The sequence below is a fragment of the Diplotaxodon limnothrissa genome, linkage group LG12 (genome assembly GCF_057381915.1).
Source record: "Diplotaxodon limnothrissa isolate DT_005_m linkage group LG12, D_limnothrissa_male_GT1.1, whole genome shotgun sequence".
Classification (NCBI taxonomy): Eukaryota; Metazoa; Chordata; class Actinopteri; order Cichliformes; family Cichlidae; genus Diplotaxodon; species Diplotaxodon limnothrissa.
Window position 1 is genome coordinate 13,958,785 of NC_140607.1, and position 121,232 is coordinate 14,080,016.

General features: G+C 41.5%; 6 protein-coding genes across 8 annotated transcripts; 4 read left to right on the forward strand and 2 right to left on the reverse strand.

Moving 5' to 3' along the window:
* Positions 1–18,237: 18,237 nt before the first annotated feature.
* On the reverse strand, positions 18,238–25,674 carry syn1 (synapsin I). The gene is made up of 13 exons (XM_085368005.1): positions 25,334–25,674; positions 24,610–24,667; positions 24,102–24,193; positions 23,780–23,936; positions 23,592–23,681; positions 23,007–23,069; positions 22,777–22,919; positions 22,613–22,687; positions 22,420–22,522; positions 22,196–22,339; positions 20,875–20,944; positions 20,302–20,791; positions 18,238–18,373 (listed from the first exon to the last, which is right to left on the reverse strand). The coding sequence occupies exons 1-13, from the start codon at positions 25,672–25,674 to the stop codon at positions 18,238–18,240; spliced, it is 1,962 nt and encodes a 653-aa protein (XP_085224131.1).
* Positions 25,675–30,021: 4,347 nt separating this feature from the next.
* vgll4l (vestigial like 4 like) lies at positions 30,022–33,249 on the forward strand. Its single transcript, XM_085368006.1, has 5 exons — positions 30,022–30,088; positions 31,693–31,816; positions 31,948–32,185; positions 32,723–32,795; positions 32,948–33,249. The coding sequence occupies exons 1-5, from the start codon at positions 30,022–30,024 to the stop codon at positions 33,247–33,249; spliced, it is 804 nt and encodes a 267-aa protein (XP_085224132.1).
* A 6,251-nt stretch (positions 33,250–39,500) lies between these two features.
* Positions 39,501–43,792, forward strand: slc20a1a (solute carrier family 20 member 1a). Its single transcript, XM_085368007.1, has 10 exons — positions 39,501–39,990; positions 40,090–40,230; positions 40,363–40,448; positions 40,674–40,770; positions 41,946–42,065; positions 42,215–42,424; positions 42,511–42,991; positions 43,077–43,262; positions 43,334–43,418; positions 43,547–43,792. Exons 1-10 carry the CDS (start codon positions 39,642–39,644, stop codon positions 43,700–43,702), a joined length of 1,911 nt encoding a protein of 636 aa, XP_085224133.1. The 5' UTR covers positions 39,501–39,641; the 3' UTR covers positions 43,703–43,792.
* A 4,087-nt stretch (positions 43,793–47,879) lies between these two features.
* On the forward strand, positions 47,880–88,475 carry dtx1 (deltex 1, E3 ubiquitin ligase). Of its 2 annotated transcripts, none has more exons than XM_085368009.1 (9): positions 47,880–48,138; positions 71,495–72,242; positions 79,427–79,488; positions 79,605–79,766; positions 82,243–82,304; positions 82,412–82,570; positions 83,872–84,036; positions 88,044–88,133; positions 88,225–88,475. In XM_085368009.1, exons 1-9 carry the CDS (start codon positions 47,880–47,882, stop codon positions 88,447–88,449), a joined length of 1,932 nt encoding a protein of 643 aa, XP_085224135.1. In that variant the 3' UTR covers positions 88,450–88,475. The 2 variants fall into 2 exon arrangements, with proteins under 2 accessions (XP_085224135.1, XP_085224134.1); XM_085368008.1 differs by having other exon boundaries at positions 83,875–84,036.
* An 8,338-nt stretch (positions 88,476–96,813) lies between these two features.
* rasal1a (RAS protein activator like 1a (GAP1 like)) lies at positions 96,814–113,074 on the reverse strand. 2 transcript variants are annotated; one of them, XM_085368011.1, is made up of 21 exons: positions 112,971–113,074; positions 112,632–112,688; positions 109,748–109,861; positions 109,271–109,392; positions 108,055–108,184; positions 107,420–107,501; positions 107,127–107,270; positions 106,870–106,961; positions 106,125–106,242; positions 105,783–105,936; positions 104,427–104,491; positions 102,536–102,648; positions 101,735–101,927; positions 101,477–101,614; positions 100,013–100,157; positions 99,235–99,407; positions 98,254–98,391; positions 97,835–97,970; positions 97,370–97,490; positions 97,125–97,204; positions 96,814–96,962 (listed from the first exon to the last, which is right to left on the reverse strand). In XM_085368011.1, exons 1-21 carry the CDS (start codon positions 113,033–113,035, stop codon positions 96,814–96,816), a joined length of 2,529 nt encoding a protein of 842 aa, XP_085224137.1. In that variant the 5' UTR covers positions 113,036–113,074. The 2 variants fall into 2 exon arrangements, with proteins under 2 accessions (XP_085224137.1, XP_085224136.1); XM_085368010.1 differs by lacking the exons at positions 108,055–108,184; positions 109,271–109,392; positions 109,748–109,861; positions 112,632–112,688; positions 112,971–113,074 and having other exon boundaries at positions 106,143–106,242; positions 107,420–107,561.
* A 473-nt stretch (positions 113,075–113,547) lies between these two features.
* Positions 113,548–118,953, forward strand: dgcr6 (DiGeorge syndrome critical region gene 6). The gene is made up of 6 exons (XM_085368013.1): positions 113,548–113,611; positions 113,779–113,890; positions 114,014–114,174; positions 118,015–118,115; positions 118,200–118,340; positions 118,455–118,953. Exons 2-6 carry the CDS (start codon positions 113,787–113,789, stop codon positions 118,530–118,532), a joined length of 585 nt encoding a protein of 194 aa, XP_085224139.1. The 5' UTR covers positions 113,548–113,611; positions 113,779–113,786; the 3' UTR covers positions 118,533–118,953.
* Positions 118,954–121,232: the final 2,279 nt, after the last annotated feature.

Here is a 121,232-nt window from a genome sequence, read left to right on the forward strand (position 1 = left end):
TGGACTGAACCTACACAGACATTTTAAAAGGCTACGAAATCTAAAATGTGTTCATCTACTGGAATTATAATCATAATTTTCAGTAATTTGTAATAGCTTAGTAGTTGTATTTTTCATTTTATAGAATATATTATTTGTTTCCTATACATAGAAAATGTTTTGGTGTTGTTGTCCAAGTCATGGTAAAAGAACTACTGTATATCTAACTGTATATCATTCTTTTAGGGCATTGTATGAATATTAAAAAGATGAACTTTAGATGCAAGCTACAGCTGACAGATGCGGTTCCTAGCATGGTACTAAACGAAAAGGTCCTGCTGAATGAGTGGGTTGCATTCATAATACAAGCAATTTAATCACACCAAACAGACCTCGAGGTTTGTTTAAGCCTTAAAGGGATTTTCTTAGTTTAAATATATGGGTGGCTCCATGCGTGCAAATCGTCTTCAGTCAGAAACTCTGGAGAAGACTTTGGTATGGCTTATATCCTCTGCTGGCTAAGAACTCTACCTCCAGCTCAGTCTGGCGGCTGCTGTTGCCCTCACAGCCCCTCATCAGACTGCAGATGCTGAGAGAGTGTTATCAGCACTAATGTTGAATTACAGTTTGACAGATGAATGAAGCTATAACATCTATAATATAAACCCTGTGGTGGTCTGGTCTATTTGACAGTCTGTTAAGCTGAGAAATAAACAATCCTTTCCCAGAATGAAGAATTCCTTTAAAATCTGTTTTATTTTTACTTGACGAAATCTTCACATACATTTTTAAATAAATCTAGGAATTCCCTCCCTTTGTCCTTCATGGTTTTTTTTTTATTTTCAAACGAGTTGAAGTAAACAATAATTTTAAAAGGTAAGTCTGTTTATGTGTTTTATTTGTGCAAATTAAGATAATCCAGATTAAATGTCCTTTGAAATGTTAATTGTAAAGGACAAAATGCTAAATTAGCAAACTGAGTTTCTTACTATACTGCATTTTAGATATTTTAAATACATAAAATGTTTATATATTTTCCAAGTAAATCTAAGGAATTAGGGCTGTTCGATATAACGATATATATCGGATGACGATATAAAAACGTCTATCGTTTCATTTTACGCTATCGTTTGTTTCGTGGTGTCGCAAAATAAACTGTTTACGGCAATATTTTTTCACGGTTTTGATGGTCACTGTAGTGGCTATATTAATTTCTTAAAGTTCTCTCTTTCTCTTATTTTTAATATAACCACACTACGGACGGACAAGCGCCTGTTTTACGACAACGACGGTAACACCATCACGTGTCCGCTTGTTTATTTTCCACATAAACCTTTCACAATAAAGCTCAAGATCCTGTTGAGACTTTTCAAAATAAACTGAACCACGTGAAAGAGTATGCAGAGTGTTTACGGATGAGAAGAAAAAAAAAGAGCCGTCAGGTGCTAAAAAATAAACCTTAGACTCAAACGTTAGAACAGGCTTTCCCCCGCAACACTTCACGCAAGTCGAGCTGCCCGAGATTCACAGAGTTTACAGAAAATTTTTAATTTTTGTGATTTATATCGTTATCGGACGATAGATGTCTTATATTGGGATATGAGATTTTGGTCATATCGCACAGCCCTATAAGGAACTACTTCCAATATGTGTAAGGGTGAGTAGATATAAATGTAACATAAGCTTAAAAGACTAACCCAATTAGAAAATTTCAGGCCAACAGCCACAACTTAAAGCTCACTGATTACTAAGATTACTGAAATATAAATGAAATACAGCAATGTACATGCTTATGTCGCCTTTCTGTAGCAAGTATTACGTTAGCATAACTATGTAAAGAAAGCTGCTCTGAATATTTTCCAATAAATAACAGACAACTTTGACGAATCTCTGATTAAAGAACAACCAAAACATTTTGTTGTTTTTGTTTATTTGGGGGTTTTTTTAAGGCCTCTGGAGAGTATTATGGACAAAATGTTCCAACAATGGGTTTTTATGTGTCACACACACACACGGGCTTTCTTGTTGGCACTCACCCACAAGCCAACCCTGAGTTACCATCTGTTCATCATGACGAGAGAGGCCTGACCAGCCATCTCTGTCATGTCTCCACAACACACCTAAATATCACGTCTGTTCACAACAAACCCCGACACACACAAGCGAACGCATACACCGCTATTCACTGATTTTCATGGTTTGTTGCGTTCATTGTCACATTGTAAAGCACAAATATGAATATTTTTCTACTTTTAATATGCAGGAATAGCTATAGTTATATATACTAATTAAAATAGGGTTTCTCAGATTTACAGACAGGAAAATCCAGTGGTTAACAGACAACAACAACCAATCACAGACATTTAGGGGTTTAGTTAAATATTTCATTATGTTTGACCATATGAAGCCATTTGTAGTAAAAACTACTGCACCTAGTGTGACTACTATAACAGTAAAACATGTTTTGTAATGTTGAGAAAAGCTTTGTTCTTCTTTACATAGCGGGTTAGATAGTACCACGCGATCTCTTCCGGCATGACTGGGACCACTGTCTTGAATGCTGAATGTCAGTGTAACACAACTGCGATTGTCAGACTAGCTCTTGTTTTAATTTATTACAAATAAATTACCAATGTCCTATTAATGATAAATCTAGAAATGATTTTTTCCTATTTAGTGCCACTAAATAGGAAAAAATGTTGAACCTAGCTTCCAATCTTTCTATCCTTAAAAATCTAAATAAATACTTTTAAGGAGGGGCTTGCAAAAACTAAGGCCTTGTTGAGCTCTAGTTTTATTATTATAGCACTGTTATTATCATTATTATTAACATTTAGTGAGCATTCCAATGCCCAAATTTGACTCAAACAAGGACACAGCTTTAATCCTTTAATGGATATGGATGAACAGTGCTCATCAAATTATGTCGTTTCCCGATATTGGTAAAACAGCCTTACAAAACTGATCCCCAAAGTAATGCTAGAGCATTCAACTGCACAGGAGATGCAAAAGAAAATTTAAAAAGAAATTGTGCTGCATATAATTTTGAAGGTTGACAGTAACTTTAGGTCTCTCGCTGACACATCTGTTAACCAGAATATTGCTTCCAAATCGCACTGATCCAGGAGGAAAGAGGATGGGACAGGACATCTTGACTCAGTGAATCCACAAATTCCTTCCTCTGTCTTCACGGACTAAGCTTTCTCCTTAATAGAGAGACTCCACTTTAGCACAAGTAGAAAAACCACATGCCACATACTGTCTCCATGGCTACGGCACACAGCAAAGAATCCATTAAATGCTCCTGCAGTTGCACACTGAGAGCAAAATCTCAGCCTGAGGAGAAAAAAACATCAACTGATAATCGATGCAAACATGCGTGTGAGCAGATCGACCTGTGCTACTTGATTTTAAAGGATGTAACAGTAATTTTACATAACAGCCTATTCATAGAGCCAAAGGCTGTACTGCATGGTATTAGGCTTTACGTTTCTTATATAAAGCTAAATGTTCTGTATGCAGTCCAGAATTAATCTGAGATCAAATCCATTTGTTTGCCATATTAAAGAGTAACAAAAAGCAACTTTAAAGACTGCATTCTTTCCTTTTCTATCACAATCGTGCTGCAGATTTTCCTGAAACCTCCCGCGCCCAAACCCAAAGCAAGACGCATTGAGCCTCGAAGCCTTACCAAACATTTGCTCTGATACACTCGGGCAAATCTTTTTATTTTGGTGCGGCACGGACGGCCCTCCATCCTTTGTGGCTGACCTAACGCCTTTGAGTCCGGAATGACATCATTAAAAAGAAATAAAACATAAATACTGAAGCAGCCACGGGGTTCAAATCAGGACGGAGCCCACGGAGAAGGCTAAAGAGGGGGAGTTCGAACAAGTTTGTTGCGGTAAATGTTTCGAGAGTAAACGACGGGCCTTCTTACCGTCTCGCCAGTGAGTACATGGCATGCGGTGGACATGGCGAAGCGGCAGCCTTGCTCTCCGTGTGGGTACGGCGTTAGCCCCGCTGCACCTGCTGTGCGCCTGCCGGAGCCCGACACCTGTCCTTCATGCCCATTTCACATGTTGTGCGCTTCACCCCGCGATGCTTCTGTGTGTATGTGCGTTTGCCAGTGATGGAGGAGGTGGCGTGTCTGAGCCTGCGCTTGTGCGCGTGCCTCTGGGGGCGTGGTTGTGCGTGTTTTTGTGAGGAAGGGAGGGGTGGTGCTGAGGGAGCTGGGGGCATGTGGCAGTTCGAGCCTCGGAGCAGCACCGCGGTGTCGCTGTGTATCTGAGTCCCTTAAAGGCCTTTGCAGGGGCATTTCCGGGGGTTTCTGCGCTCTGCAGTCACTGATGCTCATCGTGGAGGGAAAGCAGAGATGACAGCTACATTTGTACAGTTTTCAGACGTAGTTTAAGATCAACTTGGATTTCCCGTGGTTCTTGACGTAACTTCTGTTGCTCCTCTCATATTGATGGTCATGAGGTAGAGAAAAAATAGTCCTGTAATTGGGACAACTGACTTTTTTATTTCTTTCTTAATCGCCTTGTTGTTTAGGGAAAATAGTGGAAAAACGTCCCCTGTAATTTTTTAAACCCCAAGGTGACATTTTCAGACAGCTTTCAGGTATTCAGTCCGTTAGAATGTATGGTACAGGGTGGCATCAGGTAATAGCATTTGACCGGCCTTATTCTGCAAATGTCAACCCTGTGGATGTGAAAAACCGCATTTCTATAAAGTCACAAATCCTCTAATTAAAAATTATTGCAGCCTAGTTTCTCCTTTATTATCTGAAGTTTCTTGGCAATGCCTTGATTCAGTCAAATGTCCCCTATTGATTTTAGATCTTTGCTGTTGCAGGCATCCGCTCTGCTTTTAATATTAGACTTAAAACTTTCCTTTTTGATAAATCGTATAATGAGGGCTGGTCAATGGTCAATGGTAACTTTATTGTCCCTGACGGGAAATTGATTCGCAGTATGTCAAAACAAACAACAAACATACAACCAACACATCACGTACACTCATTAAAAAAAATACTATAATATAATATAAGCCTGATAAAACAACCTAGATTTTCCATCGAAAAAAGTGCAATGTGCAATGGCAACAACACTTACAATTTAGTGTTGTTAATTAAGATAATAGCACTAGGTACAAACGACAATTTGTGTCGCTTCGTCTTCACTGCAGTCATTTTATAACGACGACCTGATGGAAGCAGTTGAAAATCGTTAAAGAGAGGATGATCTGAACACAACAGGACAGAGGTTGCCTTCCTCAGCACCTGCCTGTTATAAAAGTCCACAAGCTGGACCTGAGACCTCCCTGAAATCTTGCTCGCCACTTTAACCAGATTGTTAAGTCTGGTCTTATTATCCATGGACATACTACCGTACCAAGCAATGATACAGAAAGTTAAAACAGATTCAATAAAACTTTTATAAAAGAGAGTCATCATTTCAGATGAAACATTAAAACCTCTCAACCTCCTTAAAAAGTATAGTCTTTGTTGGGCCTTTTTCACTGTAGCAGCAAGATGTGACTCAAAGGACAGGGTCTTATCAAGAACAACTCCCAAATACTTGTAACTATCCACCATTTCGATGGCTGCACCATTTACCACTGTAAGCGCAGGATGAGGGGATGACTTCCTGAAATCAATAACCATGTCCTTGGTTTTCAAGGTGTTAATCATTAAGAAGGACTGATCACACCATGAAACACACCATGGATCAGGTGACCCTGAATTAGGGCTGCTCGATTATGGCAAAAATGATAATCACGATTATTTTCACTGAAATTGAGATCTCGATTATTTGACGATATTTATTTAACCCTTTAAGACCTACTATAGAACCAAGTCCGCCAGAGCTTATATTATTTTTTTTACATGTTGTAGTGCCATTTGTGGGAGCATTTCAAGTTGCTATACAACTGTTATAGCCCATATTTTAATAATATGTATGCATTGAGTCCATAGTAACTACATTAATTGCAAAAAAGTGCAATAAACTACAAAAAAATTGAAAACCTTTTTGGGGTTTTTTTTTACATATATTTCTACTTGGAGAAATTTAAGAGGTTTATCCCTCAAAACTTTAAATACAAAAAAGTTTCAAAAAATAGTTTACAACAACAGGAAATTTATTTTGAGTGTCTTCATAGTTTTATTTTGGAGATACAGCAATTTTTATATACACTGCAGGAAAAACGAAAAAACAATCCTATGATGCAAATTTGCAAAGAAAACAGCATGTGCATCAAAATAACCTATTTCCAGCAGTGCAATTCGAGTTCTAAGCATCCCAGAAATTATTCAGAAAAGTCAAACATGACTTATAAAAACACTGGTATAAGGCCTACAAGTAAAAAACTACATTTTCCGCGAAAATGATGTCACTTCCGGTTTCTGGCAGGAAATGGCGGACATGCAATATGGTTGTTCAGTCTGACGTCACTAGCCGTGTCTGGGTCTAAACTCTGGTGCAGGTCCATATATGAAACGATCACTATGGCATTACTGAGAGTTGAAAAACTGTCTAAAGTCTTTCATCTTTAATAAAATGATCAGCGTTCTGCTCTACCAGGTGTAACAATTGAGTTTAACATCCAGGCATCCATGAAAACGGAATTTATGACATTTAACGGAGTTAGAAGTTAGCAGGGAGTTAGCTCGCTAGCTTCTATCTAAATACAATATAGCATGTCCTGACTGCGGGGTTTTGGAAACAAATTAAAACGTACAGCTCTGTTATCACTTCCAGCATAAATGAAGACAGAAAACTAAACAGCAGTGACGTTTGTAGGGTTACTGAAGTTGGGCTAGCTGGTATATAATGATGTGCTACGTGACCGCTAGCGACACAGCTACGTTAGCATAATATAAACAAGCTAACTTTTTTTCCACTCGATAAAAGTTACCGTGAGTGTTCTCGGTGGTCAGGAACAAATGTAATCGCATGGCAGGATGCTGTAAAAGGACCAAACTTCAGCCAGGAGAACAACTGAGATAATCCATCCATAATACGAGGTTAGTCATTCATATACTGCTGCATGGGCTGGGCTGTAGTTACATCCTAAGGTTTTAAAAACTGAGCTTAAATAAATGATTAGCGGTAATAAAAGCCGAGGGAGGTCAACAGTGATCACTGACTTTTTTAGGAGCTTTTTGAGATCAAATAGAAGAAAATACATAACATTAAACATGTTAACAACACAAAAGCCATATTAAACGCAGACTACCTTAGACCCGGAAGTAGGATTCGTCGCGTCATCACTGAACAACCGGATAGTTCGTGCTGACGTCTGTTTCACTGTGGGAAGTGTTACGAACAGCTGATCGGATCAGCAAAGCATGTTTCTGGAATATTATGTTTTTGTTCCTGCAAGCGCTTTTTATGCAATTTTTGCAAAGCTTTATGTGGAAGGAAACCGTGACCGAGGACAAGCTGATGGCATAAGATGTAAGTACAACTCCTCTGGTTTCATATGCAAAAAAAATTATTGCGCTAGCTTACGCGGTTCAGGTTCTACAGGGATTTTAAAATAGTTACACAAAACAGAGCATGCTGCTCTGACCGGCTTTAAAGGGTTAACAATAACAATGTATTGAATAATGACTTTAAAAAGTAATATAAAATAGTGTGCAGCACCACTGAAGTTTTTTTTTTTTACCTCTCTTTTCAACCAATGGCAGTCACTCTCCTCTCCAAATAACTTCTGCTTAGCTTTCCGAGCTTCCCTTGGGTCCTCTTAATCAGCGGTCTCCAAACTTTTTTGGCGCCACGGACCGGTTTATGCCCGACAATATTTTCACGGACCGGCCTTTAAGGTATCGCGGATAAATACAACAAAATAAAACTAGTACCAGTACTGAAAAAAAAAAGAAGATTTATTCATAACACACATGAAAAGACCAAGGAGAACCGAGTTAACAATCAAAACGATAACAAAATAACCCTGAAAATCATACATTTCACACCTGAGCCTCAACTCTCGCGGCCCGGTACCAAACGACTCACGGACCAGTACCGGTCCAAGGCCCGGGGGTTGGGGACCGCTGCTCTTAATTGTTGTGACACGTGTTCGAAATGCAGAGAGGTGCGCTGGATTTCGAACACGGAGGGGGAGGGGCTAATAATCGGCTCAGTCATTTTTAATGATCGTTGAAAGCCCAGATCGTAATCGTGATTAAAATTCGATTAATTGAGCAGCCCTACCCTGAATCCTCACTTAGTTACACTCGAATAAATCTTAGTCTGCTGGTGGCTTCCCATGATGCTCTGAGTGTTTCTTCTTCACTCACCCCTATGTGTTCTTCCTGTTAAAAGGGAGTTTTTCCTTCCCACTGTTGCCAAAGTAATAATAATAATAATAATAATGGATTGCATTTATATAGCGCTTTTCGGGACCCCTCAAAGTGCTTGTTCATAGTGAGTTGTTTCAATGTTTGACCTAACAATATAAAGTGTCTTGAGCCAACTGTTATTGTGATTTGGCGCTGTATAAATAAAATTGAATTGAATTGGATTAGTCACGCTTTTCTTAGCCCGCCCACTGCTACTCGCATCTGCCCCAAAGTCTCACGTCGCCACATCTTCTGCATTGTCTGAACTGATGATGGGGACAGCTGGCTTTGAGCCCCAGCCCAAAGCATGTGACTGGCGCAGCAGAACTGCTTACTGAAGCACTCTCACAGCAGATAGAAATCACTACAGACAAACTGTGCTGATCAGGCAGAAGAATGCAATAATACTTACCTCTGACAGATCTCATTTTGTTACAGGAGAAGCAGCTTTCTGCTTGAGCACACTGGAGTATGACCACTTTTCTTCTTATTATTATCTCTTTTCCTGCCTGCTCACTGGTTACAAAACACACATCTAACTGGGACTCCATCTGTGAGATACCACGTGTACGAGATATGATTCAGAATACAGTGGATCTCACATTGTGGCATCCAGCATTCCTGAGAGTGGGATCTATCCGAGTATGTGTGAGTCACTCTCTCTCTCTCTCTCTCTCTCAGAGTACACTGGCATCAGTTTGTGTCAGCTGTTGGTTACCATGCATAAGTGTCTGTCAGCTTGGTGATAGCAGGTGTCTTAGGCACCTTGTAGACTCTAACAGAGAGGAAATAAGTGGCTTTCTGTTGATTAGAGACTTCTCTGACAGGGATCCGTCAGGCTTACATCACCGCAGATCACTGCTTCACTCTGCTTCGACTGCTTAAACAAGCTTCAATACTTGAAGGTTGTTTCAATACGGTAAACACCCTTCAGCTCTGCAGCTCTCTCTAGTTAACTCTATGGAAGATTAAGTGACTCTGCAAACTTTTAGTTCTCATCTCCATGTTCCCATTGGAGGAAATTACATAAGAGATGTGGAGGTGCACACACACAGTCAGACCCCATCACTTACAAATTCCAGCTCCGACCGTGGCAGGCTAATAGAAAGGAACTGAGCTTCTTTTCTGGCCTGTAATTATATGTCTGACAAAACAAGAAAAACACATTAGACTGACATGGTAAGGCAGCCATGTTAAAAGAAGAAACCCCAGGGAAATCACCAGGGTCGCTAGGGATATTAACCATCCACTGCAGTGCTGAATATTTTACAGAGCCAGAATTAGACCTGTTGGGTCTGTTTGTGACTGAATGTGGTGAGTACTTCAGTTCCTTCAGAAATATCATCATTAGGGCAGTCATGTTATCAGATTTTCACACTGTGGTCCAAAGAGTTTATGTTAAAGATATTTTCCCAATATCTAAATTACAAAATATATATCAGTAATAACCCTACCAGCAAAAAAAATGTGGATTTTTGTCTATCGTGTGTTGTCTTTTTTTAAGAAAATAAATGAAACTCCAAATAAAAGTGCATGAAGGCAACAAGCGTCTGTAACCATATATGTACAAAAGAACATAAAAAGAATAATCCCTCAGTTACTTACAATATTTTCATATATGCATTATTTACTTGATATTTTATTTTTAAACCTCACATTTATTGTTTACTTCTGTAGGGGCATCCCTAGCTGATTTTAATTCAGTGGACTTATATTCAGAGAGTGAAGTGTGGCAGTGATAAATCTGAAGCTTCACTGGGAGATGCTTCCAGTCTTCCCTTAATTCCAAAACCCAGATTATGTCCTCAAGAAATTAAACCACTCAGTCCTCTCTCTTCAGCCTTCTTACCCCAGACATCATTTACAGTTGTGCAAATCCATACAGGGTGTTCGCCTCTCAGGCAGCATGCTCCATTAGGATTTAGAAGCAGCTATGTGAGGTGTTTGGATGCTCCTTTGCATCAGTAGGATGCTGTACAATCCACAGAGTTTTGATTCAAAGTGAATCAGATTAAATCATATGCAGAAGATCGCAGAGAGAAGAAGAACTGCCGCAGGCACTTGGTGTCGGCGGGTAGCTCATGCTTCACGTTACAGAAGTTGCAAAAATTAAGTAATTTCCTGATCACTCCCTGAAGCAAACAGCAAATTATTAGTTTAGTCCCACAGAAGAGAATACAGTAATAACAATGGAATTACGTGCACTTGTCCTGTGCTTAATTAGGAAACTATGTTTACCCCGGCTGCACAGAAAAAGAACAATCCACAATTTGTTTATAAGTAACACTTATAAACAAATTCATGTACAAGCCAAACCATTTGGGAGCAGTATCCATGGTAACGCACACTGAGTAGGAGCAAAAGAGACTGAATTCATTTCAAAGGGAATGAAGAAAAGTGCTGTTGGGAGTCTTCCACAGAGACGATCAAAATCTATGTCACAATTTTAAGATAAACTGAGGTGAAAATGTGCTTGTAACCCTGCAACAATCTGCAAATGCACCACAGCCGGGATTTGGCAGCGCAGCTTTATGTCGACTGTACATTTGGTAGAGAGATGCGACGCGGATGCCTCTTACATCCCAGATTATCTCCAGCAGAGATTGACAGTTTAAAGTTAAAATAAGGTTCGCCATAAGGAGACCCCTCTGGCAGCCTCCTGGTAAAAATAAGACGTGATGAAAGACCTGCACTCATGTGGGCATATTCTCAGATCCTCCTCTCAGTACATGTAGGTCAAAGTAAGAATAGTGTAGATGTTATTCACAGTTGCACTGAGCAAACACAAACTCCTCTGTCCTTGCCTCTGGAGTCACACTAAGACATCCCATGGTGAGACTTAATTAAATCTTCATAGCACACTCCTCACTCATCCTTCATCATCTGCCATTTTGGCTAAGAAATCATCCAAGTCATGTGTGTGTGTGTTTTTTTAAGGGAAAACACATTCAGGCCTTGCATAGAAACAGCGTGTTTCCATGCAAAAGCGCCTGATAACCTGACTCAGAGATTTTCATGCAACCTGCAGAAACCGAATGCAAACTGTTAGCTCAGAGTTTCAAGAGATTTCCAAATGGTGATTAAGGTCAGCAGGCGGTTTTATGATGCAGAACTGTCATTAAGGTCCAGCTATTCAAGACAGGACAGACAACAAATCTTTTGTGCCTCTGTTAGGAAGAATCAATGAGGACCTTCTAAATATGGATGTCATTCACCCTCTACCCCACATCAGTACAATGCAAAGTAGTACTGGGTTGCACTAATTGTGCGAGGCTGTAGATTACGTATAATCATCAGCCACTGTTTCCCATTTGAGTGCTGAATAACGCATTCAAATCCTAAACTGACACCACATTTTCTTTTCTTTTTTCCCTCATAAAAGAATGACTGAGGACATTTGCTGTATGCATTTTGTACTGAATCTATTACTTGTTATTTGAGCCCGGTGTCTCAAACTGTTTCTATTCAAATCCTGCTTAGTAAGCCTATCAAATGACGTGTGCAAAATCAGCTTTGACACTTGCTTCAGTTTGTGAATAAACAGCATTTTTAATGTATGTAATTACACATTCTGGTTCTAACCAATGCAGATGCACCTGTGCTTTGCAGCTTCTCTGGGCTGTTTAAATGGGTCAGCTCTAGAAATATCCTCCCTCAGAGAAGTGTGGCCTCCCTCCCCTTTTGTCTTCTCCCTTGTCTGTAAAGGAACGAGAGTACTGCTGGCAATAGCCTTGAATGCTTTATTTGTGAGCAGCAAAGTCATGAATGCTACATTAGGATGACTGCACAACAACTGGACTACATGAGAAAAGCGAACGACCATCAAAGTTTCTGTTGTTTCTTGAGAAAGGATTTTCCAGGCCATGATCAACTCTGTCCAGTAACATTCCACCTAGTTTTTTAGATAAAAGTAGCTTTAAGCAACAAATTATGTACTCTTTCAAAGCCTGAATATGCTGTACTTTGACTAGATACCCACAAAGCATTTGATTTCACTGAATGGCCTATTTTACTGAAAACTCCCAAAGAGGTTTGGATTTATTTTGGTGGATGGGAATGAAATGATCCATCACTATGCTAAATCTTCTGTTATAACAAATAAGATTATGTAAGTCAAAGGAGCTTGCAAAGAAAAGCGTCTGGACTTCTTTAAGTTACTTGAAGACGTTTCACCTCTCATCCGAGAAGCTTCTCGGATGAGAGGTGAAACGTCTCCGAGAATGAGAGGTGAAACGTCTTCAAGTAACTTAAAGAAGTCCAGACGCTTTTCTTTGCAAGCTCCTTTGACTACGATGACCTGGATGACTGAGAACCTTCACAGACAAGATTATGTAAGAGCATCAGGTTGTCGTATTATGCTGTATGCCAGTGATTTGCTTGTTACCATAGTGAATAATTGATATAATTTGGCTCTCCAGACCATGAGTAAGTCAGCCCACCCCCCCAGCCTGAAATACAGCCGGTGAAAAAAACATGCGTCACTCGCTGTTGCTCTCTTAATGTCTTACAATTGGTAAGTAATAGTTATGATCTCAGAAGTTCACTAGATTCTTATTCAAATTAAATATACATTTGATAAATTCTCTTGTAGTTTGATTACTTACCACACCATTGCTAGACAACACTTTTGATACAAGGTGTGGATACGCAACTTACTCTGTTATATACTTTTCATTTTGTGAATGAAGCTGTGGTACTAGTGTTTTTTCTAGTACCAAACAGTACAAAGTTCATATTTGTGATTCATATTTCATGCTTTTATCTTTTATGGAGGCTTGAGAAAAGAATGAAATGTGAAGGATTGCAAAGTCTTATATTAAGAGTTGTTCAATAATACAGCAGCCACTGGTTAATTCAGTTTAAAGTGATTCACTGTTTTCATTATTCTAAGGTCATGCTACATAAATTTTACCCCTCTATGTCTCTAGTCTGTGATAAATGTAAATTAAATGATGTCACATTTATTTTGGGCTTGTCACACCCCCACCCCTCCATCTTTTTTTCTGGGTTTTATCAAAGGACTCTGTCATTTGTTCCTTTACTTCTTTAGTTCATTCCATGCACAACACATTTCATGACGCATTAAAAATGTATATATTTTTTAAAATTTATTAGATTTTCTTTCCTGATCAGATGAGCATTTTACCTGCAAACGAGACCTAGATTTGTCAGGAAGGAACAGCCACCGGGCAGCCAGATAAGAACTGCAAGCAAAGCAGATAGAGCTTTAAAAACCACGGTGACCTTTCATGAGCGAGCAGCTATAAAACATCCTGCCTGCAAATTGGATTTTGCACTCCAGACACTTTTGTCTGCAATGAAAACTTTCAAGGAAGAAAAAAAAGAATCAATCTGGTGATTAAAATTGAACGCTCTCCCTCTCTCTCATTGCATAAAACCTACCTGCCAAAACATTTGCACAGACAGATGAGGGAAAGGAAAATCTAATTTTAATGTAGTTCTTTCAGCTGTAGATGCACTCACTGAGTTGTACAAGACAAGGCAATGAAACACATCCCTCTTCACATTAGAGGGGGTGCTTAATAGTATCGAGCCTCTCTCAGCTGCAGCTGGTGCATTCAGATTTTAAGCCCGAGTGAAAGCCCCAAAATTTGGGAACATAATAGTTGTGTTTTTACTCAAACACCATGAATGGGTCTCTGTTCTACAAAGAAGGGATGCCAGTTTAGTTTTGTTTGGTAGTGTGCGGGCTTTGATTTCCGTTTTTCTATGTGACTTAAAGTCGTACGATTAAAATTTGAGCATCAAGAAAAACTTTGTTTTTCAGCAATGTTAACATAATTGCTAATACAATGATGAATCAGAATGACTGAATGACTGAATAGTAATACATACAAAATCCCAGGGCTCTGTTCTGTAGCACTCAGGATGCTTTTACTTACTTAAAAAGGATGTTTTTTTAATATAAATTAACACTTTCAATGGAAAAGGAATGCATATACTGTATTATAAGTCATTTGTAATGGCCAAATAAACATGTTATATTGTAATATGGTAGAATGTGGTGTTTGTGTGCTTACAGAAGTGAGACTGTAGGCCCACACCACCTTGTGGCCACATTAGTATGTTTTATGTTGAAAAATACTGTCAAACTATAGGACATTCTTAAAAGACATTTCTTTATAGAGGTCAAACACACTGCAATTTAACAAAACACCAGCAAATAAAAAAATCCTTCAAAAGCACACAAAACACAACATAAGTAGAATGAAACAAAATTGAACTAGATAGAAAAAAATATAACACACACACAATGGAAGTAGAAAACGCTTTAAAAAAACAGGCGGCAAGTGTTCATGGGGAGACAATAACGTGACGGAACAGCTGCGGCAGGGACAAGCTAGCAGTAAACAGCTAATAGCAAACATGTATCTACAGTATTGTATGAATCATGTGATTAAAACACAGATTACCTGAATCTTTTTCTAACTCATAACACAGATGAGTCCCCTCGGTGCAGTTCTTCGCACATTTTGGCTTCTGTCACTTTTGTTGCTGGTCCATCGCATTATTATCTTCCCCAAAACACTTATGTTGTTTTTATGTTTTGCTATGTTGTTTGTTTGTTTTTTTGTTTTTGTTCAACTTACTTTTGTGGGCTGTGTTTTTGGGGGGCTAAGGGTTAGGTTTGCTGGTGGTATCTTTAGTTGCAGTGCATTTGACCTCTCAGGGCCACCGTATTTTTAGACGCTAGCTTACAGCAATGCAGAGTATAAACAATACTTTGCCTAATATTAAAGTCATTCACAACCGAATACTATGCACTGTACCCATTTAATATAAATACCTAAAGTCTATGAATTACTATTATATATATCCTTTAATTTTTTTTCTTTATAACTGAAAAACGAAAATAAAATAAAATGCAACCATGTAATTTTCAACCTGATGGATAAAGTAAGCTACGGTATAAAAATAAATGTTAACAAAAGTGTGAAAAACAAACTGAAAAACCAATGATGTCTCTGATCATCAAGGACAGCAAAATGAAAAGAAATTTGAATATGAATGTTACTCAACAGTTCTGCATTAATCATTTAGACTAACTGGTGTTGTTACAGTTATTCAGCAGCTGTGTCAGCATCTTTTAAAACCTACTTTACTTTACTTTTCTCAAATAAACCAGTCATTATTTGTCATAGGTTTTATTGGACATGTGCATGTTGTAATAACATACTCATTTTCACATAATATAGCTACATTGCATATAACATCAATATCATTTTTATTACATTTATTTCAATAATCCACCATGATTTATATTATGCAGTATCTTATTTTTGATTAACAAAAAAAGGCATCAACTGACAATCAATTTCACTCAAACTTGTAAGGATTTTACCGTTTCACAATGATTATACGGTGGAATTAAAAAACAATAAAAGGAGCTCTAAGAAAGAAGACAATGTACATTCACAGTCAGATATATCAACCATAAATAATGTAAACCCTTAAAAATAAAATATAAAAAAAAATATATATCAAAATGACTTCTTTGCATTGCCGTCGCGGCTCATCCTGTCAGGCTCCAGAGGGCTCGTGGCAAATGGTGTTTCTCAGTTTGGCCAAGACACCTCTGAGTGAAAGGACGGCACGGTTTTTCAAAGATAACCATCAGTGCTAAATGTGATGGCTCATTTTCATAAATTACACACTCAGTGTGAAAATTACTCCTCTCTTACTTATTCTCGGCTGTGCCATTATGAATCTGACAGTTACGTACTGACACTGAGTAACTGTAAAATGTAAAAATGAAGCCCTCCATTACTTATGCATAACATAACAAGCACCATATAGCAGTGCCATTCACAAGAAAATTGTGCATGTACAAAAGGAAAAAGTAAGTAAACTATTTTCCCAGATAAACTATAAAGTTTAGAGACACACAGAATATCAGCAAGCACAAATAGCAGCAGGGGAGGAAAGTGACAATCTGGATCACTCAGAGCTTTGCACAACATCTATTTGGTTTGACCAGGTTACAAAACAACATTCACACGTTTATGCACCATTGAACACAAGGGGTCACTGTGGCTACATAAACAGAAAAACACAGGCAACATGGAGAATCTGCAGGGGGACCAGGACTCACTTAGACTTTTCACTATTGGGTCTTCTCTAAAAGCGTGATATTGCCATACTATATCACCATATGAATCTATAGCACTCCTTCTGGAAGACATTTATAGTGCCTGGAGAAGATAAAACATTCTTCAGTGACAGCTTGGATTTTCAGAGACGTGATCAAAGAAAGTTTTGTCGGTGCAAAAGATGCGTGGCAGAATTGTGAAATCAACTGCAGAGAAGCATCGTGCAGTTGGCATTCCTAAAACTTGTCACCGTTTTACCTTTCTACGTGGTACAAATGAATTTCACAAACGTAACATTCCTTGGCTGTGTGTGCTTTGGAGTGCATCTTATGCTGACCTACTGCTAAGACCTCCTAAAACCTATTGTACATCCATTAAACTCAGTAGTTGGTTAGCAGTTTTTTTCTTGTCACATTGCTTTGAAAATTGAGGAAAATAAACTGTAAGTAACGATATTTTTCACTAACTGTACCTGAACAGTCGCCAACCCTGTCTACACTGGATCCCACTGTACCATGCCTGTTACAGACATGGCAGCACCCCAAAGCAGGAACCCTGCTTTGTCAAGTGGCAGATGAATAAACCTGAAAACCATTGTATTCAAGTATAATTTTGCAAGATATACTCTGTGTGCAAATGTGTTTGAAATAATAAAACATTCTAGCTCATTAAAATGCATGCTTTTCCTTCTTTTTTTTTGTAAACAACCACTATAAGACTGCAATGGAAGACCCTCACCCACACACAAGTGTCACAATCAACTGGACATCCCTGAGACAGCTCCATTTGATTTGACGCTCTTGTCTGTGTAAGGCATGCTTTCAAGTTAGAGAGCTGCTGGGCTTTTGTTCTTCTGCAACAAAAAAAAAAAACAAAGAAAATCGGGAGCCACGACATACTCACGACACCAACTACTCTAATACTAGCTAATTTAACTACATGTGACAACACAGTTACAAGCGCCAAAGTCAGGGGTTGGGAAATGCAACCATTGCCTCCTGTTGACATGCAGCTAAGACATCACCATGAGCGATCTACAGCTTGAACAGATCTAGCATTTGCAAACACTGGACATCCTTTTTGTGCAGCTGTAGTCATTTGGGCGCCATACAAAAATAATTAGGGAATCAGGAAAGCAGGGAGGATGTTGTTGTTAATTTTGCAAGGAGTAGAAGTGTGAAATAGTGGTGTAGCTTTGTTTTTATTGGGGATACATGGAGATTGTTTAGTGGCTTTAAGTCAGTTTGACAGCTCTTTATTCAAAATTAGGGGTTAGCTACATTTTCACTGTTTTTACTATGACACAAATATACTATTTTTAGATAAGAAGAGATAATAAACTAGGTGCTGCTTTTTTATTTAAAATAAAATATTTGGCTATCTTCCCTTCCCCAATAACTTTAATACAGCGCCTCAAGTTACTTGAACATAACGGCCACGATGAATTTACAGCACAAACAAACAAGTGAGAGCAATATTGTTTTGTTTCGTATTCATGCATATACAGGCTTCAGTGTGGAGTACAAACAGTTTTGAGTATGATTACTTAAGCTCGAGGCAAGGCAGGGAATGTTTAAGACATCAGTGCCTAACTGTATTCTACTTTTTGTTCGTTTTAAAAGAGTTAAACCATGTAGGCAGTGGCTATCAAGTGTGTACATTTTCACATCAGGCTCAGTGTACATGAATTAAAGACGGCATCCGGTTGGTCCTTGTTCGGAGGGGGAAGAAGGGGTCTGTCCTTCAGTTTGCCTGTCTCTTTTTCTTTCAGGAGGAGAGGGAAGAGGGGCTTATGCTGTCTCAGTCTGAGAAGAGACTGGCAAAAGATTTGCGTAGATTGCGTATGGTTTCGGCCTTCACTTCGTCCTGGCTAAGGCTGGCTCGTGGCGCTGGGGTTTCTGGAATGTTGAAGGTATTGGTAAGAGACTGGGACTTGCTATAAAGAGAGGAAAATGGCAATAGAGGAGAGGAAGAGGCTATTAAAGTCATGCAGCAAACCCATGGAATGAAAAGACTGGCGCAAGGCAAGACAGAGAGAGGGAGAGAAATGAGAGAAAAGCCTCAGTAAACAATGATAAAGCGCATTCCTTTCCTCGGGTCATTCAGTATTACCTTATCATTTCAAGTTAGCTTTGAATATGATATGGATATTGAATGACTTTTCTGGAAAGCAAAGTGATGCATGTTTTTGTATGCAACTGACAATAAGAGGGTTTATGTCTCATTGTCAGGAGAGCATAAAGAAGCTCAAGTATTAAATCCAAAATCAGGATTATGTATTCCTAATTTTGTGAATTATTTAGGTTACATTCTGTTCACGCAGCAACGTCAACCCGATATAAGGTATCCTGTGTGGCACCGATGGAACATTGCAGCTGGATAGGCGCAGCTGTCAGTACTGCTGTGGAGGCTCACTGTGCTTCTCATAAGAGGAAAGAGTGACACACTGCAGAGCGCACTTCCTACTTTCAGCAGAAGCAAGAAGTAAAGAAGCTAAAGCAGGCAGAGACTACCGAATCATGGCTAACCCAGTTAAATTAAGGCGTGAATGATTTTGCTTACTGTATAAATAAATAAATTGTCTGAACACCTGACGGCAAAACGGCAATATGTGATTACATGTGTCCAGTTTTTTTTTTTTTTAAATTAAGAAATGTAAAATTTCACCCCGAGGCCCTTACAGCATCTGCGGTGATTCAAACACTGCGCTCCACTGCGATGCTGTCAATTTACCAGTTGATCTATGCCCATTCGCTTACCCATCGTCACTAGTTTGGGGTAGTAATCAAAGAATGAGATGCTGATACAAGGGGCAAAATGAGCTTTTTCCAAAGGTAACTGGCCTCCCCCTTAGCAACAGAGTGAGGAGTTTAGCTATTCAGGAGCATCTCAGAGTGGCGCTGCAACTATTCCACACCGAAAGGAGCCAAGTGAGGTGGGTTGGGCATCTGACACTGATGCCTCCTGGGTGTCTCCTGGGTGACGAGTTCTGGGTATGCCCTACAGGGAGGAGGCCCCGGAGGCACACCTCAGTATTCTACAAGATAATCTGGAGAAGGTAGCTGGGAAGAAGGAAGGCTTCCCCCAAACCGCCCGGCGATAAGTGTAAGAAAATGGATAGATGGATACTCAAAAACTCCATGATACTAAGGCCTTGCAGTGGGATTAACTTAGACCTGATGGTCTTGTCTTGGAAACCCTAGAGGTTTTATTGCACTTGGAGGTACGTCATTAAGTCTAGTAATATTATCTCCACTTATCTCTCCTTTCCTCCACTCGGCATGTGTCTGCTCCACTCCATGTGTGTCTTACACGGAGTAAAGAAGGAGCAGAGGAGACTCGAACTCACGGTGAATCAGAAAGCAGAGGAGAGACGCTCAGCACCAGCAGGCTCTCACACTGACCTGAAATAGACAAGCTGTGCTTTGAACTAAGTATGCTATCACACAATGAGTTATGTTTAATAATGTTAAAATATCTGATGAACATGTGTAGCCTCACTGCCAGTCGATGGCATTAGTTTCATAAGTTTCACAACAATCTAGATATGTAAACAAGGTTCAAAAGTTTATTTACATTAAAGGGATCTTTAAATATCACAATATGTAGCTTCATTACGGCTTCCGCTTGTTGTTTTAACGTATCAGGCGCTCTGCACAGACTTTGAAATGTTATGTTACGTGAAAGTGCTGCTGAAGGGCTGAAAAGTGTAAAAATCAATAAACCATGCACATTCGGGTGGCTCATTTGTCATTAAATAGATTTCCCATGTGGCATGCATGTCACAGTGCAGGCAATAAGAAGGGATCTTCTGCTTGAAGGATGAGGTGAAACCGATCCCATTTATCATTCACAGCTACTTACTTTAGTTGTGGAGAGCCACCCATAGCCGGGCTGTCCTGACTAGGCTTCTGTGGAGGCTGAGGCTTCTGTTGCAGAGGAGGTCGTCCTCCTGGGCCCCCCTGACCCTGAGCGGCAGGACGTGGCTGCTGGGTGGTGGGTGCTCCAGGGCGTCCTTGTTGGCCGGGAGCCCTCTGTTGCTGTGTCCCTCCCTGTGACTGCTGTCTAGGGGGCATGGCAGGCCTCTGCTGTGGTGGAGGTTTTTGGCCTGCAGATGGTTTCTGCTGCGATACAGACTGCTGCCTCTGAGCTTGAGGGGATCCTCCTTGGCTTCGCTGAGGAGAGCCCTGACCAGACGTAGGTCTCTGACCTTGAGTCGCAGGCCCTTGGCTTGCCTTAGTCTGGTTACTGGGGTCACCAGTGGCAGGGCTGGCAGCAGATTGTTGGGTCTGTACAGGAGGTTGGCCTTGAGGTTGTGGACGCTGCTGAGATGGAGGGCTTTGCTGAGGACCACCTATCGGAGATAAACAAAAGAAGGAGACGAATCACATTCAAATTCTGAAATATTTTTCAAGACCCTAAAAGTCCAGTTCTTACCCTGTGGTGAAGGACGCTGTTGAGACTGCGGGACTCTCGGTTGTGAGACTGGCTGAGGAGAAACTGCTTTCTACAAGTTAACAAGGGGAAAATATCAATACAAAGCAAAAATGACATTCATTAGATGGCTAAGCAGAGAAAATGATAATGTATAAATATTTTAAATGTCTCTTAATTTGTTCCGAAGATTTTTCTTCCACAGCATGATCTAGCAAATCTCTTAATCACAACATTCATAACATTTTAAGCCACATTTAGAATTCTGACGGAAATCTACGTTCTAACTTACCTCATAACCAGAAACTCCTCTTAACCCTACACTGAATCCTTCCACACCATTCAAGTCATTTCAGGCAAAGTAAATCACAGTGTGGTCTGTTTAAAGTTGTTATTTGATTGTCTCTCTGATGTGACCATCTCAGATTTAGAGTACCCCAGGGATCCATGCTTGGCCCACTACTTTTCTTAGAAACACAACATGTGTTTTTAAAAAGATTAAAGAAAATATAATGCAGATCCTGTTGACTTGAAGCTCACTGAGTCTTGTTTTAATTGTTTCTTTCATATTTTTATGCCCACTAATATACAGTTAGGTCCATATATATATTTGAACACTTTCACAGGTTATATTATAGTTATATAATGGACATAATGTGTAGACTCTCAGCTTTTATTTCAGGGTATTCACATTCAGATTGGATGAAGGGTTTAGAAGTTCATCTGAGGCGTGTCCCTTGCATTTGGAAGATTTTACTGCGAACACACAACATGCGGTCAAGGGGGCTTTTCATGCAGGTGAAACAAGCCATCCTTAGGCTGCGAAAAAGAGGGTTAGGGTTCTCTGCAAGATGCAAGACACTTATAAGCCTCAAGAACAGAAAGGCTAGGCTGGACTTTGCTAAAAAGACATCGAAAAAAGCCATCCAGTTTTCAGTTTTGTAAAAACAATCTTTGGACAAATGAAACCAAGATCAACCTCTACCTGAAGGATGACAAGGAAAAGTATGGCGAAGCCGTGGAGCAGCTCAAGATCTAAAGCACACCGCACCATCCGTAAAACACATCAGAGGCAGTTTGTTGCCTTGGGTGTGCAATTTTTTGAATGCAATCTTTTTGTTCAACCTGCCGAATTAAAGCTGAAAGACATCGAACTTAAAATTCATTTTGGTAGTCTACAGAACCAAAATGACAAGAAAAAGTGTCTCTGTCCTAATATTTATGGATCTAACTGTACTTACAGTGTGTTACTACTAAAAGTGTGGAAGATAAGGAAAAGTTAGGGTGTGCTGGAGCAAGGAAAGCATGTCTGTTGTTTGAGCACCTGTGCTGGCTGTCCTGTACGGACTGTGGAAGAGCTTGAAGTACGTGGAACAGTCTGGTTCATTTTAGAAACCACTAGTTCTGCAATATGAACGCGATCCTCGTCCTGCTGGTCCCCAATCAGTGGCATCGAACAGTCATCAACCTTAAAAGACCACAACTTGATATAATTAGTGGACTCCCCTTAAGATCATAGAAAACATTGATATCATTGTCACGTAGTACCTCTATGATGTAGTCCTTGCCATCTTTACCATGTAGAGCCTCCACAGCACAGATGTCCAACCCTCCAAAGATATCGGAACAAGAATCCACCCACATTCTGTACCTGCCGTGACACATTAATCAGACCTATTATAGTGCAGTGCGATACAATTTGATTTACAGTTTTATTTCATTTTCAACTCTGCGCTCTTACTTGTCTGACATGGCCACTTGCTCAAGCATAGATGAACCAGTATTGGTTTTCCAGTTGCCAGAAATTGATGTTCGCCTGTTAATTAAAATAAAGACTTAACTCTATTCTAACCATTTTCACTGTTTTTATTTTCATGCATGAACCTGAGAGGAAGTTTCACTCACATGTAAGCCTTGTAATTGTTGCCGATCTTCTGAATGCGCACATCATACTTTGCATCAATAAATGGCTCAGATGTGGCGTAGGTCTTGGTCAGTGCCACAACACTAGCAATATCTTGAAAATCATACTGATTGTCCACTTTCACCTAAAGCAGCAAGAGTGAAAATATTAATATAGTGACATCAGCGTGTTCACGTGGACCTGAGAAAATACTTAAGAACTCTAGATTTACCTTTCCCATCCCTGAGTGAGCATGGCCCATCTTTACCACTACAGGAAATTGAGGGGAGGTAATCTGCAAAAAGAACATTAAAACATGCTCAGATTTCTTATAAATGAACTTTCTCGTAGTGCCCCAGTGATTAAAACACCAATTATTATATCAGTTCTGATCGGGGCAGATATTACGATTGGTACTGATGGCCTGAAAGCCAGCCCAGTACTGTCAGGCTGTGACAGCAGGGAGGAATTAAACTGCTCTGCACCAACCCGTCTCAGTTTAACTGTAGCAACACTAACTTGGAACTCAAGAAATCAAACACTCACCATCTACCAATTACAAAAAAAAAAAGTCGATGCTTAGAAAATGTGAGTGCTCTCAGCTGCTACATAAGATTGAATATTGACATGGAGGTAAATTACACCCCTGACATGTGACCCATGCAGAGGTTGTGTGTGTGTGTGTGTGTGTGTGTGTGTGTGTGTGTGTGTGTGTGTGTGTGTGTGTGTGTATGGGTCTAGGTCCTTGTTATTTGAAGAGAGTAGCCATGAAAACAAATGAAAAGGAAGAGGAGAAGGACATAGGGCAAAAACTCACCATTTCCTTGTGGTTTGGATAGTAAACCTGCTCAATCAGTGGGAACTCCTCTGAGCCAAGCTGCTTGTGAAGCCTAGACATTTGAGCAAACTGAAACGTACAGAAAGATGCTGCTGCGTAGTATGTCTATGTCACTCAACTAAGTGTGTGCTGGCTTTAAATGAATGCCTTAATTAAATCCTACTCACCACCCACGGTTTGTCGCAGAAATTGTAGACCGAGTGCAAAGAGTTCACACTTGGCAGTCCAGCGTACTGCAATCCAATCACTATGTTACGATGGTCTCCATTCTTGTCCATGCTGAACGCATGCTGTCTGATCAGCACAAAGTCTGGCTTAAAGGATCTGGTTCAGGGGACATGAGCAAAATATTTAACAGCACTAAAAAAACAACAAATCAGTTTGATGATTCATTCCATTTGGGGCACAGTGAACGTTTCAGCAGAAACTCGTAGTTTTACCAGCGCTGCAATTTTTTTTCTAAAAAGAAAAATTTTGCAGAGAACTTACTTTGTAACTTTATGGCCACTCCTAATTGCATCAATGTTCACATTGTAGGTACCTGTGGCATTGGCCACCAGGTTGATCTCAGAGAACTCTGCCTGAAAGGACAGTATCAAGGTCAAACCCTAATAAACACTTCAGAAATCACAGCGGTGATGAGTGGAGCCAGCGGTCAAGCAGAACAAGACACAATTAAAGAATATCAGGCTCTGTGTGAAATTCATCCTTCCTGTTTTGAGGCCACATAAGAAAGAAATGTCAGTCCAGAATGAGGTAGAGAGACTAAAATAGTAGGAGAAGAAAATGCCTTAGGCAAAGAAGATTTTAAAATGTTTATGGGCTTCTCTTCTGTTAAAATGCTGCTTAGTGGATTACATCATGAAAGACCACTGAGTGAAACTGTAGTGAAACTGTAGTAATAAATATAAGGCTGCACATTTCTCCTCACAAATAGATTATTGGTCTGCTATTGGCCTAGACAATCTACAAGTCTGCATCACAAAGCAAAACTTACCTGTTCCACCTTGATGTCAAATTCCCCATGGACCTTTCTTCCTCTGAAGACCTTCACCCTGATTTTAAAGCAAGAAGTTAAATGATTACATCAAAAAGTTGATATATGGATGTGATTTTAAAATTTTGCCTTTCTATATTTAATATTTGCCATTATTTTGGCAAATTTTGAAATTTAGAGAATATATATATAAATATGGATGTATAAATAAAACTACTGGTGTTGCATCAGGACAGGTCAGCTTCCGTTTATTGTGAATATCAATCCTGTCTTGATAATAGCAAATTTCTTAGTTTGCTATCACTATTGCATAATGCGCGCGGAAAAGAAGCTCGACTGTCTGCTGAAATCGTTTTTCTTCTGCACTTACAGCCGCTTCATTTGACAAATAGGTAATCTCCATATTCATGGCGGCCATGAACGCATAGTGCACTTGCGTAATTTCAGATTATCAGCAGAATGCAACACGAATCGATCACAAGAAGAAAAAACAAGCTGATCGTCAAATGAAAATGGCTTCTCTGCCTTCGGTCTGTTGCGCCTTTGCCATGGCACAGTTTCGGCGCACAAAACCTCCCACCGGTTGTTTCACGTGATGGAAGGATACCTCTCAACACCGGATGAATCATATGACCTTCTAGGAGTTAGGCCACCGCAACCCACGGTCTGGCACACTTTTGCTGTCTAGACGAGGCAGCGCGCTGCCAATGCGCACTGCTCTTACCAGTCGGTCTGCTGGTCGTCGATGACCAGGAGGATCTTAGCGCTGCTGGAGACACCTGCTCGGTCCGCTGCCTCCGATAAGGTCGCAGCCGCAGCAGCTGTGGTCTGTTTGACGGCGTTGGAAATGGATGAGAAGAAGCCTCCACCTCCACCTCCAGACTGCTGCTGTTGCTGCTGCTGCGGCTGCTGCTGCTGACTGGTGGACTGGCGCCTCTCTGCCGGCCCGGGCGACACTGCGGGGCTCTGCTGCGGCGCATCGGGGCGTTGGAGGTCGGTCATGTAGCCATTGGGTAGGTTGGACATGAAATTGCTGTCCGAGAGTCGTCGTCGCAGGTAGTTCATGGTGGATATTTGTTGAAATGACGAAGGAGGAGGATGTGGGGGTCCAAATACACTGAATGCGACTTACAACTCGGTGTTCAGTGGGGAAATGAATGACTAGGCTACTTTCCCATGTGCAGGAACAGGACCCGATGTTACCTACAGAGAAAACAGGTCCCGTGTTAATATAGAAGGAGAAGCTCGACTATCTGATCATAACAGTGGCGATGAGTCGTGACGGTGTAGCTTAAAGAATTTGCTAAGATGCAAGAAGAAATCAGCCCTACTTCACCTAAGCAAATTGTGCAAGCCAATTATCAGTCTCCGTGTAAAGACTGACGCAAATAAAAATATAAATTTATTGACATTTTTTAACATGTATCCTGTTTCCAGAAAGCCACCTAGCACTTCAGCAGCCTGTAGTAACAGCCACAACCGGGCATGATGAAGCCTACCTGGGAGTGTATCCAAACTGGTCTGCCCCAAGGATGACTTGATGATTCCTCGTTATTACCTCCTGTCTGTCACAGAAAAGCTCTCATATGGGTGACTCTCATATCCTCCGTGCAGGCAAGTCAGGCATCAGGCTGAAATAAATAAAGCTACAGCCCTTCCTGCATCTCATCAAGCCCCAGTTTTTTCCGTCTGCCCTGCGTCACTCCCAGTCATCCTGAGGGAGAGAGGAGCTGCGTGGTCGTCAAGTTGCAGCAGGGTGATATCCACACTTCCGGTGTCTCTTTGGGGGGAAAGAAAGAAAGAAAAGTCTATGCATATCTAGGGCTGATTTTTTATTGACGTCAGAGTTTGGACATAGTTAAACTAAAGAAGTAAAAATAGCAGCCACAGCTAAAACCGCATAAGTGGCGAGCTGTTGTTTTGTTGAGTCTTATTAGCGTTGTTGAACTTCCGGCATTGTTCTCGTCAGTATTCTTGTAACTTGACAAGCTCCATGATGGGGGTATCAGGGTGGTGCTGATGAGAGCGGAGAAGCAGGGGCGTCGCTCGCTGTTGGACATGATCCTGCTGTTGGCTGCAATACCTCTGGGTGTTGATTTCATTCGGGCATCCTGCTGGCTCCAATAAAGCAGCAGCGGCACACCAACTGCTGGGTTGTCAGGCCTGCTGAAACAGGGTGTTACTTTTGATTTTCAACTGAGTCAATACAGACAGTGAGGGATGCGCCGTCTGTTAGTGATACTCGGAGCCCACCCCCCTGGGAGCCATGGGTTGCTCTATGGAAACTGTACCATATGGCAGAAACTACAGAGACACGGATAGAGGCCTAGAGCATTTCTTATCTAAATCATTAATGCATTTTAGAGATAATAAATAGCCTATTGCTTGCTAGTAAAAAATACCGCTATTTAGCTCCGATCTTAAGAGTTGGGAATAGTGAACTGCCTATTAATGTATCATTAGTGTACATTTATTTTTCAGTGGATGGATTTTAGTTTTATTACATTAGAATTTGTGTGATTTCATAGAAAGTGGCTCGATTACTTTAGTTCACAAACCAGAGAAGCAATCGCTCTCTAGCTTGCCTTTCTTTTTTCTGTGCCCCTTTTTTCTGTCATTATCCTGCCCACCATGAAGGCATGCCCAGGCAATGCATCTGTCAGGTAACCATCAGTACACACTTTCGATTATTCAGAAAGGGGAATGCTCTTTGTGCTCTGTGGTGTGTCGCACACAGCTGCTTTATCATGGATCATACAAGGAGGTTTATGATAGTTATTGACGGCGTCATTTATTTATTGGTGTTTTCCTCGGGTGTTTTCTTGCTTGCAGTCACCAGTGGAGTGGAGTCTCCTCACTAAATTAAAATATAGATTAGTGTTGCAAGTTTGGCTAGGCTAACAGAAAATAATTATTTCAACTTTTACCCAAAGTGATGAGGCTACTTTCTAACTTAATGAATGCCCTACCTTTATGTTTTTCTCTGTAAATGTGTTTATTCCAAAAGAGAGATCATGGTATGCTGTGTGTGCTTAAAAAAATCAGATGGAAACTGAACAAACAGGGGATAAAAAGAAGTCACAGGCCTAAACTACTATCTGCAGCAGATGGGCATTTAAAGGTCATGGCTTTAAGAAGTCTTCCTTTAAAATCCAGCAAAGAACTGGCGGAGGTCCTGAGGCATGCATCTGGAACTTCAGTGATCGTTCTGTTTGCTGAAGCCTCATCAGAAATGGCCTCTGCTTAAGGGTGGCTGTAAAGAAGCCGTTCTTAAGGAAGGGAAACAGGGGGGGAAGGCTGCGGTACACAAAACTACACTAGAACTGGACTGAAAATCAACAGGTCTTAATTAGAAAATTTAGGTTTTGGTTCAAATCATCATCAACATGTTCAGAGGAGGTCAGGAGAGAGGTAAAGCAAGTATCTACAGCCATTTGTAAAACACAGTGGAGGCTCTGTCGTGGTCTGAAGCTGCTGAAATGCAGAAGTGTTAAAGATCTTGTCAAAATTTAGGAAAATATGAACAAGAAGGAAAAGTGAGATCTGGATCCACCATCTGGAAATTATCTGATTGGCAGCAGCTTCATTTGTCAGCATGACACTGATCTCCAGCTCACTGCCAGTACAGTAAATTCATACCTGAGTAGAAAAACACATCAGTCATGAATTGGAATTCAACATTATTGAAGGAGTGTGAGATCATCTCTACAGAGATTAGAACAAGAGACAGAAACATCCAAAGAAGAGCTTTGAATATATTTCAGGAAGTCTGGAGAATTATTCCTGAAGACTTCTTAAAGAAATGATGAGAAAACGTACCTAAGTGAGTTCAGGCTGTGTTAAAGAATAAAAGTGGTCATAGCAAATATTGACTTTTAAGCTTATTAGAATTGTATAAACTATGTTTTTGTTCTTTATACTGTATGTTTCCATATAGCAATAAATCTTGTTTCCCTAGCAAAATATAAAGAACTGAGGGGTGAGTCAAGACTTCCTAGAACATCCTCTTGAGCAATTACCGTTTCTGATGTGTAAGCATTACATTACCCCAGTGACTATATGTTATCAGCTGATTAAGAGTGTGAAGCCCTTTATCATGTTTATAGAATCAAAACTAGTATCAGTATTTAATTTCTGTTTAGTATAAAACTAAACCCAGATTCTTTGTGGCTGTACTGAAATTGTAGAATAAGTTTTTGTTAGTACAGCAAGCCAAAATGCCTTGATTGCCGCTGGACAATCGTTGCAAAACTAGAACTTCTACAGCTTCCCTGGCCACTTGCAGATTTATAACCACATTCATTTCATTTTTAAAACGTTAAACTGCATTTTCCCCCCACAAGTTATTTTCCTACCCCTGACCGTGCTATTGCTTTGTACGACATAAGGGGGCACTGTTGAGCTTAAATTAAACCTAATATTTTCCATGCACGTATGAACAGTGGGACTTCTAAAAGAGTAGCTTTTTATCACGTTAAACAAAATTCACCAACCTGTTAGGGTAAAACTCACAAGTAGAAATCTCCCACTTGTATATCAACAAAGTCCAGACAGCACAAAATGGTATTTCTCAATAAGTTTTACAGATACACCTTAAAACAATGACATTAATAATGATTTCCCCCCTTTTTCATTAGAACTGTCACGTATCTAAGTGAGCTGCCTCCGAGGCCTTCTACATGTCGTCAGACGCGCATTACACTCTCAGAAGATTTTTTTTTTTTCTCATGGCAGCAGCAACATTTTCAGTACTTAGGGAGTCTTTGTCTGGCCATCAACAAAAGCCCTCGGATTACTGGTGAGGCAGGCTCAGAGTACAGCTGCATGCGTGTATGGGCAGGTCAGAAGAATGACTGGAGCTCCGGTGGGCTAAGCACCCGGAAAAATGCAGTTTGGTGAGATTGCAGATTAGGAGGGAGGTGGGAGGGGGACAGGTGTTGATTCCATGTATGGGGAAACCCGCAGGCACACTCTACAAGGAACTGAAAGAAAATAATTGATGACGGGGGGGGGTTGTTTGTTTGTTTTTTCAGGATGGAACTTTTCGTATAAGAGAAAGTGCCGAATAAAGCAAACAGTTCTCTAATCAGAGTAAAGTCTGGTATACTGTGACATTTAGCGCCTTTTTTCTACTTTAGCGATGGGCCTAACTGCAGGCACATTCCCAACTGTACAGGAATAATAATGAGTGAACCGGGGCTTCTCATTGGCCCGGGCAGCAGCCAATGGAAAGGCAGGAAATGAGTCACAGGTCTGTCCGCACTCACCTGATACTTTACCTGACGGCGCTCAGAACCAGCGTCTCATTACCTTTCCAATACAGTCTATAACTGAGGCTCTTTGTGTCCTGTAAAGTCCAGCAGTCAAGGTGTTCCTCTGTATTTGGGCTCAGCAACACAAAGATAAGGAGCAATGGCTGTGGCTAACTTCCAATACATAACTCGGATGAGCAGTGGCTTCAAGGTCTACATTTTAGAAGGTAAGCTCGATTTACGCTTTTTTAAAAATGTCCTCATGTTTCTTGATGACAGTGGATACTTGGATCTGTGGAAATAAATCTCTGCTGTGGTTGTGCCATATCATTTACTTATTAGTATGCGTATTTAATATGTATTTCTCAATATGATATGAACTATATACAACATCTGTGTTAATTAAGTGGCATTTAGTCTGTCTGTGATATTTAGGTGAAGTCAGGCAGAAAGAATCAGATACGGTGACAATCAAATGACAGCGATAAGTAAACAATCAAGTATGTGTACTGCTAGAACCACGTTTGGCTTTTTCGGTTAATATATTTAATACACTGAATCTTACATACAGACTCTGTAAATACTCACCTGAGGCTTTAACTGAGCTTTTCTAAACCATGCGTTTCTGTTGGGTAACAATAAAATCAGATTTAAATGCAGTGAACCAAAAGGTCAGGAAGCATTTTCCCTCTGCTAATAAGGAAGAAATAACCATGCCCGAGGCATTAGAAAATCAGCATAGGTGTGGTTATACCTACGCCCCTCCACAAAGCCACACTGTGTGAAGGAATAGCTCACATGTGCTATTGGAGAGTTTAGATGTTAGGAAATGTGAACTGGAGTGAGCAGTGTGGGCGTGAAGGCTGTTTTGTTTTTCTCTAGGAATGCAAAACCAATTTAAACAGACTGTCTCAATTCAGTGTGGCACCACAGACTATTGTTTCTTTAAATACATCCATTGGCTGATTTGAATACAGTTTAGCACTGCTGCCCGTCAGTGTGGATTTCCAAGTGTTAACGGAACACACAGTGCAATTGTGCTGCCATTACATTTTCAAACAGTGCTTGTGTTTTGGCTGCATGCATTACACATCAGCCTGGGGATGTGACTGCAGGCTGATTTGCCCAAACGCCCCCCTGTGTGGCTTTGGTTGACATTTGATGGGTGATAAACCTGCAAAAGACTGAGACATCCAGCCCATTTAGTGTGTCTGTCCTGCACTGTAGACATGCTTTAAACTCCTCTGATTGAACAAGCCACTGACATCAGCAGCTGCCTGTCGATGTGTTTCGACTTGTGTAATTGCAAAGATCCAGGATGTGTACGTGTTTCGCCTTGATGGCCTTTTCACAAATGGTTGACGCCCAAATCGGGGTCCTCAGACACGGAGAGCAGTTTGATGTTTTTGCACTCCATCCAAACAGGGGGAAAAAAACTTGTTTGCGTGTGACTGGGCTGAATGCCAATATGTAGAAAAACAACATTTACCGTTAGCATTGAATCAGCTGTGAAGTGTTGTAACCCTCACTGATCAGGTAAATCGAGTTCTACAGCTTAACGGAGTTTACGATTAACGGTGACAACAAAAAAAAAACGCTTTCCCACGAAAAGCAGTCGTGCAAGTTGATGTCATGGATCAAAACAAGCAGTTAGTCATCACTGCTTCACATCATTGCCAGTTAGATACAATCACAAACGTCACAATATACCGTCAGTGATCTGACGTAGGATCGGCGTTGGCAAAGGGACCGCGGGCACCCCTGATGGGGTCGTGTTTCTTTGAAAGTCTGCATGCTTCTTCTAATCCCGCATTTTAATTTTGCTCTGCAGGTCAGCCTCATCTCAGAAGCGAAGACAGATACAGACATATGACACACGACCGGGCTCGAACCCAAACGGTGTATCCAATCAAACGCAAGCGCAGCCACGAGAGAGGTCTGACTTTGGAGGAAAGGTTGGTTGAGCTGTTTAACTTTCCTAAGAACATTTTCTTTTGATAGATTCAACTTATTAAATGCAAATTCTGTCAAAAAAAAAAAAAAGACAGCAACGAGGGTCTGAAACTCTTTCAAATAATTGTTTCAGACGAGAGCGAGCGATGAGCCGAAGCAGGCTGGCCCAGAGAGCAGCCCCAGCAGTGTTCAGCAGCCAGCAGAGTCCAACACAAACCCTGAGTCCAACACCCAGCCCCACCAGCCCTCTGCCCACCCATGTGTACTACACACCAGTAATGGATGAACCCCTTGCCCTCATCAAGAAACCCAGAAAAGAAACTGAAAGCGCAGAGGAAAAGAATAAAGGCACCTCTTCCAGTCAAATCCAGGTAATTCAGCAAAGCCTGTCTAGAACACAGGGTATTTAGGAGGTCATACTGTTTACCCTACTGTATAACCTCAGCATAGCTTCAGGCCACCAACCACAGGGGTCCATTATCTGTAGTCAGTGAATCCAGCTGCACAAGCATTCTGCGTCTAAGTGTGTCTGCAAGCCTAAGCTTGCCTGAGCTATGCAATCCAGCCAGATTCGGGAAGAAAATGTGAGTAATGGAGGGAGGAATGCCATCAACAAGACCAAACAGACTGCTTTCTCTCTGACCTGTTTATGCCACCACACTGGGAGGGAGCTGACTTTCACGCGCAAACCCAACCAGTTTAATCGGTTTTCAGATCGTGTTGTTTTTAATTTAAACTGTTGCAGTTGAAGAGCGAGTACACAGTCAGGTTTAGCCAAAGTCAGAACAAAAACACAAAGTTTGTGGAATGAAACGAAAGCTTAAAACCAGGGTTACAACCTGTGCTTCAAGTCTAATTACTTTGAGTCTAATTACTGACCCATTTCTTTTTCTTTTTCTTTTTTCCAGATACGTCCCTCTGTGATCACTTGCGCCTCCTCGTTACGAAACCCCTCTTCAAGATCCGTGGGCCACTCATCAGGTCAGTCTCACACTCACTTGGAATGAGCTCATTTACCCAGAAGGTCACTCCCTAGTCATCACACGTGCCTCATAGCACAGCCATACCACGCACTTTTACTGACTCACTTAGGTGTGTATGTAAAGGTTTGCCATTCGTCTTCTATATTGCAGTGGTTCCCAAAGACAACTATGATAACGTCCTCGAGGAGCATTTCCAGAGGAGCTTGGGTGTTCACTACCAGAAAGCTCAGTCCCAGCAGCTCTCCATCAGCGTGTCCGTCGACGACCACTTTGCCAAGGCTTTGGGAGACAAGTGGCTACAGATTAAATCCAAGTCTTCCTCCTGTTCTTCCACACCGCCCAGCAGTCCAAGTGTCACTCACTCCCCCACCTACAGCCACAGCCCAAATCTGTGCCGCAAAGAGTCCACAAGCAGCTCAGTGCTAACGCCCAGCCACTGGTCTGTCAATTAAAGTAGAAATGGCATCTGATCCTGGTGGAAACTGGACTCTTTGAGACTTTTAACATTTCACTGCCACTCTGCAGACGGCTCTGCTGTCTGTCTGGCTGCAAATGCCAGTGCAGGAGTTGACAGAGCGAGCTTACAGATGCAGGAGTGCTGTCAATTTGGATCGCCGCGTCTACAAGCTTAATACAGCAACACAAACAAATGTAGCATTATTTGGGACATCGACATATTTTGTTACATTTCTATCCTCCGCTTGCTTGATAGCATTTGAAAAGCTGAGATAATGTAGATGGTGATGTGGGATGATTGGGGAAAAAATCCTTTACATTTCTTTTTGTAAATGTGTCATTTCTCTGAATGCCAGTTACACTGTATTATATTTATAATCTGATACCCCTGGGTGCTTTACAGTCTAAGTGACTAGCCTATCTGCTGTAAAATGTGCTTTTAAACTGTACACAAACCAGACAATTAAAAAGACCTAAAATTCATATCTCGTAAACCATGTTTTTGTTCCCTGAGTGTGAATGGTCTGGACAACAAATGTCTCCAGAAAATGGGACGTTGAAATAAAAATGAGTAAAATGAAACGAATCGCCTTTCAAACTAAAGGGACGTGAATCCAAGGACACCTTGTTAAGATAGGGCAGGGTGGCATACCAGACAACCTAATTTCAGTAGTGAGTCAACGTGTGTCTAGAACACATCCGGCACTGCGTTTTAACTAGCGGTTGATGATACACACAGGAGTGGAAATTAAATGGATGTACGGGTAACTCATTCTGTACTTTTTCCTGGAGGTTCTACAGAATGTAGGGAGCAAGTTCCAGCAGGCACAAAGCTTGTGCTTTGACATTCCCGTCTCCTGAGAAAATGACTGTGTAAGATCCTACAGATCCTGTTTGGCAAGGGATAGGAGGGAGGGAAGAGTGGAAGAAAGGGTTGGGCTAACATAGGCCTGAGCATGAGAACCAGCCACACTCTTCAGTTACTGATTTGCATGTCCTATCTTGCCTAATTTTAAATGTAAAAGGAAACATAACAACAACAAAAAATTACAGTGTTGGGCTAGCTGAAAAGAAGTGGGGATTAACCCAACTGTCATGAAAAGCTGAGCATATAGGGGAGAAAGCTTTAAATGAGGGGTAAGTTGAAAGAGCAAAGTGAAAATCCTCCTACTTTAAAACAACTAAAGCTAAGTATTAAACGTTGGCTTTACTCGCTTATGTGGCTTTAGTTTAAAGATCTGCGCAAAAACCTGAAATCCACCAAACGATGATGTGAAGTTTGCACCTAACAGACTGTGGAGGGGGTGCATGCATACAGCAGCAAACAGTGACCAAACTGCTGATTATTCATTTTTCTCCTTAAGACACAAACTGGTATTTCCACTCATCAGCCCGCGTAACCTGAACACGGACAGGAATGCCACCTAGAGGCCCTCGGGTTACCCATATACGGCCGACTTTGTCAATGACAAATGGTCTCTTGTTGCATTATGGACGAGTCAAATAAGCAAAAGCAGAGCTCTGTGGGTAAACCTTTTGAGGGGGGGACCTTAAGAAACTTAAGGAAGAGGATAATGCTTTTCCCAGTTTACCGCTAGGAGGCGACTGAACATCCCTCTTGATTAATAATCCATTTCACATGTGCTTTCATATGCTCTGACAATGCAGCATGAGTGAGTGTGTGTGTTTACTTTTCATTGAATGTTTTACACGGTAGGAGGAAGTAATCTATCTAAAAGGAAAAATGGGTGTGATATTCAGTGCTAAATGAATCTGTGAGTCGACCACATTAGCTAATATTTTTGCACCAGATAAAGTCATACACTGGATTACACATACACTCTGTTTAACCAGGGTAAAATATTAACATGTCTCATATATCAACCACCGCAGTTCAGCACAGCTAAGCTGAAAGTGGCTCACAGATATAAATTATATAGATCAACCTGCCATGAGAATGTCAAGAGAAGGGCTTCTCATGCTGCTGCAAAACAAAATGCACATTGTTGTGTGAGGCAACAGGGGCTGGTAATTACAATCCTAAATACCTCAAACATGACAGAAAACACCATTTAACTCGTAGCAATAGTAATTAAGTATGCCTCACTATACAGGAGATTGACTAACCTTTCTGGGAAAGTTCCTTAATTTCTCTGGTTTGTCAAAAGTTAGGTCTCTGTAAACAAATTGAGAGACTTTTTCTAAACAGTTTCAATTCTAAGTACTAATCTCCTGAGAAGATGATTGCCTGGAAAGATTGCGTTTCTGCGCTGTGGCTTTGTGCTCGGTTCATTTTTCAGAGTTCGTCTTCGAGCTATGTACTTAAATGACAAAAAAGATAGTTATCTCGGATAATTGTTTAAATACAGATCATTTGGATTTACGCTCACAATCCCTGACTGGCAGCATCGTTCGTGGCTGCAAGTGAATATGATAAGAAAGAAGCCCTTTAACGCAGCTCTGTGCTCATCCCCAGTTTCTGGAATTGCTGTTTATACGGAGCATTATGTGCGATCTAATCTTTAATATTTTCTTAGACAATAAACCTCTGTGAACATCGAAATGTAATGAATAAAAGAAATAAATAAACATTAAACAAATTATAAATATAATACATAAAAGGCACAATCAGTGGTGTGTTAGTGAAGGGCTATAACAAGTAAATATGACTGGAAAACCTTGCAAATGCTCTTGTTATGTAGAGCGTCTGATATTAAAGGAATAATGTGGATGAACACCACATGGGCATCATTTACATGTAAAGTAGCCACAGAAACAGTCACAAAAAAATGAATCATCTATGTTGTGGGTGGACAACAGATATTCATCTGTGACTGTAGCTGATTAAAGCTGCTGTGTTTCTCAATCTGATTTTTTTTTTTTGCTTTTGGTAATGTGTGATGACTGTAGGGGTGTGTATGTGTTTAGGCTAGTGTGGGAAAAATATAATAGTGTAAAATACTAGAAACACACATATATACAGCTGTGTTCAGTTTACAAATGCCCAAATGGATACAGGCTCGAATATATACGCACACAGTATATACACACATGCACCTCAAGCAGATGCTTGTGGTAGCCATCAACAATCTTCTGGCATGATTCTAGCTGGATATTTCACAACCCTTCTCGGCAGAACTGGTAGAGTTCATTTAAACCTGCTGGTTTCCTGGCACGGACCCAGCCTTTAAGCACAGTCTTCAGGTCGGGGCTTGGGAAGGCCATTTCAGAAGCTTAAACTTAGCCTGTTTTATCCAGCCGAAAACCAGTTTTGATGTGTGTTTGGGATCATTGTCCTGTTGATCTGTGTCCAACCATCTAGCATGTGTGCAAAGAAGTAGAGCAATTGGGAGGTAGTCCTTCTTCATCATCATCATCCCACCCACTTTGTGCAATGTACCAGTACCAGTGGCAGCAAAACAGCCCCAGAGAATGATGCCACGACCTCTATATAGTTGGTACAGTTTTCTTACGTTTGAAGGCCTCACCTTTACACCTCCAAACATGCCTTTCGTCACGGTGGACGGATAGCTCAATCGTTGTCTCATCTGACCATAAAACTTTTTACCTGAGGACATTTGGCTTGTCCATGTGGACAGCTGCAGATTTTAGTCAAGCTTAAAAATGCCAGTTTTGGAGCAGTGGCTTCTTTCTTGGTATTTGTTGGTCCGTGTAAAACCAATTCATGGTGGGCTTGAGCCTTGGTGCTTCCTGAACATTCTAACCAATTTCCTCTCACCTGAGGGTGACAGTTTGGGGCTTTTTCCTGACCTTGGCAAAGCGGTGACACACCCGAATAACTTGTTCTCCCGTTCAGTTGTTTGAACCGATGATCTGTGAATCAGCAGTTGTTTAGAAATAACTCCCAGAGAGCCTCCCAACTTGTGTAAATCTGCAGTTCTCCTCAGAGCTTTACTGAGCTCCTTGGACTATACCATTGTTCTGAGGATTGGTCAATCCAATGAGTGCTGTCAATCAATCTAATATCTTCAGCACCACTTATTAAAAGAGTTAAGTGAGTGTATGTATATATTTGTACAAAATAAAATCAATTTTTTGTTTTTTAAAGTCATTAAAGATGTATGCTGTACAATCATTCCATGCTGGAAAAAGAAAAGTTCAAAGAAATTATTAAGACCAAAAATGTCCATGAAATTCATGCCCATTGTGAGTGGATGTAAACTTCTGACCATAACTGTATATAATTATTATTAGGAATGTCTTTCCTTGCGCATATATATGCTTAGTTTTCCACCATCCTTCCATTTCCGGACAATCCTTTTTAGGTAATTTGAACTTCCTGCATTCGTTGGGAAGGTCAAAATATTCCACAAAGCCGGGCACTTGTGTGAACATGTCACAAATTAAATCCCACCAGCACTGAATAAATAGGTGATGAAGAGGAACTGATCAGCAGATTTGGAGGTACTGTACCATTTCGGAAAAAGACTGTGTTCTGCTGACAGCCTGACACTCTCCTGGAGTTTCTCAGTAAATGAACTCTTCATGGATGAGTAACCGATTGATGATCAGCACTGTTCGTGGCTCCTGATTCACATTAGTTACACTATGGCTTAGTGAGCTATAGAGTCTACACTTTCCTACAGCGAGTTTACTACTTTTTTGTTTCTATTTTTTTTTTTTTTTTAAGAGAGACGTTACCAGAGATTTGGAAGTAAACTACACACTTCAGCACAAAGTTTCCAGAGGCCTCTTTAACCTTGGTGGGTGAAACTTGCTAAATTCGACCAGCAGGTGGCACCAAAGCCCCGTTTGTAATATCTTACTCAGTCATTTTAAAGTTTTAATGTCCCCGTTCTTAGAAAATTGGTAATATTCGGGGAACACCGCACTGTTTATATCCAAACAGCAGAAGCTTAACCACCATAAACAAACTGTCACCAGAAATATTTCACTTACTTTTCTTTTTGAATTAGACTGAAAGATGGGCTATTTCGGCAACACAACAGACATTTGTCTTTCCTCGGCGCTTGGATAAATATAATTTGGGGGATAAGGTTAAGCAATATAATCAGCAGAAAACTATAATTACTTTTTTTCCCCCATCAACAAGCTCGATAAACATTAGCCCGAGTGCAGCAGCGAGTGTCCCATGACTGCTCTGGAAAGGCGGGTTCTCACTTGAGGCGCAATATATAAACCAACCTCCAAAGGGAGCCTCAACCACTGCAGGCCGCTGGACTGGCACCTCCTCTGACATCCTCTCACTTTGCATAACACCTGCCGAGGAAGGCCGATCACCTGACAGAGAAGCCCAGCGAGCGCAGGGGACAACACAGCGGACACCTTTGCTTACACATGTAAGTGTCACCTACCTTTAATCTCTACTCGTGCTCCCCTTGTCTTCCCCCCTCTCACTCCTTTTGAATTACGTAAGGGCAGCAAGGCAGATTAACATACCGCTATTTTCTATAGGCCTGAGTGAGTACTAACAAACTAAGAGCCCAGTTACTCCCAGTCTCTCAAACCTCTTTCTGAAGTTTTAGGTGGGATTTGTTTGTGCAAGTGGGATTTGAAAGGCTGCTGTAGTTATGTAAGTCCCCCGCAGTGCCACACGCGTGGATTTACTCTCTTAACCGCCTATTAAACAAACTTTACTCGCCAAAAGTTAAAGAAAACTAAATCAGCTGCTTGTTTTACTGCAGCGCCATTTCCTCTCTGTGAAAACGCTGATTAACACTGAATGCTCAGTAAAACTGCACAGTTGTGCATTTTCCATTTTGCCATACTTACCTGCTGCTTTGATCCTAGTCATAATTTAATGAATTGGTCCAACAAAACGCTGTGTGGAAATGTCATGTAGTAGCGGTAGTGTCATGTCCAACTTCAGTGTGAAGTGTATGAAGTGTTAATATACTGCTGATAACACGAAACACTTCCTTTTTTCTACCATTAGCCAGTAAATCATGGATACCAGGTAAAGCGGTGTGTACTGTTTGGTTGTGTCACGTACTGGAGTTTGGGCTTGTTAATATGTAACTCATCTTAGCCTTTCCAAGAATTGAAGATGAGGAGTTTCAGCCACTAACTTGTGCATTTCTGTGCCTGTTTTTGTGTTATTGCAGTGTGCATCATCAGAGGCTGCCCGTCACAATGGATTTCTCCCCCATCTGTATACCTTCTCATTTTACAATGAAGCCTACAGAGAAACCCTGCATACCTAGCTAGCAATTAATTTAAATCTCCTTCCCTTTGGAACTTTTAGATCTGAACTAAAGGGCTCTTCTATTTTTTATCGTGGTAGTAATTTATTTATAAAAACATATTACCTCATAAGTTACTGTTAAATTGCAAGGGGGAAAAGAGAAAAAATTTGGCTTGGGATAAGAGTGATTGTGACAAAAACTTAGTTATATTGTGAGAAGCGATGGATACAACTACATTAGCAACCCTGGCTGCTGCCACCACCGTGGCTCTGGCCTCTCAGTCTGGCATGTCGGGCTACCTGTGGCTGCTGGTGCTAGGCTTCATCATCGCCTTCATCCTGGCTTTCTCTGTGGGGGCCAATGATGTGGCCAACTCATTCGGTACAGCAGTGGGCTCTGGTGTGGTCACTTTGCGGCAGGCCTGCGTCTTGGCCACCATCTTTGAGACCGTGGGCTCGGTCCTGTTGGGGGCCAAAGTAAGCGAGACCATCCGGCAGGGGATCATTGACGTCCGGATGTACAACGGCTCGGAACACGTCTTGATGGCAGGATCGATAAGTGCTATGTGTGGTGAGTGCACAGACAGTGATGACGATCGGAGCACGTGTGTGCTGAAGATGTTCGGCCTGGTGTGTTTTCAGTGATCGCAACTGTGCCTTTGTTATCCAGGCTCTGCTGTGTGGCAGCTGGCAGCGTCGTTCCTGAAGCTCCCCATTTCTGGAACCCACTGTATTGTTGGAGCAACAATTGGGTTTTCCATGGTAGCCAGAGGTCACCAAGGGGTGAAATGGATGGAACTTCTGCGCATTGGTGAATACGTGTTGTTTTTTTATCCCTACCCCACACTCAATAGATAGAAATAGCCGTTAAATATGAAATGCAAGTCAAATTAAAAGCAAATTTATTCCTAACGCATTGAAAATATGCTCCGCTTGTCCACAGTGGCCTCCTGGTTCCTGTCCCCCATGCTGTCAGGCATCATGTCAGCAATTCTCTTCTATTTTGTCCGCAAATTCATTCTGAATAAGGTAAAGCTTATTCACTGGGAATACTTAATCAGGTCCATTAAAATAACGAGCACTCGTACTTCCTGTAGTCTGGAGGGTTTCAGCTGAGCAGTCAGGTCTCTCAAAGAGTTAAAATATAAACATAGAGGCACCAACAGCTGAACAGAGAACAGCTTGTTTCTGATCATTTTTGAGTACATGTTGCTACTTTAAACATATAACAGAGAAAGTCTGTATTTTTCACAGACTAATCCTGTACCCAACGGCCTGCGAGCCCTACCTATCTTCTACGCCATCACGATGGGCATCAACCTATTCTCTATCATGTTTACAGGAGCACCATGTGAGTATTACGTCATCAGACTGCACTGGTTATTTGTTTGATTGTTGCTTAACACGCCACGCTACTGCCACAGCAGTTGAAATCCCGGGATGAGGTGGAGAAAGGTCACATGGGCGAGTTGGGACTCAAAGTAGGTGGCAAATAAAGAGGAAGCAGTTTCATTAAAAAAAGAAAGAGAGGAAAAAACAGTCTTGAAGATGTAGAATGTTCTATATAAAAAAATTGCAAAGATCAACAGTTGTAGCGAGCAAACACAACAGGAAAATAATCAAAGTGGCTCTACAACAGATTCCGCTAATAAATGGAAAATTTCCATTCCTTTTTGTTCTGTTTGCAGGCTTGAACTAATCAAGGAGTCAGCTGGCCTGGGCCCTTCACTGAAGGCTGCAGGCCTGTGTGCATGTGTGTCTGTGTGTGGGTCATGGAAATTACACATTGTAACTCCTGCAATGCAAAATTGCAGAGTAATACAGTATAGTAAACTGCATGCACGTTCCAGTCCGAGCATCATTTTTTGTTGCATGTCTTAGCCGTCTGTCCGGTCAGTAGAGTTCGAAGCCAGTTTGGCTTCACGTGCATGCTGAAGACGGGACACACCCATGCAGCTGTGGCTTTAATCGTGCGACCTTTTAATTGTTGTTAAGCCGCTGTTGTCTGTGAGGAAAAACAGGTAAGCTAAGTTATTAAATGTTGCCTGACTAAATTCTATTCACCTGTTTATCTATGCACTGCCAGCATTAGCAGGAAAGTGAAATTAAGTTTCTTTAACAGCAGTTTTGTTTGTTTATCTCTGGGCTGCAAGGCCGAACTCTTTCGCACTATCTGATTGTAGGAGCATACACTCTCGCTGATACTCTTCTGTGTAAGAACGAGCTGAAGTGCTGGAAGAGGCCGTTGAAACATTTTGCATAATTTCTTAGCAAACGTGAACGTCGCGTGACCGCAACCTACAAAATGTGATCTTGACTTTTTGGTTTATGTGAAAGCGTGAGAGTTGCGCTTTCAAGACGTTGCCATGTTTCTACAGTAAATCAAAGTTGTGCGTGAATGTGAAAGGGCTAACAGTTTTCTCTCGCTGTTTTCAAAGGAACAGAGCTGTGAATGAATTAGTTACGCGTCTGTTTCACCTTTTCTGAGACCGTGTTCTCTCTTGTTCCCCTGTCTTTTGTGCACAGTGCTGGGGTTTGACAGAGTGCCGTGGTGGGGTATGCTGTGCATTTCTCTGGGCTGCGCTGCCGTCACAGCCTTGTTCGTTTGGTTTGTCGTCTGTCCCCGCCTCAGGAAGAAAATCCAAGGTGAGTAAATCTGACTTTAGACTTTCAGACTATACTTTTGTAAATATGTTGACAAAAATATACGACTTATGTATTAAAATTCTATTTATTTCTGCACTGGCATCACTGCTTTCTCTTGCGTTAAAAATCTGAGTGCTTCTTTCATCCAGCACAAACAGCTGCTGCTCCCTGTGCAGCTCCGCTCATGGAGAGGAACTCCAGCAAACCCGTGCAACCGCAGCAGTCCCCAGTATCCCATGCACCCCGACCACAGAGCCCTCCAGCAGACAGTCAGAAGGTGGCTTTTAAACTGGGAGGCTCAGATGAGACGGATTTAGACAGCATAGATGCAGAAACCAAAGACCTGGACATCGCCAACGGTAATGACTTGAATCTGCACTCTAAATAGAGTATAACCAGAAGAAACTCCAACAGCTGAATTACATTTAACTATTTATTTTCATAGGTCTGAATGGGACCGTAGGCCCCATGGTGATCACTGATCCTCACAGTGGTCGGTCCCACACAATCCACAAAGACTCTGGCCTTTACAAGGACCTGCTGCACAAGCTCCACATGGCCAAGGTTGGCGAATGTATTGGTGACAGCGACACAGAAGAGCGGCCCATCCGGAGGAACAACAGCTACACCTCCTACACCATGGCTATTTACGGAATTCAAGGAGATGTCAGGTATAAAGACGGGGACGGTGGGCTGCAGAGGAGACCGAGAGTGGACAGTTACAGCAGCTACAGCTCAGCAGTGTCCAACAGGAGTGCAGCTCTGGACGAGAATGTGGTCCAAGAAGCTGGCACCGACCTTGCTGGCACGGACCAGGAAGAGGATGAGCTGGAAGTCGACCAGCCTGCCGTTTCCTCGCTTTTCCAGTTCCTGCAGATACTCACTGCGTGCTTTGGCTCTTTTGCTCATGGAGGGAATGATGTCAGGTAGGCAAGGATGTTTGTTTTTTCTGAAGAATTCATATACGTTGGTTTGTTCAGATGGCTTACACAAACTTTTTTTTCGCATTAGCAACGCTATAGGCCCACTGGTGGCTCTCTGGCTTCTGTATGAGAGTGGCTCCGTCTTGTCAAGTGCACCGACACCTATCTGGCTGCTTCTTTACGGTGGAGCCGGCATCTGCATTGGACTCTGGGTGTGGGGTCGGAGGGTGATCCAGACCATGGGCAAAGATCTCACCCCTATTACACCGTCGAGGTATGCGGCTGACAAATAAAATCCTTATTTGTGTTAAAGTCGAAGCATACTGACATTTCCTTCTCTTCTAGTGGATTCAGCATCGAGCTGGCCTCAGCAATCACGGTTGTGGTGGCATCCAATATTGGCCTTCCTGTCAGCACAACCCACTGCAAGGTAATGAAACTAAAGGGACTGTCTTTACTACAAATAGACACATACATTAGAAATAAGCTAAGCTTTCTGCACAAGTAACGTACACGGTGGCGCATGACCTGATGAGCTCTTAAATTATGTGCACACAGGTGGGATCCGTGGTGGCCGTGGGATGGTTACGTTCCCGGAAGTCAGTCGACTGGCGTTTGTTCAGGAATATCTTCATAGCCTGGTTTGTTACTGTTCCGATCTCTGGGCTGATCAGCGCTGCCATCATGGCTCTCTTCATTTATGTTATCCTCTGAGGCCAGCACTGTCCAGCGACACTCCTACTTGAGTTGATGGACTGCAGCCAACAAGTTGTTTGACTCTGATAAATCCTACGCCAATAAAAATGTCCTGTTTGTTCTCCATTTGCTAATGATTTATATTATATCATTAAGTCAAGGCAATTATTTTATCTCCCATGGTCACGTCCTTGAACTATGTAGACTCTAATAACACTCTTCAGTTATCCGAAAGACTGTGATCTTGTATATCCTTTTGTATATTTGTATAGAAGCAATGTTTTCATCAGATGATTCCCTTTTGACTGAAAAAGAACGAGCAGCAGTTGTATGTTTGGATATTTGGATACAGTAAAATATGGAGTTGCTTGATTTGATGATATTTCAATGTATTTTACTCACCATTAAAGATTTTCTTTTACAGAAAGATGCTTTTCTGAGTGTTAATGTGGGAGGGATGGATTATTAAAAGCAACAAAACATCATCATAAATTTGATCGGAAAACTGCTCATTAAAAAATGAACATTAGAGTTTTCACTAAGGTGGACGTTATAGTGAACCATCGACACTAATAGTGTTAGCGGTAGTGCATCTGATTCTCCTCAATGTTTTGGTGCTATTTCTGCAAAATCCACGAGGTGGCAGTGCTGCAGCAGCCTTTTTTACACACACACTGACTCCTCCATACAGGAAGAACCTTTAAATGCACAATACTGTGCAAAGGTCTTCATGTCTTTGTATTCTGCTTCCAAGAAGCCAAATTTTCTTGTAGTTTTTTTTTTTTTTCCAAGTCTGGTACCTGAAAAGACTTGACCGAAACAGAAAATTTTTCAGAAGAATCTTTTTTTGGTTGTTTAAGCAACTTAACACAGAACCATGAATCATTCAAACATTAAAATGCAACTAATTAATGAGATGAACCAGTTTTGTGTCTGCACATAACTGATGACTTGGTAATGAACCGAATTGAATGTGTCCTTAGACATTTTGCTATTAGCAGCCTGACAGAGAACTACATTATCTTTGAATCTATGAAAAGGGGAAGAGTGGCTATCAAGAAGCCACTCTTAAGGAAGGGAAAGGCTGAAATATGCAAAATTACACAAGAACTGAAAATCAGTGGCAATAGATCTCATGGAGTGGTGAATCTAAATTTGAAATCTTTGGTTCAAATCATCATCAACATGTTCAGAGGAGGTCGAGAGAGAGGTACAACAGTGAGTGTCTGTAGTTATCTGCTTAGTGCTGCCTTTCAGCCAGGTGTGTTGGAGGTCCTTTCAGAATTGATTGAAATTAATTAATTCAGACTTTGATCCACTACTGTAATACCATCCAGAAAACATCTGACTGGAACTTCATTTTTCAGTACGCCAATGATCCCAGACACACTGCCAATGTAGTAAAAGCATACTGGATAGAAAAACACACTGAGGAACACTACTGATCACGGACTGGCCACTTTAAAAACAAATGACAATTTATTATAAAAGCCAGAAAGGCAGAACTATTATCTTTATATTATTTATTTTGAGAAGTGTTCTGACATTTTTGTTTAATCTTCCCATTGCAATAATAGTAGTTTGGCAGCAGATGCTGCTGCTGTTCCATTTAACAAGCTTCGAAGCGACTCAGTGGATATCATGAACAACAAGATTAATATTAATTAGCCATAGAACTTTCTATACACTATTTATTTAAATAATTAGCCTCTCTGTTCTCAACAAGTCAATGGATTTGACTCTTATTACTTGCATTTTTAAACAGCCTAGCGCTTTTTGTGTATCTGTGTGTATATTTTTGTTGTTATGTAACAATCTCAGAGACTGCACATGTAATTGAGTCATTTTGGGTTTGTTTGTTTTTCTACCATTGTTATCTAGTTTCACCAATAATTGAAAAAAATCCGCAATTAAAACTGGAAATGTATAATTAAATAAATCAATTTACTATAACTCTGCTGATTTTTCATAAATTTTGCTTAAACTTTGTTGCCAGAAATGTTTGTCTGCCATTGATGTTGCCATAAGACGGAGTCAGTGTGTGATTGAAAGAGGTGAAGTTGTCAATGACATGCAATCTGTTTCTCATAACTGTGACAAATTGTTGAAATTTGCTGTCTACATAGACAGCAAATTCACATCAGACTATTACATTTGAGCTCAGCAGCCTTCCTGCTCTATAGGAAGAGTACAACTGGAGGTAAGTTGAGTCGTGCAAAGACTCATTGAGATTGATGGCAACATCTGTTTGCATTTATAAATTAATATTTACAAACCTTCATCGATCTCTGAGAGTGTTTGCAGTCATTACCAGTCAGACTGCGAATATTTGCAGAAAGATTGTCTTGAGATCCAAAGCGGCCATGAGTGTGCAACACCAAACACCATTAAACTGTGGGCAACCATTTAGCCATGACTTGCACAAGTTGCAATCCACCACAGACTGTGAAAAATTAAATGCAACCACCAGACAGCCACCGATTTTTTAAAAATTAATTTTAGCCGCTAGCTTGCTCTTTATTATTTGTAGATTCGTGTCTTTAATGGCTGACCCTGAAACAAAAGTTCATGGGACTTTCTGTGCAATCTTGTATGATTTGTATAACCCTATGCCAGATAGAGCTGGATCTGTATGTTTTATGAAATATAAATAAATTTAAAAACTAATAAGCAATTGTACGATAGTGTCTTAATATATTGCTTTGTTGTTTCCACATTACCTGGTCTGCTTCCCTTTCTTCACTGTAGTCTTATCCCATGCAAGGGTTTTATTTTGAAATTGGGGACCGGAAGTTGTATAAATCTTTTCGCCTTTTTATTAACACTTTGACTGATTTTATAAAAAAATATATATATATATGGGCTCTTCATACAGGTGTGCTTGGACATTTATTGTTGTTGCGATGATTATTTGGGGTTAGGCGGGGATCGTGCGTGTACTGCGTGGATGTTTGTCTGTTTGGCGTCACGGGGAAAGGAGCGCGCACAGCAGCGCAGCGGCGGCTTCGCTCTGCACTGAAAAACCGTGCAACTGGGGCATGCGTTCACTTTACACAGCGGACCAACAAGCTGGTGGAGACCGTGGCGGATTCACGGGAATACCGCGACGTGTCGATTTTCTGTAATAAACACCGGATTACTGGAGGTGGGTTCGGGGAAGATTTGGGGTGTTTAGCGATAAGGAAACGTAGAAATCACAGATGTGAAAAGGTGCGCTTTACCTCGGGCTTTCCCCCCTCTTTTCTTTCTTCCTCTTCCACCTTTGATAATCTGATTTTCGTCCGGATCCAGTGAAAATGCAGCCTGTACCTGACAGATGTGTGGCACCACAGCTGCAGCCTACAGGTCTGTATCGCCGCTATTAATTCAAGCGTGTTTTTTATGCCATAAATGAAAATTCAATATGAGGCTTAAGACAGACTGAGAATTGAATCAACAGAGGCAGTCTATGGCACTGACTGCATCTGAACAGCTTCTTATGCAAAAAATAATAATTAAAAAATGTCTGAGTGATATTCTGTCTGCTGTAATTATAGTAGCATCTGGCCTTTTGTGCTCTGCTCCTGAAACACTCACTTGATTAGAATTATTTTGTTGCCAACAAAACAACAACAACAAAAATCCCCAGACAAATTTCTTCACTACATTTTAAGTAAACAAAACGAATTGGCACAGGCCGGTTATTGTGCTACAGCACGGAGCAGGTTAGATTTGTGTCAGGTCCTCTAAAACAATGCCTGACTGCTTACTCAGAGGATAAATCACAGCTTTTGTTTGCCAGTGTGCCTGTGCACCTTGTCTTCTGTTTAGAGAGTATCTCCTGTCTACCTGCTGCAGATCTGCTGTGGTTGGCTGTGGAGGACTGAGATTGCTAAAGCTGCAAATCACATCATCAGCATCATCAGCATCAACATCTGCCACTTCAAACGCGACAAGACACAGGAGGACGCAGGCTGCTTTTTGCATGATCAAAGACGGAGAAGTCAGAAAGTACCTGTAGACGATGACTCCAGCGGAGCTGTTTGCTTGAAAGCAGCATGAGATAACTGGGGGCTGCCACGCTAATCGCTGATTCAAGCTTTTTTCCGTTTGGCAATGATGAAAAAGCCCCTCTTTGTCAGCTGACTGACAGGGTCGCAGTGGTGCTCTAGCACAGGACGTTGCCAGCAGCCGAAGCGCAGACACCACAGAGGAGATGGCTCGTCCAGGATCCGGGTTGCTGGTGCCCGTAAATGGGCTGGGGTACCCCCCTCAGAACCTCGCCAGGGTGGTGGTCTGGGAATGGCTGAACGAACATGGACGCTGGAGGCCCTACACCGCAGCAGTTTGCCACCATATAGAAAACGTGCTGAAGGGGGATGCCCGGGGAAGTGTAGTTCTAGGACAGGTGGATGCTCAGCTCTCTCCTTACATCATCGACCTGCAGTCCATGCACCAGTTTCGACAAGACACAGGTAAGAGTGTGCACAGATGACACAGATGCCGGTGCCAAGGAAAGCACAGATAACACAAATTTAACCATAACAATGGACTCAATGTACTGTATACATGTTTACTGATAAATAATCAGGTATTTTAGGATGTCCTCATAGCAGATGATGTCATATTATCCAATCTGGGCCAAACCAGCTTTAATGCGCTTGGTACACAAACTCCACAGTCATTCCAAGAGAGTAAATGAGAGCCCCGATTGCTTTGAGGCTCGTGTATATGAGCCACAGGTAGAGCCAAGAGGCACTGCCACAAGATGAATGTGAAGCATAGAGCCAATTAAAGTGTAGCAGTTACATATTGAGCCAGAAATGCCTTCATGCAGCTGTTGGGATGCCATGACCTTGCCAAAGGTCACCATGATTTAGCAGTTGTGCATCCATCAGACAAATGAGATGCAGTTCAGTGTAAACCTCACTCTGTCTTGTTATTCATGTGTTAAACAGTTTGTAATTCAGCGAGTTACAGTATGTTGTTAGGATCTAAGTCATTTCTTATCCTGCTGCTACATGACTTCAGTTTCTGTAAGTTTTCACACCTACATACAGAAAATGGAACAATCTGGTTTCACAGTTATTAGACAATCGATACCCCGCCATGTTTGAACTACGGCGCGTGCAATCCAAAACTTTGTCCTCAATTTTGCATTTAATGCGAGCTCTGTGAGACAGCATGAGGCCAACATTATCTCGACTGAGGGATCGATCGCCTCTGGCCATAACGCGCTAACAGTAAATGCCGACCCCCCCCCCCCTTTCCTGTTACTACGTGTCGCTTTAGAGTAAAATCCAAGCCACCACAGCCTTTGTTTGGCTTGCAGTAATTCTCTCAGATGACTGCTACCTTTTAAAATAAGCCCAGATGCTTTTTTGTAATTCTCCACCAACGATCAACACTCTCTTTGTGAGGATTCCCGTCATGCTTGTTCCAGTGTGTGTGTGAAGCAAAGGGGGGGAGGAGGTTGTAGGCATCTGTTAAGAGCAGCCTTGGAGAAATCGCAGCTTTCTCAATTATTATTCTTCACAGTCAGCTGTGGTTGATTACAACTCTATTAGCCATTTATTGTGACATCTTTGTTAGGATGCTCTGAAACTCCTTTTTTTTTTTAAAAAGTCTGACGACAAGAGCTTCCACTCTCTTAAGTTAGAGGCTGGAGTTGCTGTATTTGAAAGTGTTATGTAACACGAGAAGTGCAGGGACACTCTCGCAGGATGTACAGAAGGTAACTTCACTGTCCGCGGGTCTGCACTGTGTCACTTGTCATCAGTGTGCGTGATTCATCAGCATTAATAAATAGCTGCAGCGCCCTGAGGAATACAGATAGAATTGAACAGAGCTCAAATTCCTAAAAGGTCAGACCAATTTGCAAATGCATTAAGTAATAACCGTGTAAGTGTCTTTCAACAGATGGGTGTAGTTCAGGCTATAAATGCAGAGGAATATGGCAGCGGTCACAGTGGTCTGTGGTCTGCTTGCCCCTTTTAAACTAAATAGTAACAAAAAAAGTGCTTAGAAACCAGCAAGTAGATTGGGGTATCTAGAAAAATATTAATATTAGCATAATGTATCTTATAGTCAGTCAAACTTGGTATATCAGTATTTTTCTACTGTTCCAACATGCTCTTGTCGATTGTGCTGACTATGAGGACAACTCCATTTGTGAATGGCTGTCAGGTAGGTTGTAGTACAAGCAGCTGCCTGTTTTTCTGCTGTTCTCGTTGACGTCCCCCCCTTTGATAAAACACAGAGCTGCACATGTGTCTGTGAGATGAACCACTGAGTCGTTTGTCAGCCATTACCACGACACGGGGGCTAGGCCTGACGTTTATCGCTCCTCACTGTGCTGTTCACCGTGTTACCTTCCCCCTCGGCTGGGATAAACCTGTCACGGCAGAGGCTGATGGACAGTAGGTCTGGATGCTCGGTGCCTCCTCCGCTTTGTCCTCCTCTGCGCTCTCTTTTGCTGTCCTTCCACACGGGCACACCTCTGTCCTTCGTCGTCATCGATTCAAACTCCCATGAGGCCTAGCTTCCAGGCTGTTGCGATGTTGTTGTAGCGCCGCTTGAGTGGAGGGATCTCGGCGAGCTTGTTTTGCTATAACGTTGAGTGTGATGCATTTGTTTCACATCGGATGTTTGCTGTAGCTCAGCAGGTCACCCTCAGCCACTTGCTTTGTTGCAGGCTTATGGAGTGTCCCTGTGGGGAAACCCCGTTTTGTCGCAGAGCCAGTGAGCTTGCCCTCTGAGGCTGTTTCCTTTTTTGCTAAGAGTTGTAAAAAAAGGTTAAGTATGATTGATATCCACTGTGTGTGTTTCTGAATAAATGCTTCTGTTTTTGCATGTGAGTAATTGTTGCTTGTGTGATTGGTGCCCTCTGCCTGTTATGATGTTTGGGTCCCGTCCCTGCAGGCTGTGCAGGGCTGCCCTTTGCTCCCATGGGTTTGGGAGGATCTGTGGGTGGTAGCCAGGCCGAGTTACTCAAACTAATGAGACAGCAGCTATGTTTTATCTCCATGACTCTCTCTAATCAGATTGCCATGACAAGAAAACACAGCCACCGCAAACGACGAAGCAGGGCCCGGTTATGGAGGGAGTAGCCTTAGAACATCTGCATTTAATTGGCACTCAAAAACATACAGGGCATGGATTTCATCTCAGTATAGTTACTAGCAAAGAACAGCAGAGTTACTGGTGAAAAACACCAGTCTGTGGTGAAATCCCGACTAGCAATGCTTTATGGATATAGTATAAGAGAAGCCTTAGAGGCTCATATAAGCATAGTGTGAATAGATATCCAGCTGAAGGCAGGGGGAGAATTGACTCTCGGCCAAGAAGGATCGATCCGTTTTCCTCCCCAGAGGGGCATTTAAACCTCTAAACACTGCTGTGGACTGATCCCCTTTCACTACAGCCACCCCCACAGCAAAATACACGGGCTTATCTGGCATTTCCATCATATACCAACACTTGTGGCCTGTCTGATGGATTTCACACTGCAGCCACTGCTTGGATTTTAAGCACTTTTCCTTTTTATATGTATCAAGATCATATGTAGGTGACATAACCCAGAAACCCTCATCATCACCATTTGTGCTCTATCCCTCAATCTCATTTAGCAACAAACATTCACACTTATTAAGTATGCATCCAAAATTCTGTAACACCATAAAGTCACTTAAATCTGTTCTTCTCCGCTGAGTGCGAAGAACAATGAAAATGTAAATATTTCAATTCACATCGTCAATCTAATATTGATCTGATTTGTATTGAAGATTGTTCGGCTGAATTTAGACTCTGATTGTTGTGAATGTGCGATATGGATTCCAGCGTTTCTGTGACCTGAAAGAGTGTTAAGGTTTAGCTAACAGTGCACCACCATGACCGTGGCTGAACTTGTGCACGTCTGGTCAGCTTTACTTTTTAGTATGTTTGTTCAGATGTTAAATACAGCAGCATTAAAAAAAACTCACTGTTTCAAAACATGCTATATAGCAAGAAATAAGTGTGATGTAACAGCAAATGTAATGATAACAAAATGAAGTTAAAATACAGCGTTAGCAAGTTCCGAGCTCTGATTGTACCTAGCTTAGAGGATATTGTTGATGCTAACTGTGTGCCACTTATGGAAGACATTGTTAAATAAATCAACAGATATCATTAATGTTATTTACAACTGACAGAATCAATACTTACATTACATTACAACAAAATGTGGATTTTCTTCTGAGGATGAAAAAATGTGTCATTTATACGCAATAGGGGAGGTTCAGGCTATTTGTCTTTGTTACATCTACCCTTCAGTAAACGAGGTAAGACATGTTATATTGTTATTTTGTATTCTTGGGCTCCACAGCTGAGGTCCATCATGATCAATTTCTCTGGAAGAGAAACTCAAGATCGGAACCTTTTTCCACATCTTTATATTTAAACATAATGCTACAAATACGTAACAAAAATCCAGTGGTTAAATATCTGGTAAACATTGTTATGTTGTTCATAAATATTTAAGAGAAGCCACTCCCCTATCTCAGTTTGTCTGGTACGAGGTAGTCAGTCAGCAGCTACCTGGAAGAGCAGATTCTGTTTTTATGTTTGGATGCATTATGGATTTTTATGGAAATAAAAAAAATTTGCAAGATGTACTGACTGTGATGGGAAATGAAACCAGTTTATCCTGATCCCAAGTCTTGCCTTCTTGGTTTATATTCAGAAACATATAAATATAGTAAGAATGAGAGGACACTAATGGACCTCAGTCTGCAAATTACAAGAAGAAAACAATTGTCAAAACAAATGCTATCAATGTACCGCTGGAAAAGAAGAAATTACTTAAGGGAGGGCAAGTTCAAATACATATGGGGTCCATTTATGGTCCACAAACACAGAGACTGATGTATGTGAATGAAAGGAAAAGAAAAAGGGGTTTTATGTGTGTTGTATTCTGTTCTGTTTTATATTCAAAGGGGCTATAAAGGCTGGTTTATAATAAGTGTCCTGTGTGTTAGTTTTGTGATCACTGATCTGACGTAAGTAATTGTTGAACTTTGCTGTAATTATATACATTGTTTTTATTAAAAATATGAAAACAGTGTGAGGTTGATGGACTAGATGAAGCTTTGGCATGTAATTATTATATATGTAATGATAAAAACGCTGTAAAAACAGATATTTCTATAGTAGTGAAAAAAACAAGAAGGTTTCTGTTATTTAATTGTTTATCTGTTGCACGGGGGAAGGTCTTCATCAATAAGAAAAGCTTTAAAACCTGGGGAAATACAGTTAAAATACCCACATTCACATTTTCCAAAGCTGTCGAGTGGGGCCATATTGAAGTCTCTGTTGGGTCCGCGAGCCTTATGTTTGACACCCTTGCTTTAATAGGTCATGATGTTGATATTTTCTCACAAAGTTGAGAAAATACATAAATACAATAAATCAATTTGAACTGCAACAGAGAGCAGCGTGCAGGTCATTTCTGCATACGTGCCACGTGTGTGTGCAGTCACTGTTGTGAGCTGGCCCATGTGTGACTGCAGAGATAACCTCTATCAGCAGCTGTTGGCTGCTGTGTCGATGGAGCAGCTCTTTGTTTGTTTTTGTTTCACGAGCGTGAGAACCTCTTCTTCTCTGCCCTATTTCCCTCGGCTAAATGCCCTCTCTGACTAATTATGGTTGAAAGTGCCACAAGTCAAAAGCTCTCATCTTCTGTTATGTGTTGAGCTGACAAACAGCAGTAGTTGTGGTTTGGATGCTACCTGTGAATGTGCTCGAGCACTTGTTATGCTGTAGACCAGAAAAGAGGGTGGCGCGTTTGTGTGTTGTTTTCTTTTTTTTTTCCTTTTTCTTCTTTATTGTCGTTTAGTAAGTAGTAAGTGTGTGTGGGAACTGTTCTGGTGGTCTGTGGGAGGAAGCTGTAAAAAGGATCCCTGCGATGTACGTGGTAAAGGTCAGGTACTGTATGCATCAGCTCTGACTGTGAAATCCCACTTGCGTCAGAAGAAAGAAAATAAGCAGAGAGTCCAGCGACTCTAAAATGCACATTTGGTATCGAAATGTGAAGAAGAAGCAGGTAGAAATAGAAACAAGGCAGACAGAGTTACCTGAAGAAGAAAGCGGTGCACAAGCTGACACACTGCGTGAGAAGATGTCATACTACATTCTCATACTGGGTGTATTTCGACTTGCAAGAGATGAATCATACATAAATGAGTGTGCATGTATATGAAACTTCGAGTGGATGTTTATAGCAACAGCAAAATGATGCTCAGCCTATTGGTAGACCCTGTGCTCAGGTTCTCCAGTGCACCGAGCTTGGTGAAATCCACTTGCGTGTTGGCAGGAAAGGAACAGGAGCAGCAGCGCCGTGGAGAGGGAGGGGGGGGAGCAGGCAGAGGTGAGGAGAGAAGAGGAACAGAGGGAGAGGTGGAACGTTTTCCTGATGGAAGGTGACAGAGCGGAGGGAAGGATAATAACACCGCGCACATTTCCCTGCTCCTTCACTCTCACATGCGCTCAGACACCTCGCCATCCATCCCATCAAAGCGTGCCTGTTTTTAATTATGAAGTCATCTGCCCGTGTTTTTTATCACTTATCTGACAACATGCTTTGTTTATAGAGGCAGATGTCTGCAACAAGGTACCAGAGTGAAAAGTTGCTTGTTTAGTTTGACTGGCGGTTACCTGTGAAACGGTACACATGATTCTTTATCCTCATTGCATTATAGTGATGAGCAGGCTGTGCATCCCCTGGAAACCACTGGCGTTGGTAGCTAAAGTGCATCTCCACATCTCCTTCTAATCCAGCGCATGAACTTCTAAAGCAGATATCTTACTTTTTCATCAAGGAAGCGGCTTTACAGCCACTCTCTGCACTGGTTGCTTATCAGCCCGCTCTAGGAGGTCAGTCAGATCAGTAACTGTTGTCTGTTTCAGCCCGTCTGTCTGCTGCTGCTCCTGCTAATAAAGACGTATGCATGATCACAGCATTATTTGATTAAACGAGCCTCTCTCCTGGATCCATTTATGGGCCGATCTCTTATCTTGTTCTAGCATGTCGAAGCAGTGTCTTTAAGTATCATCACTCTCATCTTGGGTGCTTTTATTTCCTAGATAAATAACTCTTTCCAGTCTGTTGCAGATAGAGCTGCTCCAAAATATGATAAATAAAGTGAGTCTTGTTCTGTTTGTTGTGTTGAAGAATTTCCGTGCGGCTTCATAACACAGAGAATCTGCCAAGTGCTAGCTAGCTGTCACGTTGAAAAGGGACAGTGTTCCTGCTGTAACCAATAGAGTGTCTTTGATCTACACCGTATGGTCTAACATTTACTGAAAACATCTTTTGACTGAGATCAGAGCTGCAGTGATGCAATTCGGGCTGCCAGCGGTTGCGGCGAGCCAAACTCAGAACTCCCTTGATCAGACTCAGTGAATACACAAAGACAGTGTGGGATTTTCTGCCTCAGACTTAGCTTTTTCACTTGCTTTACAAAAAAACGAAAGACCTTCCTTTAGCAGTGTGGAGGCACGACAAACCGCTAATGCTGAAAAGGGACGGCTGCCTCAACAGCATCTAAGTGATAAGCCAGGTGTCCGTGAGCGGCTGCAATGGATGGAAAACATCATCCCAAAGTAATCTGAACATCAGACTACTTTTTGTGTTAATAAACAGCCAATCACAGAACTGCTAGCTTGCAGTGGAAGCGCAATGCTAGCATCTGAAATATATTTAAGGGATCTGCGAAGGGATGATTGCCGTTGTTCTCCAACACTTTCTGACTTATTTGTCACACACTGGTAACAACGTGAAGGCCAAGGCTGTTACAGTTAAACGAAACTAAAAAGAAAAACTAGCTTACATGCTGTAAGATTTGAAAAAATGCCAGCCATGAATTCGACAGCCCTCCTGTCAGGTGTACAATAATAAACTACGTGGTCCAGTTCTAACTGCAGCTTGACGGCCGGTCGTAAGTAAAAAAAATAGATAGTAGTCAGTTGTTGTGTTTTTCTTTATGTGTGCATTTCTATGCTGCCCTCACAACTGTTTAAACTCATGAACACAAAGGATGTATTTCCTTAACAAGGCGTGGGATAAACTCAAGCTTACTTTTCATATGCATTACACAAAAACATCACTTATTTTGGTTGTTGGCTGCCCAGCAGGCTCTGCCTAATGTCAATGCGAGGCATTCTCACTTTTTGCTCCTCCTGTCTGCGTGTCACCTGTTAGTACTTCTAAATCATGGCTGTTGGTAAGAGTCCAAGTCCTGTGACTGTCCAGCATGAGGAGCATCCTGCAGTAGCCTGTGATATGAGGAATATTTGCCAGGTTTTCCTGGCAGCCAAACTCTGCTTGTGCTATTCAGAGGAGCTGCTCACACCATCAATTTTTATGCCTCGTGCCAGCAACCGCCACGGTGTGGAGGAGTTATGTTGTCAGCTTGTCTGTGCTATACTCTTGAACACAATATTTCAGGAATGAGGGAATTTCTTCTAATTCCACACAAATGTCCTTGGACTGATGAGCTGATTTTAATTTTGGTTTGGTTGTAAAAGGGTCACCATGATTTGACAAAGGCCTTGTTTGGCCATTGCTCAAGAACTGATAAGTGAAGTGTGACAAAGTATGACACAAACTTCTTAAAGAATGAAATGGTGAAATGATGACATTTCATATCCTGAAGGTCTAAGGTTTGCTTCACAGTTGCATCATGATGTTTTGCAATAATCCTTTTCTGGCCGTTATCAAACGTCATAACTCAGGAAGTAATGATAATGATAATAATGTCGTTTCACTGTCGATACAGGTTTGCAAACTGTGTGTAAAAGTGTTGCCTCTGGGTCAGTTTTTATCAAGCTGAAACAGCAGTTGCCTCCTTCGTGTTTTGTTGGATGCATTTCAGTTAGAGAGAGATATGCTGGTCAGCAATGAAGACAACTACAACATCTTTAGTTTTTTGTTATCGCTGTTACTTTTTCTATATTTTGACACATTATTGATTCACAGATAAAAAGAGTGGCTTTATCTGGAAGATAGCATAAAGATTAAAAGTGTTCCTTCCCATATAAAACTATATTACATATGACTAAACAATTGACCTTGATATGAACGTGAATGATGGAGTGCTGGGAGTGTTCTTGATAAAATAAGAAGGATGTTAATTATTGTGTAACATTATTAGCAGCTTACACCCAAAAACACATAATTTGTTGACTTGTCTTCAGTTAAATGCCAGACATAACACAGGCTGACAAACATAAAACAGTATTTTGCACCTAACTTGACAAAGCTCGGTATGCTGTGCAGTATGTCTTTAAAAAAGTTGAGGGAACTGGTCAAGTGGAGTATAAAAGCAGAAGTAACAGGTCTAAAAAACTATCTACGTCAGATGAGCAGTATCTCAAAATCCCACAAATACATGCATCTGGCCCTTCATTTGATCCATCTACTGTTCACTGAAGCCTCATCTGGTGTCAGTGGAAAGGTGGATGTCAGGAAACTAATCTTAAGGATGAAAATGGCTAAAGAGTAAGTGATGACCAAAAGGTTTCAATTGAAATTGTCATCAATTTGTACACAGGAGGTCAGTAGAGAGATACAGCCTTCATCAGGTAAACATGGTAGAGACTCTGTCATGGTTTCATGGAGGCTGGATGTCAGTCAGTCGTGTTGGGAATCTTGCCAGCCTTGCTGAAATTGAAGCAGCACCACATTCAGCAAAAACCTAACACAGGATGTCAGCGCAAACACTTCATACCATCTGTCAAGCACGGTGGTAGAGGTGTGATGATTGGGTTTGTCAGCCATGGGAAATTGACAGCAAGTTTACCATGAACAAATTTTTATACCAAAGTGTTGTATGTGAGGCCAACTGTCCAAATACTAAAGTTGGCCAAAATTAGGTCATGCAACAGGACAATGATCACAATCACACCAACAAATCTGGCAAAGTTCAGACCTCGACCCAACTAAAATGCTATAGTATGACCACAAGAGAGCTGTGCATAAACAATCGTCTGCAAACCTCAATGAACTGAAGCAACGCTGCAAAGAAGAGTGGACCAAAATTTCTCCACAACGTTGTGAAGGATAAATGATAAATGCATGCAGAATACAATTATTTTGTTTCATTGTTATTGCTTCTAAGCTACTGAATAATTCTACATAGAATTCACAGAGGCTATACTTCTTTCCCCATAAGTTTTCGAGGTTTATATGAGTCTGTGGCGAGCCCTCAGCGCTTTCTCTCGCCTCTTTGTTTTGTCACGAACTTCAGCTTGTTGTCATTTAAGAGGCTTGATGTAGAAGACTGACAGTCAGAGGGATCCTGCAGTGTCACAAAATATTGCGACTCTGCTGTCAGCTTTTGAAAAGGTGAGAAAGTGTTGCCTGAAAGTCAGCCCTTGTGCCCAGTATGTGAGAAATGAAAGCCCTGGACAAGCTTCACATATAGTACTGTAAGTGAGAAATGACTTAAGTGACAAAAGAATACAAAAAAGTCTAATAAAGTAGTTCTGATTCTGGTATTAAAGTCACATTTAAGATGGTAAACAGAAACACTGGGACATGATTATACTGGCAGCCTTCTAGTTTCAGTCACTGTACATACGTCATTCAATGCCGTAATCATTTGTGATACTAGATTGAAACAGCTCATTAACTCAAATGTCTAATCTGCCAATCACATGGCAGCAACTCAGTGCATTAAGGCAGCGGTCCCCAACCCCCGGGCCTCGGACCGGTACCGGTCCGTGAGTCGTTTGGTACCGGGCCGCGAGAGTTGAGGCTCAGGTGTGAAATGTATGGTTTTCAGGATTTTATCGGTTTTCAGCGTTATTTTGTTATCGTTTTGATCGTTTACTCGGTTTTCCTGGGTCTTTTCACGTGTGTTATGAATAAATCTTCTTTTTTTCGGTACCGGTACTAGTTTTATTTTGTTGTATTTGTCCGCGACACCTTAAAGGCCGGTCCGTGAAAATATTGTCGGGCATAAACCGGTCCGTGGCTCAAAAAAGGTTGGGGACTGCTGCATTAAGGCATGTAGACATGGCCAAGATGACCTGCATAAGGTCAAACTGAGCATCAGAATGGGGAAGAAAGATGATTTATGTGACCTTGAACATGGTGCGGTTGAATCGGATAGCCAAAGAACTGACACTGAAGAACAAAATACTGGAAAAAACACTGCCTCACTGTTTGTTCTCAATTTCTGCTGCAACATCCAGATGGTAGGGTCGGAGTTTGGTGTAAATAACATGAAATCCTCGATCCATCCTGCTATATATCAAGAGTCCAGGCTGGTGGTGGTGGTGAAATGGTTTCTTGGCGCACTTTGTGGCCCTTAGTACAAACCGAGCATTGTTTAAATACCACAGCCTACCTGAGTGTTCTGCTGCTGACCATGTTCATCCTTTACGACTACAGTGTACCCATCTTCTGATGACTGCTTCCAGCAGGATAACACGCCATGTCACAAAGCTCAAATTATCATGTTCATTGAACATAATGAGCTCCCTGTAATTAAATTACCTCCACAGTCACCAGATCTCAATCCAACAGAGCACCTTTGGGATGTGGTAGAAAGGGAGATTTACAGCCGCCAAATCTGCAGTGACTGCGTGATGCTGTCATGTCAATATGGACCGAATTCTTTAAGCAATGTTTCCAGCACTGTGTCGAATCTACCATTAATAATTAAGGGATCTCCGAGGTCTGGCGTAATGAGCTGTTAGAACCTCGATAGCATAAAGTTGTGTTCTTGAACTGAAAATGACCTTTCATTGTGAGACAGGCGCGTCCAAACCACACCTTCACATAACACTATCATCCATATTCATATTTGTAGTTTTCATTTGCAGATTCTTTAATGTTACCTTACCGTTGGTTTACTGAAAAGTGGGTTTGTATAATGGGTTTCTCAAAATACTTTGACCCTCAAAAGTTAGCGTGCCACTGTGTCACGTCTGTAGGCTTTGATGAGGTCTGTCGAATCTGTGGTCAGGCTTTGAGCTCAATAAAAGCTTTTAGCAAACCAACAGCAACTTTGCAACAAGGACGTGACCCCGATTACATTCAGCCCTGACATCTGCCCTTAGCAAGCATGAATTGGTTCCTCTTAATAGACTCAATAATCGAAAAGGGAACGCTGCAGTGAAAATAAGTGAGCTTTTAAAATGAGCAATTATGACTGGACAAAAGATGAATGTCTCTTCATTAAATTTGAGTTATGAACACAGCAGAAATGTGATTACACTTGTGATTCAGCTGGGAAAAGGTCTGGGCCTAATAACTCGTCGGGAAAGTAGAACATACTTAAGGTGAAGTTGTTTTTGGTAAATCTGTCACGGGGTACAGTAGATAAAATGTTCATCACCCTACCGGGTGGTCTGATATACGCTGACCTCTCTCACACCATGTCCAGTTTACTGCTGATCAAAGCTGAGCACTGTACTCTGGCACAGTGACAGCTTGCTTTAATGTAGCCAGGCGTTTCCTCTGATAAGACCTGACCGTGTCTGACAGCCATGAAGTGAAGGTTATAAAAGCCCATCTCAGCAAACTAATTTACTGCATACTGTTCATCTCAGTGAGTCAGACTTCTTTTATTTGTCAAATGTAATATTCTGTGCAATTTTTTTTCCATCTAGCCCCTTCCGCCATCGCCGCTTATCTTCCACTTCATATTTTTTTGTGCAATAATGGATCCTGGGTATCCATGAAATCTTCCCCTTTGATTCGCTGCTGGAATTATTTTCTTAAGTTCAGACAGTGAACCACGCGAGCTGTTCCTCAAAGTCGGCTCCGATTTGGGCTGGCCGTCAGTCAGCTTTCTGCTGAGCATGTAAATGGGTTTCACTGATTTCACTGATGTACAGTCTGTTGTAGCGGTGTGACGCCTGACGTGAAATATTGTGTCGTCACGGCTGAATACTGCACCATGTGGTGTGGGAATTGCACTTGTGTATATCACTTTCTCCCTGCTGAACAGAGCATGTCAACAATGTATGATGAGCTGTAAGAGCTTGGCCATATGTTTGGAATCACTCACAAATATCAAGATATTAATGCCACTGACAGTATTGTCATTTTAGCGGGTATACCTGCAATGCAGTCCAGTATATTCCATTTCTTCCAGACAGTCGTGGAGATTTTGTTTTCAATAACATGATGCTGTTGCACCAAATTGCATTTAGAGGTGGTTCAAATATCGCTAATGCAATGCAAAAATAGGGAAGCTAAAATAGTCAACTCTCTTAATGTAGTGAAATTACTGCACCACCACATTTAATAGTGACCTCTTAAACATTTGAGCAGTCATACAAGAAGTGTTATGCAAGAATGTTATGAAATTGCCTGCATAAAATTGTTACCACTATATTTTTACACCAAGGTGATTCCTGATGACCTACTGATTTTAAAACATCTGAGGTAGTAGGACAAGTGGAGGACAAAAGAAGAAGTGGCAGGGTTAAAAAATTATCTATAGCAGATGAAAAGTGTCTGAAAGCCATGCCCTTAAGAAAAAACAATCCAGCAAAGACCTGTAACAGGACCTAAAGGATGCATCTGACCCTTCAGCTGATCCATCCACTATTTGCTCTTTCTCATCAGAAATGATCTCAGTGGAAGGGTGACGGTCAAGAAGCCATTCTTAAGGATGAGAATTAGGGTAAAACTGTAAACACAGAAATGTACGGTCAGATTTTGACCCGACATGCACAATACCATCTGGACTTCCAATGATCCCAAACACAGTGCAAATGCAGTAAAAGCAAGGCAGCCAACATCCAAAGAAGAGCTTTGAGTGTCCTTCAAGTAGCCTGGGGAACTATCTAGAAAGCTTGCCTAGGAGAGTTCAGGCTGTGTTGAAAAATAAAAGCGGTCTGACCTTTAAACTCATTTGAATTGTACAACTGTGTACAATATATTTCCATGCATGGAAATATATTGTATTTCCATGTATGTTTGCACATTTGAATAAATCTCTTCACCTATTTCTCATGTTCCTAGCAAAATAAAAAGAAATTTGAAGGTTGTCTCAAGACCTTTGCACAGTACTCTGTGAATCACATACAATGGGATAGTGCACAAAGACATCATCTCAGTTCCTTCACTCTTCAAATTCAAATATATTTGTAAAATAAAAACGTAAGTGACTCATTTTATTCCACAAATATAATGGAAAATATAAAAAAGGGGGGGGAGAAGCCAGATGAAAGTTTGTTTTTATTACATAAAACCATTTCATCTTTACAATTATACACTTGAAAAGGCTGATTTTTTTTTTTTTTTTGCAGGAAAGCCAGTATGCAGTAGCTAAAAAAGTCAGTGTCCAGTAATTATGGGCAGGCAGATGTCATGTCCACATGGCTTTCCCCCATAGACATCTTAACTCCATGGCTTCATAATACCTGTCATTACTGTAAAATGCAGTTGTGCCCTTAAAGCCACAGTAAATTCCCACAGCAAGCTGGAACTGATTAGCTTGTTAGTTTAGCACCAGCTGATTGGTACCACCTAGAAAAATCCCAGAAAATTTTGTTGATCACATAACTCAAAAGGGAATGTTGTCAAAAGCTGTTTTCAGTTTTGTCAGCCTATAAGTTGACTGGAAAAGTTAGCGCAGCAGGATTTTGTTTCCCATGTGTGAAAGTGCCTCTCACTCCTAACAAGAAACCTGTTTAACTGTAACCCTGGCACTGCTGTCTGGCAGTGTGGAGCTATGTTTGTGTGAAGCCAAGCTTGCATGTTAGTGTGTGTTTGTGTGTCTTATGACGGTGCTTGAGGCTGTGCCTCCTACTCGCTTGCCCTAGTGATGTGACAGCACGGCGCTGACACGCTAACGAGGCTCCTGCTGGACGTGATGAGGCTGAAGTGGTGTGAAGCAGAAGCCATTGTGCATTCAAACACACTCACCTCTTCAGGGTAGTTCAGAGTCTTCTAGTGGTCACACAAACACATGCATGTACACAAACAAAATGAGTCAGAGAGCAGAAGATTCAAACCTCTTCATCCGAGAACCGTCACGACATCTATGAAGGTTGTTTCAGGGTCTATTGCGGCACTACAGGAGCTGGCAGGTGGACAGGACTGTAACTTAATTTTCTGAAGATTTTCTTTTTTTTGCCCCTCTCTGTCTCTTTTTGTTACCTCAGTAAGTGCAAGCTCTGCACAAGCGCATGGTAACTGGCCAGCTCCCCAGGCCAAGGTGTGGGAGAGTTTGGAGTGTTGAAGGGGCTGAGGATGTGTAGGGTTGCAGTGGGAGTTACGCCACTTTTCTTCACCACTTTGTCTTGCTGGCAGCAAAACTGTATTAGTTGGGCCGGTTTTACTGCAGTGTTCACTTTCTGAGCTCGGGCAGAAGTGAGACATCCTCTTTTTTTATTGTTTCGTTGGCAGAAAACTTCCCCTCATCACATATCTGCTCCTTCTCTCCTAATACACTCACGTAGCATTTCTTTGTGCACTTTTGTCTGGCCCTTTTCCATCTCCCCATTTTCTCTCTCCTCGCACCTTCACTCTATCTTTGTCTTTCTCCCCTGCATCTCCCCCCTTTCTTTTCTCCTGTTCAATCACCTTTACGCCTTTTCTCCTCCACCACCTTTCAACCAGCGGTTGCTCTTCCATTTTTGTTCGTTCATCATGTATGCCCATAGATAGATAGATAGATAGATAGATAGATAGAACTGCGTGCTGGGGGGAAATAAAGTGTCATCTCACTCTAGAATATTAGCTTTAATGTGTGATTTTGTGAGAGAGGAGCAGGCGAACTGTGACACTGAAACATATAATGCTGTTAAAGCAGCTTAATGCCAGACTGCCAGGCTCATTATTATGCTCTCTGATCTCAGGATATTCGTTAATGAGCAGATAATGCTTTTACAGATTTTGAGGCTTTCATGTACAGGTATGACAACATCTTTTGAAAAGGAGCGCTTTTCTCGCAGCAGTGCATGCATATAAATGAAAAGTTCACTTCTCCTCGTATTTACGTTGTAGCCACAGATCTGTTTTGAGATAGATCTTTCCACGGTGCATTTTTTTTAGCCACGATTTTCTGTCTCTTGATCGTCACTAATAGCCAGCGTGGGTTTATTGTTTGCTAAGGCCCTTTTTTGAGAGATGAAAGTCCTGTTTTTTTTCCCTAGCTGTGCTCTGGGGTTTATTAGAAAACATCAAACGCACTTCAATTATTTTATTTTCCCCATACTGTAGGATTTATTTGCATATTCATCATGCGTTCACTGTTCATATGGATGGTATTTTGAAGGCCGTGTGCTGGCAATTGAAGAGCCTGTGCCTAGGTGCTACGTTGGTTCGCGGTTGTGCTGTTGAATTGTTCAACTGTAAAATGAAATGAACTTGTGGTAAATATTAATTTGTGGCAAACCATGCTCTGAAAGATATGCTTTTCTGTAGCTGAAGTTTGGAAGAAGGTGCAGTCAAGATGATGTCACAGTAAGCACCCCTTATATTTTGTCCGACTTTAATTATGTGTTTACCTCTTCAATATGCCTGATTTCTAAGTTGCAGTTCAATAACGATGTTACAATGGGTATGATCAAAGGTTACCTGGATGTGCCTGTAAACATCACAGCTCGGTGTCATCTTGTTCCAGAGCTGTGCTGTTAATTATTATTGATCTCTTGCTCTCTTCAGCAGTGTGTCTTTTGTCCTGTCTTCCTCCCTTCACCCCCAACCAGTCACACCAGATGGCTGCTCCTCGCTGAGCCCGGTTCTGAAGGTTTCTTCCTGTTAAAAGGGAGTTTTTCCTTACTACTGTTGCCAAGTGCTTGATTATAGAGGGTTGTCTGATTGTTGGGGTTTTCTCTGTATTATTGTAGGGTCTTGATAATGATTGTGATTTGGTGCTTTATAAATAAAAATGAATTGCAAAAGAAGAAGAATTGCAGAAGCCCTGTCTTTGTGCTTGCACCTCAGCAGGCCGGTCCGCCTCCAGTGTGTCAAAACAAGGACCCTTCAAATTTTCTGGAAGTGGGCCAGAATCACAGGGAGGCAAATCCGGTGAACAGGGATTGTGTCAGCATGAACAAAAAAACAACCGATTGCATCACATTTCCCCTCATTTCCGCTGAATCTTCACCCTCAGATGCCTCGGGACATTGTAGTAGAAGTCTACGTTAAAAGTCTCAACCTGTCACACAGAATTCACCGTGTGCAACCTTGTGAATGTCGAAAAAGTGATGAGCACACACTTGACTTTACGCACTTGGAAAGCTGCTGAAAACTGCTCAGGTGTAGCTGAAGATGCAGCTCTTAACAGAGGTGATAATACGGAGTTTGGGTCTGGTCACGCCGCATTGAAATTGTTGGCAGTTGGTGCAAGTTTTGTAATTTAATGCATTCACAGCAAATCAAACAAAAATAGTGCATATACTGTATGGTCTGTTAAATAGCCACTAAATCAGTCCGGTTATTGTCAGCATTGGCTCGCAGCATAAAAAAAGCACATTATCACTATTTTGGACAGTTTGTAAAGTGAAGGTTAATTAGTTAACTGGGGAATGGTAAATTAAACGGTTGTTATATAGCGCTTTTCTACTCTGCTCAAGGACTTAAAGCACTTTATACTACAGCCCAATTTGACCTTTCACAAAGGCACTTTTTTCCCAGCCTACGTGCTTTCGAACTAACATTCACACTTTGATGAATGCATCGGGAGCACCTCAGGGTTCATGATCTTGCCCAAGGATACTTGTACATGCAGACTGGAGCAGCCAGGGATCTTTTAGGCTGGTAGATTACCTTTTCTACCTCCTGAGCCACAGCTGACCCAAAAATGTGGTTTTCTTCACTGTGAAAGCGCAAGATCAAGTTAATTGGTTACATTAAAATACGTTTTGTAACTGATCTCTCTTTTATGGCAGTGGGCTGCCTGGTTTCTAACAAAGAATAGGTAGCTCTGCTTCTCAGATACCGTCAAGGCATATGATGCTGGACCTGTTACTGGCCCCCATCCGTCTGTAGTTAAATTGGAAACCGCCGCACTAATAGGTTCAACGCAGCCCCAGGGAAATTGAAGAGGTTTGTCAATTATAAGGCCATATTATAGTGCCTGATCCTGGCGCTTCTCTTCTGCCTTTCTTCCCAAAGCAGCAGTGCAAAGAAGAGCATTAACTACAAGGTGATGCGCGCCCTAATTCAATGACACAGATTTTTGTTCTCGCTCCAAGAGTTGAGCGTTGAGTGAGAGCGGGACGGGGTCCAGTGAGTGACAGAGTGGAAAATGTGAAGAATGGCTCAGCGAGGCATTGCTGAAACAGATCCAGGAGAGACGGTGGAAAGCGAGGGAAAGCTGGCGTCAGCAGCGGATGAGATGAGAGAGGAGATGAGGTGCTGACTCCGTCGGTGCTTTTCTCAGGGAAAGCAGTTGTATGAAGGTTCACATACGAGCAAACCCTTCCTCCTGCCCTTTCTCCTTTAAGACCCCAGAGACAGCTTCAGCGACAGCAAAACCTTTCCTCAGTGTGACAGCAAAGATTAAATCCTGTGTATTTTGCAGCAGCCATGCAGGTGTTACCCACGGCAAGACAAGAGATCATAAGGAACTGACAGTTTTCTTTAAGGCTCTTGTGACCACAGTTTTCTTGAACACACCGCAGAGTAGTTAGCGTGTCATAACCCGAGTGACAGATTTAGAGGGTCTCTGCGTGGAAGGAAGTAGTTTTACTCCCTCGATGAACTGTAACGAGGTGTAAAAGCCTTTTTTCCTCTAGTTTGTTGTGTGTTACATTATAAGTAGAGGATAAAGACAGAATAAGTGCGTATACCGGTGGCCATGTTTTTAGTATAACAAAATTGAAAATTGAAAAAATTGTTTTCTGCTTTGATATTTGAAGAGGCATCTGAATCTTAACTTGTCACATAGGGCTGCTTGAGTGGGACGCGTTGGTCTCAGCTTTAGCATCGTTTTTAAAACTAAAGAGTTAATGTTGTAATGTTGTTTTCAACCTGACCGTGACCCAACCAAACAGTTTTTGTGTCTATACCTAAAAAAAGAAGCTTTGCTTATGGAAGTCAAGCAGAAATGATTCATTGTCTTTGAATTGGGGATTTGGGGTGTATGATATGGTTGGGTTATTAGGTGATTGTATCACCTGTCATCGATTGGCTGAGCCCATTGGTTGCTGGGTTAGCAGTTGCATGGACTTTTTTTGGTCTGGCTCTTTGATGCTCAGGAGAACCTGTGAATCTCCATTCATAGCCTGAATCTCATAGGATATTATACTACGAACTCAATCACAATGTTCTCACCTCTTTTAAAATGAGGAAGTTACAGTTTCTCTGTGCATACAGTTACATTTTAAATATGTTTTAATCTGAACGTGATTACAGACTACAAAACAAATGATCCCAGTCTGAAATAAAAAATTCCAGTGCCCATATATTATTAAAGTTTAAACCGCAGGTCAATATAACAATACATTTTTAAGATGTTGTAGTTGTTTATGTCTATTGTGTTTGAAGGAGCTGTTTTGCTGGTTAAATAAAAGGCGATAGCATCTCTTCAATCCTTAGACATAAGTTCATCTTCTCAGAAGCTTCGTTTTTGCAGTGTTTGGAGCTGGTTTCCTGCTGTGATATGCGAGCTGTCGTTGTCTTCTTCAGAGATAAACCTTTGGCATGTTTTACAAAGCATCATTTTGCTAATCTGCTGTGTCTCTATGCTGTAAGCCTCTAAGGGCAGCCAAGGATGTTAGAATTTAATGATGCATGTCCTTCCATATAAAACGGTGATTCAGACTGGGCTTCCTTCACTTCCAGAGAAAAACAAAGCTATTAAGGATGGAGACTGGCATGGTGTCATGTGATGAACAGACAGAGGGAAGTTTCCCTACAGCCATGATGTGAGAGGGCAATGAAGCTCACCCTGAACCCTCCTGGCCCCGTGTGACAGTAGGGCTAGAGTCCCACAGTGAGGCCCAATGTGGCAATACATCACACAGCTCCAGCTTGCCCAAGAGCAAACCATGCTGGTGTTGGGGAAAGGACAGCTAGAGGACAATGTGGGAGATGAGATAAGAGAGATGAGAAGGGAAGGCAGGAAAGATGGCTGCCAAAGGCGCACAGGTTCAGACAGGAAGCAGCCACTCTCGCTTCGTTTCCTGTTAGGAAGAGCAAGAACGGTCATGGGGAGAACGTCAACAACTCGGTCCTGGGTTTTCACAGAGGAAGGTAGGATACACAGCAGAGAATTACAGCCCAACATGAGACTCGGAGAAGAGATTCAGGGTGTATGTTTTGTATAAAGCTTCCTACAGGAGGCTCCCAGACCAAAGTGTTGTTGTGACCTCTGGTGTTTTCTTCGGTGTGCTTCATAGTTTCTCTACACAAGAATGCAAATATTTAAAGTTTATTTAAAGTCAGATTTATTGGATTATTTATCTTGGGTATTTTTTTTTTTTTTGCTCTGTCCTTCATTAACAATCGAAACAATGGTGTGTACTTAATAAATTACTGTTTAATTTTTCAAATGAAATAGTAACAGTAAAAACCAGATAACTTTTCGAAAGAAGTCCTCTAGACATCCAAAGTCTAAGTAAGCATGTCAGTCAAAAGAAATGTGATAAAAGTTTACCAAATTGACAAATACCGAACTGTAAAGGTTTTTATTTTAGCTTTCCAAATTCAAAGGTCTCATTTTTACTAGTTCCAGTATGATTTAATTAAAATGACCTTGGTAGATACTCATCACATTAAACATGGGAGTTAGCACAAAATGCTAATTTGGCTTTTCATCTGACTAGAAATGTCAATGTGTGGTTTTAAGGAGAAGTTACATTCTGAAACTGTTTCTCAGCAAACCACATCTAGGTGCTAGCACCCCATCCCCCACACCTTCTTAACCTACATACACACCTTATAAGCTTTGTCAAACAACCCCTTGTGTTTAGTTACTGGACAACTTTACGCTCGACTCCAGTGTGATGGTGAAGAATGAGAGTCCTGAACTGTGCAGCTATCTGGCTGTAAATGCTGAGCAATGCTCGGTCCTGACCTCATTCAGTTACACTCAAGAAACCTGACTGCCAGACGCTCATCCTTTAAAACCCACTGAACTGTTTGAAGAAACTCTTTCAAGTTGAGCTCGTTTCATGCATGGTGCACCATCAAAGTGCTCACAAATACCTAACAGGATTACAGAAAGAGATAATGTCCATCTTTGCTTCCTCCCTGAAGTTGAGACTGGGAATGAAACATCTCCACATGATTAAATATTTACAGTTTACACTTTAACGCTGGTCAAGACTGTTTGGAGCTGTGCCGCCATCCATCGGGCCATGAACATAATGCATCCCACAGTTGCCACAGTGATGAGGGGGTCAGAGCTTTCCCCTGATTTGTGTATAGAGAAAATTATTAAATTTAGGAATTAGTGCTTTGTTAATGTGCGTGTTGTATTTTTGAAATACGCTGAAATCTTTGTTATTTCTTTTTATTATCTCGATGGAAATTGTGCAGTGCAAAAGTCGTAAACCACAATGGGAAGCATGCAAACATACATGGAAATTCAGTATTGTGGTAAAACCATACGACAATTTTGACAAGATCTCTAACACCACTGTCTGAAATGCAGCTTCAAACCATGACAGAGCCTCCACTGTGTTTTACAGCTGTAGACTGTAGACAATCACTGATCAGCCGAAGGTCCAGATGCATCTCTGTGGGTCCTGTGTCAGGTCTCTGCCTGAACTTTTCCTATTTCTTAAAGAGATGATTTTCAGATACTGTTCATCTACTGTACTTTTTTTTTTTAGGCCTGGTACTTCTTCTTTGTCACTCCACTTGTATGGTTTTCTCCCATTTTTTAAGGACTTGCTGCACATGTGCTGAGAAACACAATGTTTTTTTGCTAGTAACTCTTTGGAAATCACGTTGGTGCAAGAGTAATATTATGATATATTATGCTATTACATGGTAGGTTTGCTGTTATTCTATATCATGCCTGTCAACTTGCTATTTTGAGATTCGGCTAAATATAATAGGAAAACATGATGTGTTTTTGCAACAGGCTGCTGTAGGAAAGTGCCTGAAGATGTTATATGTAGAAACACCAATGGCTCATCCCTTGAGTCAGGTGCTTTTTATTGTAGAATATTTCACAGGTCAGTGTTCAAGGACTGAGCTATGAAATTGTCCAGTCGACTGGACTAGAAATGGGTGAAAACGCAGAAAGACCGTTAGAAACCCTGGAGAACTATTGCTCAAGACCCTTTTTAAAATTACAACAAACTCTGGCTCACTTGAAGCAAAATTTAAAGAAACAAGAGGTGGTTTTTACCCTTTTGCATAGTGCTATATAAGAAAGCAAGTTGGCAAGCTGTGAGCAGACATGGATGTGACTGGCTGAGAAAGTTGTGCACGGCTGACTGACTGAAGACGTGAGAGACACAGGCAGCTGGCTCATTGAGCAGTCATCTGTAAATGTGTGTGTGTGTGTGCGTGTGTGTGTGTGTGTGTGCGTGGTTCTAAAGACGCTCCAAATAAAATTAGCTGTCGAGCCCAGTCCTTTAGCAGTCTGCAGCAACGACTCAAGGTCAGACTTGCTGATCCTGCTGATGCATTTTATTCTCCGGAGCCAGCATCAAGCTCCCGGGTGAGGGTTTACTGCTGCCCACCAACCCTCTACTCATTCCCACCCCCATTCATCCTCGGCACACACTCCCTTCCCTCCATTATCACCCTGGTCCTCCCTGGTTTGGGAGTGTGCATTTACCCGTTAAATTAGGTGGGGGAAGGAGGGGATGACGCTTTCGGCTGGAGTGCCTGGATACCCGTGCTGACGTGTGGCGGGGAGATGGATAAGCTAAGGTGTCCTAATTTCCCATGTGACTACAGTAATTGTGTTATAATGGAGGTGGGAGCTGAGTGGTCATCAGCAGACGGACAGAAGTACAAAGCTCCTGGCTTTATGCCCCCCACCCCCTTACCGTTCAGACGGACACAGCAGGCATTGTGGGCATGATGTGGCCATGCATGCAGTTTACGACACAGCAGGAGCTTCAAAGGTTGAGTGATTGGACTATGTGTGCACCCCAGTTTGTTATCGCTTCAGGCAGAAGGTGAACTCTTATACGTCATCTCCTTCAGTTGGTCAAGTTGGCGTCTCAACACTTGTTAGCTCACTTGATGAGCTTTACACAGAAAAGCTGCGGATCTCCTCAGGCTAATGTCACAGGCAGTTTCTGTCTATTTATCATCCAAACAGTTATTCATTTACTCATTAACTGTTAATTATAGCGGCACACAAGCGAGCATACATCACCAAACTGTGAAAGGCAAACCCATGTTCTATTATCTATTATTTTTTCTCATTAAATTAGCACCATCTCATTTTCGGCCTGTGGTGAGATCAATAATTGAAATACATTAAAGGGGCACTCCAACAAGCTTCTCATTATGTGTGGTGAAGCCTGTGAGTATGACTCATGATAAGTAACCGTGGTGATACATAGGGTTACTTATGCAAACTTTTAAAATCTCCATGCAGAGGCACAGACGTCATTAGAGAAGTGATTATGCATTAATGATCCTTATGATGTCATCAGGTTTTTCAGTTTCTGGGCTCCTTGTTTTTCAATCTGGAGGTGTTGGCTTTGATGCAAAAGAGGTTTTGTGAAGAAATCTGAATTGAATATTATGGACAATGTGATGCATTATGGGATATGGGATTTTCGAGGAGTCCCCCCCGCCCCCATTTCTTTTCTACATGCTAATTTTACTGGAGTGAAACATGTTATAAGCTTTCTGAATACAAAGCCGTCCTCACGTTACTTCTCTTCTCTGTTGATTCCTCTTAGGCACCATGAGACCAGTCCAGAGGAACTTCTATGATCCGTCATCTGCCCCAGGGAAAGGTGTGGTGTGGGAGTGGGAGAACGATAACGGCTCATGGACGCCGTACGACATGGAGATCTGCGTGACCATCCAGAACGCCTATGAGAAGCAGCATCCCTGGCTGGACCTGACCTCTCTGGGCTTCTGCTACCTCATCGACTTCAACAGCATGTCTCAGACCAACAGGCAGAGCCAGAGAAAGAGACGCCTGCGGAGGCGCATGGACCTGGCCTACCCGCTCATCATGGGCTCCATCCCCAAGTCCCAGTCTTGGCCTGTGGGCGCCAGCTCTGGCCAGCCCTGCTCCTGCCAGCAGTGCATCCTGGTTAACAGTACAAGAGCTGCCTCTAATGCCATCCTGGCCTCCCAGAGACGTAAACCCCACGGGGGGACGGCGGGCAACACAGGCACTGCAGGGACCCATACCGTAGTGCGGCAGAGCAATACCTTCGCCGGTACTTCATTTTGGTCTCAAACATCCAGCTCCACCGGCACAAACAACAATAACATTAGCCTGGGAGGTGGACAAGCTAAAGCTGAACAGGTGCAGTTGCCACTGTCCGCTGCCAACTTCCCCTGTTCCCCCGTGATGCCATCTCTTTCATCTGCCCATGGCCACCACACTCTCACCATTAACGGACAGAACAATCTGAACCGTCCGGGCACCCAGCGCATTTCCGTGGGGACTGCCAGAGGAGCCATCCCAGCAGGGTAAAGATTTTTTATTGTACACAAGAGGCAAATGCACACAAAGGCACTGGCCTCTTTTCCTAGCTCAGATTTTCTGGAGTCGGCAGTGGCCTTTCACTCGATATAACGGAGGCATAATGCTCAGATTCAGTTGAATTTACAGTTCCACAGAGGCAACGGGTGGATATTAAAAGCCAAGAGCCAATTTTCATGTCTGCTACACAAAAGCGTCACCCTGAATCCGTGCTGTATATTCTGTCTTTCTCTCCCTCTTTCTGCTAATTTATAACTACTGTTGTTAACGTGCCGATCAATGAACCTGCAGGATAAAAGTCCAGCTGATTCTCCTCTGGCCCAGCTGGCCGAGGAGGAACCCTTTTCCTCCATATGTGTGCCCGCCATGGTTACTGCTCCATAACGAGCTTATGTCGGCCCCCGATAGGCGTGAAATGCTGCAGCCTCCGTTGGATCCCTCTGTTGCTTCTGCTTTGAAGTAATTTGTTGCTCTCACACTTCGCTATGGTTGTTGTGTCACGGGATGTGAAAAGACAGTTTGACACTGTATGTGGATGATCTGAACGCGTGTTTATCTGCATCATTATCTGCATGTGTGTGAACGCGTGTGCTCTGGCGTAGCTGTGGAAACCTATTTGCCACGGAGGCAGAGCTCCACTGGGGAAGCATGAATAATGGATCAAGGAAAAACGGGAGCTTCGGCAGAGCGCTCTGACCTCAGAGCGATTCAGAGAATGGAACCAAGGAATAGAAGTGTGCTAGCGTTGTAACCGATACTTCAGTGCCCCCCATCCTGCTTTCTTTTGCTAAAATAAACCCTCTCCTGATCTAATTTGATTCCATTTTGTTCTCGCCGCTCATGGGGAGAGACACACTTCCTGCATGTTTGAATAACACCGTCCTGGACACACATGCTTTCACTTTGTGGCCTAATTCAGTGTCACCCCCACCCCATCCTCACCACAGCAGGTCATGACTTTGTTTGTGCGACGTACTCGGTGATGCTTCGTTCTGCATTTCAAGAATTCAGTGACAGCTCAGGTGTTCAGAGCTGTGGGCGAAATGTGACTTCTTCTTCTTTTCGTATTCTTTTTTACCTCACAGCACAATGAGTTTCTTACGAGACAGTGAGAGCTAGAGTGAGGGAGAGGAAGAGACCGAGGGGGTAAAAGGCGGAGCGCGTCATGTTCCCAGGCGAGTGGCTCGACGCACAGGATGAGTGTGGTTAACATACACACAGCAGGACATGAGAGCTTGCAAGCGCACAGACACAAACTGAAACGTGAACTCCCTCGCATATTCCCACAAGCCTGCTACAGACAGATAACAGAGTAACCCACACAGAATGTAAAACATCAGATCTGTGTTTTTTTCACACGCCCACGCTCTAATATAACTGCTGGGTGCACGGAAGGTATTTGGCACATTGTGGCTCGTTCACATGACTCTATTTCGCTGTTTTATGTATGCAAACGAGGTAGCCGCTATGGATGAATCAGGCAAGGTGTACTTCAAGCCACCAGCGAGAAAAGCTGCACGCTGGTTTTCGAGACAACGCATTTGTTCCCGAGTCCATTGATGATAAAAGGCCAGATATCGATCTTTGTATCTTCTGAAAAGAATACAGGTTGTGGTTGTCAAAGCGGGGGAGGGGAGGGGGGGAGTGTTTAATGCATCTGTGTTACGTGTGAAAACATCACAAGTGGCACCATCTGCTGGCTTGTGTCAACACATCAGTTTATCTTATTACAGAGCAGCCCACATATCGCCACCTGTGCAGCTCAGCGACAGATGCAGACTGCCATAGTTTTTTGTTTCTTCTTATCACACTGTTGCATGAGCTGGAAGCAACACTGCAACTGTCTATTATTTTATTAATTATTATTATTAGATTATTTTCTTTGCTCACTGGTTGAATTGCTTGTTTTGGGTTTTTTTTTTTAAACTGATGCCCAAAAGATATTCAGTTCACAGTGATGTAACTGGGAGAAATTAACTGACTATTTTTAAAATCAGTTCATTAAATAATACTGAACCTAGCTTGCATCATCTTTATAGATATTTCATGATATTTATGAATTCATTAAATATTTGCTGGTAAAAGAGCTGTTCGTGTTGATCTCTTTGAGTCAATAGTCTTGCATCATTTATGTGCAGCACCATGTTGCGTATATCTAATCGTTCTCGAGTATTTCACCCTTAAACCAAACTCACCATCGACACGTCGAAAAAGGAACCACAGCAGGTTCTCGCTATGAGATTTATCTTGTCGTTGTGTGTTTACGCATAGATACGAGAAATGTTAACGACGAATCGTCTGCCTCTTTAAAAGATAAACAGATATCATTTGTAGCGGAATGAACAGAGGAAGAATTTCACAAGGCCTCTGGGGATTTTTTTGTTTTGTTTTCTTTTGTGTTTTTTAGGCCTCCGTTGTCAGTCAAACCACTTCCTCTTGTGCACTTTCTCTCCGCTCGACCGGGATAAGCCCTGCGCTGCAGGTCTTTAGTTAGAGCTGCTTTATAGTATTGCTTTCAGTTCTCTGACAGGTGAAAGATGAAAGGTAAAAAAAAAACAAGGCCTTGTCTTCATGAGCTGAAAGAAAGAGCTTTTTAATTGGGTGCGTTCCCTCGCTGCTATCGGCTGTGTTTACGAGCTGCTCGTGTTAAGGAGCCAGCCTGAGTTTTGACTGGAGGCCTGAGATCATTATCCCTCAGTGTGTTGCTCTGCTTCTCCTGCTCTGGCACTCCCCTCATGATGAAAATTGTTATTAAAATAAATGGAAAAATCCCGAGCCAGAGTTTTGGAAATCGTCTGTGCCATCGTTGCTTATTTTCAGGGCATTTCAGCTGCGTGGGGACGTGTATTTGCCACCCACACTGTAGCGGGGGCAAGCCTCTCTCTCCTGCGATACACATCAATATGCAATTAAGCACTCGTGGAGTTCTCTCCATTCGACTCTGTCTTTATAGCGCATAATAAACAGATGAGGAGATATTAGTCCTCCGTCAGCACTTCCTCAGCGAGGCTTAATGTGGTCTCTTTATTTTGGGAATCACATCTGATTAAGTCCTCAAGGCAGCTGGGAGATTCCCTCCAGAGAAGAAGTATTACTCTGAGCAGGAGATAGAGGAGGAATAGTGACCCTCATGCCCATGATCTGCAAGGGGCCTTTATTACTGTGGTGTTGATGGATGAGCTTGTGGGAGGTGGGTTTATTACTAAATTACATTGGTTTTGGGTTAGAAATTACAGCCTTAGTTATAAGAAATGCCACTCGGACACACTGTCGAAGGTTTGGGCAAAGATAGGCTCAGGTTAATTTTTACTTCATGGAGAGAAGGGAACAAAGAAGTGAACACAAGACAGGAGGATGAAAAGAATTGGAGTTGTCAGCGTAAAAGCAATCTAGAGGTGACAAGGTTCAGTGTAGTTTGCTGAATGTGGAAAAGGTCCGCGCTTGTTTACGCTGACAATGAGTTATAATTGCTCTCAAGGTCTGAGCACAAGCCAACAGAGCCCATTGTTGAGGATCATTGATTGTTTTAACCCTAAAGTGGCTGTTTTGGTGAGGACAACTCAGGGTTTTTAACATGAATGTTGGCGTTTCTTGATAAAATAATCAACATCAAAAGTTATTCCGTGTTCGAGATTTTTAGCGTCATGTGGTTTAAGGCGCGATTCAGAGGCACAGGGTTCACTGATTTCAGAGGTTCCCATTTCTAAATGAAAAAACAAGAAAGGCAAGAGAATTGTGTACAAAAGGAGACAGATGTCCACAGCTGTACACTGGCTACAGGTTGTCTGGCTGCCAGTTTAATGTGTAATCAGAGATTTGAAGGAAAGAACGCGCTCCAAGATGTGCGTCTATGTGTAGGAGTGCGTGTCTTTCTGGTTAGGTGATAAGAATTATCAATAGCATCTAATGTTTGTGTGTTTTGTGTTTCGGCTTGTGTAGATTTTATCGTACCACGGAGTTTCCATCTTTTTTTGAGATCTTCTCTAGAATCTATATGCAGTACAAATGAAACTAACTAATGTCTTGTTCTAGTACAGATCCACTGCTGTGTGTGCTTTTAGTTTGTCCACAATGAGATGGCGTTAAGGGCTCTTGTGTTGTGTCGTCCCCCTTTTTTCTTCTCATGAAAATGATTTGTTTGATCACAGGACTCTCTGTGAACTGCTTAAATTAAACATGCACTCATAAAGGGAGGCATCTGAAGGATTCTCCCACTGGGTGGCAGTGAATATATTTATTTTTCTTGTTTGTTAGATTACTTTTTACTTTTGTTCTGCTTTTGGTTTTTGGGGTTTTTTTATATAAACTTTTACACTTTCGTACACATTTTTTTATTCCAGACACAGAAAAATAGACCGCCGACCTCTTGACTCAAACTGGTGCTTTCATTGAGTGAAGGGCGGCTGTGTACTGTGAAGTATTGACTGGTTCGTTTTTGTTACACGCGCAGACTGCAGGAGGTGAGTTCGTCTATTAATTCTTCCTCTGTGGCTGAAGGTGTGAAATCACTCACTGGTGTCTTTTTTTGGACAAAAATCAAATCTGACGTGCCCACCCCCCACCTCCCACGCCCCTCTGAATTTGACTTTCTGACATAAGGCATTTATCAGAGCTGCACATCGCTGTATTTTTTTGTTACACTCCAGAACAAAAGCAAGCTGATCCCGGTTTCTGGCCCGCTGGTGTGAGACGCAGCGTATTTGAGTCCTTCCCAGAAATGCAGTGGCACACATCGGCTTCAGTCAGACCTCGTGTCCCTTTGTTATTGCACTCAGCTTATTGAGCGGCTTCCCCTGGTGTAAGAACCGAGTCCCTCACTAATATCAAAGCGCTGTGTTGATGCGGATTTGTGCAGTGCCTAGAGCTACAGGGTCTGACACTTCACTCCTTTCATACAAAGAGCAAAGAGACGTGCGCAGGAGTGTGTGTGTGAAGGTGTGTGTACGTGTTTGTAGTCAATAAACTGAGAACTCTAGTGATTCAGTGAGAGCACAGCATTGAACATCCGGAGATGATGGCTACCTTTAACTCCACGTTATTTGAAACATGGGTTGGTTTAGAAGTGTAGCAGGTTTGCCACAGTAACCACAGGGTTGAAGGTAGTTAGTGCACACATTTCTTTACTAATCACTCCTCCGACAACTGTGCGGCTTCGGAGCGTAATGACTCTGTGCTGCAGTCTGCCCGCACCGAATGCAGGCCAGGTGTGCCACTCTTTCCACCGGCGCACCTCCCTCAGCCGACCTGCCCCACTTCTACGTCCAAGAGCCGAGCCATTATCTACACCGCACCACCACAGTGAGCTGTATTACAGGTGTCTAAGGTTACCTTCCTAAAAAGAGAGAGACCCTGGCTTTGTTCAAAATATGTAGTGCTTGAGAAATTTATTAGACCAACACACAGGGTAAGGCTGATGCCCCAGCTGGCCTAAGTTAACAGCATTGGTAATTACCAACATGTTCTTGTAATGGTTGTCCATCAGTCTGCACAAGCTCTTGTCACACAAGTTTGTTTGTTTCCTGTTAAACAGTTCTTCTACTCTAGATGATTTCTTCCATATAAACACTTTGTCTCTATCTTCACTTGTTGCCAAAGGGCATTAAAGTACAGACCTATATTTTTTTTATTTCCTAAGTGGTGAAATACAAGCTTCATTTTATTCCAGAATCCCATTAATGATATTAATTTCTGGAGGTCTCAATGGAGACATGATATATGATTTTCCCTTGGAGCCACCATTCTCAAAATATCCTCACATCAGTTCATATTGTGACCTAGTCTTCGCGGTTTCTTCTTCTAATGTCATTCTTACCATCAACTCTAATAATATTAAAACAATAAATCTAAAAATGAACAACGGCTTCCTTCTTCGTAAAATAATATGTATGAAGGCCTAACCAAGTGTCCTAGTGTAATTTTTGCAATTTAAGAGGAATTTAAATGGTTATAAAACTTTATTAGAATTTTTTAGTCCGCTTTTCCACCTGTTTGGAGTCTAAACTGTTAACAGGAATAAAAATGTGTGGTTTGAAACTATCCATTTCAAAGTAAAGTGCTTGTTTTCATCACATTGTCTCACACTGGCTTACGTTTGTTTTTTTATAATTGTCTGCTGTCCATTGCTTTCAAATTTAGTAAAATTTACAGGCTGCTTCCTTTAGGAGTCGCCATAGTGGATAACCTGCCTCCATTTTATCCCCGGTTTCCTCTTCTATAACACCAACCCTCTGCATGTCTTCTATCACTACTTCCATGAACCTCTGCTGAGATCTTCCTCTTTTCCGCCTGGAATATGGCAGCTCCATACGTCCTTTGTCCAATACATCCACCATCGCTCGTCTGTACATGTCCGAACCACCTCTGCCTTGCCTCTTTAACTTAAACGCAAATCGCTTGACCCAACCTGTCCCTCTCATGTACTGACTTCTAATGCTGTCTATCCTCGTAGCTCCCAATGAAAATCTTTCCATTTACCCGGGCTTGGGATCAGCACTAAGAGTACATTTGAGTACACCATCACATTTGGTGTGATTTTATTTATTAGGTGTTTTTTAAAGGGCAGTGTAATCTCAGCTTTAATAACTCTTAGTTTGATGGCTTTGTACTTTTAATCCAGGGAAAGGAAACGTGTTCCTGTGCTCTGCTTCGCTCGGGGAAATTTGCGCGCTCATATTAATGCCCCTGTTTTTGCCCGCTGTGCTTCATAGATCTTGAAGAGTGAGCAAGTCAACTGTCTTTGTCGTCTGTGTTTGTCATGAACTTCAACCTCTCCGAATGTCATCCTGAATCAGACTCTGCGGCAGCGCTTTGCACAAGTCGAGTTGTCTCATCCTACTGCAGTTGTCTTCGTCTTTGTGGTGAAGCACATTTGACATTTTAGCTTGAGTGTTTTTCATGCCACGCAGAGCAGAACTGTCTGCTGCTTTCAGGTTTTTCAGCTGTGGCATAACAAGCAGTTGTACACAAATGGGACCGTTTACCATCCATTTTAGCAGTCGCAGGGTCATTTACAGATTATAAGCTGTGTATTAAATGGACCCGCATGGCGAGAAGCATCTGTCTGTGTGATGTGAGCAATTCTCTTTGTAGAGACCTTTGAGTAAGGGACTGTAACAACACTGTACTTATAATATTACTATTTTTATGCCTTTTCATTTCTTTTTTCTTAAAGGGTTCCTGCACTCCCAGTTAAAAACTTGACTGGTTCTGGACCAGTGCACCCAGCCTTAGCAGGTTAGACCAAATCTGCTGTGCAGCATCTGTTTAGCAATCAGCTATAAATGATCGTTTTTGCTGAGATGAGTAATGTTTGTTTATTTTTCTGTGTGTGTGCCCTACCCATGCGTCAGGTATGACAGGTATCCTGATGTGCGCTGCAGGTCTGCCCGTTTGCCTGACTCGAGCACCAAAACCTATACTGCACCCACCCCCCATCAACAAGAGCGACATGAAACCTGTGCCAGGAATCAACGGCATGCGCCGCAAAACCAAGAAAAAGCACCTAAGAAGAGGTGAGACGGCGGGACCGAACAACAGAATGAATTCAGAACAACAGCACTGTAGTTTGTAGTTTTATAATAAGTGAAGAAATGAGAAATGCACAGATGAGAGAAATCTGCCAACCACTGACAGACCATCTTTGTTCTGCCAAACTTTGCGACATGTTTCAGCCTTCTGAGTGTTGAAACTGCAAAATAAGCCACCAAATAAACTGTTGAGGGATCCATAATTGTTCCATAAGGTTAGCAGTGGCTCAGATTTCACCCAAGTTTGCTAACAGTCAGTTTGAAAAGCATTCCTGTACCTTTCAAAAAGCTCATATATGTATACAGTAAAATAACAACTTCATAAATGTAACACTACATTCAGATTGATACATGAAGACACAATGAAAGGCACAGTTACACTGAGCCGGTTCGAAAGGGCATCTGGTGTATAGTTGGAGAACTCTGGGCCTGAGTAAGTGTTGGTCGATGCAAGCAGTGGAAACCACAGACCTCCCCGGGGAGTTTTTGTATTAATTGAACAGTCAGACTGTTGGTTTTCTATCCTTGCACTGCACTTGTCCTCTTAGTCAGTCCTTCAAGCATCTCACCATTGTGAACAAAGATTTTGTTTAGAGATACACCAGTTTGAATTTCCTTCAACTGTGACGTGCCGGTATCAGTATCAGTAAGAACAGCATGCGCCAACAAAAGCATTCCTCAATGCATAGTGTTATTTTCATTATAAAAGAAATTATTAAAGTTTACAAAAGCAAGTGCAACAAATGTCAGGTACTCACATCATCCGCTGTGTTTATAACGTCACCAGATAACAGCCTTTTTTTCTTTCCTGCTTCTTTAGCTTTAAACAATTTGCCTTTTCTTAGCTTCTTTAAAATCTCCTTGTTCAGTTGAGAGATGGTGATTTAAGTATCCAATTAGGTTTGTTGTTACAACAGTTTTTTGCGGTGGTCCTTATTCAAATTCACCAAAATCAAGCTTTTAAACAAAAAAAACCCCAAAAAACAAGAGCCTATGCTAACAGCTATGTGAGACTACCTTTGGGTAAGGCCTAGAGCTAAGCTAAATGCTAACACAGCTAATATATCCAGACTGCCTGGTAATAGCTAGCTACTGTAGCACTAAATATATAGTTATTAGTTTTGCAAGTACACTTGGCCTTAAACTAGAATTTAAAACATGCTATTAGAAGGTATCTTTTATATGAATGTATTACTATCAAGCCAAGTTGTGCGAAAACTTTAAAAATTGCAAATTCATGACCATATATTTATTTTAGCCTCAACAAATGCTGCAGACTATTACAACACGTTCTCACTCCCAAAACGTAATATTTGATGCTAGGTGACAAATCGTCAACATATTACGCTTCCAGACACCCACCACATCCCAAGTGACAAGATCAGAAAAATGAGGAAACATGAGAACTGTTTGGAATCAATCTCACATGTTCGTTCATTTTACTTAAATCACTTTGGAAAACGCAGTTTAACGTCATTAAAGTGCTGGCAAAGGTTAGGGATAGGGTTAGGGATAAGGTTAGTGTTAGGGCTGGAATACATGGCTGGTACATGTATTACTGCGGGACTGTCATTCAACTGGATTTCATCCATAAACTGGTGCGTAGCATTAGAACGCGGAAGGTCACCTTTCACATACCTCAGGAACGCCACGGGATGTGACAAATAGTCGGGATGTTAGGCCTCGGGAGTGAGAACGGGCTGACTATTACCAAAAAACAGCAAAACTAATAAAATAAAATAAAATAAAATCTTCTGCTGTAGTAATTAGAAATTATTGACCTTTCAAATGTTACTTCAGGTAACAGACAAATATGCAACCTATGTGTTTGTGTCTGATTTGATTTCTATTGCTCTGCTTTCTGCACCCAGAACAATCAGAGAAGTGAATGAAGCTGTCAAATAACAACAGAGTAAAATTATTCTTAATTAATTTATTAACTTTTTCTCTGTCTTTCTCCTCCTTTTTTCTGTTTTCACCTCTCCTTCTCTTCACACATTTCTACCTCCTGCATACCCTTTATACCTGAGGATTTGGGGGGGACAAAAGCTGTCTCCTTCCCTCACTACTCTCTCTGCCTGTGTTCACTGGCTCTCCCTCAAATGAACAAACAAAAGCTCGGGGGGGAAAAAAGGTTGCCTGTAAGCGTATTAGGGATGTAAGCTGTGGGTGTGCTCTCAGCCATACCAGCCTGGTTGCACACAGGGATTATGAGAGTGTGGGGTTGCCAGTGTTATGTGGCAGCTTCAAGGTGACCTCCTCTTGAACATCACTAACATGTGTACTGTTTCCACGTGCACACTTTCTTTTATTGGTAAAAAAAAAAAAGAAAGGCACATGGGGCAGAGTAGTCTCTGAGACTGATCTGATGTTATTCTCTTGTTTTTGAATAGTCAATTTTCTCTTTACTCACACTTACCTGTGGCTTGTTCTCGTGACTTTTGTGACTTATTTTTAAAAGGGAAAAACCCAGAAGATGTGGTGCGACGATACACTGAGAAGATTAAAGTGGTGCCAGATGAGGTGAGAATAAAACCCATCGGTGCGCATATTCAGGATTTAAGTTGCTTCATGAGTACAGTCATGTACATGTCAAATGGCAGCTCAAGTATTTTGGCCCGCTATTCCAGGACTGTACCATCTGCATGGAGAGGCTGGTCATGTCATCCGGCTATGAAGGCGTCCTGCAGCACAAAGGCATCAAGCCAGAGCTGGTGGGCAAACTTGGCAAGTGTGGGCACATGTACCATCTGCTATGCCTGGTGGCCATGTACAACAATGGCAATAAGGTGGGTAAAAGCTTGCGAGCCAGACGCTGTTATGATGTCACGCTAGGCTCAAATTCTAAACTCGCGATGTCTTACAGCTCGACGGGGTTGCACGGCACTGGCAGATGATGGCCCTCGATATTGCTGCTAACAGATGGAAAGCTTATATAGCCTCATCTGATCAGTCTTGACAGCACAGTATTTTGTAAAATTACTTTGGACACTGATGTTTGCTTGCAGGAAATTCAGATTCACTGCTTGCAACTGCAAACAAAAGAACACCATGCTGCACTGTTGGTGCTCCAGAACAAAAAAATCAAGACAAATCAAAGTTTCTATTGTGCATTTAAAATACCTCAGTTCACCAAAATGCTGTACAGTTTGTACAAAATACACACTATACACAAGGATCACTAAATGAACAATAAATATACAACAGAAATGTAATAAAACAAAGTAAATAAGTCTGTTTTTGCACAATAAAGCCAGGGAACTCTGCTCAACTAGACGTGAAAGCAAGAACAAATGGGTCTTTAGAAGATTGGGAGCCAAGTCTCAATCACCTCTAATTTAAATCCTTGATCTGGGAATTTCCAAGAGCAGGTCGTTCGTAGATGTCCGTGCTCAGCTAAGAGTCTAGGGTTTCCAAAGTTCTGTTAAGTAACAGGGTGACAAACCATGAGGTTTAAAAAGAAGGAATAAACGTTTAAACTGGATCCTGAAATGGAAGTAAAGCCAGTCTAAGGAAGCCAATATGGGTGTAATGTGATCACACCATTTTTCCCCTTTAAATAAAAGTGTGAATTACAAAAGTAACAAAAACAACAAACTTCTTATTTACATTTTACTGTAACAATCTATGCAGATGATTCTACTTTTTATTTGTCCAGTTTTTAAAATTCCCCTCTTTGAATTTAGATTTTTCTTTAAGCTGCGATAGGTGATATTGCTGTACTACATTATAATAGATGTGTAAATCCTACTGTGGCTCCAGAAAGAACTGCAGTGGTGTATTTTTTCCCAGCTCTACTTGGGGATAAAGACTAACAACTCCTGAGAAAAATATGTTTTTTTATCCACTAAATATTAAAATATATTTACCAGTTAGTTCCTAACATCGTCTATCTGCTGTTTGGAATCATTCTATTTGAAATTTAAAATGAGCAGAAACAAATAAAAGGCATTTTTCAGTCTCAATATTTGATATATTGTCTCTAGGCTGAAAAAAAAATTGCAAATCATCCATTTAATTTGGGGTTTTGGAAACAAAGTGGTTTAATTTTATTGCGTCATTAACGTCAAATCATTATTTTTCTCCAAAGCAGGATGGCAGTCTTCAGTGCCCAACGTGCAAAACCATCTATGGGGAGAAAACAGGCACGCAGCCCCCCGGGAAGATGGAGTACCACGTCATACCACACTGCTTGCCAGGCTATCCAGACTCAAAGACCATCCGCATTGTCTACGATATTCCTGCCGGGATCCAGGTGAGAGCCGTCTCACTTCACCTAATCCACCACCCTGCCTTTCTACCCTGATCCGCTGTCTCTTGCCTCTAAATCTGTGACCTTTTACAACTGCTTATCCGCTTAAGTTGGATGGAGAGTTACTCACGCAGGAAGCTGAGGTGTCGGGATCCTGAGGAAACAGCATTTTTAGGAATTAAGCAGTGATTCAGGGCAAAGACAAAGAAGTATCTAAGAGTAATTCTCTCTCATGGTAAAGGCTTATGTTGTATAAGAAATATATAGAGTGAAAACATGCATGTTTTTTTGTCCTTATAAATATAGGCATACAAGTCCGCCTTCCCTTAGTTGATTTGTCTTTCAGCTTATACATCAAACTGATTAACATTAATAAGAAAATTAAACAGCTGGGATTTGCAATTGGATTTCACCGGGTCTGAGCTGGTGGTATTTTGGCTGGTATTTTCTCCTGACTCCTGAGATGAGCTCAAATTGAGTCAATAAGCTGACCTTTTTCCACCAGCGGAGAAGGCATAGAGCCCCCAGGGATAGCGCTGGGGGTCATCTGACCACTCAGATCAGCATAACAACACAATACACTATTGCCAGGGGACATTACTGTAGGTCTGTCTTTTTCCCCTCCTGCAGTTCAGCCTGCACTCTAGACAACATGAGTGATCATCATAGATGGTCAGGTTTACACTCTGTACTCTGTGGACGATAGCAAAATAATTGGGTGAGTAGGGAAGTGGTGACGCTGTGCATATTGTCCATCTTCTTTTGCCTTTTCAGTCTATGCCAGCACCCAAAACTGTATGATGAAAATAGTAGCACACTATAATGGGCTTTATACTTGTACATCTTTAATAGGTTAAAGTAGGTGGTGTGTTCACTTCAATTCAGTTCAGTTTTATTTTACATAGCACCAAATCACAACAACAGTTGCCTCAAGGTGCTTTATATTGTAAGATAAAGACCCCAAAGTAATACAGAGAAAACCCCAACAATCACACAGCGCTTGGTGACAGTAGGAAAGAAAAACTCCCCTTTAACAGGAAGTAACCTCCAGCAGAACCAGGCTTAGGGAGGGGTGCCATCTGCTATAGTGGGAGGCGGGGTTAGGGGAAGGAGACAGGAGAGAGACTCAATGTGGTTTACAAAGATCATCAGAGGAAGTTCTAAATGGTCGAGAATCTAACGCTCTAACCTTCTGAGCTTTTGGTGTCACGAGGGCACCTACAAGATAGTACAGAATGAATGGAGAAATGTCATTTCTGTTGTTGGTGGTGTTGATTTTTTTTTTCTTTTTTGTGTAGTTGTAGTTAATGTTAATGTTCAGTTTTTAGATTTGAATTGAATTTTGATTGCACCACAAGCCACTTTATGGCATGAACTATTTTGATTTCATGCACAAATAGAGGAGCGGCAGAGAGTTTCTAGCTGCCTGGTTGGAGTCTGCCATGCTAATACTTTTTGTAGTTACCTTTTAGTAATAGGTGCTGATGAGGGGATTGTCCTCCCATAAACCCAGCACTCGCTGATGAATAGATGTCTTAATGTTTGTGAACATCAGAACAGTTTGAGAAAAACAATAACATTTTTAAATATTGATCTTCTTCCCAGTGTTTGATCATCACAAGTAGCAAGTAGCGCTATGATCAAAAGGACACATTTCTGCATCCCACACTAGAAAAAAGTTCAAAATCAAACAGATTTTCTTGTTAAAACCAAGAATGCCATCCACTGGTTGAAAAGCCCACACTACACTGCCGATGTATATGTGAAGAAAACTAAATGAGATTTAAAGATCAGCCTCTTCGAACATAAAAGCAACTTCAAGAAGAAAGTTGAAAGAAGCCCAATGACATTTTATTTCAACTGCCATCGTGTGTGATCTCCTTAAAGACAAACTCGAGACCTACATTTGTTACAGAGACGAGAATACTGGCTTTGTGTTCTATAAATTGAAAACGCTAAAGGTTCAAATTAAGGATTAGCATTGAGCTGCTTTTTGTAATTCCAGGAAAACACATAACAACACTAGCACCCTCCTTTTAACATACTTTGTGTGACGCTATTTCATTTAAGTACTTGGGGTTCATCTCATTTGTAGGCCCAACAGGGCTATTTCATCCAGCAAGTGCAGTAGATGGTGCAATATTCCTGCAGATTTACATAATACACATGTAATCAGTGTCATGGTATTGATAGTTTATGTTTATGTATTTGTGTCGTTTATGTTTAACTGTGACTGATGACATATCACTTTATCATTAGTCCACCTGGACTAATGATGGCTTGTAGCTGAAACCTATTTGTTTTGGTCTTTAATGAACATTAAGAAGTATACCGTGATCAGTTAGTATTAGTGCCGTGTACTTTACATTGGTACAATACTCGAACCAATGTAAAGTAAATAAAGTCAAATACTGATACTTTTAACCTATAAAGGCTATGAGAGCAGTGTGCCATGACTTATAAGATGAATCATCAATTTACAAATTATGAACACATTTTAATGTGTAATTAAAAATTATTGTGATTTTTAAAAACACATCTTTCAGCTTTTCATGTATTTTGAAACTGGGATTTGTTGGAGACCTGGAATGTAAACGTGCGTGTCTCTAAAGCACTTTGGGTCAGCTTCTGTTGCTTACATTTGCTATAGGCTATACATAAAATAAACATGACAGTCACCACAAACACAAAGAGGTTCAGACATGTTTTATAATGCATGTCTGAGGTCATTTTTGTCATTTCCAAAAAAAACATGAACAATCCAGTGGACTACGTGGTTCCTTAGAGGATAGGAACCACGTATTGATCGCATCGTGGTAGTATCAACCTGATACTGCTATCGATGCTGTATTTGGACCGATCTGCCCACTTTTAGGCAGCACACGTTAGCAGGAAGATAGATTTATGGTTAAAATTGGCTTCGTTGTGAGAAAAAACAGGATATTAGTCTCATTTCAGTGTGATGATATAATCAATATTTTACTTGCAAAAGCTAAAATATAATTTCTATTTCTAGATGCAGGCATAAATCAGTCACTCCCATTCATTGGAGGCCACATTGCACTCCCCCTTTTGGGGGAATTACAGCTATTTTCGGTGCGCTGGGATTAATCAAAAGTGGAATGACTCTCTCTGGATCACCTCTGATGTAACTTTTGAACCGTATGCCTGATTTTCGAAAATAGCATACCTCTGGAGTCACTGAAACGAGCTGAGTTTAAAGAGTCTCGTGATATCAGTTTCTGCTTTATCTAATTTTATTTAAAAAGTTTCTTCATCTTTTGGCCACACCTGTTTTTTTTCTAACCATCTCGGCACTTCTTTCCAAAGACTGTCAAAAAATGAGTCATGAGAGGGCAGCACAGAACTTTTTTCCTGTTATTGCTTACAGCCAGCTTTTAGCATGATCTGATCAAGTTGCCATGGCGACTGTGCCCTGCTGAACTACCTGATTCCATCAAAGCTTCTTGCAGCTTTATTTTTAGGTGGTATTATATTAGTGGTACAGTGAAAAGGGGCCTTATAACCTGTCCAAGAAGTGTGCTTAATAGAAGCACAAAGAACACACAAAAGACCGGGAAAGGCAAATGTGTTGTTACAGCAACCAAAGCCTGGGAATATTACCAAAATGTAAACATAAAAAAGGAAAATGAAATAGGAAAATGGACAAAAAACAAGAGAAATTTGTTATAACAAGGCTGCTTTAACTGTGTGACGTATTTTTATTGATAAGGTTGAGGGAATTGGTGGGACCCTGGCTTTGATGAGCTACAAGATTTTTATTTCATGCTAGTGGTTTCAAAGCACTTTATTTTGACAGAGACTGAACATATTACTGCATATTGAAAGTAACATAGTTCCCAGCTGATTATTTTACAAAAGCCTCGTTTAAGCGATGTGAGCAGTAAAGCTTGTCCTGTGGGTGCTGTTGACATTTCCCACACAATTAAGTCATAATTGCAAGTGAAGGCGTTGTAACTTTTGTTTTTTCTTCTTGACATTTTCACCAGACCAATGAGCACCCCAACCCTGGGAAGAAGTTCAGTGCCAGAGGGTTCCCTCGACACTGCTACCTCCCCGACAGTGAGAAAGGCAGGAAGGTAAGCTGCGACGCAGCTCCCAGACGGAAACACCGGGCTTCCTTTTGTGGAAGCGCCGTCACAAACCATCCTCTCGTTCTTGTCTCATCAGGTCTTGAAGCTGCTGATCATGGCCTGGGACCGACGCCTCATCTTCACCATTGGCACATCCAGCACCACGGGCGAATCGGACACCGTGGTGTGGAACGAGATTCATCACAAGACAGAATTTGGCTCTAACCTGACCGGTCACGGCTACCCCGACCCCAACTACTTGGACAACGTCTTGGCAGAGCTGTCGGCCCAGGGGATTGGCGAGGACAATCTAAAGGACTGATGGCCAGCAGAACTGGTACACTGAAACAAAACCCCCCATGCCCCGCCATCTCCCAGAGAGCGGGGACACTGCACGACGGGCAACATGCGGCCGACAACGCTTTACTCCCCACAAACAAAAATATCCTGCAGAAAGGGTGGCTTTTGGTTTGTGTAACCCAGGCAATCTCCCTCCCCCTGCTGTCTCTAGATCCATGCCTTGAGCAAGTTTTGTCTGTTGGCAAAGTCTCTCAAAGTGTAAATGATGCAAAGAGATTCTTGTCTGAATGTTGGGACCTTGAGGTGAAAGGTATTTATCCCTTTTTCAAGTCAAACTGATGCTGTTCTTTGGCACTCAAAGAAAAATGACAAGGGGCTAATAACTGTACACAGGCACATCTGTAAAACGCTGAACTCCAGAATGCATGGCCCCGACTAACATAATGAAAGTCAGGCAAACACACGCGACAGGGTGAGCTGTCAGCGGATCAGCTGTTGCTTGGTATTATGAAGATTTAAGAAAATCGCAAAGAAATCCAAATTAACTATTTCCCTCCCCCCAAGTTTACTTTTTTAGTGAATTCATTACAAACGTTGGTTGTGCATTTTTGAAAAATCAGGTCATGGCTCCGGAGTGATGTCATTTATGGTTAATCTGATATTTTCCACTTCTGATAGGTCAGTGTATTTTATTTTCTACGTACGGAAGTATGTTCTGTAGTGCATGAAGTAGATTCCAGAGAGCTTAAGATTTAGAAGATTATTGGTGTTTGGTAACAATTGTGTGTTGTATGGTTAACCTTGTGGACAGTCTGTGAGAGGAGACATAAAATAAGATGAAACAAGCTCTGCTCCAAGGTTTAACTCATTTGTTTAGTTGACACACTGATGACGATGACCTCTGTGAATAAAAAGGCTGCATTATTATTATTCCTGTTGGAGCGAACCCAGGCGCTGGCACAATCCATCATGCTGACCGTACACAAGGGATGAGCGTGCAATCGTGTGCTCGGAGGCATTAATAAGCTGGCTTTAAGTCCTTGAGGAGAGAAGCTGAACACACAGATGGACGTTCCTCTGTCTTTCAAACACCAACAGCTTTCCCTTAGAGATCCATTTTCGGGGGAGCTCCTCCGCTCGCCTGCAGTCTCTTGTGAGCTTGTTTGCCGTTTGTTGGCGTTGTACTTGGCTCAAGTGCCCGCACAGTGAGCAGCTGAGCCTCGGAAACGAGCAGCATCTCGTCGCCTTCGTGAGCTCACTTTGGAGTCTTTGGGGCGCTTCCCGATGTATCTGTTCACCCCCGCTTTCCGCCTCCTCCTCAGCTGTGGAGCACTCGTTCTACAAACCATGCAAATGTTGGTCGAGTGTGTTGTTGGCTGGGGACTATTTTTTCCTACGCCCCCCCCCCCCCCCCCCCCCCACTTCCCCCCCCCCCCTCCCCCTTTAGACTTAGTGCCCGCGAGATAAAGACTTTTCGAAGGTCCTCGGTGGAGATCTTGTGATGTTTATTTACTCTGCGATAAATTATAACCCAGAGCTGCATAATTCTCCATAAATATGTCTGATCAATTTTAATGAGCGGGAGCGTTGGTGTCAGGTTTATTAAGGGGTCACCCAGCAGCGGGCTTGATTTTGGGGTTAATCATAGTCTTCCATAGCACTTTGAGGCAACATTTTTGTTGATTAAGTCATTTGGTTTTTAGAAAAATGTCTTAAATTGCAACTTAATCTTTTTTTAAGTTGATGTTTATAAACTGGCTTGCGATGCTTTAACTATATATATATGAATATATAAAATATATTTGCAGATGTGATATACCTTTAAATTTAAACTCAATTTGAGTCAATGGTGTAAGTTTAATTTATTTTTATACTCTTCTATATAGAAAATATACAGATTGTCCCACATATCTGTACACAGGCACATGAACATGAGTCACATAAAATCTGGCAAAAAAATTTGTCAGGATGTCAGGGACTGAAACATGTATGACTTGTTATGGACGTCTTATATTGCAAGTAGTCTTAGCGTATTCTGCTGTCATGACCTTAATGTAGACCTTGTGTAGTTGATCCCCGTGGGACACAAATAAATACAGTAAATGTGTCTTTATTATTGCTGGGGCAGCTTTAGCGGCATGAAGATGGCCCATGTTGGCCTTTTTTTTACGTTCCGTGGGAACAGATGTTGTCAGCCATTTTTTGTTAAAGCTGAAGGTGAAAACAGCCTGGGTTCAAGATCCAATCACAAAATATTCTTAAGAGTTTGTTTAAGCAGGTGAGGTTTCTCTTAGTTAGGCGTGAGTCACAAACACAAGAATACACAGAGTTTGTCACTTTAAATTCTTCCCCTCCCTCCTGCAGTGCCATGTCAGTACTAGTTCAGAACTAGTTTTGCATTATATACTGTTGCGCGGCAGAAAAAGAGGAAATCACAGCCGACAGGATCTGCGGGCTACATCTGCAAATCATCTGTGAATTTCTTGCTGTGGAGCCTCCCGTTGCCACTGACAGCTATTTTGTTGTGGCGAGGCAGTGCCTGATTTTTGCCTCCAGTACCAGTCCCATTTTATTATGAGAGAAACATGAAAAAGCTTTCTGCATCAAGCGCTAGCACCACATCAGTGGAAAAGTGCTACTTCTAACTCTCGCATCAAAGCACAGCAGTGTGGAAATATACATTTAAATGTCAGTGATGCCTCAGTCGCAGCCACTGTGTTGGTAAAGAGAATTTGCACATGCATATGCATACCCAGTGTGTTTGTCAGGACTCCATTTACATCTGCAATTAAAATAATCACAGCTGTTTGGTTTGCAACTGCAGTCTAAGCCAGATACATGGATTAATTATAAAACTCTTTTCATACAAATGATTTGATCTCATATAGATATTAGGAAAGATATTTAAGGTTAAATTAAATATAATTTAATATGCACTGCTCAAAAAAATTAAAGTAAGACTGAAAACACATCAGATATCAACGGCAAAAAAGTTATGCTGGATGTTTACACTGATATGGACTCCATAATGTGTTAGGAATGAAAGGATGCCACATCATTTGAGGGAAATTAAAAATAGTACTCAGGACCCAGTGCACCAGCGTAGGGTCTGACAGTGGGTCCAAGGGATTTCACGCTGATACCTGATGGCAGTCAGGGTGTTGTTGCCTGACCTGTAGAAGTCAGTGCGTCCCTCAGATCATCACTGACACAACACCAAACTGATGATGCTAAACAGTGTTACAGACACCATGGACCTGCCAGTTCTGGCATTCTATGGCAAATGCCATTTGGGCTCCAAAGTGTTGGGCAGTGAGAATAGGCGAGCAGATACGGGTCCTGTTCATGGGTTAAGGACCTTCAAGACCATGTCCGACTCTCCTAGAGTAACTTCTGGACTCCTGAGCCAGTGATGGGAGACACAGCAAACCTTCTGGCAGTAGCACATATTGATGCACAACCTCAGAGGAGCTGGACTACCTGTGCAACCTCTGCAGGTTAATGTAACCCCTAATGGAAAAGTAGTGAAAAAAAACTGTCAGAAAAGATGATGAGGGAAAATGTTTATCTGTAAAAGTATTGCTTTTTTGTCTCATTATTGCCCCTCTAGTGCCGCTGTTATTAATTTCATTGACACCAAAAAGGTGAAACGTGGTTAAAAATAACGACCGCTGCTGCATAACTGATCGGATCAATATCCCAGAAGTTTATCTGACTTGATTCTGTACTCTGAAAAGTGTTCCTTTAACTTTTTTTGAGCAGTATATTTAAGACAGATTACTGACCGGCTTCATAATTCAGTCTCAATGAAACTTCTACTCAAATTTTTTTCTTGAAAAATCTTAATAAATATCGCCACACATTACTAAAATTGCATATGCATCCATGGACTACCCAAAGTTTCATCTACATATAGCATACACCATGAGCCTATTTCAGCTGGCCACATCCCTGCTGCAGTGTGGCAATGCTGAAGACACAAAGTGGTGTGAGCTGTTTATCCCAAACTTATGAATATATTTTAATATCTTTTGTTATTCTGTTAAAGTCCACTTTCACTAGATGAGTAGTGGAGCCTGTGTTGTCTGTGAGCTAGCGTCTCCATTTTTCAAAAAGGACACTTTTGTGGCTCTTGCTTCTCAGGCACGAATTTTCTTGAATGCAGCTGTTGTTAACCTTCAAAGAGAGCTCTTCTTCGCCCAGGAGCAACAAACAAAAGATTTAAAATCTATCCAAGGTCACAACAATCACTGTAATCGCTTTTTTTAAAAAGGGTTAAGGCATTAAAATACCACTGGGTTGTGTGCATACAACAGGATGCCAACAGAAACTGCTGGATTACTTTAAAACAAGGTTTCATTATGCATGTGAATCAGCCTGCTGAAAACTGCTCCTGTGTAAAACAAGCTGTCATTGTGTAGCTTTTAGCTACAGTAAGCTCTTAAAACCCAAAGAATGGCAGATGCTACAACTCGCTTGTGATCACTGTGGAGCATTTAGCAGCTAAAGTGCTCGGACTTTTCATTCATCAGGTGGACAGGATCATGACTCTAAATGAATCGTGAGCGAATCACTGTCCTTAAGACCAAATAAGCCAGTTGTTGCAGATTTAAGTATTAATATCTGTTTAAATATTTTAAACCTGTATATTTGTTTTCAGGCTGTTTTAGCCACAGCTCTGTGTTTGTGGTATGGTATATGGTAAACAAACTATTAAGAGTATTTCTGAGTGATTTTTGACCCAGGCGCTGAAAACATTCACATTTTTGGCCTACGTCAACTTTTCTCCTTCGCACATTTGTGACACCCTTTATACAATGGGACAGCAAAAGAGAATGCTACCGATCTATCAGGGAACTTTTCCATGTGAAGTGAAATTTCGTTCACTAGAGAAATCCAAATGTTCGCTTCTTCAGCTTTTTCCTTTTCCACGTGTCGGTCTTGTAGTGTGAACGACGCCCGGCCCTTTAGACTTTTCAGGTGTGTACAGATCTATGTGGGAATGATGTATAAATCAAGGTTTTGGTATTTGTCCGGTTAAACAAGAAGGAGGTGGTTTTTATGCAATTTACTATTTTTAAAACCTAATACATGATTTACGTGTAGCAAGAAGAAGGTTGATTGTTTTTGGTTCAAAATGACAATGGATGTTTTCTTTATGGGGCGCCTACCTCTGCGTTTCTAAACAGAGAGGTTGCAATCCAAGGATGTTCACATGCTATGTATAAAAAAAACATATATTTTTGATGTCTTTTTTTTCAATGATTGTCTCTAAAAAGAACTATTATGTAACATTTGCTGTATTGCTCTTCATCCCATGCTATTCCATTAGAGGTTAGAGGTGGGATCGGGGATGAAGTTACTTTGTCCTAACGTATGAAGTATATATGAAGTTGTACTCTCGTAGTGTCTACTGCAAACTGTACTTCTCTATCTAAGTGATACTTTACCATTTTTCTGTGGCTATGCTGTACGTTTGTATCCGTCCGTGTGAGCGTGTGTGAAAGTGGGAGTCTCGTAGACAAAGCTTAGGTTCATGTCCTTTAAAGATGCCGTAACGTTTCTTAGAGGTGCATGTTAACCAAACAGTGAGCAAGCGTATTGATAGTGCAGAGTTTTTCTTGTTTTTTGCATATGAAAACATGTTAGCTTCTCTAGAAACCCCACCCTGGTTTTCTGGTGGTTAGCACTGTGGTTCTGAAAGTTATTCCTATTAGTTAGGGATTTTCCCTTTTTATCTTTTATCCCCCCCTCCCTCTGTATTGGCTTTGATTTACACAAATGAGGAAACGATAGCGTTTTGCTGCTTTCCCCACTCTTTCCACGACATGTAAAACATCTGAAGTTTTTCAATTTAAGTGCCCATTTTAAATGACCTTTCCAAGTCACTGTTTTTGTTGTTTAATCTTAGGCAGCGTCTGCATATTGTTATGGTTCACGTGGACAAACTGAGATAAACTAAAAGCAAGATATACAGAGACATTGATTTAACTATAAAGGGCTTCTTAATCTATTGGTCTTTATTGAATTGTGATGACCTTGTTGCATGTTTGTGTGTTTTGTTGTGGAAAAATAAATGTGCCCTTGACAGGGGTAGTGTGTTTGAGCTTTTGTTACACCGGCTCTCCTTGTCCCCCCCACCCCCACCCCCCCACCCCACCCCAGTCGGTGGTGATGTGTCCTCTTCCTATTTAACACCACCGTTTCCTTCTCCCTGGGTAACTCTGTGCTTTGGAGCTCGTTATATGGATATAAATGAGCCTGGCTGCTGTTCTGGAGTGCAGCAGGAAGAGTTCTCACTGGTAGTAAATTTGCTTTATGGTAATTTTCTGCCTCTGGCTTCTGTGGTAAAGAGCTGTGGTGGGCGCATATTAAAGCAGGCCTTGAGATGTCAGGACGGAGGTGATGAGACACACCCCCTTTCAGGTTGTCGTTCTTCCTTCCGTCACTGACCCAGCAGCTCGGGGGCCAGACCCCTGCTAGTATTTGTAAATAAGCCCTACTTGCCTGTCTCCGCTCACCTCTCACGCCTAATGAGGGGGCGAGCAGGGAGACTGCTGCATCAGTGCAGGTAGGTCTGCTTTCATTAGCATTTAAATAAGGCCGGGAGGTGCATTGCTGGCACGCATATTTTTTTCATGTGGTATAATTTAACATTGCATTCAGATTCTTGTTGGATTGTGAATTCTGTGGTTCTGGTGGGTTGATTAAATTTGAACAAAGGAGTAGAGCAGTAACCATGACACTGGGAGCCTGCTCTGGCATCTATCAGATGTGACGGGGTTTCCTGTAATACCAAAAATGAATCAATGTCTGCTTGAAGTCAGATCCTCCTGCACTTTAATGCTAACCAGGAGACGGACAGACATAAGCCAGCAAAGCAGATTTTTTGAACCAATCCTTCATTTTATGGAAACCAAGTGAGGATCAATGTAAAGAAAAAAAAAAGTGTCAGTCTCGTTTTTTTCTGGGCACAAATTTGACACCTTCTCCTTTGATTTCTTCACCGGAGTTTATTGAATAATACAATTGTGTTCACAGTAACAACCCACTTGGAACAAACCATTATGATGAATTTGCAAAGTAAGGTACAGGCGGGGTTTTTTTTTTTCCTTTCTTTTCTTTTTCATAACAAGAGTCCCCATTCAAGAGAACACAATGTTCCACTCATGCCTACTCTCGTTATGACTTGAGCGGCAGATTAATAAAAGAAAAATGTGGAAAGCTGCAAACACCAACACACTCGTAATAACCATCTCAATACAGGATGCTGAATGTAATGTCTGCCATGTGTTTTAGAGTGTTAAGCTTGAGGGTAAGAAGAATGCCTGATGAGGTCATCTCAGTGATCTCAGATCAGATTTTATTCAACTGAATATTGTTTAATAGACGGACACTGAACACTACTTTCTCTGTGGAAAATGATCAAAATTCCCCACATGTGTATTTTTTCTTTAAAACTCCTAAAAGCAGATTTGGCATCTCAAACACATGAAACCAATGCAGTGGCACAAAAATCTCTGAAACTGTCAACTTAGTAAACGGGAGTGTCTCATGATTGTTAATTCCCCTCTTTTTCAAATAAAATTTGTCCATGTATGGATATTATATAATAACCAGGTAAATATTACCCATCTTGGCATTATAAAAATGTGAATTACATCAGAACCCAACATTTACGTTGACTGGCCGTAGCACCAAACCAAAGCGGATGTTTTGTGTAAAGGGACTGAAGCAACAATTAAAATCTGAGTTTTGCTCACTTTACAAGCGGCGTCACACTGTGGAATAATTTATAATGTTATTGTCGCTGCTACATTGCGGCCATGGTGATATTTTGCCTCAATAAAAATACAAAGCATTTATAATAATAACAGCAATATCAAAACACCTTACATTCAGGTACTGTAGGTTACACTAAAACAAGCTTTTTGCATATAAATGTGTGACTCGGGTCCTGTACAGTATCTCAAAATATAAAAGCTTCTTTTCACATTTCACAACAAGTGGATGTGGGCCATGCAACAGATTGCTTATTATCTACATAAAAAATATCAAGTCAGATCATGCTTTAAAGTCCCTCCACCCCTCCCCACCCACCTCCTCCTTTTTGTCAAGTATCATAATCTTCCTGCGGCGCTCTTGTCGGTGGCACTCGGAGAATCAAAAAGATTAAAGTGGCAGAATTCCCTCTTGCTCTTTACAGCCAGGAGGAAATGTACTAAAAGGCTGGAAGAGGTGGCACCACGCAGCCAATTTTTTCTCCGTGACAATCAAGAGAGTGGGTTAGCTGATTTTCACTTGTGTTGGTACAGGATGCTGCCCTTCCACTCCCCACCCCTAACCCGCCTTGATGCATTAAAGGCTCCCAGTCCACATGTGAACTCTAGGGATTCATAATAACACTGGTGACGTCCTCCTTTTCTCTGCGCTGGAAGGTAGCGTGAGCCTGCTCCAGGTCCTCTATCACCACCAACAGCCGAGCAGCGATGCCCTGACATGGCTTCATTTGCTGAACAGTGCATTCAGCACCATCTGTGACAGAGAAACGTGTAGATAAAAGGATGTTGTTTCTGTAGAATTACTTCCTGGAAATGTCATACCCACATAGAATATAAGGGGATAATAATAATGATAATACAACAATTAAAGCACTTGTACATGTAACTTGATAGAAAAGTTAAAGTTTAGTGTCACCTGGGTGAACGTCCACATTCGTCTTCTTTTCTTTATTGCACGCTGTCTCATCATCATCCGGCATCTCCAGATATTTGTTCCTGCAGTATCAGAATCATATCACATGATCACACAGTGAAAGTTAAACACTTGACTCATACTAATGTCAAGAAGCAGCACAGCAGTGCTTTACTGTATAGCAACATAGACCTCTAGTGTTCAGGAAAAGAAATGCATACAGGCCGAGGACATGCTCGGGCACCAACCTGAGTTTGTCTTTGCCCTGCAGAAGCTGCTTGTATATCGTCTGAGTCTCCACGTCTGGATCCAGCGGGTCACTCCAGTCACCAAGTGTCACAGCTGAGTGGGTTCTACTGCAGCCTGCAACTGAGACACAGCTTTTTTTATTCATCTCTGGCACTTTACAGTCTGAACTTCACCCCACTAAATGTAAAATATCATTTTAATAGATGTTTCTACTAGTTTGTATATAATAGTCAATGGAACAGCCTTAGTAACAATCAAACCTGTAGTGTTGGTGCTGAAAAGAATGTAAAATGTTTAATCCCACGTGCAAGGCGGTGAGTAAATAAAATTGATTTGGAGAGCGCATCAAAAACAGCCAGTCAAACCTTAGTAAAGTAGCAAAGGGGAGTTTGCAAGTTTCCTACAAATATTCTGGTGTCTTGGACATAAATCAGTACATCTGGAAGTAATAACAGCAGGATTACCAGCTCGGTCGGCCTGCAGGCAGCAGGTCCACTTGCCACTGCGATGAACCCCCGGGTGAAAAGAGGGCAGCATGCGCTCATTGTAGATGCTGACTTTCCTGATCGCAGACAGCCACTGGTTCAGCTCATTTACATTCTGTTTGGGAAAATTGAAATACGGTGAACCATGAAGTTTAATGTCGAACTGAAAAAAGAAAAATCTGCATTTTGAAGGCAATCAGCTGAAAAACCTACAGGGATAAAGCACATCATTGCGACAGAAAACAATATAGATATTTAGTGACTTTTTTCTAGGAGATTAATAAAACTTGTTAAAAATTCAAATCTGTGACTATAGAAAACTGTCAGGGTTTTGTGTTTAAAAAACTTTAAAAAAAACTCATGCACTGTCTAGGCAACTGGGTGGTGTACAAACGCACCTTGCACTGGATGTACGTGGTGTGCAGCTGTCCGTCGTTGTCCTGGGTGATGACCTGCATTACATTCTGCTGCTGAAAAGCATTTTCATCCACCCTCTCCACGGCGCACACACACTGAATAGGAATTGAAGAGCGCACCTGCAAACCACAGCCCCAATTAGAACAGGTATGCACATGATGGCAATGATGTATCATGCCTTGCCTCAGGCATACTACACAAAGGACTCAGTGAAATAAAGGTGACATCTGATCACTGAGCAAATTAATGAAGAGGTTTCTCATCCTGAAAAGCTACGAGGAACGGTACGGCGCAAGGAGGAAGTGAGGATGAGATCATCATGGCAGCAAAGGCTACTTTAAAGTGTAAATCAGCCACTTCCAATGGGAGCTCATCTCACTGAGACTGGAGTGCTCCAACATGGAGAAAAGGGGCCAGGACATTGTCTCCAGTGTGATTTGCGATGTTCGTATGAATATCCATAGCTTTCCATTAACCCTCGGCTTTATTCCAGTCACACAAAGCAGAGACTGACTCAAAGAGAGGCATTTAGTGACGAGGATGTTCTGCTCCCATCAACCGTCTCCCTCTCTCTGACAGTCTCTGGTTAGAAAATGAGAGGAAATCATTATCACGGGTTAGGCACTACATTGTAATATCAGTAATGATGTTCTCACGAGAAGATCAACACAAATACATGAAAGCAAAGAAGCAGATGACTAAAATGTTTTCTCTTTGTGCAACACGTGGTGATGAATGCCCTTCATTGGGCACAAATGGGCATATTGTACACGTATTTTTATCATTACTTTGATTGTTTTTGATTATTTGATCCATCAGTCGTAGCAAAACATGATTAAAAAGCAACACTTGACACAGTGGCTGGTTGCCAAAATGAGCAGTAATGTAAATACTCATATGTATTTCACACATGATATGCAGTATGTTGGTAGATTATAAAATTTTGCTGGCACAATACCCACCTGCCAGTCGGGAGTCTTGGCATAAGACAGCGTCTCACTCGTCAACCAGAAGTACCGTTTCTTAAATGCAAAGCGGGATAACAGTTGGGGTCCTTCTGCTTTGTGTTTGTGGAGAAACCCCTCTTTGACTGTGACTGAAGCCATGAACACAGCCCTCTGAGGCACTTCAGACGCTGCGCAGAGAAAGCAGAAGACGGACATAAAGGGAAAACTGTATGTTCACCCGGATAGACACAAGGTGGTGCTGTGTCAATAAACTATATAGATTCATTGCTTTAAACTGCACTCTGTTACAGATGGCTCCTCAGTCTTGTTCCATCACGCCATGAGGGATAGAGCTTCAAAGAGGAATAACAAGCATCTGCTTCTGTCCAACAAATTCACCTCAAGGGCATTAAATGTCAAACTGGCCTTTAGGAGAAAAAAGTGGGTGTGATGTGAAGACGGAGGTTGAAACACGATATGTCAGAGGGGGAAGATGTTTCACAACAACAGCCTCACTGACATATGACATTAAGGCAACAGCCAGGACAACAACAGCCCATGTGGCAGCTTCTCACTTCAGCTCCCTGCCAGCTCATTAACCATGTCATCTCTTTTCCAGACTTCCAACTAGTTATGAATATTTCACTGCAAGGCTACAGTATTGTTTCACCTATATCAGCTGGGAGCTACTACACTGGCAGGTGGCCTGTGGCTGATTAGCTCAACAGCATGGCCTCTGGACTTGGCTTTTGATTACACGTTGTAGTGATGTGTTTGGTGGTTACAGTCTTACCAGTGTCATGATCTATGTCAATTAACTTGTCCAGGAAGTCCTTGACAGAAGCCACACTGCGAAGGATGATGGGATGAAGAGGTGCCATCCACTGTTCTTTTCCGTGGCCCAGCTGAAGTCCCAAGTTCCCAACACTTTGTAGTGCCTGGCAACCACAGAGGCACGATATCAACTACAAACTCACATCTTCACCATATCAAATCTCCAGAAAATGACAGAAGTGAGGGAGTGACTGCATATCTAAAAGTCGAAGATCAAAAGGGTCCCTGGGGCCAAGCATGCTGCGAGGCCCTTTGTCCAGCCCACACCTGGCCTAGGGTGAGGAGGAAGTCCCCCTCTACATCTCTCTGATGCTTGGCTTTGAACCACAGACTGGTTGCAGCACACAGAGGTAAAAATAGCCCGTTCCCCGTCTCTGTAGAGGGCCCATGGCAACAGTTCTTCAGCACCATGGACAGCAACCACAGAAGCCACACGTGGGAGTGGAATGAGGTTTTACTGTTCTTCTAACATCTGGATCTAAGATCCCTGCTTTTAATGATATCAAGAAATATCGACTCAAATTCCAGTTATAACCTGCTAACATGCTCATCTGATCTATTTATGGTTAAAACGGAGCATAATGTGAGAGGGATGTTTTATGGCCATACTCTGTATAGTTGGTGAAAAAAACTTCTTTGAGATTTGCTGTCTGAGTAGAGTAGTTATGAATTTTAAACGGGTTCCTAACAACAGGTGATCTAGTGGCATTACTGCAGATTATTAGCACCTTTCAAATAATTAACATTTTTATTAGTGTCTAAAAAATGAATACAGCGTTAGTTCTGTGAGAACAGACTCAAACAATCCCAGCAGATCAGCTAATCTAAATTCTAGCTCACATCAGCTCAGCTGTTTCCCTTTCCGTACATCCTACCGGCAAATCTCATACTCTTTTCAAAATTCTTCAGTCTACCAACTCCTTCATTTGAAGCTAAAGATGCTACTTCCATGTCATCCTGTCCTCACTGATCCCTGCTCTGTTCCCTAAGGGCATCTTGCTGCTGCCCTCACTGTCTTTAGACTTTCCATGTGAACGTATGAAAGGATGGTGAGGTCTCAGACCACAGCAGAGACATATAAATATAAATGACTGGAGATGGAATATCAATCTTATTTTGCTGATTATGGCAGAACTTAAAATAAGGCACACGCAGACCTACAGTGTTACATAATTACCAAACAAAGTGAGAAAAGCAAACACCGTGTGTTTGTGTTACATCGTATTCCTGCTCCATGTTTTATTTGTTTTACATCCACAACATTAAAATCCATCTCCTCACACAGATGGCCTGTTGCATCACGCTCAAGGCTTCCAACACTTTACTGTTTATTTTGTGTTTTGTTTTGAGGAGTGCATAAGTCTGAACATGGATAAATGATTCACAGCAGAGTCTATGTGCATGTCTGTGTTCTGAATCATACCTTGGCTAGTAGTAACAGTGTTCTGCTTGTACGCGTGTCAGCATGCTGGTCTCTCAGCTGAAACAGCTTAGGTGTGAGGATTGCAGGAGCAAAAAAACGCAGGAAAAAGAATCCACTGATGGCCAGGTACTTCACATCCTGTAAAAATGAAGACGAGTCACTGAACGGTGACAGGCTGCCTCGGGATAAGCTGCGGGTGAAAGTAACCACAAATACACTGACACGCTTTCCTCTCTGTGTGTTTTGCTTCACACTAACCTCATTCTCAGGCTCGGTAAATTGCTCCTCCACTCTCTTGTGCAGCTGTTTGAAGGCCACTCTCATTACAGGAGGACACTGATCGACTGAGCTCACGATTGATTCGATGATGCTGGTCAAATAGCTCTGCAGCATCTCCACGCTGCTGTCCCGCACCTCTGCCTCTGACACTGCACCCTTGAATGAAATCCTTCTTCAGAGACAAAGAAAGATGCTGTAAACAAATGAATCCCTGAGATCTGCAGCGTAAACGCAATGCAAACAGGAGCTATCCAAGACAGGCTTTTATCTGTTCTGTAACACAGTTTATAAAAGGACTGATAACATTTCTGTTCTTCATTACCTCGTTACATATGAGACCATGTTACTACAGAGGAATCCAAACAATGACTGCCGTATTGACAATATCTAAACACATAAACTGAGATAATTTAAGGGGACGAGATAAGATAGTAGGTTAGAGCTACTGCATACATGGAGAACGTTAGATCCTGGATCTCCCCCCATGTCAGAGATAGATATCTCAGGGGGCTCATGGCAGTTGCCAAGCAACAGCCATTCCCATTTTACTTTTTTTTCATTTCCTCACATTCATGTCTTTCTCTCAGGGGTGAAGTGTAAAGGAAGTGGGCAGTCTCCTGTGGCAGCTTTTCCATTTTAACACATAATTTGCGAATAGCACGCCTGAGCGTACAACCCACAAATCCCCTCTTGTCAATTGTAGCAGTCCTACTCTATTACCAGGTCCGAGTATGACTATAGAATTGTGATCCAACAAGATATGTTTTAGGTCCGATTTACCTTGTGCGGTTCAGGTCGATCTTACATGGGTCAAGTTCAATGTACTTTTTCTCATCAAAGATGCGGTTGATGATGGGCTTCAACACCTCATGCAGATACAGCATGCCAACAGCCTGATAGCAAAACAATATCATATGTTGAAGACATCTGTTAAGGTCACTGTTATTCGTTTTGCTTTTCTTGATCTGTTCCCCTGCGTCTTTTGTGTGTCCCTCCCTGTCTGCTTCCTCAGTTTATCTGTTTGTTTTCCATGTCCCTCTTTCCGTTTATGGTTGTTTTGTTTTGAAGGTTATTTTCTCATGTGGTGTTGTTCCCTGGTATGTGTTTAGCTTGTGGTTGCGGTCAAACAGACAACAAATTCCCTCCGTTGATGACACTTTCCCTTGATAGGAAACATCCAGATCTCGACTGAAGTCCCGGGGTGACCGTGCGTTTGCTCTGGCTGCCCCGGTACTGTGGAATACCCTTCCTCTCGACCTCCGCGCATCTGATTCCATTGCACTGTTCAAATCACGATTAAAAACCCACTTATTCAATCTTGCCTTTCCCTCTAGTTAATATTTCTTTTATGATTTTATATCATGCACTTTTATGCTCATTTAAATTCTTGTTTGCTCTGTACCTGTTGCTTTCCTATGTATTAGTGACAGTTATCTGCTTGCATATTTAGTACTTGCTTTGGTCCTATTTCTATTATCCTCCTCCTATACTCTATTTTACTTGTTAAGCACCTTGGCATACCCTTGGTTTTTAAGTGTGCTTTATAAATAAAGTTTATTATTATTATTATTATCCAGAGGGTCAAGGAAAAACGCTAAGAAGAATTCACAAAAAGGAAAACAGGATTGTTGTCCACAGGGAATCTAACTTGCATAAGACTAGTTAAAAATGTGACAAGGTGACAATTTTATATTAACGGTGTATATATCCTTGTGAAAAATATCACTTGATTACCAAGAACAGCTTTCCAGCACACAGTGAAGTGTTTGTATCAAGAAATGCCACTCATCTCGTCCTGCTGTAGAATTAACCCTTTAATAGGGCTTTTTAGCACCTCTCATGTTAGATGAATTAATAAGACTAAATGCTAAGACCAAAAATGGGGACATACGCAATGCAAGCCTTCACTTCAATTAGTTAAATGCATATAAAAAACCTTATTTATAGAGCAATTTTCTAAAATTAGGTTTCAAAGCACTTCATACAATGAGTATCAGTGAAGTGATCGCATGTATGAAAAATTTAAACCGAGTAGCACATGATGTGTCAGTATGCTGATCATTTTCTTTGAATTGAGGGGCAGCATTATGTCTTTTCATTTCATAAGAGATGGTAAATGTGCATCCTTTTCTAAAGGTGGTAATAAGGGAAGCACTGAAGCAGCTTTCCTTAACATTTAAAGAATTTAACGACCTCCTATTATGACTCTAGACACTTCTGGGTCACTTCACTCAGTTGGGAAACTTCCTAAGCAAAATTGGCTCAGTCAGCTTGTCAAGCTAACCACCTCCTGTCCTGCATCTCTCCTTGCCTCTGTCTGTTTCTTGTCCTCTTTTGGATCATCTGTGTTTTTTTACTCCTTTTTGTAGCAATCTTGAAAATTGACACACTTTCTGTTGCACTTAATTTGGATTGATCCTGCCCTATATAGCAGCCTGTTATGTCGACATACTCATTGATACATTAAAGTTACCTTTGCATTTGTCATGCTACACATGCTACACATGCCTTTTTGTTCTTACACTTGACAGCTTGCCTTGTTTTATCTAAATCTGCATAATTCAGAGAGTAAATATCAGGCACATCATGCTTTCCCTCAGAGCAGGGACCAAAAAACTGCAGGAACTATAATAATAATAATAATAATAATTTTTTTTAAAACTTAGCTCACCTTCATGAACTGTTCCATGGCTTTGGAGGAAAGTGAGTTTGATCGAAATAAGGTGTTAGGATCAGCTATAAGAGCAGAAGGAAAAAAATAGTATTAGCAAAATATCTTACATATGAGCAAAATTAGTGGGCATAAAAAGATTTTCCTTAATCTGAATCAAGTGAAACAAAGCAACAGTTTTCAATTAAAGAATTAAAAAAGGGTAAGAAGCTCAACATCCACCACAACAATTTATTGCTCTTTTCCTGTCATCTATCTATTGTTGTACCTAAAAACACCTTTTATATGATGTATGACAGTGGGAATGGTGGGAAGGATCTTATTACTGCATCCAGTAGCTCCCAATCAATTTAATAAAGCATCACATAGACCCTCATCAGGCTCTTAATTATACTTGATGAAAAAGAAAAATTTAAGATTGAAACACTGCTTCCTTAGAGTGGAAGCTTTTCATATAGCCTGTGGAGCATTTGTTTGCTCCACCCTCATTTCACCTTTTTCTCTGGGCTCATTTATACATTTCTTAAGTATCTATGCTTTCTATTTAGTCTGGCACAAGTCTATCAGTCAAGAACAAATAGTCCAGAGTCACAAGTGAGGGCAGACCGACCTTGCCTCAATGTCATGTTAGTCATGCGGTGACACTAAAATATCCATAGTAACGGGACTGGGTTGCCAGGTAAATTATTTGGATGTAAGGAGAAGGGTGGGTTTTTCACTGCTGCCCAGCAGGTGTACTGTACGTTTTTGTGCCGTGTGCCTAACTTTAATGTCTGGGTGCTCACACAATGCATTCCTGATCAAGCAGTTACCATTTGGATCATGTGGAGTTGCTATGGAAACTTAGGCACTATGCTTATTAGCAGAAACTACACCAACAGAAACCAAAGACCAGAGCTCAGTGTGAATTATCATGGGGATATGGTGCGGAGGCAAAAACATGACTAATCCAGACCAGAGAACAGCCAAGGGAAGACTGTTGGGTGAGTAAATAATTGGCACTGGGGTAGTAAATATAGTGTTGGGAGGCTTTTACTGCCCACACACATACCATAGCTGCAGTGTTCAGAGACCTTAATGTCAATGCAGCAGCAGCAGCCCTCAGAGGGTCTCTGGAGAGTGGAGCAATAACAGCAAACTGGCACGTCCCAAAGTCTGACTAATATAAATACTGACTAACAGAGATAAACTTAGATCCTACACTGTATATTCAAAGTGCAGCCACAGTTATTACATGTAATTAAGAGCACAAATACACATAAATTCTGAGCAAATTTAGACACTTGCAAGATGGAGGACATGAAATCAAAACCTTTAAAAACGGTTTAAAGTTTGCACTTTTTCGCTTCGTCTTACTGGTGTGGTTGACCTCCCGGGTGTTAAGGTAGTCCAGGAAGGGCACCACCAGTCCTTGTCCCAGGTAGATTTTCACCAAAGTCATTGCCACGTCCTGTCTGCTCTCAACTGTGGTGACCTCCTCCAGCATAGTCAGAGCGCTGCTATCCTCCACCTGTTCAGAAGAAGAGAACTCGGGTCACGGGTCAAGAATTTTGGCGCAACTGGGAAGCCGGACAGATGAAGCAGATGAGGTCTAACTGCAGATGGAAGAAGTAATGCATACAGCAGTCCCTTGACATGGCGAGTGACTGAGTGGTCAACAAATTAATATCAGCATTGAAGAGGAGCTGTCATGCTGACCTCTGTAGGGGAGATTACCGACTCAACCAGAAGGTCGATGAGAGGCTGATAGTACATGGATGGCAAGATCTGATCCTCCACCAGACGCACCTTGAGACGGAGTGCTCCCAGCTTGCCACTAAAAACAAAGGAAAGTATCACAGCACAGATTTTCAGCTAACACAATAATAGTCTGACAATAGTCTTTGTTAGACATTTGCATAAACTCTTTTTTTGTTTTTGTTTTTGTTAAAGGAGTCAGCGGTTGATTGGAAAATGCAGTTTAGATAAGAAATAAAGCTTATAGTACACTCGTAAAAACAACCGCTAAATCATCCTGCCCCTGGCAAGGACATTTTCTAAACACATGGCTCACCGTGTTTGGGGGAAAATGACGCACCGCTTGGTCACAGTCCTCTCTAAATCAACAGTGGACTAGAGTGCAAAAACTCCTTACAAGAGTGAGTCATTTCCTAATGAACCTGAGAAATTCCCTTTACTTTACAGTTCACTCAGCCCTCCGCTCGCTCTAAAATTATCTCGGGGTGCAGATGCCATCAACGCACTGGCTATACATCCGTGATTGTGCTTTTAAGTGCTCGAAAGAGAGCCGGGAGGAAAATAAAAGCTTCTCTTGGGAACATTTAAGAAAAGATGTGATGATTGCTACGACAATTTTAGTCTTGATGGTTTCCGAAAGGAAATGCCTCTCTCTAAAGATGCATAGTTACCACATTGTACAAAGAAGCACACCCATAATCCTCACCCAGCATCAACCTCATTGTTTCCCAAGGGCAGTAAACGAAACCAGCCCTCTAACTGAGGTGTCTTGTGCAAACAAGCAAAAGGGATTTCCACCTGTGGAAAAGACACAGAAAGCAAGCACACAATATCAACAAGAAGAGGTAAAAGCCTTTATTTTATAGCAAGGAACACTGTACTCAATTATAAAACCTTTTGTAAGCTACTCATGACCTGAATTTTAATACATATGAAAAATGATTAGAATTATGGGAACCTCACCTTTCCCAGAAAGTCATTCTTGCCCACCATGTCCCAGTCCCAGACCTGTACAGTAACAGTCCCCTCCTCCTCACGCAGCTCCTCTGGATCCAGCTCCAGCTCTAACGTCTCACCCCAGTGAGGAAAACGGGTCTTCTTGATTATCTAAAAATCCAGCATTAAGAAATTGAAAGAAATCAAAAGATCAGCCTAATCTTTAACATTTAACCTTTAAATGACAAACAGTAAGGCAACCATCAATCAGACTTCAGTGCAACCAACATAACCCACTCATGCATGCAGACAGAGCTCACCGAGGTCTCTGCACTATGGTTGTTGAAAATAACTCTTGTGAAGGGATCAGAGGTTCCAGAAATGTCTCTTGGAGCCAAGTCTCTGCGGGTATCACCACACCAAAGGACAAGAGAAATCATTAATCCGCCAAAATGCTCCGCTAACTCTTATTATCTGTTCTGCAAGTTAAATTAGTGTGCTTTAGCGAGGAAAGAAAGCTGAATCTCTACTTCTTACTCAACCTTTTTCTTTCAAACTCAATTCACACTCATCAGAGCACATTTGAATAACACAGTGTCAAGTCCTGATTGACAAGCTCATTGGTGCCCCGCCTGAGAAGGAAAGATTGTAGCCTGGGACACACAGATGGGGCAGTGAGCGGTGTGACAGTGGCGGTGTGACTCAGAAGGGAGTGTGGAGGCCTGCGGGGTGATGGTGATAAGAGTTCAGCTCAAAAAACACTGATATACTGCCAGAGCTCAAATACAAGGAGCTCAGCTACACAAACGTGACCACGTTTGAAGTGATAATACGGTGGCTCTATCACAAACTCACATGGCAGATTCTGAAATGTTCGAGCCACTATTGTCCGTGGCCGTTTTTAAGTGAAATCGCCTTCCTGGCATTTTCTCTGCAGCGCAGCATTTCATTTTACCTGGCTTCAATGACTTGACACCGCAGACTGATCTTCTCCGTATCTTTAAGCAGCTCCAGACCCAGATGGATCTCTCCTTGAACTTCTTCATCAGGGTCAACCTTTGTGAGATTTAGCCAGCAGTCTAGCCCTGGCCGTAAAGCACAAAAAGAGATTAATCTCTAAACCATTAAACACTGAGAGGAGCTGAGAGATTAGAACTTTGAGAGTCATATTGAAAATAAATAATATTAATTTTCCAATTAGCTGTAAAATATCCATTGATGAACTGGCAAATAATTCCTGGACTAATGTACTTTGAATATTATGAGTATTTTTCAGGATCGAACTAACAGTTTGAAGACCTTATTTTTAACTTTAGGAAGATACAGTTGTTTATTTTTGTTCTTTCTGACAACTAACTGGTCATTATTCTGTTTGATTAAGTACACAAATAAAACTAATTAGTGCAAAAACATCTACAGTTTGTACAACTGCAAGGCAGGAACAGTAAAAAATAAAAAATAAAAAATAAATACCACACAGTCGATGATTGCCTGGACAACATGCACACTGTGTGATGCTGTTAAGATTCTACTTTTGTCTTTCAGAAAATGAAAGAAAAGGTACAATATCAAGGCCGGGCTGTGAGAGAAATCCTGTGAGGGAGTAAAATGACTCAGTACCACAATGCGGCAGTGAATCACATGACTGAGGCCGATGCCAGGTGGCCTTCGGAGGAGAATCATCAATATGCAGCAAACATACCCTTTTAAACTCTTCAAGTAATCTAATAACGCTACGACACAAAGACACACGATTTGTCAGCCCCATATGTCTGGCTGAAAGTGCGTTCATTCCAAAACTGACCTACCTACTTTTAATCCGGGAATGTTTCTTAAACCTGTGCGCCACTTTTCAGTGAATACTCAGGTAATTTTCATTAGAAGCAATTCTCAGTTTCAGAAATTTGTGTCTCCATTTTCTGATTTTCTATTAAATCCCAGTTTTAAATTATTAGCAAACACAGCATTCTCTGCTTTATCTAGTTTTTACATATTGTCCCAAATTTCTGGAAGCCCTGTAAATATTGTGAGTGATGTGCATAAATGAATTTAAAGGTTTGAGAGAAGCTAAGAAACATTCCCACCCTTAAAAAAAAAAAAAAAAAAAAAAAGCATGTCTCCTCAATCACTTGGACTTTTGAATCCATCACAGGATTCTTTGTGTGTTTAACCTCTGAGCTCTGGCCATGCAGTCATCCAGTTATAGACTACTGCTGAATGTTTAGCCATGCCTTTAGCTTGAGCTCCAATGGCTTCTTTGGTCAGCGTAATCTTTCCAATAACATCATCGTGCCTGTAGAAAGGGATACAAAAGAGAGAGAGAGACTTTGAGACAGAAGCTACTGAAAATCAGATCAAAGTTTTTGAGTTTTCGAGTGAAATGATTAGCGCTGGCCATCATGTGAAGAGGAGAAAAAAAAACAACCTTTAATCACTCAATCTGGGCGACCATCTGCCTGATGATGTTTGTTTATTCAAAGCTTAGAGTTCTTTCCCAAAACATTAAAAAGCTTTGCATGAGTTTCCACACAAATATATCAACTCATGGCAAGTTAAGCAAACACAGAGGACTACAAATACACGACCAGGGTCCAGCAGTTAAGAGTAAATATGGAATAGTTTTGAAAGTGCTTTGGTTGCGGGATTACCCAATTGTGTCCTCATCCATAACGTGAAAAGAGAGCGAATGAAACCCCATTGGGAGATGCAACGTGTATTCTTCACCCCAGAAAGGATTAAGGTTCTTCCACACTGTGGCCGTCCTGAAAAGAGAAGTTTACCATGCTTACTATCAGCAGCCCTGGAGCAGACACATATCACATTAACGTGCGCAAAAACAGAAACGTGCAAGATTCTTTCTTTGTTTCCATTTATATAGATGTTAATTTTGTGATATGCACTAAATATAAATATTAAAATGGGAGAATCGTCCTCTCCTCAAACTATTCTTTTTTTTTTTTTTTTGCCTGTCCCGTTTGGCTGATTTGCCATCAGAATTATTGTCTAAAGGCAAAGAAAGATGCCCAACGGATTTACTTTACCAAATTGACCATCCCAGCCTTGCCATAATGGTCCATTTGATTCACCTTTTATTGTTTATTTTATTTTCACTTGCTGAATACGGGACAGACTTGACTGGGGGAAAGAAGGGGAGAAAGAAAGAGGGAAAGAGAAACAGCTGAGAAGAGGGACGGGGGAGAAGGGCAAAAAACAAAAACCAACAGAATGGGCAGAAAAAAAAAGAAAAAAAAGAAAAAGAAAATGCATATATCGATCACCTGGATCACCTGTTGAGAAAGAAAAAAGAAAACAAGCAGAAGAGAACAAGAGTAATAGAATAAACAACATCACAATGATATATGGGAATATGACAGTAAATACTAAATATTAAACATTATTGTGCAGCACATAAGATCAACAGAACACAGTGTGCTTTGAGGTAGGAGCCAAAAAGGGTGTAGTTTGTGGGTGTGATCACCCGTGTGTACACCTGTGAGCATGGACGCGCTTGTTTTTTTTAAAAGGTTCCTTCATGTAATGATCTGCTAGAGGGTGTGGGGGGGCCACAGCCCCGTCCTCCAGGGCATGAAGCAGGTATGGAGGAGATCAAGACTTCAGACATCCAGAGGCCCCCAGAACACAAGAGACCAAGGAAGACCAACAGAGGGGCAGCCGCGCCACTGTCCCAGAAAGAGCTGAGGAGAGTCCCAGATGAGGGCTCACTCAGCAGCCGCGGAGCAGAAGCCAGGGGGAGTTGCAGTGACGCACCCGTGAGCTCCGCCGGCAGCCAGCTGCGCCTGAGTGACCGAGCCCCAGGCCGAGAGGCCGGGGGCACCCCACCTCCGAAGTGGCCCGAGCGAGCCCCAGGCTCCAGGCCCCGATAAGCGGCCGCCAAGGAGTGAGCCGGTGTGTACCTGGACGCCCATCCCCAGACACAAAGAACCACCAGCGCACCGATGTCTGAGGGAGTCCGCCACTGGCAGGGGAAGTGGTGGTGGGGGGAGATAGGCCTCCAAACCTTGGAGGGCCTGAGATGTCCCCAGAGAGGTGGCGTCTGATACCCAACCTGACATATAGACACAGACATACAGGCACACACAGATACAAACATCCATTCCCACCCTCATGCTCTCATATGCACTTACTCCACACTCAACCAACGTGGAGACAGACATAAAGAGACGCTGTACACACGATCACACTCCCCAAGCATACTCTACGAACCGGGTCTAGGTACCCTTGCCCCTGGAGGGGGGAACTGCACCCAGACCCAGGTGGTGTTACCCTTTTCCCTGCGGTGGGGAGAGGCAGACCGCCCCGACTCCGCAGCAGCAGGGAGGCCCCACACTCCAGACCGCAGTCGGACGGTCAACTCCTCCTCCTCAAACTATTCTCAACTTAGTGATGTACAGTTATTGTTAAAGTGTCAGGTGTGATAAAAAAAAAAAAAGGTTAGAAAATCCAGCTGTTTCAAAATGATAGCAAGCTATAAGATTCTTGGATTTTTGAAAAGGTCATCTAAGGATTCTATTGAAGCCAAAACTAAAACTCTAAAAATCTAAATTTGTGTGTTTATTCTTATCACTAGTTATGTTTTTGAATCCTGATTTTTGTAATTTTGCAATTAGGCAAGATTTTGCAGGATGTGCTTTGAAATGAATGTCCTTTGATCTACTTGTTTTTTAAAGGCATTTCTGGGGAAAAGTTTGATATTTTTTAATAAAAACAAGCAAATTGCTAGCTTTTTGAGAAATACTTTTGAATCAAAACCATTCATACATCATCCTGCCAAAATGGCCTAACCCTTCATTATTACCACCAACTTTTCTCTAGTGTACCAAAATCTAGCAGCTGCATCATTTATGAACATTACACTCAGAGGACTCAGTTGGCCAGTAACACTACAAGTGCAACATAATTAGTGTGAGCATCTTCAGTGAATCATTGTGCTGTTTTTTCCCTCACCACCCCAGATGGAACAATACCCACTAAATTTCACCCCGTGTTCTTGTGAAAGTCCACAGCAAAGCAGTTTCTCTAAAGAAATTTGCTTTGCAAAGCAAACAATCCTGCAGTTTACTACAGCTGCTTTCTAAAACTACCATCTTCTGTCTGAACAGCTTGGAGGTTGAAATCATGTGCATGTCTTCACCCAATCTGAAACCACCTCTGAAATGGTGTATTCTGCTCTGAGCTCCCAGCATTCACCTGGCTTACACCGGGTGCTCACTGCAATAATTGATGCACCCTCTCCATGGTTACCTGTGGGTGTTTTAAAGGCCAGACCAGTATCAGGTTCTCTGTGATGGAAGGACCACGCTGTGGGTACCACAGCACTGATCACACGCACTCCACCCTGGTTTACATGTGCACAGTAGCGGGAGCACAGCCAGAAACTAATGTAAATATATGAAGTGTGATGACTCAGATCGCAGCATATAGATAAGAACATCATCCAGCTGCAGGTCTGGATAAAACACAGTTAATTTACGTTTATCGTGCACATCTTAATAAAATTAAGAGAGAACTCACCTGGCCACAACTTCATTGTCAACTTTTACAATGCAGTATGGATCACTGGTTCCGGAGCTTAACGTGACAAAGAAAAAAATTACAGAATGAGACAAAGCATGGCCAGTTTACCTGGGGGTAAGCTTAATTTAATCTTCCCTCGTCTTTAATTATACTCAGGTCAATTTGACTATCTCTACTCTAATTCAATTAGCTAATTTACAGGAAAGAGCGCACCAGAAATGGCTATATGACATTTTTTTTCTTATTTGACAAATAGCTAAGAAACAATGCAGAGGCTGTGTATATTTTAGTAGATAAGACCTGAGCACAGAAGCATGCCATTCAGAAATTACTTACACGTCTTTGGCCGGGAGGTTTCTGCCCTCGACAATTCGAAAATAAAGAGATGTGTTTTTGGCCATGTTAATCGTATGAACCACTAATCCAGTTTCTCCTGTGCTCCCATACGCGCTGTTATAAACAGTGCTCTTCCCCTCCGCAAGAGAGTTTTCTTCGTTTCATGACACCTTCAGCTCGTGACGGCGCACTGCCCACCAAGCAGCGCGCGACACAGGCGCGCCTCGCGTCCAGCCAGCTGAGGTTAAACGTCACGGGTCACGGCGTGTGCACCCCAGCTGGGTATTTAAGCTCTTATTTTACATTAGGTGTTCAATATGAATAAACGTAATTGAAAGAATTGCATTTAAAAAATAATCTTCATATGGGACATAGCGTATAGTCTTTAACTGACATCATTGTATTTATGTACTCAGTCATGTTAATTTGTCATGGTCTGAAATGTAATATCATATCTGATAAGTAGCCTATAAGAAGCGTCTCTTTTTTTTATACAAAGCGCCACCTAGCGTGCATATTTAACTATTTCATGCGCAATTATAGACAGGCATCTCGAAAGTCGCCAATAGGGGTCCTAGTTAGCTTGGTTAGAAGTCTTAACAGCTCAAAACTAGTCTGTTTCGTTTTCTTAAAGTGACTTAGTAAGTTTAGCACGCTTTTGTGCACACACGAAGCTCATTAGATACAAAATAGCCTCCTGTATATAAGTTATATTATTTACTTCTAGAAAAAATGTAAATATAGAAGCGTAATTTGTCGATGTTGTTACTGTTAGCTAACTGAGTCCGTGCTGCTCTCATCTTTCCAGATGAAGAGATGGACGGTTATCCCGGTGTCACTGGGGGGGATTCTACACAACAACAAGAAAGACATTACTACCTGTTATCTGAACTGCAAACACTGGTCAAAGGCTTGCCGAGGTATCGTTACTTCCTCCACCGGCTTTAGAATATTGCTGTGATATGAAGGGGCACCTTTTTTAAAGCTGTGTAACTGATCTCTAGATGATTTATTTCTTGTTTTGCTTTTTCCTCCGTGGTTAGCTCCTTTCAGCAGCGCCTGTCTTACAACACGCTGAGTGACCTTGCTCTAGCCCTTATAGACGGGACGGTATATGAGATTGTCCAGGGCCTGCTGGATATACAGCATCTGACAGAGAAGAATCTCTACAATCAGAGACAGAAGCTGCACTGTGAACACCAAGGTTTGTGGACTGCTGAACAGGAAACGCACAGGACACGTCCCCTGTTCCAGCTTAGCTGGTTTTCATCTTGTCTGATGATGTTTGACAACTTTTCAACCACATTCCACAGAAAACGACTCCTGCGTAGTCCAGAGATGTTATCATAAAATACCATATACCTATAAAATGCAACACTGTTGTAAAAAGGACACATAACTAATGCTGTAGCAAATTAATCTATTTATACTACAGGCCTCTATACTATGAAGCAGGATTTTGTCTTATTCTGGTTACTTAAGTGTTTTTTTGTGTTGGTTGCAAACATCTTTTCAACATTGTTATTCTATAAACATTAATGTGTCCTAAAATAGAGCACCAATTTGTACTTAGAGAGCTTATATCAAATTTATGCAGACTAAGCCTAAATTCTCTTTTTATATTTATTCTTTTCTCTTAGACCATGTCTTTTAAATATTAATTTAATGAAGAACTTAATTATAATCCATCAGAGTTGTTACATTGATAATTCTGTTAACTCACACAGTGTGCATTTTTGCCTGCTTTCTTTCTTGGCTAAAATAGACTAAACATCTTTAATATGACTGCTCTTTTCCAGCTCTTTTTCAGTTTACTCCTATAATCCTATATTACTTTACAGTGCATTTCCCCATACTGCTGTGTTGCTTTCAGTCTGAATTGTGTGTTTAACCTGGTCATAGTTTTACAATTAGTCATTCTGTCGCCAGTACACTTATCAATTCGTGTGATCAGTCAGATGGCACCAACTTTCATGTTAATGCACAGAGCAAATAATGCATTAGTGAGTTGATAACAACATTCACGACTGATTATCTTGATTGCCAGTGTTAGGGTAAGAGCAGCCAGAGAACAGAAAGATACCCTGGGTATGTTGAACTCACTTCATAGTACAGAAAAACTATGACAGAAGTTAAAAATGACAAAACATTTAAAACCAATATTAGTATTTGTGGGATTATTACCCTTAATTTTAGAAAATATATGTATATAAAAAATTTATATATTAAACATAAAGTCAAAGATAAAGAGGGGTTCGAACTCAGATTAGAGCCACTACTCCTTCAGATTGAAAAGAGCCAGTTAATGTGGTTCGGCCTCCTGGGTGAGGTGTTCCTGGCATGTCCTACTGGGAGGAGGCCCCATGCAGACCCAGGACATTCTGGAGTCTCAGCTGGCAAGGGAACACTTTGGTGTTCCTTTGGAAAAGCTGTAGGAGGTGGCCAGGGAGAGGGAGGTCTGGGCTTCGCTGCTTAGGCTGTTGCCTCCTATCGATGGATGGATGGATATTTTTATACACATACCACTTGATAAATTCAAACACACTATTAATGAGGTATTCCACCAAACATTAAACACATGCAAGACAGCACCTCTGTAAACTCACAAACTGTGGGTTTGTGGGTTCACAAAAAACTCACTAAGCATACAAACTAGCATAAATATAGTGATGGTTTGATGAAGTCCTGTGTGGAATCTTTCAGTTGCTTCACCAAAGGGCAAATGACACTAAGCCCTGTTCAAAAGCTCAAGTGCTGACATCTGCTGGTCATTCAATGTACAGCAGCCCTGCTGTGATAATACATGTGGGCTACATAACAGTCGATATATAAATGTAATGATGTATCAATGCAAAATACCTACATGAGGTCCTGTGTGTGCGTATGTATGTGTAGAGAGAGAGAGAGAATACCTCTAACTAACCATGCTCTCTGAGATTAATGTAAGATGTATGTTATTATTGGGAGATATGATATCGCCTTTTTCCCTAATGTGCTTACAATCTCCTTGCAAGTTTGTGATGATCCTCAGAATCACCCCAGATCCAGTTCACGCAAAAAAAAAATTAAAAAAATTCCTGCGTCTTTTCAACAGCTTGAATCACATAATGAGACACTCGCGTCACATCAGAGAAATGGGCCCTCGTTTATCTTTGGTCATGTGATATTCTGAAGAGTGGTACAGGCCTTGACATGGGCTTCATTTGGACACACCTCCTTAGTCGACACAGGCCTCCAGGCTTCAGTTTCAGACATACCAGCCCTACAGAAATGAGAAAAGGTTGAGAAAAAATGATCCTATAAGTGTTGTATTTGTAATAGGGCTGCCATGATTAGTCGACTAGTAACGATTACGTCGACTATTAAAATCGTCGACAACTAATTTAATAGTCGACTCGTCGTTTGAAGCTTTGTAAGATCCCAAACGACGCAGGAATAAGTAGAAGTATTTAAGAGTGTAATAACGGACTGAAGCAGAAGATGGCAGCACTGCATGTACAAGGATGCCAGCTGCCGTTAAACCTCGAAGAAGAAGAAGCTGTGTCCCAGAATTTGTAGCGCGGCCCTGCTCAGTTGTCAACAATGGCGGCAGCTAGTTAGTTTTTATGTTACTCATATTATTTTTTCTGGGTCACAAAATAAACGTTTATGTATTTTCAGGCGAGAATGTTACCAAATATCTGTTCAGTTTATCAAGACACCACATATTTTCAAAAGTGCTCCGACGTGGGTAACAGACGTCTCACCAGCTCGATAGCAAGCCGGGGTTCAAGGCTCACTAGAGCCGGTGAGAACACCGGACTCCCGGCAAATCGTTTTCAAACCCACTGCTGTCTTTCGCTACTCAGGTTAAACATGTAATATAAGTCACTTAGATAACTTAAAAATGTTACTGTTTGGTATTTTTAGTATTTTATTTATTCCTGAGTAAATCGGTTTGGCTGAGATTAAATTTATAGTTTTTACACAGCTGAATAAACGTCAAGCAGACAACTGATTATCAGAAGTGTGAGATGCGCGAGAATATACTCCGGTGTCCTGTTATATTTTAGATAGCAATGAGCAACGGCTGAGTTTATTAAACTCCACCGAAACAATCTGCAAATGTCATTAAAATTTAATAAACTATCATCTTGTCTTTATTTTTAGTTAGCACATATCTTAAACACTTAAAGCTGTAAGCTAATGATAGTTATATAAGAGCAGATGCATGCTGGTGCAATAAGATGTAGGTTTTACGTCCAATAGATGCATGGTCTGATTAGTCGACTAATCGCAAAAATAATCGGTGACTAGTCGACTATCAAAATAATCGTTTGTGGCAGCCCTAATTTGTAAAGAACTCTTGCTACAGATGTCCAACACTGAGTGAATGACACGCACCAAACCATGGCCATAGGCGAGGCTTATGTTACTTATGAAAACACAAAGCATCTATCAGGTGAAAATATGTAGGCTAGTTCATACAAATTGGAATAATTTATTTCCATGAGGTCGACTGCACTTGTGATGCAGCTCAATTTTAGGTCTGTTTTAAGGGATCAGCAGGTCGTCATCTGAAGATAATGACGTGGATTTGGCATGAACTGTTCATGTCAACCCTTGCCTCATACGTCTTTCCTCATGTTGTACATTTTCCATTGTTATACCTCTGACCTGTCTTCCCCATGTGATGTTGTAATGTATGAATGGTCGGAAGGGTAAGATGGCACTGGCAAAGGTCGGCAGCCTTAACCCAACAAATTTTCCACTCGTGGGACTAATAAAGGTTATCTTATCTTATCTTATGACCTATGCTGCTATTACACAATGACAAAACTGCAGACAGTGACTTCAGGAACATAGAGAGGGAAATATATAAAGAGTTGTCACCTGTTCACAGGAACACCATTTAAACTGGAACGCCCGCCATTCCTGTTGTCTGGTATTTGTTGATTAACATCACTAACTTCCCCTGAAATTCACCGGTGCGGCAGGTATTACAGTTGCTTCTTGGGAAAGGAAACCTTAATCTGTTGATTAACTGGTTCTCTTTTGTGTGCAGCACTCAAACAAGACCTTGCACGAAAACACAAAGATGCCCTGCAGTCATGTAAGTCTCACAACCTTGTGCTGCTCAAGGCAAACCAACAAGCCGAGCTAGAGGTAAGCACTGAAATTCTAACATCTCTGCTTACTGAATGGTATTGCTCTATGCTTTTAGTTTACAGCTTTGTGTTGTTGTATCAGGCTCTGGACGTTCGTGTGCGAGAGGAACAAAAAATGATGGATAAGAAGATCGTAGCAGAAATGGATCAAAAAGTGATAGACCAGCAAAACACGCTCGAGAAAGCAGGAGTCCCTGGGTTTTACATCACTACTAATCCTCAGGTTAGTTAGCTAATGACTAAAATGTATACTGAGCCCTCAAATACAGGTGGAGCTGTACTTTGTGACAGAGCAGAAGGCTGACACTAGCTGCTCTTCAAACTCTGTGTGTTTCAGGAGCTGACAATGCAGATGAACCTACTTGAATTGATGCTTAAGCTTCAACAGAAGGAGTCTCAATCTGGACTTCTATGAGGAGGATGATAGAGCAACCTATTTGTGCCAAACAAAACTGAGAAAAATTGGTCACAATCCAGTAACCGTGATCTGCCCCTGGGGTCGGCGAACATACAACACTCCTGTCTTCTAAGAAGTGGCAATTTCAGACGCATGCTCCGAGTGCTCTAATCATCAGTGTCATGTGGAAAAAAGCTGCTTTCGAAGTATTGAAGTGAGACGTTGCAAGACACAGTGAAGCGGTAGCAGGCTGTCATAGCTTAAATATCACAGCCTGTAAGAAATTAAGAAGGTGTTTTGTTATTAATCATTTAAACGGGTTTACCAGCCCTGACATGGGGACACGAGAGCCCCCCGAGACGCATTAATTCAACACTTGAAGTCAAAGGAGAAGTTTTGCTGATTTATGCGGACAGAGAAGTAACTCTGAGCAACAACGTATTGCTTTCTGTCAAGAAAATTAGTTATTTGATGTTTCTTTATGATATTTATTTAAAATGCGTAAATAGAAACACGCTTTGAAGTGTTGTCAGTTTGACTGTTCTGTTTTTTTAAGCAACTTTATTTGAGCATTACTGTAATAGTTCCTACACTGTCATGTGTTTTTGTGGCTGTTCTGTTTGTTTCAATTATTTTGTATTATTGGAGAAATATATTCATGGTTATTATAACTGAATACATGAATAACGTAATCCATGAATAAATAAAAGTGCAGCCTAGCAGAATTAATGATTGCCTTAAGTTGTTTTTTTTTTATTGTTATTTTTTTGTTAGTTTTGTTTTTTGTCCTAAGGTCTAACATCAACTATCATCCATCATGTTATGATGCTGTATCAAGGTTTCATTTTAATGTTAACTACACACTCAGTATGCGACCATGGTAACAAACTGTATACAGGCAACAACAACAAAAAATGCCTACACAAACAAAAAATGATACACACATTTTGAGAGGAGCTCAAAAGGAAAAAAAGATACCAGAATAGGGACGATACCCCCAGTTTTTTCCTTTATTTCCAGTTCCCCCATTCTCATGGATCAGACGCTTAATCATACAGTTTTATTTGAATTTTCAGCTTTTTCAGTTGTGTTTTACTGGTGTTAAGGTTCAAAATATTGGGGATGGAGACAAGAGAAAAAACCACAATAACAACACTGGTCCGGCCGGGTTGAGTCAAACGATGATTTTAATGAACACACGCGTGGGAGATGGACACTGATGCAGACAGCCTCAAAATCTCAAAATGGTGGAGCATTGCTCAAACTTTTATAGCCTCTGGTGCCTCCACCTTATCATACAAAGCCTAAACATTCACATGCTTTCTCTCACACAGCGCCTAAGCTACGACCTTGGCTCCCTGTTTATCTGCTCCTGCTGAAATGGGGCAGAAAACTCCAGCACACTCTGTTCTCTTCTACTCAGACAAATTAGATTTCTTATAACTCAGCAGTATAATGCATCATAAAACAATATCATTCATTCACAACAAGTCAGCAGTTTAATGTAATGCAAATCAGTTTAACTAATGTAATAGTTATCAGCTTCTTCTAATTCAGGAGAATAATGCAAACTAAAACTACATAATAATTCACAATCTTTAATTAGGGGTATAACATGGCATAAAATAATATTATAATCTAACACTGGCTACATACATGCACATAGTAAATTTATCTGTCATGTAACCATAGGGACCCCCACCCCCCCGGGAACCCTGTGGATTGAAAAATGGGTGGAGCCCAGCGGGGAACCCCTTTCAGCTGGAGCTGCGCCTTTAAGAAGCAGTCAGTCAGGGCAGTGCATGTTAGTTTTATTCGACTGTGCACCTTCTGCTCCATCACCAGACGATGTACGCCGGTAACTCGCCACAGCTCAGGACCCGCAGCAGCACCGATGACGCATCTTGAACAGCGACGGTAAAGCAATCGTTGACTTTTTTTTTTAATGGCATTGCGGGCGTTTATCATTACAAACGAAGCGTATATCAGAAACTCACACCTATCTGTGGAAAGTGTGATGTAGCGCCGCATTTCGTCCACATCCAGGAGAGAGGCAGGGCGATGCACTGGTGTGATCCTCTCTCTGCCTGCGTTTCCATTTTGTTCTAAATTATTAATTTGGCATTTAAAAGGACGCACATTCAATCATCCGCCTGATCTTATTTCTGTTATTTGATGGTGGATAAGCACGCTTTTATACGTGTAATGTAAACGGCTGTGGTTGTAGTAGACAGCGGTCTTATTTGTAGAGGGGAATAAAGCGTTACGTAATTATAATGGAGGCATCCTGTTGTCGCCATATGCCGATCGAGGCCAGGAGTCGGATGTTGCACCGCCCAGAGCGATAGGAGAAATATCTGGAAGTACTGAAACAAAGACTAAATATATCAAAATAATCTGTAAAAAATTTTTCTTGCTCTCTTTTCCAACTCTGTTTGATGTTGTAATTTTACACATCAGTGATACCTCTTAGATGACGTGGACTGGCCCACCGTGTTAAGAGGGTAGTGCCACTCACTATAGACTCTTGGTTTAAAGGAGAAAAACATGAAAGTAAATTAAAAGGTAAAGATTTAAAGATATTACAAACATCTGGCTGGTGATCCTGGTTATCAGCTGGTATGAGATCTAAAGCATTTTGTTTTTATTGTAGAGCATAGGGTGACAAAATGTTGTGTATAAAAATGTAAGAAACTGAAGTTTGACTTCATGTATGTA

Bases quoted from the DNA above. Each gene is read 5' to 3' on its own strand.
- syn1 (XM_085368005.1), bottom strand. From the start codon at position 25,674: ATGAACTACCTGCGACGACGACTCTCGGACAGCAATTTCATGTCCAAC. The intron at 24,194-24,609 runs GTAAGTTTTGCT...CTGTCCTTTCAG, and splicing joins TTGACATCAAGGTGGAACAG to GCAGAGTTCTCTGAGATCAA. The intron at 22,523-22,612 runs GTAAGAGCGCAG...GTGTCACGGCAG, and splicing joins CAAGTGGCCATGTCAGACAA to GTACAGAATGTGGGTGGATT.
- vgll4l (XM_085368006.1), top strand. From the start codon at position 30,022: ATGGCTGTGGCTAACTTCCAATACATAACTCGGATGAGCAGTGGCTTC. The intron at 30,089-31,692 runs GTAAGCTCGATT...TTTGCTCTGCAG, and splicing joins CAAGGTCTACATTTTAGAAG to GTCAGCCTCATCTCAGAAGC. The intron at 31,817-31,947 runs GTTGGTTGAGCT...TAATTGTTTCAG, and splicing joins GGTCTGACTTTGGAGGAAAG to ACGAGAGCGAGCGATGAGCC.
- slc20a1a (XM_085368007.1), top strand. From the start codon at position 39,642: ATGGATACAACTACATTAGCAACCCTGGCTGCTGCCACCACCGTGGCT. The intron at 42,425-42,510 runs GTAATGACTTGA...TTATTTTCATAG, and splicing joins AGACCTGGACATCGCCAACG to GTCTGAATGGGACCGTAGGC. The intron at 43,419-43,546 runs GTAATGAAACTA...ATGTGCACACAG, and splicing joins TCAGCACAACCCACTGCAAG to GTGGGATCCGTGGTGGCCGT.
- dtx1 (XM_085368009.1), top strand. From the start codon at position 47,880: ATGGCTCGTCCAGGATCCGGGTTGCTGGTGCCCGTAAATGGGCTGGGG. The intron at 48,139-71,494 runs GTAAGAGTGTGC...GATTCCTCTTAG, and splicing joins CCAGTTTCGACAAGACACAG to GCACCATGAGACCAGTCCAG. The intron at 79,767-82,242 runs GTGAGACGGCGG...TATTTTTAAAAG, and splicing joins GAAAAAGCACCTAAGAAGAG to GGAAAAACCCAGAAGATGTG.
- rasal1a (XM_085368011.1), bottom strand. From the start codon at position 113,035: ATGGCCAAAAACACATCTCTTTATTTTCGAATTGTCGAGGGCAGAAAC. The intron at 109,393-109,747 runs GTAATCCCGCAA...CCCTTTCTACAG, and splicing joins ATGGATGAGGACACAATTGG to GCACGATGATGTTATTGGAA. The intron at 105,937-106,124 runs GTCAGCATGACA...TCTTCTGAACAG, and splicing joins CGGTAATCTCCCCTACAGAG to GTGGAGGATAGCAGCGCTCT.
- dgcr6 (XM_085368013.1), top strand. From the start codon at position 113,787: ATGGACGGTTATCCCGGTGTCACTGGGGGGGATTCTACACAACAACAA. The intron at 114,175-118,014 runs GTTTGTGGACTG...TTTTGTGTGCAG, and splicing joins GCTGCACTGTGAACACCAAG to CACTCAAACAAGACCTTGCA. The intron at 118,116-118,199 runs GTAAGCACTGAA...TTGTTGTATCAG, and splicing joins ACCAACAAGCCGAGCTAGAG to GCTCTGGACGTTCGTGTGCG.